The sequence below is a fragment of the Struthio camelus genome, chromosome 1 (assembly GCF_040807025.1).
Source record: "Struthio camelus isolate bStrCam1 chromosome 1, bStrCam1.hap1, whole genome shotgun sequence".
Taxonomy (NCBI): Eukaryota; Metazoa; Chordata; class Aves; order Struthioniformes; family Struthionidae; genus Struthio; species Struthio camelus.
In genome coordinates this window covers 55,000,775-55,109,317 of record NC_090942.1, presented here as the reverse complement: position 1 = coordinate 55,109,317, position 108,543 = coordinate 55,000,775, and the positions used below count along the sequence as shown (strand labels likewise).

Sequence of the window (108,543 nt, the reverse complement as noted above, 5' to 3'; positions counted from 1 at the left end):
ATCTTCCGGCTCGAGCTGTTCTCCCCACGCGATGAATGTAATCCTGAAAGCAATTTTCTTGGTAAGCAATGAGATATGCACATCAAACACAGAACAGAAGACAGCTCCTAGACAATCTGCCCATATTATTGTTTCCTCAGGGAAGAAAGAGAGCATGGAGAGAAAGCAGGGCCAAGATTAGATACTTGGAACTGTGTGCAATATCAGGATCTAAGAGGATGCTGGCTTGCAGAGGCATATCTTTTGGTTTTAACAATTCTCTGAATTCTCTCCTTCTAAACAAAAAAGATGCCACTTAACTGTTCAAAACTGCAGGACAGAAGTGATAGATGACTCTGCTAATGGAACTGTAACTTCCTTGGGAAGCCAGTATTTAAAACAGAAGCGGACCATCTCCATTTTCAGCCTCAGGATCTAGTACTCCTGGTCTTCCAGACATTCTCTGACAAGTAGATATAAAATTGGCATGCAGAGTGGAAGGGAGGATGAACGAGAGACGTTTGGAAGCTTTTGATCTATTGAACCTTCTATTTATACGGTTCTAGGCTGTTTTCCAGGTTTTATACTACATTATAAAAGTTAAGGCACTCTTCCCCCTCCATGCAATGTCTGTAGATATCACTTAAGTGCTATGAGAAAGAGGGAAGTGTTCTGTGACACAGTGAATCCAGAGGAAGGTGCACAAAAAAGCATGTCATTCATGCTGCTCTCCCTAATCATCATTTACCTTTTGTCCTTTCACTTTGCCAAAAAAAAATAGCTTCAGAAGAACAGCTACACTGTCTTCAGTTTACAACGCATAGTACCTTCAACCATTATAGGGAACAATAAGAAGCACTGAACTGTGCATCAATGGTGTGCTTTCTGAAGTAGGTTGAGAAACAGAATTGCATCCCTAAGATAATATTATACTTCCTGTAAGGAAAAAACTTAGTAACTCACTTCTTTCACTTTTCGTGATATGAAGGTGAAACAAAGTCATCTTTCTTGAGATAATCCTCATTGAGCATAAGGGGAGAAGCACTTTTTTTTTTTTTAAAAACAGCTTAAAATGCGAAGATAGAACCTGGGTTATGGGAAGAAAGATAACTATCTGAAACTAGTAATGAGTTAAACTATTCTGAAAATCTGGAAGTCTGTTAATACGATAAGATAAAATGCACGCTCCAAGCAAAAACACAGTGACATAGAATCCCCTTTATTCCCCGCACACACTTATGGGATCATCTCTACAATTCAGATCAGCCCACCCCACCAAACTGAAATATCAGCTCAATCTCAGAAGTTGAACCACATATTTTTATCTGCGAAAGTGTGAAGACCTCTAGTCAGCAGAACAGAGAAAAACAAAGTCTTTGTTCCTTTGGCAAGCTTCAAGGCTCAGTATTAATCTTCCTACTGACAGGAAGCCCTCAGTCGCCACACAGACCAACTCACCTTAGAGTGGGTAGGAATATCAAAGTTTATGACCACATCTACATGTGGGATGTCCAGACCTCTGCTTGCAACATCAGTAGCCAGCAGAATAGACCGCGCCTTTGCCTTGAACTTGTTTAGAGAACCCAAGCGTTTATTCTGGAAGAGAAGAGGACAAGAATCAAGGAGCCCTATTAAAAAAAGGAACGAGACAGTGTTCCATTCCGGTGCATATACTCTTGTTGAAATACTGTTACAGAAGAACCAAGGAGGGAGGGGGAAAAAAAAAAAATAAAAGAACCCTTAAAAACTCTTCACTTTCCTAATATCTCTAAAATACTACAGAAATTAGTGGCAGCGTTCACACTAGATTAACTTCTAGGGGCCAGTCCAGTTCACTAGTTGTGGAGTGGTCCTCCTGCTCCGCCTACTGACTCAGTATGGCATAGCCCATTTCCCAAGTGATACATCTCCTGTCTCATCCAGAAACGTGGAGTATGCCCATACCTGACTCATCTGCCCATGGAGAGGGATGGCAGTGAACCCCAGATTGCGGAGCAGTAGAGCAGTCCTCTGAGTATTGTTACATGTGCTGCAGAATATCATGAAGGAGTTCCCAGCCAGTTCATTCAGGATATACACCAGGTAGCTGTCCTGTAAAGAATTAGAAACAAAACAAAAAACAAAAATTAATAAAAATTAAAAAACACACACACACACACACACAAGACTATCATATATGTTACATTAAAGCAATGGAAAGTTAAGTCTAAGCTAGAAAAGATGATAGGATATTTGGCAGAGATGGAAATGACAAGACAATTAGAAATGGGAAAAAACAGAAGTGGCATTACCTTGAATCTAGAGGGGATGAAAATATAGTACTGCTGTAGTTTTTCAACTGTTTGATATTTAGAAGAAACAGCACATTTCACAGGATCCTTAAGAGCAGCACGTTGGAGTTTTTGTACCTGAGGAGATCCAAGTAAGTTAGTACTAGGTGGGCAGATCTTGTCACAAATCTGTTTCTAGATGTATCCCCAGCCTATACACTTGCTAGTATAGTCCAATGGAAGGAGAACTAAAGCAGAGTGCTCTGCTCTCACCTTCTTGGTCATGGTGGCAGAAAACAGGAACGTCTTCCTGTCTCGAGGAATTACTTTCAATAACTTATCCACCTGTAGAAAGAAAATGGAAAGGGAAATGCTGAGCACAATAACAATGAAGACATGAGCTCCCTACAAGTATGATAATCATCCAAATGATGGGTCCTGCATGTGTGCAATTTAGAGCTCACGTAGGAATGGTAGTCCCCAAAACTTCCACTCTTCTAAAGGGAAGATGGGGGCTGATACTGTGCTGAAACTTGGACTTCAAAAGTCAAACAGTGCTAATAGCAGGCAACTCCTGCAGGAAAGCACACCCTGTCAACACAGCTACTGTGTAACATGCTGTCAAGCACTCTGGAGAAACCAGAAGACTTCAGAGACAAAATGCCCTCTACAGGTCTTAGTGCTCTGCAGAACTCTCCTACATTCTCTTCCCACTACAGACTTTAGCGCAATTATTAGAACGTAGTCACAATTTGCTCTTAAGTTTTACAGGATGGCTCAATACAGCATTTACTTCATGACTGCATACACTGATTTTCAGAAGAATCATATGGTGTTCTAATAGTTTGCTTTAGCAAATTCCTACCTCTGTCTCAAAATCCATATTGAGGATCCGGTCAGCCTCATCCATCACTAGGTACTTCAGAGCGCGTAAATTGAAGCCTTTTGTGTTCTCCAGATGATCAATTAGACGGCCAGGGGTTGCTACCAACAACATCAGAGGCAACAAATTAAGAATGAAAGCAAAGGAAGAGATCCAGGCAGGCAAGAGTCATTTGTTACAGAAATGGGATTCTTTGCCCACGATGAGTAAAGGCAAATTGCTTTGGGGGAAGCACTCTTTTCATAAAATACTCTTGAAGTGTTCTTAAATTAAGCTAATGGAGTCAGGCTTTCTGAAGAAAATGGACTACGAGAAGTATAAGAAGGACAAGACCAGGATTTAAAATACGTGGAACAGAAAAACCACACCAAAGGCAGAGTAGCAGAAGTGTTTTGGAATGCGCCTGTAGCAGTGAAGTACTTCACTGATGTGTATTACCGAAACATTAACTAGATGAGTACTCAGATCAAAATAGAAATAGGTAAAGGAGGTACTCTCACTTCTCCTTCAGTTACACAAAAGCTTCTGGCATTCTGTTTTTGGACAACTACAACTCGATCACATACATTCCCCATATTCCCTGCATGTTGACTTACCAATTATAATATGTGGTTTCTTGGCTAAGGCCAGAGATTGAGACATCGTGTCAATTCCACCCACGATAACCGCTGCAGGACAAACAATACAGTGAATCTCTCAGTTTATCAGTTTAGCACAAGCTGACCCCTGTACCATAATGTGTTCCTTCCTACTCTTCCTACTCCTTGCCACCCACAACTACAATGAAAGCTACTTTTCTTAATGAGAACTTCCTTTATGTTTTGTCTTAGCATCCCTGACCTTTTCAGGTATCCTAAGCCATGTACTAGACATCCTTGCTATCTCAAACTATTTTATTGTCATGGTTAGAGAGCTGCAGGCAGAATCTAAGCTTTTATGCTTGTAGAGAATATCTGTAGAACCAATACAGAGAGTCTGAAGGAAATCATAAACCATACCACACTATGCAGCACAGCTTTATGCAATTTCACTGAACAAACACTTACTACTGTGAATTTATCATGTGCTTGAGAAAATTCTTTCCTACCTCGGTCTAACTGTAAGGAAAGACCACCACATATCACAAATACAGCTTCTCTCTCAAACTTGATACCTTGTCTTTCTCACGTTGCGTTTAACCTCCCACACAAATACTCTTCACCTTTTCCTTTGCACTCCAAGGCTGCTAAACCTCACCGGTGGGCAAAACTGCTCCAATAACACAAGGCTACTCACCACTGTGGACGCCAATGGAGGATCCAAGAGCTTCAAACTGCTCTGAAATTTGGAAGGCCAACTCCCTCGTTGGGGTGAGGACAAGAGCAAACAATCGCTGAGGTGTTTCCAACAGCGCTTGAAGAATTGGCAAAGCAAAGGCCCCTGTTTTTCCAGAACCCGTTTCTGCCAGTCCAATGATATCTCTGCCTACAAGGAGCAGCAAGGAGGGAGAAGACTTACAAATCAGCACTAAAGAAAGAGGCCTTCACAGCACCGTGCAAGAAAGCACAGGCGTTCCCTAAGGTTAGCAAGGCCAGCCTCTGCAATTACTCAACGAAAAAAGAAAAGATACACAATGGGTAAGGAGAACAAAGGACCAGAACAAAGAACTTCAGAAGATCTTTGCAGCATTTTTAAAGTGTGACTTCATTTGTGTAATAGTAATAACTACAGCCCCAATCCTCCAATACACAGGCTTTAGGTCCCAGAAAAGCTTTACTGGAATACAGCTTAAATCCACTGATTAACTTACAGCCTATTGCTCACATCCGGATAAGCATTCCTAGATCCGTTATTGTCAGTTTACCGGCTCACAAGGAAAAGGACTCCAGTGTTCAAGGGTTAGGTCATTCCACAAGACCACAGCACTGCCAAACTCCCACTCCACAAGCCACTATCTATTCTGTGCCATAGATTAAAATAATAACCTACAACAGTTTGCAGCCAGGAAAGGATTAGGACAGCAAGTCCCTGGCCCAAGAATAACACCAAATGACATATTTACAGGCAAGAAGGTATAATTCATCAGTAGGACCATTCTGACTCCCTAAATTCCTACAGCTAAGAAGAACATGTTGCCAATAAGCCTCAGATTGGGGAAACCTTCTCTGGAATGCAATTTTTTTTTTCTTTTTTAAAGAGACTCTTATGTATGGATTAAAAAAAGAGCCTGACAACAGTTAAGTAACAGGACAAAACAGACACTGAAAGTTTATTTCCATTTTAAAACAGTGCCATTATTCTGTATTTCTGCTCACACTTATGTATTTTTTTAAATATGCCAGAGGCAGAAACATTTACTGAATTTGTTTTTCTGGGTTTTTTTTCCCTCCCCCTTGTAATTTCAGGATATTTATAGAAAGCCACTGTAATTTGGTTGTTACTCACTCTAGAAATCTAATTTTAAAGAACTGACTGCTCACAGCAAAGCAGATCATACAAGCTATGTAACTAGTCAAAGCATCTCCAATTTCAGACACGCATTGTAGATCTTCACCAGAAGAGCTGCTATCCCAGATGTCCTTGGGTATTTCATGAAGAAAACGGACAGTGCTGACTAGCAGCTCAAATGATTAGTAACAATTCCATTTAACACAGCATACCAGAACTCCACAACAGAAGCGAGCGCACAATAACCCATGTACCCATCTGAAAATTTGAACTTGCAGGCAGTGTTATGGAGGAAATGGAATATTCTAAGTTCCATCTGGGAAGGATGCAAGGATGAACACAGAGACTATTTCTATATAGAAATCTGCAATGATGAAGAAGTGAGAATGCTCTCCCTGCCACTTAACCTACCACTCAGCAAAATTCATTCACATACAGCTCCTGGAGCACCCTCATATTTCAGAGGAGGGAAGCAAGCTGCTCACCTTGAAGAGCCACTGGAATAGCCTCAACTTGGATCTTTGTTGGCGTCTTCCATCCTAACTGGTCACAAGCTTCACACAGGACATCCGTCACTCCCTGAACATTAGTGAAAAGAGGAAAAGAAAACAGACATCAGCAAGGACCCCTGAATCAAATCACTGATTTAAATGATGTACTGCAGCAGAGTCAAATTGGTCTCCGACAAAGACAATGCCCAACAGACCCTCAGTGCGACTACACGAAAGCAAAGGCTGCTCATAGGGATCCCTCCCAATAACACTACAGATCTGCTCTAAACTGTCAGAGGTGACTACCATCAGTAAGAGACTGATCACATTTCTTTTTATTTGATATACGCAGCCTTGCACACGTACCCAGTTGCCTTCTTCCCCGGGTGGGGGGGACACGAGCACGGAAAAGGAAAACGCCAGGGGAAGATAAGGCGATTTAAAATAAACACAGAGGGCTGGAGCGCAGACCGGTGCAGCGATCCCACCTGAGCCCCCGGGACCTCCCGCCAGGGCCTCCGCCCCGGCTCGGCAACGCGCACGGGGCAAACCTGCGGAGGCGCACGCTGCCAGCCCGGGCCCGGCACGCGGGGCGGGGGTGCTCCTCGAGACGACAGAGGGAATAACCGGCACACAAGCGGCTCCAGCTCCGCCTCACCAAGTCCTTAAAGCTCCGCTGCTCCTGCTGCTCCTCCTCTGCCACCGGTTCTGGCCCCACCAGCCGCCCCTGCTCCTCTCCTGCCGCCATTTTGCACTGGCCCCACTAAGCCGACGCAGCCGCAGAGCACTCTGGGAATTGTCGTTCTCTTCCCCCGGGGGGGGGGGCTTGTGGGGTTTGTAGTCCTGGGGAACGAGCCAATCGGAGCCGGGGGGACGGGGACGGGGACGGGGACGGGGACGGGGGCGGGGACGGGGGCGGGGGGGCTGTGTCTCCGGGGCGACGGCGGCGCGTGGGGGCGGGCACGCGAGGCGCCGGCGGCGGTGGCCGTTAACAGCCGGGCTTCAGTCAGCCGCCAACGGCCGGGCTGTCGCCGCCACCGCCGGTGTTTCTAGGCTCTCGCTTTCTGGAGGCAGAGCCGCACTGCGGCATCGAAGTACTAGGCAAGGCGGTAGTGCTGCTGTGAGATAGAGGTGATCGTATGTGCTCGTGGTCAGGAGGCGTCTTCTCTGTACACGAAGTTCTTCAGAGTTCGGGCCTCTGGGAAGTGAGTTTAATGCTCGAGGTAACAAATGCTGTAATTAGCCCCTCCTGATGTAAAGGGGTCAAATTCGATGGGGAAGGCTGAATTTCCATGCCTGCAGAAACATCCTGATTCAGGAGGCTGCTATTAAGCAGCACATTTGAGGAGGCCTTTCTTCTAAATGCATATAAGGGATGTTTCCTTTAAAGTTAAATGGATTTAAGCTTCCACAAAGAGAGTTGGATTTATGTGAATAGTTTTATGCTTTGCTGAATCAAAAAGCATGGGTATGTTTTCACTGAATTGAGTAGAGATCTTCAGGGAAGGAGGAATTACAGAGTTATAACCACCTGTGCTGGGAATAAGAGAACAGTGAATTCACTAGGTAAAAACCGGTTTGCCTGGCATTATCCATAAATGGCTAAGCCTCTGACCTGCAACTCAGCACTGCTTAGGCTGTGTGCACAATATGTCGTTTTTTCATATGCATAAATTCTACAATTGTGAAGGGACGAGGCAAAATGAGCCAGCCAGGCACAACAGTACAAGCATATAAACAACACATTTTCTTCAAAAGTACTGCTATAAAAACTTTTGAAATACCAGTGTGGAAAAAGAGAGAAAAATCCAGAAATATCATTGTTCCATCCCCTTTTCCCATTCATGGTAATTTCCAGTGTGCAAATTTGAACATACCCCAATGCTGTAGCAACTCACATAAAATGATGGAATTAGGAGAGGGTAGCTTGGTGGCTACCCTTGGTGGCTGCTATTGTCTCCCAGGACACGAGCCTGCAGGTGCACAGTGATAGGTGAAAAAGGTGACAGACTTCATGCTGTTTGGGGGAGAGCAGCACCAAAATATCATTTCATGATTGCAGTTCCTGAAGTGACTGGTTTCTGGCTAGTTTGGGTGTAGCCTCTGTGATCTTCAGTCCTAATGCTGATTGCCTCAGGGCAACCTTGGAGTTAGGTGAACATCCTTTGCTTTAGGAAAAAGGATGCAAATGTATCAAAGAGCTTGTGCCTGGAAAAGACAGCGGTGCTGACTTCAAAACGGAACTTGTGACTGCATTTCTGACCAAACCTCCCTCTCTCTTGCCACTCGTGAGGCCCAGTTGGGTGTGCTCACAGTGGAAATGCTGACGTACCTGAGCATCTGTCACTGGGTTCCAAGTGTGCCATTTCCTCTACTCCCAGAACAATGAGGAAAGTGAGAGGAAATCCGAACAAACTCTCTGCATGACAGGGAAAGGAAAGGAAGCCTGGAACAATTCACAGGGCAGCAGTGGAAATAAAACTGCTGCGTCCCACTGTGTTCAGGAGCAATCATTAAAAAAAAAAGTGAGGATACTAGCTATAACCAGTTGTTTCAAAACTTAAAAAAAAAATTGAGCCATGAGCTTGCTATATATCAGCAGTGCTAAAGGTTAGGCCTGGCCAGTACTTAGACATGAACCCTTGTAAGGGTTTCTAGAATGCCTCAAGAAATGGAGTCAGAGATATAACAGGAAGTCAGTGCTTCTGCTTCTCTGTTGAACTCATTGCCCATATAATATGGTAGATGCTTGTTTGGGCGGTTAGATATAACCCCCCAATGCACTAATGGCTGTAGGAGGATGTTTTAGGTACAGGAAAGTTACAGCTGTTCTGGTGAAATTCCAGTTTGGGTAATTCCATTTTGTCAGTAGATATATTTGAGCGGAAGTTTCCTCCTGTCCTAAACTGCTGTGGAGAGCATTTGTGTGTGATAAAATAAGTACTGCTTCTGGATGGTGACTCCCGTTTTGTGCTTTTCAGAACAGGGCACTGCAGATTATACTGGACTTCAAATTTTTCACTCCAGAGCTTTTAGACTTTGCCTTTGACCAAATGCATTCCTATCCATACTGCATGTTACAAGCTCAGTATTCCTTAGAGGGAACAGAGGTGGGAGCATCCACAGCAGGTGAATTTTAGTGCAGGTATAATGCTAATGATTTTATAAGGGATGCATAATAAAACAAGATGGACAATGGGTATAGTAGGCACAGCTAATGGCAAATGGTCCTATCCACCCTTTGGGATGTCCAGAGAGAAGCTATTGTTGTAGATACCTTTTATTATACTTTTAAAGTACATTATGGGACTTTGTATTAAAACCATGATCTCATTCCTACTTCACCATTGAATCATTCCTCCCTGCAACAGTTTCAATAAAAGGGGAGTAAAAATGGCATCAGGAGGTGAGGCTTCAAAACTACCTGCCCAGGCTAATCATCAACCCCCTGCCCGCTGCTGCCCAGTTACCGAAGGAAGGGCTCAAACAACATGTCTACTGATTTGCGGTTTAAGTAACACAATTGCTAGTAAAAAAAAGCTGCTTAGCTAAGACACTTCCCCCAGGTGTTGCTTGTGACTCTAAAGGAGTCACAGTATTGTGACTAAGCCAATATTGGAATAGGTGCTACCCTGTCCCAGCCTGGGTCACTTGCTCCTAGTGCTTTCTTGGTACTGGCTCTGGTGCTCATCTGACCTAGCAGCAAGCTGTTTTAGGGAGCAAAAGTGATAGGAAATGAATCTTCTTGCACAATGTGGTAGAGACCTTCCCACAGGACTCCTGGAGGTGGCTCCTTGGGATATCCAGTGAGATCCACTGCTGGCTGTGAGGGAGGAGACAAGAAGGTGTGATTGGAGCAGGGTGAGGAGGATCAGACCACCTCCTTCCCTGGCTGCTAATTGCTAGATCAGTGTAACTGAGGTGTGAGGGTGCACACAAAGACTTACAGGATCACCTAGCTTAAAAATTGTCCAAGAGCCTTGAATAGGTCTGAAAGCAAACAAAACTCACATATCTCCTCTGACTTATGTAGTATAAAATATCTTCCAGCTTGAGGCCCCACTCTCCTGCTTGATCCTCCTGTTGTGTTCCTAGCAAACATATGTAGAGTAGGGCGTGAGTGAGACCTGACCAGGAGAGCAGGGTACCTTGGGTCTGATCACACTCCCACAGTACTGCTGCCCAACAACTCAAATCCAAGGAAGGGTTAAGCAGGGAAGGGCAGAACAGAAGCAGGACTTTTTGCCTATGTGGTTGAGAATGGAAGCAGAAGTATCTCTGATTTGTCCTCAGCTTTTGAAATGGTGTCTATGACTGCAATGCAGGACTGTGCTGAGCAGAGCAAACCAGCCCTTGTGAAGCACTGGATCAAATTCAGATCCTTCAGCCAGCCATTTTAGCCTATTCAGAGCTGTGTTGTTGTCCTGTGTTCCTGTTTGTTCCTGGCGTGGGGAAGCATAGGCAAGCACTGCATTGTCCAAAAACTGGGAAGGCGATAGGAGAAGTAGGTTATATAATTTTCTCTATGCTGACAAAAGCAGAGCCATCTCTGCAGTTAATTATTTGGGGTAAGATAAGTCCTATTGATGACAATACTGGAGTGGAGAAGCTGTAAGTGGTTTAGTAGAGTTAGCTGGTGATATGCTGGAACACTAGCAAAGATTTTGCATTGTGTCTGCATTTTTACACAGGGTTCAATTTGCACCCAAAAACACACTCGTGCTCTCACACATAAATACCTCACAGTGGTTGTTTTACATGTTGTCAGAGACCTGCCTTCCTAGTGTACATGGGCTCATATGCGTGACAGATTATGCTCTCACACAAACATAAATGCATACACTTGTACACAAATGCCAGCTCTGTGACATGGAGCTGATGACCTCACGTCTCATTCTCCACTTTTAAGCACTGGTACTGATTGTATGCTGCTCGTGCTTATTCCTCAGTTGCAGTGCCTGGAGCATGAAATTGAGTAGGGTCAGGCCGGGGGTAGGAATGTAGTCCTTTACATGCAGGTGTACAGGGAGACAGCGAGAAAAAATTGCTTCATATTCATTTAATTGAATCAGCAGTATACTTGTTCATTTACAGCAAACAAGCACGGACATTACAGACATGAGTCATGCTCTGAAGGACCAAGTTTTTCTTTTTTCTTACATGTAAAACCAAATGTTGAGATCATGCGAGGAGGAGAAAAAAGGGTGAGGATTCAAGCTTTTCAAGGAGTGTTGTCCTTCCCAAGAGTTTATTCAGTGCAGAATTATAAAATGATTTTCTGATCATTTTGGTTCACGAATGTGCAGGGAAGTTTCCCTTATCCACTAGGGTCTCCTTGTGAATGTGGAATTATCCCTGCATTAATTCCTTTGGTTGTCTCAAGCTAGCTTCCAGGGTCTCTTCCCTGAACCTCTGTCAGGTATTGACACGATCCCTATCATCACAGTACTTGAATGATCTGTAATATTTGTCCTAGAAACTTCCTTGTGAGGTAGGGAAGTGCTACTCTCCCCATTTGTAAACAGGGAACTGAGGCATTGAGGGGTTGAATGACTTGCCCAGGGTCACAGAGGACATCTTTGGCAGATCAGTCACTTGAAGCTGAAACTGGGTCCCAGGCCTCCCTCCTGCTTCGTAAGTGCTCTGAACATTGAATCATCCTACCCCTCTGCACCCCTCTTGATTATTAGTACCCATATATATTGCTGATGTGAAGCCTTCCCCAGGGAGCATTCCTAGGAGTATGTGTAGCTCTCTGAGAGTGCAGCCTCCTCCCTCCCTCCCAGACAAACCACTGTGGGTCTCACAGGCTGTTCAACTGCACAGAGAGTGCCTCCGTCCCCACCTTCTCTCAAACCTGCTTCCATCACAGATGGGCTCCAGCTCAGACCGGTAACACCAACCTACACTGCCCTCCCTGCTGCACGAGGTACAATTGCTTTCTTCTACCAGTACCCTGAGGCAGGCCCTGGTCCCAGGCTCTCTGACCCTTCCTTCTCCCTGTTTTGGTTCTTAAGAGCAGTCATTGGTGACCATAGGCCACATATTTTATAACTTTCAGCATTCTGGCCACACTTTCCCCTTCCCACAAGGCCTTGACATCCCTTACAGCCATAGAATGGGTAACTTGCTCTCACATGCCACAGACTTGCTTTGCCTCTAAGAACAGTTGCTTCCCCTTGGAGTGGAGGCCTCCTTGTAAAAAGAAAAAGAAAAAGCACATTTTTTCTTTAAAAACAATTTCAAAGCCTTAAAATAATCCAATGTAAATAAATAGAATATAAACATTACAGTTCTTAGTCTGGAAATGTTTCTTCAGAAGGGGTAATACTTTCTGGATCCTCTGTTTCACCCTTGGATGATGAGCCATCTGCCTATACAGTCTGTGATTTCTGGGGCTGCTTCCTTCAATAGCCTTTCCAGATGTACCTTCATAACAGAACTATGTTTTACTGGAAATTGGCAGCTGCTAGCTCGTTGAGAGTATCCCAGCCCTTTCATTATTCGGAGTCTCATAGATTATTTACAATCCAGGGGCAGCACCAGGGCTTCCGGATTTTCAGCAGTCTCCTGACCCACTTCTTTCTGCTACCATGGGGAAGCAGAACCAGAAAGATGGCCAGGGAAATGTGGATCTGAGGAGCACCTGCCTACCCCTGCTGCCATGTACCCGCTGGGCCAGATGTCCATCATAAGCCCCAGCCTCAGCTGGGTAGGTGCTGCAAAGGGTGCTGCAAACCTTTGGCTTCCTGGCAGAAAGAAGTTTGTGTTCAGATATAAATAAGGCACATGAGAGATGTGAACATATGTGTGGGTGAGCACCACCGATATTATGATAACAGCAGGTAGCAGTGCTAATGGTAACAGTGACAATTAATAAGGTAGTGTCTCCAAGCTTGTTCTAATCATGAGGGCAAGCACTGTTTCAGCTGGATCGTCCTGGGGTCTCAGCAGTGTCTTTAGGGCCCAAGCTGAGATTTCTTGTGTGTGAGGAAAGCTCTGTCCTGGACTCGAGGAGTTCACAGAGTTCATCCATTGCCCTGGTGCAGGTCTCAAGGTTAGCAGCCAGCTTCTGGATTTTGGCCTTCAGCACGACCTGGCTCACTTTTGTGACCTCCTTTGTGTATTCTGGTACGAGGAAGCTGTGGGAGCCATAAAAGACCATGAAGCAGACGGAGTTGTACAGCGAGATGGAGGCCCTCTTCTCTGACTGCAGCAGCATGGGGTCCCCTGGGCCCTGCCCCCGGCGGAGGAATTCCAAGCAGCCGAGGATTTCCCTCATCTGTTTCCGACAAGTCATTGCAATTTCCTGCACCTTCCTCACCTCCCGGGAGTTGCAGAGCACTAAGGAGAGGTCGGAGGTGATGCTGACAGCCCCCCCGGCAGTGGCTAGACCCAGACCCACAGCTGAGGCCAGGAGAGAGGCTCCCAGCGTGACTGGGCTCAGGGACAGTCCCACGATGGCTGTGACTGCTCCTGCAGCGGTCAGAGAGCTCCCACTGATGTTGGCAATCAGAGACCTTTTGCGGAGCTTGTTGATTTTCTGAGCCACTTCATGAAGATGTGCAATTTGGCTGTGCAGCCTCTGTCTCTGATCCAGCAGAAATATGTGGAAGTGGCATGTGGGGTCTAATGTTTGGGGAAAGGCAGCACCGTTTCTCTCCATGGCCCCTGTCCAGAAACAGAAAAAGCTGGATTGGGATTTATTTAAAAAAAAATGTGAGACGTGCTCGGCCTGGACCTCCATTCCAAGGGTGGCATTCAGCCAATTTTTTTGCTTCACCCAGCTACATGAAAGGCTTGCTGTCTGCACGCACACACATACTCACGTACACACAAACACGTGCACATACTCACATGCACATTTAATTACCATAGTCCACTGTAACCTTCAGACAGAGAAACTTCTGGATGGTTTTCTTGATCCCTGTGAAGACTAAAGTGTCTTAAGGTCTGGGGTCAGAGGTACAGTTGCTCTCATCTCTATGAAGACATAAAATGCCTCTTCTAACCCTGAGGACAGAGACTTCCTTAAGATGAAATGACCTAGTGTCCAGCATAGTAATGCTCCCAGAAGTAGCTAGTGTTGTCCCTGCAGTGGGATTCAGAGGATTTGCAGTATTCAAAGCCATCCTTGACAGAAAGGCCAAGTTCTGGGGAGGTGAAAGCCAGCCATCCCAGGTTGCTATCCAAGGGTCCTTTCCCCTTAAAGGAGGTCGGGGGAAGCTGCTGAGAGAGTCAGGGTCTATCTTTTCCATCTAAGAGCTGGGATGCTCATCGATGTCTCAGATGGGGATTGTGAACATCCTTCCTCTCTTTATGCCTGATTGGAACTCAAGCTCCTGCAATATATATATTTTTTTCCTATTGTAACCTGGTGTCAGGATTTGGACATAGCTGGGAACCATTGTTCTGTGGTGCTCAACCCAACCTATGGTTGTGGATCCCCAGTGCAGTGTCCGGAAGGGCTATGGACCTTGTTTAAGAGGTCCATGAAGGGCCCCTCAGAAAGACAAGCTCGCTGTGGGTGTGCACTCCTTGGAAGGGAAAATACAGGGGCTTGTGAAGAGAAAAGGCTTGAAAACTACTGGCTAAGGCAACCTCCCTGACAAGGTGGTAGAAGAGCATCTTCCCCTTCTAGAGGTGAATCTTCAGTGTTTCAGGGCTAGGTGATCCCTGTTTTGCTCTCTCTGCCTTCCTTTGTCACAAGGGTAGAAAGAAATGATTTAATAAGCATTTGCAGGTCACTGTCAGACTGCAAAGTGCTTTACACAGAAGGTTCAGCCTCATTAGCCCTGTTTTACATATAGAGCAACTGAGGCATAGGGAGACAATAGGAGTGATGTAGCATCACCAGCTGGCTGATGGGAGCAGAGCTTGTATTCTCCACACCACTGCACTGTGTGCAGTGCTGCGCTGCCTCTGTGCCTAGCAAGGTCTAGCTATGGAGCTAAGAAGTTCTTTGCAGTCCTAAATGCCCTCATAGCTGAGAAAAGTTTCTGTAGCGATAGGACCCTGTTCCAGAGCCAGTGAGGCAAAGCTCTTCACTATTGCAAACAACTTCTGTCTTCTAAATCTTCTTTACTGTGTGAACTGGAGGCACCTGATCCCTCACACTGGCACACTGAATGGTTAGGATCCTTGGGGCTTTCATTCTGCAGAATCACTGTCTTCCAGAAGGAGGAAACCTCCTACCATAAACAGTCTTTCTGTCTTGAAGTGTGTAAGCAAAAATAGGTAATTCTTACTGCAGTTTTTTCCCTTCTACTTATTGTAATCCATCTCACACAGAACCCTTTAGGATCCCCTCTTGCCCCTCAGAACAACTATCCCAGTCTCTCTGAGATCCACAGTATCACCTGGCTATTTGAACCACTTGGTACACTGCTTTTTTCTTAATTGGAGGCAGTGTCATCTTATTTTTGACACTATAGTCAGATATGAAGCTGAACATACCAAGACTAACCCTAACCTGAATAGTTACAGTCATTGAAACGAACAATGAGCACATCATCAGTGACTTAACAGTGGATCAATATGATGATCATTAAATATATTGATTCCTGTAGCCTCTCAACAATGTGTTTACTGATTTTCCTGCTGAGAACAGTTTCCAGTAATAACAATGGCCATCCCACTGCACAGTTAATAGAACAGTCATTCAATATATAGCATCAGCCTTACACCAGTGCAAGTCTTCTCATACACTGATTTATGCCAGCATAAAGTAAAACAAACACAACCCTTGCTTTTAGAAAAAAATCTCCCCAGTAATAAAGTGTGCGTTACTCCCAAACCTGTTTCTGAACTGCAAACACTTTCCTAACGCAGTGCTCGGACAAACTCCAAAAGAATGCTGGTTCCAACTTACCTTTAGTTTCCAGTCAACCTCCCCAAAGACAAATTTTGGTCTGTTTCTGGAGGAGACCAATTTATAGCTCCTGTGGACCAATTGCTGTGATGAGAATGCTTTGCCTCATACTGGGAGTTTGCCATTTCCTGCTCTCCCTTGTGCAGAAGGATGTGACACATTGGAAAGTGACCTGAGGGACAGTGAGCACACATCACGTTCAGGAAACGATCCCTGCGAATGAACATTGTGTGTTCGCTTTTTCCTGAAGTGTAGAGAAAAAAATAAATCAAAAAAAAATCAGCCTATTCCTGGCTCTGAGCTAGTGCAGTCATTCCTCCTCAGGGAATAGTTGCCCTTCCTTTCCTTAAAATAGCAGCTGACTTTACTCTGTGCTGAAGCCTCCAATTGCTTGATGACTGAAGCTTCCCCCTACTCCACGTCTAGAACTAGTAGAGCATCAGCCAACCAGCTCCTTCATTCAAGGCCAGTGTACTTTTAAAATCCCAGCTCTGTAGGAGAATCATGTGTGTGACTGGCTGGAGCACAGCTGTGGTATGTGAGAGCAGTGCTCTGGTCCATAAAAGGGAAGCAGCTCCAAGGTGAATGACAAGGTGATTGCTTCAAATTCCCATCCCTTCTCCTTCTGCACAGACAAAACCATGCTGTAACCTGTAAAGAGGGGGATCTCTTTGTGTCCCTTGCCCTGTTTGTGATCCACAGGCACACCAGGACTGCATTCACAGCGCCTTTCATAAGGTGCCTGGGATCCCCTCCTTCATTGCTTGCTATTGCCTGGCAGCTGAGCCAACATCCAGATATGGCCAGAGGGAGAAGATCGTCAGGGGGTTGGAGAACAGCCTCAGTGACACTGCTTGTTCTGCCTTTCACACTGAGCCAGGGCCAGCTTGAATCAAAGACAGACTCTTTGGATGAGTTCAGGGAAAGGGATTTTTTTGCTGGCACTAAGTAGTGCAGCCCACCCTAGACCAGTTGCAGTGGTATGTGTCCCTGTTGACACAGAGCCTGTGGTGTTAGGGATTACACGTCCTGTCCTGCCTCCCTCTGACCGATGCCTAGGCACGCTGACATGGGAGCAAGACGACACTCGGGTGGGGAAGGATACAGCTTGTGAATTAAGACATCTGCACTCAGGAGCAGACATGAGTGTGGTGTCTTATCTCCCATTAACATCAATAGGGATGTAGGAGGAATTTAGTTCTCTAAGCACAGGTGTCTAGTGACATGTTTTCTACCCTCTGTAGAAAGACACAGCTGGCTTCCATCTACCTTTCCAGAGGAGTGTCTTATCTGACAGCCCTGTGTGGATGTTTCGGATGCCCTACAACATCGTAAATAGCACAGGATACCTATGTGTGGGCATCTGAACTGAGCCCTGCATCTCCACTGACCATACTGGGAGGTGGGACATCCAGCTTATGTGTAGACACTGCCATTCAGATATCTCAATAGACAAGCTAATTCTGACCCCTCACTGCTGTGCGGTGCCTGTCCCTGCAGACTTTTTCCCTGTAAGGATAAAAGGTGGTTTACCCTTCTTCCAGCAAGGGGTGAGCTAACTTCAATACCTCAAACTTAGCATGAGATAAAAACATGTATTTGGGGAACAGTTAACCTGGGGTAACATCTCACCTGGCTGCACATGTGCATGGTCTTGCCTTATAGTGTATATGGGCTAATTTGAGGAATGTTACATCTTAGAGGGTGCCACATGGTACTCTGAAAAACACAGGCAGGTTAAAATTGTACAGCACGGTAGTTACTGCTGACTGCTTTTCTCTCTTCCCTGCCCTGGTGGTTCCCATATCCATCTGTGGGTGGCTTAACCACTGATGAAGCAGTTACTGAACTGCCTGAATTGCAGCAGCAGTGGCCTCACTAGGGGCTCAATTCAGCTGCCTAAACTTATGAGCCTATCAGTAAAACCTGAGGTGCCATAGGCTATCTGGAACACTGTTATGGGGCTGGTCAGTAAGACACAGGCCCCATGGGAAACCCAAGCCCTCTTGGAACAGAGCACTTGAGAAATGACACCAGACACTTATGCAGGGAGAACTGTACAGAGGCCCAGGAATCTTATTTCTCATCACAGAACGTGAAACATGGCAAGAGCGTTGAAACATGGGGATGAAAGGAATATATAAAGTAGAAAATGTCACAGCTCTGTGAGGGCTGACATAGGATTACAGGTGGAAAATAAAATCTTCCTCACTGTAACTTGATGTTATCCAGGGCCTAACTGGTTCCTGCCGTGATCTTTTCTAAAAGCCTCAGTGCTGTGCTGACTTATGTTCTTCTCAAATGTGGGCCTCCATTTGGAGCAGGTGTGCTTAAAGATACCAGATCTTCTTTCTTGCTTAGTGGATTCTTTCTCTTTGGGGTTGTCTATGTGACTGGGAACCTCTGATAATTCCTTGGTGTCCTCCAGCATGGATAATCTGAAAGATACCTAATTGTCACTGATTGGTGAGGTGGGCTCACACAAGTTACTGTGAACTACTTTGAACGTTGTGGGTCACTTCCTCTTGCCACAGTGGAACAACTCCAGGCTGTTGGGGTGAAAGCTTGTTCCCTACCTCATTGCTTTAGAAGGATTTTCACTCCTTTGTTAGAGGACTGCAAATACCAGATATACCAGAGACCGAATACCAGATGAACATGTTGGACTTGAAGAGATGCATCGCCAGTGTGGATTAAGTATTCCAGTAACTGCATCTGCATTAGGACTTGTGCTGGCATAGATGTCCCTGTTAGGATAGAAAATGTTTGGTTAAAAAAAAAAAAAAGAAAAAGAAAGAAAAAGAAAGAAAGAAGGAAAGAGAAAAATGCTCTAGAATAATCCCGAGAAGATGACAGTTTTGATTGCTCCCTTCCTGTTCCTAGTGCTATGCCTTCTTTCAATGTACTCAATTGCAAACTGTCAGAAACCCCTGCAATGCCCAGGTAAGGAGCATGTGTGGGAGAGGACATGATTAGAGTGCAGGAGAGAGGGACATTTTTTGTAATCATTTTTTTCTGGTATTCATTCAGAGGGTTCCCTGCACTTCACATGGAATGAGATGTTTGTCTCACCCTGTGATAGTCCCAGTCAGGGATCACCTGATCATCCTTCACAGTCAAAGGAGGCTATTTTCCCATAGTCCACCCCAGTAATGAGGTACATACCTGGAAAGTTTCCCAGGAGCAGCTACAGACACAGTATCAACTTGACTTTTGAAAGAAATGTGTATTAGAATAAGAAATAAGTGTTTTGTTTTTTTTTCCTAGGGAATCACCCTACAACAATATGCCGTGGTCTGTTTTTGTCCTTGTTCACACTCATAAGCATCCCTTCGGTGAGAATTTTTGTCTTCTCTCCTGCTGGTAAGAAGAGAGAGAAGCTCACATTCTCTCCAGTGAATATGAGCAGGCAGGAAGGGGAGCAGGACTGGCAGCATCCTTGCTGAGCATCTCCCAGTCATTGAAAGGCTTTCAGCGCTGTGAGCATATCTGCCCAGCTGGGTGCACATCTGCCAAGTTACTGGGGAGGTGGCAGGGGCTTGGAGTGAATCTGAACTAACAGCGATCCTGGGACTTGTTACGTAGGTCTGACCTTCACAGAGTGGTCCTGAAATCTAGCAAAGGCCTAGCCATTTTGCTTGCTGTTTGCATCCACACCCCTGTACTGCTACAGGCTCTTTGGTCTCAGCCTGTAAGAGCTGGAGGTTGAGGGTCAGAGGGGTAGAGCAGGTGTTTCACAACTACCCTGGCCAAAAGCTGTCCCTCAGCTCCACCCTTTCCCATCTAGCCACATCCTCTTGGAATGGGCAGGAGCCAGACCCATGCAAAATCTGCTCTGAAGGCATTTTGTGGGAACATGACAAGCAAGGGGAAGGAAGGATGTTTTATTGCCTCAGCTCTCTTCCTTCCAGTGGACTTTGGCACAAAGGACTGGTCTTTCTGCTCTTGTTCTCTCCAGCAGAGGGGATTTATAACAAAAGTGTTTATTCTGTAGCTGTTTGAAGCTACTGCAGTGTAATATTTGAATCTAGACTTTCAAAGGTACATTCAGTTTATTAATGTTATTTTGATCAAGAGTAAATTTACATTCAAATATATCTTTTTAACAGGGGATGTTCTGTTACACTTGATACTTTCAACCTTAACTGCTGGAACTTAGGGCTAAAAGTTGCCTTTTTTTATTTTTGTGGTAGATCAAGTCAATGACACATTTTAACTGTTCACAGCAAGACATTCATTCACATTCAACTAGAACTTGACACAGGCCAAAATTAAAACAAATAATGCAAATTAGATCAAAAAAGTCTGCACTGGCTTTTAGTAATCTTACCAATATAGGCAAATTATTTTTTTCAAAACATTCCACAGTGAGATAGCCTACTTTGGGCTGTGGGTCACAGGAGGGAACTTCAGCTGAAAGAAAATACTGTTTTTGTAGAAAGCTAGCAAGAGCAGATCAGGGCAGGGGAACATGACAGCCTGTGGAATGGAAATACCTCTTATTAGTTCCAGCTGAATAGGATATTAGCCTGGTGCATTGATGGTGCCTATTTCTGCTTTGTGAGTAAGCATTCATGTAACAAAAGCACCTTCCTAACTGGCCTTGTCAAAACACTGCCAGCAGGGTCTGCTTGACCCTACAAAACTACTTATTTTCACAAAACTTGTAAGAAATCAATGTCTTTGAGACCTTGACTGCTTTGTCAAATTCTGGCTGAGACTGCCCATGAAGCTCAAAAGCTATTGAAACTGCCAGCAGCATCGCTCCACAGCCCTTGTTTCTGTAGGAAGCCAGGACAGAACAAATCTCAGTGTCCTGAGCCTGAAGCACAAGCTACAGAGGCCTGAGATTGTTTATTCTTCCTTGCCTATATGAATCTCAGCAGCGTTTAGCCAATCTTTGCTATGGTTTGCTTGGTTTGTTGTTGTGACAGAGAACATTTCAGGTACTACTCTGCAGTCTACTCCCTGCTCTGAGGAAGTGGGAAACGTGGTGCCAACAAAACCTCTTTACCAAGACAACAGATGGGCTGAAAAGACTCAGCTGTAAATCCCCAGAACTGGTCTTGGGGGATTCCCAAGAAGATGTAGCATTTATTAGCTAGGAAATGAGTGTGTCCATGTTTTCATCAGACAGCATGGAACAGACCCCTTACCTAACTCCTCTATTTGCCTCCTGCCAATACAGATTTCTCTGAGTGAATGAACGCTAACTGAGACACTCTCACTGTCACTTGTTCCTAACTTCTTGCCATCTATTGCTCTGATATGGGTGTTGGCAACAACTCTTAGCTCTGGGTGTACCCAGAAAAACTCTAATCCCAGAGGTGTGAGGACCCCATGTAACAGTTCACTAGTTGTTCATGGTGGAGAGAAGGGCTAGCAAAACTTACCTCTGCCGGGCAAATTGGATTTGAGGCCATTCTGAGTTTGCATGACGTAAAATTCCTGGGACTGTCCCTGTATTTGTCATTGGCCAAGGCCAGAAAGCTGCAGGAACTGAGTTTACTATGCATCCCTGCGTGCTTCTCTACCAACTACTTGGGCAGCAGTTTGGTAATGCCATTTCAAATGTGCTAAAAAGCCATCTGCTCTGGTATTGAACCAAGAACGGGTAGGAAAAAAAAAAAAAAGGATAATATGGGGCCTCAGTACACTGGCTTTATCTAACTTAAATTTTGTAATGAAAATATTACATTTTTTTTTACTGTTTTAATGAATTCTAGTATTTCTTTTTAAAATATGCCAAAGAAGAGTATGATTTTAGAATAATGCTTTTATTTCATTCTAACTCTTATAATCTTACTTCTTTCAAATTAACAAACATGTTTTACATCATTTGCAGCTAGTCTGGAGAAGTGTTTAATATTTATAATAATACGCAGGGTCTTCATTGAGAAATAACATGGATGAGAGAACTTTTTATCAAATTTAGTTATTGGAGGTGGAAGGATTTGGACAGATGGAGTTTGTGTTGCAAAACTAAGGAATGTTAATTTACCAATGATGTTAAGAGAGGCTGATTTTCTGTCATGCATGTGCTGGAGTCATTCAGCTCCAAAAACCTGAATTTCAGAGGTGGATTGGACTTGTTCTGGAATGGTAACAGTTGCATTCATTCATCATCAAATGAGAAAGTTCTCCCATAGTCCACATGGAAACTGATGCTACATCTGAAGAAAAGGGTGAACCAAAGGTTGAGTGGGTTGCACTGTGATGGAAGATAAAATCTTAGTCTCTCATAAATTATTAAGGACTACTTAAGTCTTTTAGATTTTTTAAGTTTTGAGTTGTATTTTCCAAAAGCATGTGCCTGAAACACTTGCAAGAACTATTTTGATTTTTGATTAGTTTCTTATTTTTAAGCTTTTACTCCTGGGATTAAGGTCAAACAGAAAACATTCCATACGAAAAATGCACTATGCTGAAAACCAAAACAATTAAATTCATTACATTGGTTAAATCCAGAATGAATTTTCTCAAACTACTTCCTTGTAAATGAGCTCTCTTATGCAAAATTATATACATGTATGTATTCACAGCACTTTCAATTTTCTACTTGAGAAAAGGTAGGATTAGGGAAGTTGATAGCTCTTCCTACTCTCATAGTAGTCTTTTATCTATGATAGAGTTATGCTGTCCATCCAATATTTATACAGCCTGCTATGGATGGAAGAGCTGCCATTCTGGCCTTTACTCATAAAGGAAGGATTCATTTCACCTGACTTTAGCCATCTAAAGGTTATCAAGGGACAGCTGTCCAAGCTTTCCCTCTATGGTCAATGGAAAGAGGCAAGTGCCTACAGAATATATCACTTATTATAAGTATATGATATATATTCGTATACATATATATAAAATATATAAAAATAATATAAAACAGGTGCCTGAAAGAGTCAGACTGAACCAGCTTTTGAGGATGGCTGTTTCTTTTCCTGGCCCTAGAGGGAGCTTCAGTGAATAAACAGATTCAGTGGGGATCTTTGAGAGGGCTTAAGTTAGGTGAGATGCACCTCTGCCCTGTTCAAGGAAACATTTTTTAATTCCTCCTGAACTTCTTTGGACCCTTGTGTGTCTGACATGTTTCTGTGGTGTTGCTTGGGTGGGTAACCAGTGGTACATGGAGTGCTTTATCCTCTTGGCCCTGTTCATTCAAGTTGCTGATCTGGATCTCATCCCCATTTAGCTGGTCCTTGTAGATGTCCCCTGGGTTTTAGTGTGATGGAGAAGCTTTATACTGCAATTTCAAATCTACTCTCCCACAGAGGCTGCTGTTAAGAACATAATAGAATAAATGCCCCGCTGGGTCTGCACAATGGTCCTCATGCCCAGCCCTTGGTGTCCCAGCTGGCAGCAGGAGAGGCTATTGAGGAAGAGTGTGGGAACCTAGTCCCTCTCTGCAGTCCCGTCCCCTGGCACCCCACCAGCACCCACAGGTGTGAACTAAGGATGGCAGAGCTACATCCCTGCCTCTTCCCTTTAGTAGTATGGCCCTTTGCCCATGAATTTATCCAGACTCTTTTGAACCTGCTGCCACCAGCTGCTGCCACCACCTCCTGGGACAGCAAAGTCCAGAAGTTCCCAGTTACTCACAGTGTAAAGAAGGACTTTCTTCTGTCCATTTTCAACCAACCTACTAGTTTCATAGAGTGACCCTTGTTCTAGTAGTGTGGGATATGGAAAATAAGAGTTCTGCATTTCCCCTATCCACTGCCTTGGTGTTTCTGCATTGTGGTGGTATGTGGTATGTGGTCTCTCCTCATTCTCATGAGGGAGAAACTGTCAGTCCAGTCACATTCTCAGGATTAGCAGAGCACTTGTACAAGTTAGACATGTACAAAAGAACACAACATTTTGCAGAGCTGTACTTAGGAATGCAAAGAAAATTTGTGATATATAAGATCACAGCCTCACAGTCCTAATAGTTTCTTCTACAAAATCAGTCTAGAGAGGCTAAGATTCAGTGTTAAAAGGCTGAATCTGAACTGAAAAAAAACAATTCAAATCATTATTATTTTTCTCAAGCCAGTACGTTTATTTTCAAGTCCTGTTGTAGTTGAATAGGAACAAGATTAAAATAGTGTCAGCCAAAGCTGGATTAGGGTTGGAACTGCACTGAGAAACAGATGGGCTGGACTCCTTGCTAAAAACTACAAAACACAAGTTCTTCACTGCAGCATTAGAAAACAATTTGCAGTATAGACACAATATTGAAGGAAATTACCAAAACCCCACTAAACCAGCAGCTGCAGTACCTCCTGTATGTATCTGTTGGGCCTCCTAGAAATGGACAGTGAATGGCATGGCGCACAATTACTGTTCAGACAGCAAAATTCCCCTCCATCCAGCCTGGACTCTCCTGCATTTGGGGATTTTCAGCTTTCTCTGCTTAGGCTCCACATGCCTTGTGATCAGTTATAAACATCTTCTACTAAACACTCCCTGTTCTTTCCCAGTGAGCAGCCACTAGCCTGCAGGGAGGACCAGCCACTCTCATCCTAACTCTTCTCCAGAGAAGTTCTGCCTGGTGGGTGAGTTTCACCCCTGGATTCAGTGCTTTCTAATTCTAGCTCGGAATTTTGGCCAGCTGGCTTTGTCCCTGGGCCAGGAAACTACCTTTTTTCAGGCCAAATCATAACTTGAAGTGTCTCTTTTCTCTCAGATACCACTGATGTTTGATATGTATTCTAAAGCTGATCTGTGCTGCACGTCACCCAGCCAGTCTGTCACCCCCCTGCGGGCTCTCTGGCTGCTGCACCAGCTTGTGCAGCTGAGCCCACCTGGCCCCTGCTATGGGGACTGAGCCCAGCTGCAGGGAGTTGGCACCTCTGCAGCCTCCGCAGCGTGGCATCGGCCACAGGGTGAGCTGTCAAGCTTCCCCTGAGCATCTTGCTGCCCACCCAGCAGAGTAAAGCTCAAGCCTGAGGAAATGCTGGCTGGAACTCCTTCCTGAACAAGGACCTAGAGCTATGTGTTTTGTACTCTGGCAGTTGCAATAGCTGCTTGCTTGCACTCCTGGGCCCATGTTTTACCAAGAACCTGTGCTGAGTACTACTGCCTAATGTTAGCTGGAGGCTGATGGCAGTATGCATCTTGCTGGAAAGAACTGGTGAGGATGCAAATAACTAAAGTTTCTGGGAAACACAGGCACAGAGAGTCTAAACAGGCATGAGCTTCTGCATTCCTGTCTGTGAGCATCAGCTCTATATTTCACAGATCTGAGTTTAGGCGAGGCCCCTTGAAGTAGAATGTGCAGGAAATTGAACACAGGCAGCCCTCTGCCACAGCCATGTTCCTCCTGCAGCCAAATTTCTCTCAGTGAGATGGGCAGTAAATCAAAACCAAGCATACTGTCTGGTTACTAGCCCACCCTTGACTCTGCAAACAGATAAACTGGAGAGCAAAGCAGTTGAGAGTGGCTAGAAATGACAGTAGAAGTCTGATCCCTATCACAAACGGGGAGGATTCCTCCTGCTGCTTTCCTCAGGGCTTGAGTTTCACCCAGAGTAATAGGGATAGACTCCTACTGTGAAAAAGCCTCCAGATGGCTTGTATAGCATCCAGTGAAAATTTGGATGTGCATCCTACAAAGATGCATTGACCCTGCTGCTATGGGACCTCCTCTCCCTTTTGCAGGCTGCATGTAGCAGGGCCTGCCCTAGGTGTGTGTTGTCAAAAGGTGATAGACAGCTGTGAAAGCGGCAGCCAGCTATGCTACCCATTGAGGCTTGCTAACTTGTGATGATACACTGAACTAGTGAAATGTCTGTAGTCATCAGTTTTCCCTTCTTGAAATACAATAGCTACATCCTGGAAGCACGCAGAGATCCTCTGCGGAGGTATCTGGTGTAAACTGCAAAGTGTTATGGCACATGCTGGGCCCAGTAGCATTATTTTTAGGCAAATGTGGCAAGTATGTGTCCCGGGCTGTGCGCTATGGGCTGCTGGCAGCTGTTTTCTGGAAGAGCCAGGTTCATGATGTTGGTGCTATAAAATACTTGCTGTATGGCTGCGCTGTGGGCACAGGCAGCCTGTGCCAGATAAACCTGGTCTCCAGGCTGCCTGGATATAGCCCCTCAAACATATCAAATTGGCAGCACTTACCCCTTATGATGTCTTCCATACATACAGTTTCTCCTGCAATAGGCTTAAAGAAATCAAACTGTTAAAGTATTGCTCCCAGGCACAGAGGCTAACTTCCTAATTATTGCCTAGTGCAAAAAACAGTGACTCTGAAATACACTTCATTTTAGTAGAAGAATTTGAAAATTTAAAATAGTACTTCATGGGTAATCCTTACTCCCGCTACTGGAATCTCAGAACATGTTTTCTTTGGGATATTTAATTTTCTGCCCTTGTCACGTGTTTTTGCTGTGTTGTCTCATAACTTAATATGATGGTCACATGTCCATTCTGTTGTCCTTCCTCTCTCTGCTCATGTCTTATTCAGCAGCTGTTTCATTCATCTTTCACTGAGTCCTGCAAGACTAAAATGATTTAGTGATGTTTCTGTCTTGTCAGCCCAAGGCTGCACTTCATCCCAGTACTTCTTCTCAGCCTGTCATTTGCTCTCTGGCTGGAACAGCTTTGTCCCTACTTAGCCATATAGCGTACATGGGCTCCAGTGAAGCTGCTACGCTTGTTGAAGAGAGTGAAGGGCCGGTGTGGACAGTAACTATTTCTAAAAGTCCTTTTAAAGCATTGATTAGTTAAACTTCTAGTTCCCCAATCATCTCCAAAGCTCTAAAGAAATCGGTGGGATGGATCCTTTTTGGTGTGTTGTCTTACAGAGTAACTAGAAGCAGAAATTTGGACTAGTAGGATAAAGGCAGGTCAGTTAAGCTATGAAATTTCATGTCACAGAACATTATGGATGCTAGATGCTTACTTGCACTTAAAAATTGATTGGGCAAGTAAGGAAAAGAAAAAAAGACATTGAGGGCTGTGAAATATAGGGACGTCCCGTCTGGGCCAGGAATACTGTGATACTGGACTTCAGGAAAGCACTCAAGGGAGGTATTGTTATGTGCTTTTGTATTTTTCTCTGGACAACCTTTGTTGATCTCTGCCAGAAACGGGAGAGTGGGCTAAGTGGGCCTTTGGTCCGACCCATTCCTGGTGCATGCAGAATCTTATTCTGGATGAGCCTGAACCATCCAGAACCAGCCTGAACCATCAGTTCAGGCTGAGAGTCAAAGACTAATGTCACAGTTCAGTTCACAGATCTAGAATCTGCACTATAAATGATTGAAAGCAATGAAGCACCAAGTATCTGAAATCCTTTCACAGTGCGGAAAATTTGGCCAGTTCTTGAGCAGCCACATACAGTTGTGCCTGTCTGGTTCTGTAGGTTAGAAGGCAGTGGTGGTACATGTCTATGCAGCATGGGTGCTGAGTGTGGACAGCCTGAAGCCTTTGCATCTACTAGAGCCTGTTTGATCACATCAGAACATATTGGCAAGCCAAACGCTTGCTCTTCACCCAGTGCAAGGTGTGAAGATGAGCCCACTGCCCTTCTGTGACAGTGAAACAAGTGTGCTCACCACAGTTTATGAAGCTGCTCCTGGCCTGTTTCAAAATTAGGCAAATGAATGGTCACTGTTTTTTCTTCTTTGCAACAACCACAGGCCACAAGGGCCAAAAGTAAATTCAAGGTTAGGGGTTGTCCCAATTTGCAGTAAATGAATGCTATTGTCCTCTCCTTCCTGACTACTCATTAAATGAACAGTGTTTATATGGGCTGAAGAGTGTGAAGCAAATACTTAGCCTGTTATGGTTGTGGCAGTGTTAGCGACAAGGCTGATTTGCAAGTGTGCTTTGTGGATGGGTAGGTAGAGTCATGTTCTGATACCTTTGCTTAAACTGGACACCCCACTCTCATTTCTCAGAGCGGGAAGGAGACAGAGCATGTGAGCAGAGATGACTGCAGGTGTCACAAAAGCCCTGGGCTGGGCTGGGCTTAACAGCTCCTGCTGCCTTGGTGGCTTGCAGCAGCAGCTGTGGGTGCTGGGAACAGGACACCTTGCCCAGGAACACATAATGTAGAAGGCTCCTTCAGACAAATGTGGGGAAGCAGGCATGGCCCATGTATTTTGGGAGGCATGTGGGATGGGAGCAGGGTGCTATGTGGGCAGGAGTGGGATGGGTGCCCCAGGGCAGCCTTAGCTCCTCCTAAAGCCATCATCAAGGGATGTGGCCTGGGGGGGGGCAGACTCTTGTCCCAGGCTGTGCTGAACATGCGGGAGGGATCTGCTTGCCCACAGGGTGGCTAAGAGCTGTTTGAGATGCCCCAGGGCACCCTGTCAGGCCTCCTGCTGCTGCCAGTCTCCTGTAGGCCCTGTGTCAGACTTGCCAGCCCTGTGTGGATTGCTAAGATATTGTGGGGTATCTCAAACTGCACCAGGTGCCTGTATTCAGGTAACTGAATCCAGTGCATAGATTTTAGTGCATAGATTTTTATAAAACCAGAACTGTGTATGATCACAGGAAAAAGCAGTTCTGAGAAAGGGGCTGCACCAAATGCAAGGCAGCCCCTGCCTGTTTGGCTCACTGCTGTTCTGCAGCCAGGCCAGGAACTCTGCCACAATAGTACTAGCTCTCCTGCCACTCACACTATTTGTTAACTGTTTGTTCCTGTTCTCATATACTGCTTAGTGGATACCTGAATCCTGGCTTCAAATCCTGGGTCCACACTGGAGTCCCAACCAGTCTGTGTATGTGCATCCCCCATGCTGGCTATGGCTGGAGGAGGCCCACGAACAGCATTCTCAACATCTCTGAACCCATCCAAGGAAGGATGGAAGGACTGGAAGACTCCTGGAAGCAGTTCCCCTTGGTGACATGCTGGGGACCGGGAGTGGTATTCAGAAACATTTTGTCTTACTGCAAGCGTGCTTAAAGGGAGGGAGAAAGGAAGATGTTTCCTTGCTGAAGGCCAGATAGATCTTTCTGTACCTTTGTGTTGGCATTAACATTAGGACATAACCTGGTGTGAGGGACTCAGATACTACTTATTGCACATTCCCCAGATCTAATCAAAAAGAATAGCTGTGAATAATATATAAGCCTGTGAAGGGAAATATTTATGAAGAGTGAGTGTTTGGGACAGCATGGAGGACATCGTGGTACTCTCATGAAGGAGCTGAGGACATATCTCAAGCTCAGGACCAAATCTGTTAATGGGAGATCAGGCAAAAGTATGCCATCACTCCCATAAGGCCTGTGAGCCTGCTTTTCCAAGAGTGGAGAAGCTGGCCTGCTACAGAGCTGGGATGTGATGGGGATTTGCACTTGGCATTTCTTCCAGGCTTCTGGTTCAGATGTGTGCTGTGCCAGAGCACTCTGCTGTCCACTTTCCTTGAAGCAATTCCATTAAAGCTCAGAGATCCTCAGCAGATGCTTTGCGCCCTGGTGGATTTGTCCTGCCTCCTGGCATCCTCCTGAACAAATGATCAGGACATGGGAGGGAGAAAAGGAAACCTAGGAGAGAATGCACTTCCCCACACCTGTAGATACGCCCTACAAGATTAGCAGAAGTCATAAGCACAGGGCATGGCTGAGTGACCTCTTGGTTTGCAAACACATGCAGTGTTAAAAAAAAAAAAAAAGGTTTCTAAAAATAGGATCATTCTGGGAGGTACAAAGGATTGGAGGGATTAGCAAACCTCTCTTGTAATATCTTATCAAATATAGTTTTGAAAACTATCATATAGTGACTCTTGGAGCTTGTTTGGCAAAGCAGATATCTACAGCTCCTGCAACAGATCTAGTGGGGAGCAGCCTGGGAGAAATGTCAGTTCATCCATAGCCCCACTGATTCACTGGGGCTTCTTGAGGAAGCAGAGCTCTTCTGCTTATGATCTGGTGTTTTGCCAAAAGAAAATAATAAATCTATCTAGTTTTTCAGAAAAGCTCTAGGAGTATTGTGCTGGAATGGACCAACTCATGTGTTTCAAAGATTGCATTAAATGAGTTTCTTCCACAAATTCCTAAATTTCCTGTAGCAGACAGTTCTAGTCTCTAATAACTGACCAGCCCAGAAAAAATAAACAAACAAACCTCTTAAAGCAAGGAAGCAAGCAAACAAACAAAAAATCAAAATTGTCTTAGCTACTCTTTGATTTTGTCTAACCCATGCCAGACACCCACTGTAAATAGTTCCCTGATTCATGTGTCTGGCTGAGCTGGGCTTAGGACAAGACTTTGCACAGGACTGCAAAGCTGTTTGCATCTCCCCAGGTTGGAAGGAGCCAAGCAAATCCCTATTGCCACAGAGATCAACTTGGAAGAGGCTGATCACCCTTTGCTGTTCATTGCTGCAAAATGCTGGCAGCTGGAAATTGCTGGAGTGAGATGAGTAGGTTCTTCTGTGAAATATGCAACAAGGCCTTCTGAAGGGATGTACTGTAAAAAACATCCTAACAACGGTATTTCCTTGAAGCTGTTATGAGACTTGGAGCTCTGGGGAAGGGAAAACGCTAATCTGCCTCACCCCAGTTGGAGCCCCAGGAAGTAATTGCAACACATGGTTGTGAGGGAATCGTAATTCTGCACGCATACAGGTTTTCATCCGCACAGGATGTGAGGAACCTGCTCCATCAGCCCATAGATGGACAGCAGGTACTTCTCAAATCCTGTCCTGCCACTTTGCCTGACTGATGCACCCTAAAGCGAGATGTATGTCTATGCATTTTTCTAAGTGCAGGGTTGACACCATCATAATTAGAGCAAAGAAGAGGAAAAAGGCTTTTGCATTGTGAATGCAAAGCAGACATGGATGGTGGTTTCAGAGCCTGGCTGAGAAGAAGGTTTCAGATTCATCAGGAACTGGGAACACTTCTGTACTATGAAGCATCTGCACAGGAGGGGCAGGTCTCATCAGGGCCAAAAGGGAACCAGCATACTGGCTCTGAGAACGCAGAAGGTCGTGAGGGAGCTTTTTAACTGAGGATTGGGGGAAAGCTAGCCAGTGCAGGGAACATGCTTCAGGATGATTGTTCAAAGAATGAAGACACGGACAGTTCTGCAGCCTCTAGGGAAGCAGAGGATGAAAATAATTGGGGGGGGGGAGTGGAAAAAAAGAGGGTTGCTATTCAAAAAGAATGCTAAGAAGGAACCAAATCAGTGCTGTGATTGTCTCAGCGTGAGTGTGTGAAGCCTACGAAACAAGAAGGGAGGACAGGAACATTTGGCTCTAAAAGAAGATGCTGACCTTGACCTTGCTGAAAAGAAGCTCAAAAAAACAGCTAGGAGGATTAAGTCCTCATAAGTGGGTGAAGCTGGCTGAAGTGACCATGCTGGGGGCACAGAAACAGGGCTACCACCCCTCCAGGAGGTCTTGAAAAAGGGCAAGAGGATGCTGGCATAGATATCAGCAAGGGATGGGAGGGGAGGGTTAAGAAGGCATCATCGAAAAAGCTGCAGATGTGTCTGAATAAAGAACATAAAAAGGATCATAAACTCCAGCAGATTAAATATAAAAATGGAACTCAGCTGGCCCAAAAGTAGTTAGAGGGTCAGCTAGTTTAAAAAATAAAAACTAGTACTAAATCCTCCATCTATTACAGCAGCAACAAAAATCCTGCCTGGGAATGTGTCAAGCCACAGGACTCCAGTAGGCTTGTAAACCTACTGGCTATGCCAGACACATTAGTGAAGCTGTAACAAGGGCCAGAACTAGAGGCGTCCTAGATAAATACCTTTTGGGTAAAGTCATCATGGTTTCTGTAAAGGGAGGTCTTGCCTTACAAACCTCTTAGAGTTTTTTTGATGGGGTTAACAAGCATGCAAGGAAGGGTGAATTGGTTGATGCACTCCACCTGGATTTCCAAATGCTTTTGACAAAGCCTCTCTGAGAAGGCCTTAAAGAAAATCAACAGCAGCAGGATAAAAAGGGAAATCTAGCATGGATAGAAATTTGATTAAAAAGTTGAAAAAGCATAGGAATAAATAGAGGGAGGTCACCAGGGAAGTTTTGCAGAGGTCTGCACTAGGATTTGTGCTCCTTAATGAGTTCCTAGATGAGCTGGAAAAGGGGGTGAGCAGTGAGGTGATGAGGTTTGCTGATAATATGGCTGGCCAAAGCCATATTGTATATTGTTGTATGTTTACAGAAGTTTTTGATTTAATTAATACAGACACAAATGCAAGATGAGGTTAACCTGCAAGACGTGTCATCTTAATCCTTGTTTGCTCTTACAACTCTAGGGGAAAAAAAAAAAGTAATTTGGAGGCTTGATCCAGAAATCATATAAATCAACCTAGAACCTTGTAATTGTTAGAAGTTGTCTCAGGCCTTTTTCAAGCTGAAAAGCTTTGGATAACGTAAAAGGACAGGCAGCAGTGCTGCAGTGTGGAGCGCAGAGTCACTGCCCTGCTGTGTGCCATCGCCGCTGGGAGCAAGGACACCTTCACCTGGAGCAGCCATGTCTCTGAGAACCCCAGGTCTCCCTGGTCTGGTGCTGTGCAATGCATGGCGGTCTGACTCATGTGCTGCCATCAGATGGCTGTGGTGTTAGGGCAGGTTTCCGTCTGCATCTCCCAAGAGCTGCTCATACAAGTACTGCTGCTGGCATCTGTGCTGAACTGTGTGTGGCAGGAGGCGTTCAGCTGCTGGGACTGCCATTTGGTCTCCTTGCTGGCTCCCCTGTGCCCTGCCAGTTGTGAAGGGAGAGACCTTGCATTCCAAGGCCCCCATGGTGAGAGGGGCTGTTGAAGATAAAGACACTTTGAAAGTGTAATGGGTTACCTGATATAGGTCATGTGTTGGCAGCGCCATGGGGTAACTAAAACAACACCATCCTACTTGGCAGCGGGCACAGGGGCTGTGCAGGCTGTGCTTGTTCCTGAACAGGTTGTTTCAGATGAGAGATAAGACGCAGGGACAAGTCTGGTGACAGGAATGTCAAGCAGTGGAGTAAAGTTTACACATTGAGGCTTTTTGCTGGCAATCCGGTGCTGTAGCCCAGACCTGTCTTCTCTCTGAAGATGCCCACCTGCCTGCTTTCTGCTGCTGGCTGCAGCTGACAGCCTAGCCCTGCTCCCCGCCGCAGAGCCATGTCATTGGCTTCCCAGCACAACTGCGTGAGAAGCAGAGGTGTGACTGCAGCATGTTCTTGCTCAGCAGGGTTCTCCTTTGTGAACAGACTCATATCTGATCACTTTAATGATGAGGCAAAGTTTATGTTTTGTTTTATTAACTATTCTTTCTTCTCCTCTCTTTTTAGAGGCCAAACATGGCTCCATTGCTGTCTGCAATGGAGATTCACATTTGTTTTTAAAGAATTGCAGATTATTGTACGGTTTTAGTAGGTAAGGTATTTATGCTGATGAGGTGCAAGACAGGAAGAGTCCAGCTTAGTTTGGTGCCAGTGAACTCCCTTGAACTGAGATGCTGAATTTGACAAAGCTGCTTTGGAGACTGGTTGCGGACTCAGCCTTCAGGAGCAAATGGGATTTTTGACATGTAGATCAGATTTTCGTTCAGATCCGTGAGTCTAAAGTTATTCATGCTGACATGTCTTGGCATATTCTAGGGCTTTCCTCTAGGTTGTGTATTATTTTATATTTTTAGCACATGAGAGACTGAGCGACTGTATAGATCAGATGGCAACATTTTATAACAACTGTTAGAGCTCTAGCAAAATATTCTAACACCTGAAGCAGCTGCACAGGCTTGGAGAAGAGCAGGAACTTGGCACAGAAAATGGATTTAGCCTTTTATTGATGGCTCTTACCTGAGCGCAGTACAGTTAGGGAGTTGGATCAGGTCTCAGAAAGCTAATACTCAGCTCCATTTTGTGTCCCTTTAGAGAGGTGTCTAAAGATGAGCATCCTTCTTCCTTCAGCTTTAGTACAGACCAAGTATTTACCTGAAACACTTTTTCTTCCTTAGTCTTCCTATAGGAAAGTCTCCACAGTGTGGGTGGTTAAGAGGAGCCTAGCAAAAAGCAGTCCCTTTCCTTAAAATCTGCTTCTCAGTAGGAATCTTTTCCTCCTTAGCATGGTAGGCTGTAAGAAGAAGCGTTGGTAATAGGGCTGCCTACTTCTCACCTACTTTTATATTTCAGGAAGCATATGGTGGTTGACGCATTTCCTGATGTGTACTTGAAAATCACATCAGTTTGAATCAAAGACTACCAAAGAATCAAAGATTACCAACATGAACATACAGATAACCTGCACTTTCTAGCTCATCTACAGAAATCTTCACTCAAAGCACTTCACAGAAATTCCTGTTATCACTAGCCCACCTTCTTTGCAGGGAAATGAAGATATAAAGGAAGATGCTGGTTTGCTCATTGCTGTATGGGCAGAACAAAATGGTGAAGCTAGGTAGCCTCACCTTCAGATGAGTGTTTGTTCCCTCAGGCTACCCTGTGACCTAGCACAGCTTTTGTAGCACTATTTTAAATTCCCTTGTTCTGGGCCTCTTCAAGATTGGAGAGTGAGACTTTCCCACTTCTAAATGTGTATCATACTTCTGATTCTAAACAGCAGGATGCGAGGAATACTGATCTAGACATGAAAGCCACAACATTCTTTTCTTTGTATTTCTTGGAAAAGAAAGGTATCAGTAGGAATCTTTCCCATGTACGGCCTCTGAGCAGAACTTGTACTTTTTTCCCAATGTGGAGGTGATGGGACAGCTGTTATAGAAATTTCTCATTTGAATGTGTGCCAGCAATAAGAAAAGAATATTACTCATGCAGGTCATTTTTTAAAACCTCTTAGAAACTGTTCATTAGTTCAAATCTGCTAGATGAGTCTAGTGGAAAAGGAACAAGAGACACTGATGTAATCAGGATCCCAAACCCGAGCGTTTCAATGTCTCACACTTTATATGTGTTCAAAGAGAAGGTGGCAAAACAGCCTACCAGAAGTATCCCTCCTCCTCCAGCTCTTCTCTGAAGACATCTGCCTGTGCAGCTCCACACAGCTGCCCTGTTTTTGCAGGTGCAGTGATGCCAGCAGCTATTTTTGCACTTAGCTCAGGGCAGCACTGGACATCTGTGCCAAGCTGCTCCTTTCCTTTGCAGACTCTGCATCCCAGCGGCCTCCTGGAAAAGTGCAGGGAGCGTCACCTTCATTCTTGGGCAATGCAGGAAGGGAGGCCAAATTCTTCTCCCTTCTAACTGGAGAGACTGGAAATTTGTCACAGCACCAATCTGCTGGGCCAGTGGCTTGTGTTTGAGAGTCAGCCTTTCTCCCTGACTTAGTCAACGTTTTTGCAGAAAGTGGAGGGGTTGCAGGTTGTATTTGGGTATGGTGGGTCATTGACTGGGGGAAGAAAGAAAGAGAGAAAGGTCAGAGCTATTGATTAGTAACAAAGGAACAAAGTTCAGAACAAGTTTATTAACAAAGGACCTTTCTATGGAGGCTACAGAAGTGCCCAAATGCAGTGAGTGCTCTTTTGCAATCAGTTCTTCTCAAGCTGTGGGTAATAACACCGAAGAAAGCTGGAGTGGGTTGAAAAAAACAGCTCTGAAGTGTCTTCATTCTTCAGGGAACAGCTTACAATTTAGCTGCTGCTAGCAGTTAAAGATAGTTACCCTCTCCTCGGCCAGAGCAGGCACAGTTACCACCACTGCCTCTGGCCCCTCTGTGCTGGAGTAAATGAGCTGGTAGTAGGGGAGGCCAAAGACAGGTAAGCCCTGAAGGGTATATGAGAGCAAGGTGTTTGAGAATGGCTGCCTTAGAGGAACCTGCTGAGTTTCCCTTATCACAGAGGGTTATGGTTCACAGTAGGGCAGGGTGAGAAGGACAGGAGTTCCCCATCTGCAGTTTGAGGGGAGACTTGTACAGCATTACCCGTCCCACAACTGCAGGTCAGCATTTTCTCTAGATAGCAGCTAAAAGGTGGGAAAAAATGTCTCTTTCTCCTGGCCCTTTAGGGTTTTTATGACTCTGTGGGAGGGGATGTAAATGCAATTATCTAGAAGGACAATTTTGCAATTGAAGCTGGCTGCTGCTAGCCCATATCATCTTGAGGTGTTTCACCATGAAAGTCGGTGAAATGAAGGTGCTTCCATCACCTTCCCATCACCCTCCCATTATTCCCACATTGCTGACTCTGTCACAGGGTCTGTGCTGCTGGAGCAGAGTTGGGGGCTGGGGGGAAGGAGGATGACTGGGAGTCAGCGGCAGGTCTGTGATGGTACAGGGAGGGGATGCATGCAAAAGGGCGGTGGGTTGGTGCTGCACACGTGAGACACCAGAAGGGGTGCTTGGGTGGATGGGGGAGGCATGTTATGGAGATGAAAGACTGCACTGCAGATATGAGTTACTGGCATGTTCTTCAAATAAATTTGATGACAAAAAAGTTGGGAATCACTAAACTGAGGTGTAGGAAGTATTTATCTCAGCTGTTTTGATCCTAAGGCTGGTGGCTACATCCAATATCAATGATAAGTGCAAGTGGCTGTGGGGTGTTGCTATAACTAAAGTCTATTTCTCTGTCTGCTAGAACTGAAATCAAACATTTGACCTGAAATGTGACCACTGTTTAGTGCTCTTTGTTTCCACAGTTTTCATGGTGATTTGTCTGTATGCAAACATGATGGCAAAACATACTCTGATGTGAATTTAAAACATGACAGCTCTTCCGCAGTAAGAGTACATAAGAATATTTTCCCACACTGCAATAAATCTAGATATTTATTTTAACCCAAGTTCCAAAGAGGAATACACTGAGTTTTACAAAAGGTCCCTCAACAGTGAATAAGGTTATTCACCTGATGCTAGTACACTACTTCCCTGTAACTATCCTGGACCATTTTCCCATTAAAAGAAGGCCTATATCTGGAATTTGGTGTCTTCATTTTACCCTTTTCCTTCCCTATCCAATTTACTGCTGTATTACTTTTATTTTTTTATTTGTCTTGTTTGTTTTCAACTGATGGCACATAAAAACAGGCTTTTAATGAGAAGTTTATTACCTCTTTATTCTCTTTATAACAACTTGACGTGACACCAGATTTAGGTGCTTCTAACACTGCAATAGTAAGAAAAGATTCATTAGCATCTTGTGCCATTTTGAGCTTAAAACCTCCCTATTGACATAATAGCTTTTATGATTGTCTGTGGTTTTTTTTCACCTCCTGTACTTGTCATAGTTCTGTTTTCTGTTAGCATGTATAATAAAGGCTCTTCTCTTTTGCATCAGCAGCAATGGGGTGAAGTTGCAAATATATGATCTACCCACATAAAAAAGTGTCATGCATGCTAAGAAACAAAATGGAAGTTAGCACTTCTGACCTGAAGTGCCACAGAAATTCTTTTTGCAGAACCCTCCTCTTTGCCATGCTCCTTTTATCTGAATAGGCAGATGAGCTGTTCAAGCAAGATTACTCCTTTATTCTCTATCCCCTCTTAATGGGGTGTGTGTGTGTGTGTGTGTGAGGAAGGAGATGAGATTTGTGACAAATCAGAAGTTAAAATCAACAGACAAACTCATTACATACCGACCAGGTTTTGGTTTTTTCCCTATAAAATTAAATGAATCATCTCTGAACTGTTTTTCTCCTGACAGGAAATGATGAGTGTTAACATGTATAGCTGGGCCTCAACATGGGTAGGGTGGAAAATCTGAACCAGACAAAAATAGGAGGATCCAAATAACTACATTTTTAAGAAATGTTGACATGGGACTCTCAGTTCTTCTACCTCTAAAATGAGGTGGGTGGCCTTTACTTGTTTTGGAAAGGAGTGGTAGCGTGAAATAAATAAATGCAATGCATTTAAATACTAATGACCTATGGAAAAGTCATAGGGAAGGGGAGGAAAAGGAACAAACAATTAATGCACAATTAAACACTGAACCTCCTTAAAGTGATTTTTCCTAGGACTTGTCATGTCATTGACAGTGGGCAGTATGCTTTAGCACTTAGTACAAGGTTAAATGTCCTAAAAAGGACATGCAAAAAATGGAAAATTACCTTATTCCTACAACAATGACCTATTGTCTTATAGGCATTGTCTGATATGAATTAATGCATGTTTTTTAAATGAAAGATCATATGTTGATTTATTGGTCATAACAATCTATATTTTTTCATGATGCTGGGAAGTGAAGCAAAGAGGCTTTCTGATCTGGGTCTGCAGTCTGAGCTGTCTCATGTTGACAACATTAGCAACAACGTTCTGTGTGGTTTGCCAGCAATTCATTGTTACCGTTCCAGATGCCTCTGTCCACATGGACAGAGCATCCAGAGATGGATAGCATGGAGTACCACTGGGGTCTTGTTACTTTCTGATAGTCACCTCTTCTAGTGTGAGGCAGCAAAGCTTGTTGTAATTGTGATTACAAATACATAAAAGGGAGAAAGAATCTGTCTTAACAATTATCCTCCCTGTCTGCTGCTTTCTGTGTCTGCATTGCTGGGAAATGTGTACTACTTCTGTGTATCCTGATTAGGCTTGATCGTGACTAGAGTAATAACCTTGGGTGCGTAACTTCAGGCTTACTGAGTTGCTAATCACACAATAAGGTATAGCTGTATTTGGTGGGGGTGGGGGGGAAGACTGCTGTCCTTTTGTATGCACTGTTAAATGAGGTGACACTGTATTCAGCTCTCCTTGTACACCTTGATTTTTCTCTGGTGCTTATGCACCTTCCCTGTAATATCACTTGACTGCTTACTTGTGAGGTGGTTGTGGGAACATACTGTCTCATTCACAATAGGGGAAAGAAATAATGGAGTAAACACATAAGTAAAAAACCAAACAAACAAATAACAAGATTCATTTAATATAATTACAAAAAAAGCTTCAAGTTGCAAAAAGGCTATTTAAAATCTGATAGAGATCAATAGTCTCAAAAGTACAGTAGGAAAAGATTAAAACAATGAGCTTTACTGTTGCTCTAGGGTATATTAAGAGGCTTTTCCCCGGAGAGGGTTGGGGTTGTAGTTGTCACTGCTATATAAGATTTAGACATACAGATGTATTCCATCCGCACGTGAAAGATATTTAACACTCAGGTGAAAACAATCTTGAGACTATCAAAATACAGATTGGGGAAGATGTGCTATTGTGCTGTATTATCACTTGCAAAATAAGAGTTGCAGAGAATGGGGAAAATAGTTCTTTTGTGGGAAATAGTTCTTCTGTGAAGTAGAAAGGCTTCTGTCACAAACCCAGTCATTAGCACCAGCAATATGAAAAGACTTACTGCGAGTAAAGAAATTCAGCTTAAAAATGCTGTTTCGAGTTTAGTATTTATAGGTTACTAAGGGTTTTACCACACCTCCTGAGGTGAACAGACATACAGTCATCCACTTGATTACAGAAGACTTTAGGAAATGTGTTAATACTATCACTATTAAATTCTCTATCCCACCTACTACTATGCGAAGTAAAAACGGTCCTGCAGTCAAGTTCTCTCAACTTTGTAAAATTCCTGGTGAATATTGCTCTATAGGTCATCCTGCTTTCTGCATGGCTTGGCTACCCAGATCCAGATATACTCAGTTTGCCAGCTTATTTGACTGCCTTGCCTGAGGAGTAGCTCCTCACTTGGAGGACTTCAGTGATGAGGAAGAATGAAAAAGAAAACAGAAGTGTGAGAGAAAAATATTTTTCCCTAAGTCCTTTACACCCTGAGAATAGAAGAAAAAGTTAAACAGCATATGCAGTGTTTAGAATCATGGAGTATTTTGAATTAATTGAAGATGAAGGGTCACCCAAAATCTTCAAGAAGTTTATTTGCTTTCCAGGTGAAATGAGAGCAGAATGAGGTGATTTTTTTCACTCAGAGATCTTGTGTTTTGTTGAAAGAGTGAAGTCAACTGTCTGGTCAGCATTATATGTAAACTATACAAGTACAGTTTGTATACATTAGATACAAATGCAGAAATACGATGGTACTAAACAGGGTCTTTGCTATTAATGGCCAAACTTCAAGTTAAATGAATTAGGAACTCCATTCAGATACATAAAAAGAAATACAAAGTTTTAGCTAATAAGGAGACGTGTTAATATTATACTCATGACAATTTGGATAAACAGTTTTGATCACTTACTATTTAGTGCTGTAGACAAAGTTTTTTAGTAGAGAAGCTGCTGTAATTTGATCTGTAACCTGGCAAAGGAGCAGTAAGAAAAACCATGATTTTCTTCCTAGCTTTGCATCAAAATATGAATAAAAGGGTGTTTTCAGATTTCCCGCACTTTCCTGCCTTTTTTCCATGTTACTGAATCATTCCTACAGATTTTACAGAACTAACATTATGTACATAAGTATCTAGTTTATTTCCATACAAAGGAGATTTACATGAAGCTCAATCATCTGACACTCATGTTTTTCATATTTAGTCTGTGTCCCTGGTCATCACATAAACATTAAAAAATCCTTTGCTAGTTTAACAACAGCAAAGAGCTGCACAGAAAGTAGTTAATTCTGATACGAATAAAGTATAGAGTACCTACCATTTCACACAGACCCTCTGGAAACGTTAGCCTTGGAACTATGGAAAAAATCACTAATTCAGTATTTCGCAGTAGACAGAAATACAAACCTCGGCAAGAAAAGCTGAAGCAAGGTTTGTGGGAGTTTGTGCTACCTCAATCTCTTTGAAATCAATTTATTTTCAACAGTTAGTTTCTAAATGCTCGCGTTCTCCTCTGATGCAAAGAGGACCCTCTGAAGATTAACACCAAGTTCCCTAACTGACATAAACATTAAAGGGGAATTTCTAATTTACAAAGAAAAACAAAACTTTCGCTCTCTCAAGGTCTGTTTTGTTCCAGGACACAGGGTTTATTGCCCCCTCTCCAACCAAACGCAACTGCTTTCGAGACAAGACACAGCTGGGCGAAAATAGGTCCTTTCGTGGTCACTCAGATGAAGAAAAGGAGCGATTTTGTGGCAGATATAGTACAAAAAAACCATTTTTTTATCCCCGAAGAAACACAAGCCGAGCGGCGGAGAGCGCCCGGGCGCCGGCGGCAGGCAGGGCTCGGCCGCGAACCAATCAGCGCGCGTCTCGCCTCTATAAATAGGGGCCGCCGCCGCGCCAGTGCTTAGTGCTCTCCGTGATCGGTGTCTGCTCGCCATGTCCGAGACCGCGCCCGCCGCAGCGCCCGCCGCTGCCGCCGCTCCGGCCCCGGCGGCCAAGGCCGCCGCCAAGAAGCCGAAGAAGGCGGCGGGCGGCTCCAAAGCCCGCAAGCCCTCGGGCCCCAGCGTCACCGAGCTGATCACTAAGGCCGTGTCTGCCTCCAAGGAGCGCAAGGGGCTCTCGCTGGCCGCGCTCAAGAAGGCGCTGGCCGCCGGCGGCTACGACGTGGAGAAGAACAACAGCCGCATCAAGCTGGGGCTCAAGAGCCTTGTCAGCAAGGGCACCCTGGTGCAGACCAAGGGTATCGGCGCCTCCGGCTCCTTCCGCCTCAACAAGAGACCTGGAGAAACGAAAGAAAAAGCCCCGAAGAAGCGGGCAGCGGCAGCCAAGCCCAAGAAGCCGGCGGCCAAGAAGCCCGCGAGCGCCGCCAAGAAGCCCAAGAAGGCGGCGGCGGTGAAGAAGAGCCCCAAGAAGGCGAAGAAGCCGGCGGCCGCCGCGGCCAAGAAAGCGGCCAAGAGCCCCAAGAAGGCGGCCAAGGCTGCGAAGCCCAAGAAGGCAGCGAAGAGCCCGGCCAAGGCGAAGGCGGTGAAGCCCAAGCCTGCCAAGCCCAAGGCGACCAAGCCCAAGGCGGCCAAGGCAAAGAAGGCAGCGCCCAAGAAGAAGTAAGCCCCTGTGGAAGAGAATTCTTGGTCCGCTCTTGAAAACAACGGCTCTTTTAAGAGCCACCCAAACTTTCCCAAAAGGAGCTGAAACGCTGTGATAGCTTAGGTTTATCAAGAGAAGAAAATGGGAGGGGGGGCTGTATGGAAATAGTGAAGTGGAAGTTTTATTGCAGCCAGGGGGTAGAGACACAGGTTAGAATAACATTTTACCTATTTGAATACAGAGTGGTTACTTTGAAAAACCCGCGCTGTGTACGGATTGGCTGCAAATACAAATCTTAAAACTCCAACGCCAGAGCCCCCATCAGCAATACACAGCCCCGCCTCTAGACCGGGAGTGGGGGGGGGAGGGCGGGAATTAAGGCAGAGTGTGAGAAAGATAAAGTGAATGGCACAATATGAGTGTGTTGATTCCGAGTACTCTTTAAAAAGCCAAAAAAAAAAATCAAACCAGTGTTTTAAAGGTGTTACAGCTTATGACACTAAATCAATGAACTTCAAGCTCATTTTCTGAATTCTGTTGGTGGCTCTGAAAAGAGCCTTTGGGTTTCTCTAGGGAGGACTTCCCAGGTGTTCTCCTCCTCCACACTCACTTGGCTTTGGCCTTGTGGCTGTCGGTCTTCTTGGGCAGCAGCACGGCCTGGATGTTGGGCAGCACGCCGCCCTGCGCGATGGTCACCTTGCCCAGCAGCTTGTTGAGCTCCTCGTCGTTGCGGATGGCGAGCTGCAGGTGGCGGGGGATGATGCGCGTCTTCTTGTTGTCGCGCGCCGCGTTGCCCGCCAGCTCCAGGATCTCGGCCGTCAGGTACTCCAGCACGGCCGCCAGGTACACGGGCGCACCGGCGCCCACCCGCTCCGCGTAGTTGCCCTTGCGCAGCAGCCGGTGCACGCGGCCCACGGGGAACTGCAGCCCGGCCCGCGACGAGCGCGACTTGGCCTTGGCCCGCGCCTTGCCGCCCTGCTTCCCGCGGCCCGACATCGCAAGGGCTGAGTCTCGGTAGTAAGCTCACAGGAACGATGAGGCTCCCCGGCCGCCTCCGCCCGTATATATGCGGTTCGGGCAGACAAGCGGTGTCTCCTCTGATAGGCTGGGAAGTCGGCGTTGCCGGAACAGCCAATGGGAAGGCGGATCGAATTCCAACCAATGGCGGCGAACCATTGGGAACAACGGCAGTCTCGATCCCTCGCTGCCAATAGGAAGGCAGAGTTCGGAGCCGGTTAATTTGCATGCGGTCCCTATAAAAGGGGGCGCGCGCGGCACTGTCGGCGCTGTGTTCCTGTCTGTCTCGCATCAGACTTAGAAGTGACGTTGTTATCATGCCTGAGCCGGCCAAGTCCGCGCCCGCGCCCAAGAAGGGTTCCAAGAAGGCGGTGACTAAGACGCAGAAGAAGGGCGACAAGAAGCGCCGTAAGAGCCGCAAGGAGAGCTACTCGATCTACGTGTACAAGGTGCTGAAGCAGGTGCACCCCGACACGGGCATCTCGTCCAAGGCCATGGGCATCATGAACTCCTTCGTCAACGACATCTTCGAGCGCATCGCCGGCGAGGCGTCGCGCCTGGCGCACTACAACAAGCGCTCCACCATCACCTCGCGGGAGATCCAGACGGCCGTGCGGCTCCTGCTGCCCGGCGAGCTGGCCAAGCACGCCGTCTCCGAGGGCACCAAGGCCGTCACCAAGTACACCAGCTCTAAGTAAGCTGCTCCTGCACTCGGCGCCGGACCCTCTCGACCCAAAGGCTCTTTTAAGAGCCACCCACTTTCTCAGTAAAAGAGCTGTTGACAGCGGCGATTGTCCTGTTTCCCGGTGCCTCTAAGCAAAAGGGAAAGAACACTGTTAGGAGCTCTCCCGTGTAAAGTATTCAGGTGTGCCGGCTCTTACTGAACAGTAAGGTGCATGCTGTGGGAGAGACTGCTTAAGACCGTAGTTCACAGGAACAGAGATTTAACAAGAAAGGTTTAACAACAGGTTGGGGGGGAGGGGGGCGCGTTCTGTCCCTTCGGTGCACACAAGGCTTCTATGCTGTCACGCTGCTGCCTCTCACCTAAACCGGAACCGCAGCTCGCTCGCTCGCTCGCTGAAGGGAAGGGAGCCCTCGCGCGTTTCACTGGGAAAAGGGGCAAACTGTTACCCCGGGAGCCCGGTTCTTTTTGGTACCTCCCGACTGTTAGGTTAAAACCCAGGACAAGGCGCGTGCTCTGGGAAGGAGGTGCTTTCTCCCTCCCGAGAAGATCTGAGTGCGAGCCGGGAACGTCTAGGGCGAGAACGGTTCGGGACGACCGCGCGCACTTGCACAGAAGCCACCTCGGGGCCAGGCGACATCCCGGTTAGCATCCCGGCGGCCCGACCAGGGAGGCAAAGCGGGGCAATGCAGGGCGCTCTCGCCCGCAGACCGCGCAGTGCCCCCAGCCCTGGCCGCGGGCTACGCACTGGGCCCTTGCCCGGCCCTTCCACCCGCGCTGCAAGTGCCGCAGAGGGGCGGGGGACCACGGCGTGGGGGAGCCCCGCGGCTGGCGCGGCGCGGCGCGGCGCGGCGCGGCGCGGCGCGGCGCGGTCCGACCTGAGTGAGGACTGCGCTGAGCTCCGCGTTTGGGCGGGCCCGCGCGGCGCGGGGAGGCGGCGGCGACCGGTCCCGGTGGCGCTCGGCAGCTCGCGGCTCGCAGCGCGTCTCCGCTTCAGCCGCGCGCGTTCCTCTGAGCAAAGCGCGGCGCAGACCTGGGGCGGGGGAACAGGGAGCGCTGGCGATACGCGGCAGGCCGGCTGCGAGCAACGTCTCGAGCGTTCCTGCTACTGCCCTGAAGCGAAAGCGATCACTGGGTGGGGGGGAAACAGCGAGCACTCGAGACAGAGAGAGAGAGGCTGCCTAGGGAAAGAGCTTTCGCTAGCAGCTCCGAGGCGGAGGCGGGAGCTAGGGTGTTTGGGGGGGGGGGGGGGGAGGGCAGCAGGAGACGGCGAGACCGAGACGCCGGCAGCGGGGCTGTGCTACCCCGGTCGGCTACGGCCTTCGCTTCCGCGCCCCCCTCCCTCCCTCCCTCCCTCCCCCGACACACGCACACGCCCCCGCCGCCTCGCTCTGCTGTTGGTGGGAACGGTTCACGCACTTTTACTCAGACAGCAAGGGAGCGGGCGCTGAGGGGCTCTGGAAACAGGGAAGGTCCCGGCCCGGGGTGGGAGGGCTTTGGGAAACCAGAGGGGCGGGGCAGGTTTCCCGCCGGCGGGCGGGCGCGGGCTTTTCGAATGCCGCCTCGGCCAATGGCAGCCGGTCTCGCGCGGGCGTCCAATCGGCGAGGCGGCTTCGGCTATAAATACCGCCGCCCCAGCGCCGCTCTGTCACAGCTTCGGTGCTGCGGTCCCGGAGAAGTGCGCTGGGTGGCTGTCTGGCTGGCTCTTTCTGAGTGATGGCGCGGACGAAGCAGACGGCGCGTAAGTCGACGGGCGGGAAGGCGCCGCGCAAGCAGCTGGCCACCAAGGCGGCCCGCAAGAGCGCGCCGGCCACGGGCGGCGTGAAGAAGCCGCACCGCTACCGGCCCGGCACGGTGGCGCTGCGCGAGATCCGGCGCTACCAGAAGTCGACGGAGCTGCTGATCCGCAAGCTGCCCTTCCAGCGCCTGGTGCGCGAGATCGCGCAGGACTTCAAGACGGACCTGCGCTTCCAGAGCTCGGCCGTCATGGCGCTGCAGGAGGCCAGCGAGGCCTACCTGGTGGGGCTCTTCGAGGACACCAACCTCTGCGCCATCCACGCCAAGCGCGTCACCATCATGCCCAAGGACATCCAGCTCGCCCGCCGCATCCGCGGCGAGCGCGCCTGAGGCTCCTGCCGCCGCCCCCGGGTGCAGGCAGACGCTGAGGCCGCCCACATAGACCCAAAGGCTCTTTTAAGAGCCACTCCGTGCACAAGAAAAGGAGCTGTAGCACTCTGAAGTGATCGTAGTTGTTGAATTATTTACTGCACGGTACTTCTTTGTTTGCGGTATTATATTATCATTTAAAAAGTACAATGCTTGTATGCTTTACCAAAAGTATGCAAGCAAAATACATTTTTTAGTTTTGTGTATATTAAGCTTATTAAACATGTTTTAATATAATCGTTCTAGTCTCATTAGTTAAGATTTTAAGGGCTGGGGGGGTATGAAATGCTTTTCCTTAGGTTAAAATGTTATTACTACTATCCTGAAAAATATGAACTTAGATGATTTCTATCCATAACAGAAAAACAGTTTCAGTATAGCTCCTTGCCTGGCTAAAAGCACGGCACCCTGTTGCTTGCTGCAGTAAGCTCTTTCTGTGAAAACAGTTCGAGGCTTTTGATATACCTGGTAATTTGGTATTCGATAGTAAAACTTTTCTAAGAAAAAAGGTTAAGTATAACCCAGCATTAGAGAAGGGGGAGGGGGGTAAAAAAAACACGAAACAGAAAAGATAACATATTAAGGAAAAATCCCAACAGCTACAAAATTGTTAATACCTTTTATTGTGCGTGGAATGCTTTGGCCAACTCTACCTACGTGTTTGAAAGGTGCTGTTAACTCCCCTTCAGTGTTTGCTTGTGTCTGTGTATAAACATCCTCCACACACCCCCAAACTAAAATCCTTGCAACGCAATTCGCTGGGATGCTTTGCGAACTCTGAAAGGGAGTTAAAAGCATCCCAGCGAATCGCGGGGCAGGAAATTTGCAGTTGGGGAAGAAGACGGTCATACACAGGTACGGAAGAAAGGCAAAAAGAATCAAAGGAGTAGCCAGGGCTACAAATCAAATGTTACAGTGTGGGGAGAAAAAAAGCTGGGGGGATGGAATCCAGTTACGCCAAAGAAAATAATTACTCCCCAAAATAGTGGCGGGGGGGGGGAAGGAGTAACATTTAAGACTGGCAGGAGAGAAAAGAGGTACCGTGCAGTAAATAATTCAACAACTACGATCACTTCAGAGTGCTACAGCTCCTTTTCTTGTGCACGGAGTGGCTCTTAAAAGAGCCTTTGGGTCTATGTGGGCGGCCTCAGCGTCTGCCTGCACCCGGGGGCGGCGGCAGGAGCCTCAGGCGCGCTCGCCGCGGATGCGGCGGGCGAGCTGGATGTCCTTGGGCATGATGGTGACGCGCTTGGCGTGGATGGCGCAGAGGTTGGTGTCCTCGAAGAGCCCCACCAGGTAGGCCTCGCTGGCCTCCTGCAGCGCCATGACGGCCGAGCTCTGGAAGCGCAGGTCCGTCTTGAAGTCCTGCGCGATCTCGCGCACCAGGCGCTGGAAGGGCAGCTTGCGGATCAGCAGCTCCGTCGACTTCTGGTAGCGCCGGATCTCGCGCAGCGCCACCGTGCCGGGCCGGTAGCGGTGCGGCTTCTTCACGCCGCCCGTGGCCGGCGCGCTCTTGCGGGCCGCCTTGGTGGCCAGCTGCTTGCGCGGCGCCTTCCCGCCCGTCGACTTACGCGCCGTCTGCTTCGTCCGCGCCATCACTCAGAAAGAGCCAGCCAGACAGCCACCCAGCGCACTTCTCCGGGACCGCAGCACCGAAGCTGTGACAGAGCGGCGCTGGGGCGGCGGTATTTATAGCCGAAGCCGCCTCGCCGATTGGACGCCCGCGCGAGACCGGCTGCCATTGGCCGAGGCGGCATTCGAAAAGCCCGCGCCCGCCCGCCGGCGGGAAACCTGCCCCGCCCCTCTGGTTTCCCAAAGCCCTCCCACCCCGGGCCGGGACCTTCCCTGTTTCCAGAGCCCCTCAGCGCCCGCTCCCTTGCTGTCTGAGTAAAAGTGCGTGAACCGTTCCCACCAACAGCAGAGCGAGGCGGCGGGGGCGTGTGCGTGTGTCGGGGGAGGGAGGGAGGGAGGGGGGCGCGGAAGCGAAGGCCGTAGCCGACCGGGGTAGCACAGCCCCGCTGCCGGCGTCTCGGTCTCGCCGTCTCCTGCTGCCCTCCCCCCCCCCCCAAACACCCTAGCTCCCGCCTCCGCCTCGGAGCTGCTAGCGAAAGCTCTTTCCCTAGGCAGCCTCTCTCTCTCTGTCTCGAGTGCTCGCTGTTTCCCCCCCACCCAGTGATCGCTTTCGCTTCAGGGCAGTAGCAGGAACGCTCGAGACGTTGCTCGCAGCCGGCCTGCCGCGTATCGCCAGCGCTCCCTGTTCCCCCGCCCCAGGTCTGCGCCGCGCTTTGCTCAGAGGAACGCGCGCGGCTGAAGCGGAGACGCGCTGCGAGCCGCGAGCTGCCGAGCGCCACCGGGACCGGTCGCCGCCGCCTCCCCGCGCCGCGCGGGCCCGCCCAAACGCGGAGCTCAGCGCAGTCCTCACTCAGGTCGGACCGCGCCGCGCCGCGCCGCGCCGCGCCGCGCCGCGCCGCGCCAGCCGCGGGGCTCCCCCACGCCGTGGTCCCCCGCCCCTCTGCGGCACTTGCAGCGCGGGTGGAAGGGCCGGGCAAGGGCCCAGTGCGTAGCCCGCGGCCAGGGCTGGGGGCACTGCGCGGTCTGCGGGCGAGAGCGCCCTGCATTGCCCCGCTTTGCCTCCCTGGTCGGGCCGCCGGGATGCTAACCGGGATGTCGCCTGGCCCCGAGGTGGCTTCTGTGCAAGTGCGCGCGGTCGTCCCGAACCGTTCTCGCCCTAGACGTTCCCGGCTCGCACTCAGATCTTCTCGGGAGGGAGAAAGCACCTCCTTCCCAGAGCACGCGCCTTGTCCTGGGTTTTAACCTAACAGTCGGGAGGTACCAAAAAGAACCGGGCTCCCGGGGTAACAGTTTGCCCCTTTTCCCAGTGAAACGCGCGAGGGCTCCCTTCCCTTCAGCGAGCGAGCGAGCGAGCTGCGGTTCCGGTTTAGGTGAGAGGCAGCAGCGTGACAGCATAGAAGCCTTGTGTGCACCGAAGGGACAGAACGCGCCCCCCTCCCCCCCAACCTGTTGTTAAACCTTTCTTGTTAAATCTCTGTTCCTGTGAACTACGGTCTTAAGCAGTCTCTCCCACAGCATGCACCTTACTGTTCAGTAAGAGCCGGCACACCTGAATACTTTACACGGGAGAGCTCCTAACAGTGTTCTTTCCCTTTTGCTTAGAGGCACCGGGAAACAGGACAATCGCCGCTGTCAACAGCTCTTTTACTGAGAAAGTGGGTGGCTCTTAAAAGAGCCTTTGGGTCGAGAGGGTCCGGCGCCGAGTGCAGGAGCAGCTTACTTAGAGCTGGTGTACTTGGTGACGGCCTTGGTGCCCTCGGAGACGGCGTGCTTGGCCAGCTCGCCGGGCAGCAGGAGCCGCACGGCCGTCTGGATCTCCCGCGAGGTGATGGTGGAGCGCTTGTTGTAGTGCGCCAGGCGCGACGCCTCGCCGGCGATGCGCTCGAAGATGTCGTTGACGAAGGAGTTCATGATGCCCATGGCCTTGGACGAGATGCCCGTGTCGGGGTGCACCTGCTTCAGCACCTTGTACACGTAGATCGAGTAGCTCTCCTTGCGGCTCTTACGGCGCTTCTTGTCGCCCTTCTTCTGCGTCTTAGTCACCGCCTTCTTGGAACCCTTCTTGGGCGCGGGCGCGGACTTGGCCGGCTCAGGCATGATAACAACGTCACTTCTAAGTCTGATGCGAGACAGACAGGAACACAGCGCCGACAGTGCCGCGCGCGCCCCCTTTTATAGGGACCGCATGCAAATTAACCGGCTCCGAACTCTGCCTTCCTATTGGCAGCGAGGGATCGAGACTGCCGTTGTTCCCAATGGTTCGCCGCCATTGGTTGGAATTCGATCCGCCTTCCCATTGGCTGTTCCGGCAACGCCGACTTCCCAGCCTATCAGAGGAGACACCGCTTGTCTGCCCGAACCGCATATATACGGGCGGAGGCGGCCGGGGAGCCTCATCGTTCCTGTGAGCTTACTACCGAGACTCAGCCCTTGCGATGTCGGGCCGCGGGAAGCAGGGCGGCAAGGCGCGGGCCAAGGCCAAGTCGCGCTCGTCGCGGGCCGGGCTGCAGTTCCCCGTGGGCCGCGTGCACCGGCTGCTGCGCAAGGGCAACTACGCGGAGCGGGTGGGCGCCGGTGCGCCCGTGTACCTGGCGGCCGTGCTGGAGTACCTGACGGCCGAGATCCTGGAGCTGGCGGGCAACGCGGCGCGCGACAACAAGAAGACGCGCATCATCCCCCGCCACCTGCAGCTCGCCATCCGCAACGACGAGGAGCTCAACAAGCTGCTGGGCAAGGTGACCATCGCGCAGGGCGGCGTGCTGCCCAACATCCAGGCCGTGCTGCTGCCCAAGAAGACCGACAGCCACAAGGCCAAAGCCAAGTGAGTGTGGAGGAGGAGAACACCTGGGAAGTCCTCCCTAGAGAAACCCAAAGGCTCTTTTCAGAGCCACCAAATATATCATGAAAGGGCTGTGTTACTGTTTGTGTCCGTATAACTGTTCTGAAGTCTTAAGTTTTTTTAAGTTCTTTATAAACTTAAAGGCAAGAAAAGTTCCTGGCTGGTTTTGGATCGTTTAAAATGTTGAGATTCCCCAAAGATATTTAGAAATCATGTATTCTATTTTTTTCTCCTTTGGCTTACGATTATCATTCATCTCTGTGAGAGGTAATAGGAAACGAACACCCCGTCCACCCATCCGTATCTCGCGCCATAACATAAGCGGATACGGTAAATGAAGTGTTAATTCAAGAACTGGTTACAAGACTAGTATATGGGGGAGGAACGTAAGCTGATAATGATTTCTTTAAGAGGACGCTGAATAAAGCTGCAGTACCTACATCCTCACAGTTAGAAGAATTCTTTACACTTTCCAGTGTAAAAATCCTTTATAGACCTACCTGAGGAAAGTAAAAGATTTTAAAGTTTAGCTAGCAAAAATAATTCAGCTCCTTTTGGGAAAGTTTGGGTGGCTCTTAAAAGAGCCGTTGTTTTCAAGAGCGGACCAAGAATTCTCTTCCACAGGGGCTTACTTCTTCTTGGGCGCTGCCTTCTTTGCCTTGGCCGCCTTGGGCTTGGTCGCCTTGGGCTTGGCAGGCTTGGGCTTCACCGCCTTCGCCTTGGCCGGGCTCTTCGCTGCCTTCTTGGGCTTCGCAGCCTTGGCCGCCTTCTTGGGGCTCTTGGCCGCTTTCTTGGCCGCGGCGGCCGCCGGCTTCTTCGCCTTCTTGGGGCTCTTCTTCACCGCCGCCGCCTTCTTGGGCTTCTTGGCGGCGCTCGCGGGCTTCTTGGCCGCCGGCTTCTTGGGCTTGGCTGCCGCTGCCCGCTTCTTCGGGGCTTTTTCTTTCGTTTCTCCAGGTCTCTTACTGAGTTTGAAAGAGCCGGAGGCGCCGATACCCTTGGTCTGCACCAGGGTGCCCTTGCTGACAAGGCTCTTGAGCCCCAGCTTGATGCGGCTGTTGTTCTTCTCCACGTCGTAGCCGCCGGCGGCCAGCGCCTTCTTGAGCGCGGCCAGCGAGAGCCCCTTGCGCTCCTTGGAGGCAGACACGGCCTTAGTGATCAGCTCGGTGACGCTGGGGCCCGAGGGCTTGCGGGCTTTGGAGCCGCCCGCCGCCTTCTTCGGCTTCTTGGCGGCGGCCTTGGCCGCCGGGGCCGGAGCGGCGGCAGCGGCGGGCGCCGCCTCGGCAGCAGGAGCGGGCGCGGTCTCGGACATGGCTCAGCTCGCGCGGACCCGGGCGCAGCAGCTGGGGCGGCTGTGGCGGCGGCCCCTATTTATAGAGGCGAGACGCGCGCTGATTGGTTCGCGGCCGAGCCCTGCCTGCCGCCGGCGCCCGGGCGCTCTCCGCCGCTCGGCTTGTGTTTCTTCGGGGATAAAAAAACCGTGTTTTTGGTGCAAAACCTGCGACCAGGACACCCCGTTTCTCACAGAGCTGCAGGCGAGGGAAGATATTTTCATCCTGCAGCATTTCTGTTAGCTGGGAGTTTAAATGAGTTATAGGCAAGTCTGTAGTCCGTGAGTTTTGGGATTGCAGAGACCTGGGACGGTCAGATTTTTTATTTTTCTTTTTAAATTTTAACAATGCTGCTGAGATCAGCGGCACAGTGACAACCGTTTCACGTTCCTGAGAAGGTTTTTGGTCGAGACAGTGTAGAATGGAATTGGTATAAAGACGTTTTGTTAAGGTAATTTGGCTTTGAAAAGCAGTAAGTAACACAAGTAGCCACTGAGCTCTGCATCTGTGTTGTAAATCGTTTCCCATACCACGACTTCATTTCTTATAAAAAATGAAACGTTTCAACGTATTATCCTGTTTAGCCTTACATGGAGCTAGTAAAAATTAATTGGAAAAAATTTCTCCAGGAATGTTTATGTGAAAAATAACACTCTTAAATTAGCAGATACCTTCAATGTCTTTAAAGAATACTCAGAAGTCTTTCCTCTGGTGTCCTACTTCTTTTTTTGTTTCGTATTTGACAAACTGTATCACAATATTTATCTAAGATATGTCTTTCATATAAGCACTATAGGCAAGCACGTTCATTTTTATGTTCATATTTAAAATAAAGAGGTTAGTTTGTGCTCTAGTTTTATTCTCTACTTTAAGATATGTTGCCAGTCAAAAGTTGCAGCTGAGCGAAAAATTTCAATACATTATGTGAATACTTTCCTTGTGATAAAAGCCAGGTTAGGGTGTCGGTGATTCTGTAAATGAAACAATACTAACAAAGTGCCTTAGTCAAGCAGTTTTCTCTTCAGTACTGCTGAGACATGGCCACAGTTGAAAAAATACTATAACAGTAGCTTAATATTGCTCGTAAGAAAAACTAAAGGAAACTAAATTTAGCACATGGGTGCATTATGCTAAACTAAATGTCAACATAGCATAGTATTTGCTAAGCTTTGTAAAGGCAATCAAGAAGTTTCCCTTTTTGCATATACTACATCTGCTTTTCTGCCCTACAGCACTCCTATAGTCTACAAGAGGGTATTTAGAGCTCTAAAGTCATAACTAATAACATGAGCAGCTGTTTCTTAATAATATCTAGTTGATATTGAGAGGTGATGTGTGCTTCTATTTGCTTGCTGCTTATATTTGGTTCATTTTGGTATATAAGGTAGTAGGGTTCTCTATTCCAAGAAAATGTAAAACACAGCATTAAATATGTAAAGCAGCAAATCTTCCATCTACCAGCAAATATTTTTGTCTTCTCTATTTATAAACATTAAAACAAGGAGCAAGAGGCATAGTGCCAATCTGGAACTGTCTGTAAATTTGCAGCAATAGGTGAGAGATATTGAAACAGGATTAAAAACGCAGCTGGGGAGGGGTTACAGGATGGACTCTTGTGAAAATGCAGTGTAAATCCATATTCACCTCGTTTCTTGAGTGCTGCTGCAGAGGAGGCTAGAAACATGACCAAGGTCTGTGCAGGGATTGTGACAGGATTCAGCTGTCGCCTTTTATGGTGCATCTCCCTCTCCTTTATGGGAGAGGGAGATGCCTGTAACTGCAGCAAAAGTTCTCCTACCTTCAGCACTGATCCTGCTCTTCCTGCTCCCAGCGGGCTTAGTTTCTGTCTGTATGCTGTTGGAGCAAATGCATAAACAAACAAATTAGGCCACAGAAGTTTTTGGAAAACTCTTCTCATAGTCTGTTCTGACTGCTGAGATAGAGCTTTGTTCATGCCCGTTGTCATGTTTCCCCCCTCTTGTTAGGGAGTCTGGGCCTTGCATACAGGTATAAAGTGTGTGTATATATGTACACACAGACACACACATGTATATGTTTGTATATATGTAAGTGTTCCTAACAAGTTAGTTCTTCCTAAGAAGAAGTTAGGAGAGGTCAGGATTGCCCCGGTAGTTCTGTGGGATGTTCCTGTGTGAGAAAGTGCTTCATGAGAGCAAAGAGGTGCTAAAATCCCTTCTTTGAGATGTGCCAGTTCTTTGTCTCAGGTACGTTCTCACTTTCTTTGACGTTAGGTTAGTCGGCTCATCCCTGAGGTATGAGCTCAGTTTCCTCTTTTTCAGCTCTCCATCCAGTTTAGGAGAATGTGTGTAGAAAAGCGTCACGCGAACCTTTTTGGCTACTATGTTTCTGTGTGGTAGTGATGTGGGTTTTTTTTATGCTTGTGTTTACCAGGTGAAGTTTGCCAAGCATCTCCCAAAGGAAAATGGATTTATACTGACTGGGCTTTTTACAACTGAACTTTCTGGTGCTGATTTCAGCTATTTCTCACCTCCTCTTTCCATGGCACTTAGCTGTTTCTCCCCGACAACGTGTGCTATGGAGGAGACTTTTGGCAGGAGATAAATGCCACAGAGGTGACACTTAGGTGTCTGCAGAATCTAAAGAGGGTTCAATTTAGATTTCCTTCCTCCAGGGAAGGAAGAAAAAAAAGAGAGGGAGAGATTTCCTGGAAGAATGATATGGGTTTCGAAGGGCACAGATCATATGGAAGAGAGTGTAAAGCTGTTAGGTAAAATATTTATTTATTTGTATCCTCCATAGTCCTGAGGAAAGGAGGTACTTTCATACTTAGAAAGGGAATTTCACTCTCGCCTAATGCCAATATATCTGCGCCGTTGTTCTTACTACTTCCATGCTGCAGGGCCCTCATGAAGTGGTTCTAGGACAGTTTAGAATAGCGCAGAAAATCCATTGCATTAGTGATACTTAACCTGTATTTCCTAATTAGGCCAAGGGTGGTTTTCTTTGCAAATCCATGCCACATAAGAGTGTGCTACTGGGAGGGCGAGGGTCGCGGGGTGCTTCTGCATAAACCAGTCAGTCCCTCGTGTGGGCCGGGAGGAGAGTTTCGACGGCTGAAAGTCAGGCCGCAGCTTGTCCCGAGACCCGCTGATGCAAACTTTCCTGCGACTCCCGGAGCAACGGGGAGCTGAGGAGCCGGCGCCGGCCCCTCGCTGTGCCCTCTGCATGGGGCTCTCCCTCCTTCCCAGTCCGAAATGCCCCCTACTTCGGTAGGTATATAGAGGACCTGTAGCGGTGGTGGGAAGGCGGTGGAGTGTGCAAGGCTAAGGCTCGAGGAAAGACAGCAGTTTCCCGAAAAGCGTTGCATGCAAATCCTGCGCACATCATGCCGTGGAGAGTCCTGGAGCAGGTAAAGGTAGATGGGAATTATACACGTATTTGAAGAGTTGGAGCATCTGTTTCGTGGGGGTAGCTGGTTACCTGGCTATTTGACTTAAAAACAAGAAACAAGGAAAGGAATGAATTAAACATCCTACTCCTTATGGGTTGTATAACGGAGACAATAACAAAGATCAGAGCTCTCAGGTCACTAATTGATGGGTCATTGGAGGAAGCAGTCAAGCTCAGCCTCGGGGAGGTTGAACCACAACTTCGTCGCTGATGGGAAGGCGGAAGAAGACTAGCAGGGTCTCTCAAGGAAAAGATCAAACTTATTAGAGCATGTTTGAGCGGGTCTGTGTGAAACTTCTTAGGTCAAGTTTGGGAGAGAGTGCGAGACTGTGTGAAACTTTGGACAGGAGTTTAGGAGAAGGGCGAAGATGGAGAAAGGAAAGGGGGACGTGAAGGAGCGTGGGAAGGGACACCGGTCACAGGCCGCGTGGGTCCGGGCAGCAGCAACGGGAGGGCGCAGGACCTGGGAGAGCCGGTGTCTAGGGCAGCTGCTGGAGAGACGTAGGTGCGTGGGAGACCCACAGCGAGCTCCGTCCTGACCAGCTGAAACAGAGGCGGAAAACGGGGCCTCCTGTGCCGGTCCTGCCTGGGTGAATGCGGCGGGAGCTTCCGCGGTGCTGCGCGCCGACCCGTGCCGGGTGCGCGTTGTCTGTGGCCCGCAGCCTGCCGAGGGCAGCGGCCGCGGCTTGAGGGGGCCCTGGAGTGAGTTCGGGGCATCCACACGCAGTAAAACATGGATTTTACGCGGCGATTCCTGAACAACGCCCTCGCTCAGAAAACTCCCTGGACAAGCACTCTGCCCACAGCATCCTGCCGGGACAGAGGCTCAGCAACAGCAGCGGGCAGGGCCGGAGGGCTGCTCCGTGCGCCTGCCCACCAGCACTCGCCGGTCCCTCCGTGGCCAGGGAGCTGCAGTCCTCCCCCCGAGCTGCTCCGGGCCACGGCTGGGGGTGTGCGCAGCCCCTCTGTTTCGGGACTTACTGCTGAATCCGGGCCCTTAAGGGATAAACTGAGGGCCGTGGGTACGATAGCTGCGCTCAAGGGCATCCGCGGAGATGTGCTGTACGAGGAAGCGGCCGTGGCAGCAGTGCAGGAAATAAAAGCTAACTGAACCCCTGATTCGAGCATTTCCAGAAAGGAAGAGCTCGATTGGACAAATATATATTCATTATAAAATTATATGGGTGTGTGAGTGTGTGATTAACGTCTCAGTCACGGAGGGGAAAAAAAGTCAAAGGACAAGGAAGTTAAAGAAATTCAAGAAAAATCTTGTCAGGAAAGCGGAAAGGGAAGGGAAAAGGACAAGATTAAATCTCCCAACCCCTACCTCCACCCCAAACACACAAAGGTGTATTTTGCAAAACTAAGTGTCTGCCCCATATGTCGTTGCTCCATGCACATGAATAGCAAACCGAAGGACTTTGGGGAGAAGCGGGTCTCTCCTGTGGTACTCTAGTGTCTCTATAGAAGCAATCCAGGAGGGAACTTCACGACGTGCATTGGGGCCAAGAAGAGACATGGTGATAAAGAATATCTGAAGTGTCCTCAGTTTGTGGAAGGAAATAATCGAATAGACTTTGTCGGGTTACTTAACAACTAATCACATAAGCACCTACAACTGGTTCCTTAATCTGAGAAATCAGTAAAAGAACAGGTTTCATGTGATTTGATATTTCCCCGCAGGGTTCCTTTCCCTCCCGCCTTCCCCACCCCACCCCGTTTCCCGTCCTGCCTAGTTTTCCCACGTCCAAGTGTCGCTGCTCTGCGAGTAAATATGCAAAGAGGGCAAAAAAATCTAAGCCGCGCCTTGCCAGCCCTTGCTGGAAAATTGCCACAAAACCGTTGCAGCCTGAAGCCCCGCTCCCGGCCCCGTCTCCCTCTGCCCCCACGGCGATGCTGCCTTGTAGCCCCTGACCCTCTCTGAGGCTCCCAACGAGCAACCTAAACCGCTGGAGCCGCCGGCTCCAGGCCCGCTGGTGGCACCGGGGTGGGGGGGATGTTACACGGCATGACGGCCGCAAGGCTCCAGCTGTGAGGGGGCAGGAGGCACCGCCTCCCCCCGGGGAAGGAGATAGGTAAGGCCGCACGGTGGCGTTTCTTTTTGCCCGAGAGAAGTCAAGCTTGATTTCCTAGGTTTGTCTATCGCTCCATCCCCCGTTGTGGGCGGTGAGACGGTGACTAAGAGCGGATCTGCCGCATTCCCGAGAGCAGCAGTCACCTCTCCAGCCCTCCGCTGTCACCGGAGATCACTCGATGCCTGATCCGCGGCGCTGTGATTCAGGGCACAGTCCCGGCTACCGAAATCTGGCATTTATGTCGAGAACTAAATTTAGGAAGCTTTCACGCTAAGGACTCTCGCTTTGGCTTGTGGTCCAGGTGTCACAACATCTTTGTGTTTAATCGCTTTCACTATTTGCCCTCGAAAGGTCCCCCTTTCTTCAGAGCCTAATAGGAGTAACATCCCGGGAAGGAAATCAGACTGGCCTATGACACGGAGGCAGTTTTCTTCGAGCATCTCTTTATTGTTGCAGAGAAGGCAGGGCGTGCCGTGAGCGCGCAGGGAAGGAAAAATAAACGATGGTTTCACGGTGAAAATTCTGCACCCCCTTCCCCCCCCCCCCAGATCTGAACAACGTCTATGCCCAATGGTCACCCAGGGGAGACAAGCACGGGTGCACTGGAGTGCCTTCATTCTCCGGCTTTCTCTTTGGCTACCGAGCACCTTGCTGTACCTTGCTATGAAGCACAGCTCAGACTCCCCTTTTCTGCGAGTGGGCTGAGCCGCCTGCGGGAGAGGAAGACCGAGAGGGAAGGGGCACCACAGGATGATCCCTATCCCAGCGGTGGAGGAGCTGGAGTTCCCTTTGGCTCCCTTTGGACAGAGGGTTCCCGATCAGGCACTGAATGGGGAAGCTACTGGACGCCCCTCCCTTGCCGGGAGCCCCTGTGAAGCCCTGGCAGAGCCGAAAAGGCAGGCAATACTACTTCAGTCTTTCCTTCCTCCTAATGCCGGTTCTGCCTGTACACTCGGAAAGATCACCAGAGAAAGTCTCTGGCTCTGCGACCCTCAGGACATAGTTTCCTAATGCATTTGTGACAGTTTCCTTTGGACTGGGGGGGCGGGGGGGGAACCCCAGGGCCCGACCCCGCCTCAATCCCCTCTACCTTCTCGCCCCCCGAAGAAGCCGGCCGAGGGCGCTTCCTTCCTTCTCGGGGAAAGCCAACCCGCCGACCTGCCCCGTACCTGCGGTGGCGTTACGGCCGGAGGCTTCGCTGGCGCAGGGCGGAGCCCGCGGCCCTTGAGCGGGGCCGGCGGAGCGGGGCGGGGCGGGGAGCAGCGCCGGGTGCCAAGCGAGCGGCGCGACGCGGCGGAGCTGAAGGGGCCGCCGGGCTCCTCCTCGCGGGCGGAACCTCCGCCACCCTCCTGCCTGACCGAGGCAAGCGCGGACGGGCCCCTCAACGATGGTCCTGCCCCATGGGAGGGGGGCCGAGCGCCGTCCCGCCCGCAGCGAGTGCTCGCCCGCCTCGGGCAGGGCGGGGGCAGGGCGGCGCGGGCCCGGTGGGTAGGGAGCCGCGGCTCTGTCCTCCCGCGGTTTGCACAGGGTCGAGCAAAGCAACCCAAAAGAGAAATTTACGAAGATGCGCGCACCGCGTTGTGCCGACCCACATGCACATTACGCTCTTCCGATGGGGACACACACACACACACACACACACAAGGCACTGTGCCCGCCGACACGCGTTGTGTACTCCGCCACCGACACACACACACACACACACGCCAGTGTGCAGATACGCATCGTAGCGTGTTCACAGACGCACACGCACTGCTCGCTCTGCCGCCGACGAGCACATCGCACTCTGCCGACACACATTTCCAATTGTGCCCACCGACACAACTTCGCACCGGGATCGCAGACACACACACACATCACACCGCGATCGCAGAATCACAGACAACGCAGCGAGCTCGCAGAAACACACATATCGCACCCTGCAGACAGACACACGCATCGCACCGGGCTCGCAGGGACACAGACATCGCACCCTGCCGACCGACATACACATTACACTGCGATCGTAGGGACTGACGCACCGCAGCGGGCTGACGGGGACTCGCACATCGCACTGCGACCACACGGACACACGCACCTGCAACGGTGCCTACCGGCCCCTCCCCCGCATGCCTGACTCATTGCGTCACAATGACCGGCGAGGCGGAATTTCCCAGCCGGCCAATGAGGAGAGTCTCTGCCCGAACATCTTCAAAACGGCTTCATGCCAGCCAATAGCAAACGCGATAGCGCTTCCACCGGCTTTCGGCGCCCCATAAAGGGAAGAGCGCGCCCGGCTGCCGCCAGAACGCTCGAACGCGAGCTCTTGTCGCTGCTGAGCCCGGACCGGCCGAATTCCCACCCAAGAAGGGCTCCAAGGCCTTCGTCCCCTCGGCGCCCAAGAAGGGCGACACGAAAGATGGCGAGGGCTGCAAGGAGAGCTACTCGATCTACGTGTACAAGGTGCTGAAGCAGGTGCACCCCCCGACACGGGCATCTCGTCCAAGGCCATGGGCATCATGAACTCCTTCGTCAACGACATCTTCGAGCGCATCGCCGGCGAGGCGTCACGCCTGGCGCACTACAACAAGCGCTCCACCATCACCTCGCGGGAGATCCAGACGGCCGTGCGGCTCCTGCTGCCCAGCAGCTCCTGCTGCCCGGTGAGCTGGTCATGCACGCCGTCTCCGAGGGCACCAAGGCTGTCACCAAGTACACCAGCTCCAAGTAAGCTACTCCTGCACTTGGCGCCGGACCCTCTCGACCCAAAGGCTCTTTTAAGAGCCACACACGTTTTCCTTTAAAGAGCTTTGTCACTTGTCTATTCCAAGGGTAAGTTAACTTTTCTACTTTCTAAACTTATGTCAGAGGGCGTAAGATGTTCTGCATGCTATTGCAGTTATTTCTTTCTGTCTTTGAAGCTGATCACCCTTAGCCTGACACTGTGAAAAGCGAAGTGCTTTTATGGGAGCACGGTACGATGTGCTTCAGAAATTTCCGTGATGCCCATCAGAGGGCAGTAGAGGATAAGAAATCACAATAGGACTGGGGGTTAAACCTCATCTCTGTAAAAGCTATCCTAGGCTTAATTATTAATAATCCTAGCAGTATTGATTTCATTCATCTCCAATTGCAATTCTGAAAACTTATGAGGAAATGGTTGACATATCAGCAGGTCTAATTGATTAGACCAGAATATTTCAATAGATCTTTTTTCTAGATGGGAAAGACTATTGAATAACAGGATGCCTATGAGATAATTAAAACAAAATTGAAAAGCTAGAAGGTAATGTTTAAGTAAGCATGAATATAAATGTATGATGAATACCATAACAGGTGATGGTATGGAAGTAGAGATCCAGCAGGTGCTGTATGGTTCCGTTGCTGAGAACGGCCCATGCCACTGTGAAAAGTACTCAGTGACCGGGGGTCTCTCCCCAAGGCAGTGGTGGAGTAGCAGTCGGCGGTGCATGCGCCGTCACCACCTTCCCTTTCTGTCCTTCCAGGTGCCAGGGATTCTTGCTGGTCAACAGCGTGGGCCAAGTGGACAGCACAGAAGACAACAGGCAAGAAAGCGTCCCTCAAGCAGCTGGCCACTGGCACCAGTGCATTGGGCCATGAGGAGCATGGAGAAGCCACACCACTTCGGCTGGACAGAGGAATACCCTTCAGAAAGCCATAATCAAGAACTAAAAAGTAAAAGGTACAGACCGAAAAAAACCAACGTGACCCAGAAGAAAAAAATAGTTATGGAAAAAAAAGGGCTTCTAGGCACATAGGAAAGGGTTTTTGCAGCATATCTCAAAAAATAAAATCACAGCAAAATATGGGAATTAAAGCTCTTTTACTGAAAACATGTGTGGCTCTTAAAAGAGCCTTTGGGTCGAGAGGGTCCGGCGCCGAGTGCAGGAGCAGCTTACTTAGAGCTGGTGTACTTGGTGACAGCCTTGGTGCCCTCGGAGACGGCGTGCTTGGCCAGCTCGCCGGGCAGCAGGAGCCGCACGGCAGTCTGGATCTCCCGCGAGGTGATGGTGGAGCGCTTGTTGTAGTGCGCCAGGCGCGACGCCTCGCCGGCGATGCGCTCGAAGATGTCGTTGACGAAGGAGTTCATGATGCCCATGGCCTTGGACGAGATGCCCGTGTCGGGGTGCACCTGCTTCAGCACCTTGTACACGTAGATCGAGTAGCTCTCCTTGCGGCTCTTCTTGCGCTTCTTGTCGCCCTTCTTCTGCGTCTTGGTCACCGCCTTCTTGGAGCCCTTCTTGGGCGCGGGCGCGGACTTGGCCGGCTCAGGCATCGCGAGGCGCCTCCACCGCCACCAAGCAGCGCGCAGCCAAATGCGGCGGGAGGCGCCGCCGCCCCCTTCCCTTTATAGCGGCCTTATGCAAATCAGCAGCCTTCTGCCCGCAGCCTGCCATTGGCCAGCGGAAGACGGGGCGTCACAACGCGCCTCTCCACGCTCCACATTGGTCGGAGGCCGATCCGCCTCCCCATTGGCTGCCCGGCCGAAACCTCGTTCTCGGCCTATCGCGAGCGGCGTCCGTGGCCGCGGCGCGGCTATAGGCGAGCGGCGCGGGCCGCCGCCTCGGCTCGGCTCGGCTCGGCTCGGCTGGGCGGGCGGGAGCGGCCGGCAGCATGTCGGGGCGCGGGAAGCAGGGCGGCAAGGCGCGGGCCAAGGCCAAGTCGCGCTCGTCGCGGGCCGGGCTGCAGTTCCCCGTGGGCCGCGTGCACCGACTGCTGCGCAAGGGCAACTACGCGGAGCGGGTGGGCGCCGGCGCGCCCGTGTACCTGGCGGCCGTGCTGGAGTACCTGACGGCCGAGATCCTGGAGCTGGCGGGCAACGCGGCGCGCGACAACAAGAAGACGCGCATCATCCCCCGCCACCTGCAGCTCGCCATCCGCAACGACGAGGAGCTCAACAAGCTGCTGGGCAAGGTGACCATCGCGCAGGGCGGCGTGCTGCCCAACATCCAGGCCGTGCTGCTGCCCAAGAAGACCGACAGCCACAAGGCCAAAGCCAAGTGAACGCCTTTCGGACTGTTTAGGAAACGAAAGTACAAAAGGCTCTTTTTAGAGCCACCCACAATGTTCACAAAAGGTTGAGTCATTTAGAATGGATGCGCTTCTTTCAGTGAATGCGGACAACGTGTAAGCAGTTTCTGTACTTTTAATGACAGTTAAACTATTTTGCATACTGCAGCATGGTGAATAGAGAAAGTGCACAGTCCGGCACGTAGGCACGGCTCTTAACTATATAGGTTTCTTTGGAGAGGGAAGGGTAGCAGGGGTTCTGTTACCGATTTTAAAGAACAGTGTGTACTTTCTGCGTGGGGTGGGTGTGGGTGTGGGGGTGTGAGAGACACTCGAGTGCAAAGGCTAAGTTGTGTTTTGTCCTTTTAGAATTACCGCGATTACTCTTCTCCATTTTTCTCGTAAATAAAAGATGTTATACTTGAACATAGTCTTGTTGCTCCTAATAAATGAACTGGAGAATTTTTTTTTTTTTTTTAGCGTTAGAATAAGTGTGGTGCCTCGTAGGAAGAGAACTCTAGCTTTCCTGCCAAGGGTTTACTGCTGTACTTACTAAATGAAAACAGAAAATAAAGTTGAAAGAGCGACCTAATTTTTTTTTTCTGCTCTGCAGTGAGCTATCAACAGTAGTCAGTAGCCAAACAGTTCAGCTTATCCACTGTGTAAATTTCCCGAGGGGTTTCGGCATTGCCTCCTGCCTGACAGCAGTGCCCCACTGCACCCGGGAGTCAGCGAGTTTTAACCCCCAGGAAATTCCCTGCCCTCCCAGCAGCGACTCTGGATTCCCCTGCCACACACCTCTCACCACTTTCACTCTGTCGCGGCAGATCAGCAGTGTTATGTGAGTGAGTCTCTGTCGCTTTCCCTGGCAGAATTAACCGTGCAGAGAAATAGGGAAAAACTTCAGGGAGGGAAGGGTTGCCACTGCCTCATGTAACGTGGAACGGTGGCGATGCCTGCTGAATTACACAGTAAAAAGCATTATTGTTTTTAATTTGACTTTTGTAACATTTCTGGCAGGGTAGTCCTTAGGTGCCGTGTCCTTCACCTTTGCTTTAGTTCTCTTGGGCTTGGCCGGGCTCTTCACTGCTTGGTCACCTTGGGACTCTTGGCCGCTGGCTTCTTGGCTCCCTTGGAGCACTGTTTATTGTCTTTTCTTCTTCTTGTTGCTGTTGCTTCTGCCAACCTCTTGGAGGGGCCGACGGGCTTCTTGGCCACCAGCTTTTTCCTGGGCGCCTTCTGCTTGTACTTCCCCGGGTTTGTTAGCATGAAAGAGCCGGAGGCGCCGGTGCCCTTGGTCTGCACCAGGGTGCCCTTGCTGACGAGGCTCTTGAGCCCCAGCTTGATGCGGCTGTTGTTCTTCTCCACGTCGTAGCCGCCGGCGGCCAGCGCCTTCTTGAGCGCGGCCAGCGAGAGCCCCTTGCGCTCCTTGGAGGCGGACACGGCCTTGGTGATCAGCTCGGTGACGCTGGGGCCCGAGGGCTTGCGGGCTTTGGAGCCGCCCGCCGCCTTCTTCGGCTTCTTGGCGGCAGCCTTGGTGCAGAGGCGGTAATATCAATGTTTTCCAACATGATCATAGATTTTTCCCCCCGACCACCACCAGTGCAGGGAGAACAGAGACGTCAGCTGATGTACCTGCTGGCCTAGCATTTATTGAGTTTATAAACTCCCTTATTTCCCGCTTGCAGGGTGAGTTTGTTCATTCTGTATCTCCTGCTTCAACTCCGCTGTCTGCGAAAGGAAGTCTCAAAAAGGTCAAAGAATCCTATAGGATTGTGTAAGGTCGAAAGCTATAAAGGGCAACAAGGCCTTAAGGTATTTTTGTACAGCCGATTATTTTAATGAAGACACTTAGTGTAAACGTGGCCTATCCAAAGTGCAAAGTAGATGGACAAATTTTTCTCTACTATTTAGAAGCATTTTTTTAAGTTTGTTTTTAAATATCTGTACCTACTGTCTCATGCAAATAGGCTAGATGGATTCCCAGATATTCCTCCAACATTATCCTGGCTTTTCAGCAGCAGGACAAGAAAGGAAGGAGAAATTGCCTGACCTCAAGAGACCATCTACCTCTTTGAATCTGTGAATGGAGACCACTTAGCAACTCTGAAAAGCCTGCATTGCAGGTGCCTTGGTAAAGGGCCTCCACACTTCCCCCGGGAAGAGGCAGAGCCAACCTGGTGGTCCCAGTGTAGCCCCTCAGGCTCGGTTTTGTACAAATGGCCGAGTGATCTCTGAGACTCCTGGAAACAGCAGGCAGCAGAAGAGCAAATAAGGGTCAGATTTCTCTGGGCAGGGCAGAGCTGAGCCTGGGATTCTCCAATGTAGAAACACCCAATTTCTTATTCACTTTTTAATCCACTGAGGTCAAAACCCTCTTTTGATTTTACAGAATAAACTTGTAGCAAAAGTAGAACTTTACACCTTAAAATTGAATTCAGATCAGTGCTCTAAATGAACCCTAGTCCCTCTAAGGGTGTCTGTATTTCCTCCTTTTTTATGCCCAGTACCATTTTCTGAGCAGGAAAATGTGTTCTTTCCTACAAATGTTCCCCACTGGAAAATAATGTAAAAATAAAAGAAATGTAAAAGAATAACACACATTCTTGGTGTGGTGAAAAAGATTAATGGCTCTGTCCTTATCAGTGTTTTAATAGCTCTCACTGGCTTTGTTTCTTTTGTTGCTGTTTTTTCTGATTCCTATCAATAAATGTGCAGTTAGAAGTTGTTTTTAAAGGTCTGAGGTAGCAGATGTACCATTATGCCATAAAGTTTTGCCTTACACTTACACACCAGTGTAAGACTAAAACCACCCCAGCTGTCTTAAGTTATACTGACCTTCTTCCAGGATCTAAATGTGCATTGCACTTGGAGTACTGACCATTTCACTTCTTCGATGTGATTTGAAATGGCAGAGTTTAAAACTTCCTCCCTGTGGGGAGTAGGACCGATTCAGATAAGTTATCTCGGTGTTTCCAGAGCCAGCTCTGCTCAGCCTGAGCTCAGGCACTGGCCTTGCCCATGGCACAGTCAGCCAGGTCTTCTGGAGCTTAAAACATGGGAGGAGGCAGCCCTATTTAAAGAAGTATTTCAGCATGAAGAAATATTGGTGCTACAGCATTCTCATGGTAATTCCTGTCTGTACTACATAACTAAAGAAGCTAATGTCTCTGTTTCCCAAGGGCATAAGGCAAAGCACTAGCACTGGGAGCAGAGGACGGATTGTTTGGCATTGTGTTAGCTGCTACTTGCTGCAGGAAGTAAAGGAGGTGATTACAAAAGAAACATGCATTTCCTCTTTGCACCTCTGATGCTGCACAATGGTAGTGCAAGGTCCCTTCACCCATGGGAAGTGCAGATTTCAGCTAGAAATCTCCATCTGTGCCCCCTCCCCCATTTTTGGGGGGCATTGTTACTTCCCCCCCCCAAGAGCCTTTCAAGAATAAAGTCTACATGAGAAGCAAGTGGAACTTTAGTGAAAGCATGAATCTAGGTGTACAAAAAATTTAGGATTTTTATTTGTGATAGATGTTCAAAGCTGCCCTGCTATTCCTTTCATACACAAATGTCTTACAGCTGACCTGTTCTAAAATGCAAGTGTATACAGAATTGTTTTCCAGAGTTTTTGTGTTAGAATTGAATGAAATAGATTCTGTGATTCAGGCATCATTTTTGACAAGGAACTGCTTGGGAGCAGCACCTGCATCATGATAGGCAGTCAAATACTCAAAATTGCTTGCAAGACTCCAATGTAGAGAAATTGTCCTTAACAGGGTAATTTCTGTTTAAAGATACTAGGCCTATTTTGTCTTTTCCATTGTCAAGAGATGGAAAGAGGGTGCATATGATGGAGGGATGACAGTGGCTAAATATCTTCCGTTTCCTTCTCTTCTTATCAATGCATGTTCATAAATTAAGGTAGCTTTCTGCTAAGCAGCGTAATTAAAATGGATTTAAGATTGATTAAAAGAGCTTTGCCACCTTCCAGAGCTGAGGGTTCAGCAAACCACAAAACACTGAAACAAGGGGAAAACAAACTTACGTTTCTGCAAACACCCTGCAAGGGAAAAGAGAAATTGCATCTTAGATGGAGAAACCAATACAAGAGGACAGGCTGGGCCAGGTGGACAAAACGCAGCTTTGCGGAAAGGGTCCTTGTTGTGGGAACAGCTCGACCCTAGGTTTCCAAGGAGCAGAGTCTCACGTATGTCTAGAAGTAAAATTAATTATTTATTTAAATCATGGTACAACAAAGTAACAGCTCGAGCTGAGTCCCTCTGGGGAGGGACCCCGAACAAAGAAATTCTGGGGTAATTATATTCTTTACAGTCTTATTTCCCCACCGGCTAGTGACAGTCTCTTCCAATCTTCCTTACTGAGCTGGAGGTCTCTTTCCTCTTGATTGGTTCAAGTGTACCTTCTGGGATGGTTGCTGTGTTCCTGCTTCACTGCGCCCTATCTTAGCTGAAGGTTAGCCGTCACCTCTGTCCATTGTGTGCTCTAGCTGGTTTTGCAGTCACATCCTCAGCAATGTCTCTCGAGCTCATTTACAGTTCACTCCTGCAGCCTGCAGGGTTCAGCTACTTTAGGCACTAGTGCTAAGCTGGGCTAGAGCTAAATTAGCTCCCTTTTCTAACAGTCCTGGTGGTTAAAGCCAACCACATATCAGGCTGTGTTAACAAAAGCATAGCTAGCAAGTTGAGGAAACTGTTATTCCCATCTGTTCAGCACTTGTAAGGCCACATCTGGAATATTACATCCAGTTTTAGGTCCTGTGGTAAAAGAAAGATGCTGACAACCTGGAGCAAATTCAGCAGGGATCACTAAGATGTACAGGGCGATGAAGCACCTGGTACAGGAGTGGCTGGGGGAGACGAATCCCTTCATCCTGGAGAAGAGAGGGTTGAGGGGGGTGGAGGGAATCTTACTGCTGTATTCAACTACTGAAAGAGAAGTTTATGGGGAAGATGGAGCCAAATTCTTCTTGGAGGTGCACAATGAGAAGCAAAGACACAAATTAAAGAAAGGAAAATTCTGACTAGAAACAAGGGCAAAAAAAAAAATTTCCCCATGACAATGGTTAAGCCCTTAAAAAGGGGCCCAGAGAAGCAGTGGTACTTCCACCCATGGGGATATTCAAAATATGACCGGGTAAGGCCTTGAGCAACTTGATCTAGCTCTCAGGTTGATCCTGCTTTGAGTAGAGGCTGGACTGGAGACATCCAGAAGTCCCTTTTAACTTTTTTGTTTTGTTTTTTTAAATGAAACTGATTCTGTGATCTCAGTATCAGTGGTGGCTCTAATGCTTTTAGCTGATGGGGATCTCAACAGAAAGTCTTGCAGCAAGCTTGTGTGCATCTCTGTATGTGTGTAACAAAACAAGAAAGAGTGCAATATTGTACGGAACAGGAACAGTGTAGGTTTTTCATCATCAAGACAATACCAACAAGACAAGAACGTTTACTTGTTATATGTTGCAAAACAGAGGAACAAATGTTCGCTACCTTGAAAAGGGTCTTGTAACTTTAACCTATGTGTTCCTTTTTGCACTAGGTCCAAATTGCCACAGGCCTGTCTGGGTGATAGCCCTGGGATAGCCAGCAAAATCCCCCAGGGGGGCTACTGTACAGACACTGGAATGCAGGAGAACTCGGTAACTCCTGTAAGCACTAGTAACAAATAGGTTAAAAAAAAAAGAAAGAAAGAAAGAAAGAAAGAAAGATAACTTGCTACATATTGTAACAAAAGCTATTGCATATTATAACTTGTTCCTTGCAACAGCAAATCAGCTGATGGAGAAAAGCAGACACAAAGGATAAACTTACATGGAATAGCAGAACCTGATACGTGGAAGCACAGCTTAAGCTTTGCTTGCAAATTTTTTGAGCTGTTCAGAGACCAGGTTAGAGTCGGGTCCATTAAAAGAAAGAAAGAAACAAATCAAAAGCCTGAGGAGACCAAGGAAAGTGAATTGTCAGGCTTTTCTCTGTTGTTATTTTTCCCCATTAGTTGATCCAGAGCCTGCTGTATCCCCAGCATTTAAAGAATTTGAACTTCACTGAAAAAAGTTGTATAATTAAATACATATGCTTCTACTAGTTTTGGATTAGTTGACAAGGTGTACTGAGTAAGCCACTGAGAAGCAGGTATAATAGCCATGTAGTATTGTAAAAGGTAAGTTTTGACAAAATTAGATGTTTTCTGCTCAGGCTGATATCATGCTACTTAAATGAAAAGTGGGGCAAACCGATTCTCACTGCCTGTTTGATTCACTGTAAAGATATTTGAAATAAGGAATTCCTTGTTATTATGCATATGAAAGTAGGATTGGAGTATTTCTTGACACTGTAGAAATGTATGCAACTCCTTAGATATGTAACATTCTGAGACTGTATGAAACAGAGCAAAGGCACTAGATGGAAATATGAAATACACTTGCCAGCTCACGTGAAAAATTGCAAAGTTATAACACTGCAAAGTTCTGGTGTAGCTTTTAGTCATTGTAACAAATTATTCTTAATGATTTTACAAAATGATCTCCTCTACCTTATCACTAAAACTTGCCTGGAATAAAATTGATTTCCATCCTTTCTGCAGAAAGGAAACTATTAGCATGATCAAATTTCACTACCTTGCTGGTATATAAATATTCCAGTCTGACATATCTCATGCATTTATTCCAAAATAAAAATTTTTCCATGAGAAGAGCACACCACATGTTTGAAACCAGACTGCATATGAGCTTAATATCAGTGGATCTCTTAAGACTTTTCAAAATGTAATAGTCCGGATTTTCTAGTGACAGCAAAAGTATGTTTCTGAAGTTCACCTTTCCATTTTGAAAAGGTCTTTGTTACTGTGTGTGAAAACTACACTATCACTAAATCCATAATGACTAATTTTGATAGCAACTTAATTTAATGTAGGTGACTGGAGTCACTTTGTCATGTCAAAGCTATTTTGAGCCTTTAAAACCTTCAAGGATGTACTCATTCATTTATTCAATTGACCTATCACTATTAATCTTTATGTAAAACATTGATTTAATCTTCTCCCCTAAAAAATTGCAGCCACAAAAAACAACAACAAAACAAACAAATGAAAAGATAACGTACCATCTGACTTTCATGTCAGTCGGAAGAGACCTCTGGATCTCTGGCTCCATGACCCGCAGGACTGAGCCACCCCCTGCTCTGCACAGTGCTACTCTGTCCCCCAATGTATGTGAGCTGGGATGGGAGGAGGGATGTTCCCAGCTCCGGTCCCCTCTACCTCTAGCCCTCTCATACAGCGAGATTCGTGCCATGTCTTGAACTGCTCTGTGTTCTGCAACAGCATAACCTGGACATCACTGATTTGATGCTACCATTTCCCCTTTGCAACCTGAACTAGTCACATTTTAGTCAAACTGTAAATAAGACCAAATAAACAAAGTGAAACCTTTTTATAGCACAGTTAATAATTCTTCTCACTCCTCAGGCTAATTATTTATAAATATGCTCTTTTCTAATAAAACTGAAAACAGAGAATGCTGGGAAACCATTTAAACTAAGACATAGTAGTAGTTTGAACTGCGTGTTAAGTAATAAATATTCTCCTGACTTTAGGAAAGATGCTTTGAATTGTAGGTAGGTGAGGAGATTTTGATTTACTCAGAAAAGGCAAGAAGTAGTATAAAAACATTCTAGTCAGTGAGTGTTTTGTTCTGTTTTTGGATCAGATGTTTGACATTGATCATTCTGTTTGTTTGTTTTTGAATATTCCACTGATTTACTACCTGATTTTTTTTCCCAGAAATAAAAGTGTTTTTTGTAGTTAAATAGTGTGACTGATAAATGTAAATTACACTGTAGATATTCTGACCTAGAGAAGACAATCTTTTCAAAAATGCTGTATTAAGTGTGTTTGTTCCTTAAACAGAAAAACTACTTAGTATTTTTGCAATGCTTTGGGCTCTTTTCTAGTATTCTTTATGGTTGGTAATGCAGTGCAGGAGTAAACTGTAATATAACCCCGATCATATGATATACAAAAAGGTACTGAGCTTAAAAAAGTTATTAGCATAATAGCCTAATAAATAATAGCACATAATAGCAACATAATAAATAATAGCAACATAATAAATAGCATAAAAGTGGTTATTAACATAACCACTAATAAATATATCCTATATTTCAGTGCCTGCAAATTATAATAGCTTGAAGATGTGCACAGTCAGCCGATAAAATACAGTCTAAAAGGCCAATTTAAAGATCATGCATTGCAGCACTTCCCAAGATGATGTTTCTGAATGCTGTGCCTACTGCTGGATGATGCATTCTGTGTGGAGAGCCTTGAAGAAGACAAAAAAAATCCAACTACTTTGAACTGAATAGTAAAGAACGTTAATGGTATGATATCATAAAACCACATCACAGAATAGATTCAAATTCTGGCCACCTGCACACTCCACTATACAAAAACCTGGAGAATGAAGTAAACCACTTTTTATTCACTTTCTTATGCACTGGACATATGGAGAGGCTCAGAATGCAAACTCTAAAGCATAGTTTCCATTTGAAGGCACTCTCAGAGCTGATCTCTAAATTCAATCTGAAGCTGCAGGAGAATAGCAAGTGTGGAGGATGCCTCTTACTACTGGATGTCTGAAATTTAGTCTGAGACGTCCCTATCAGCCTTAAAACTGAAATCAGCTTTGCTGAACCAGTGGCTAGTGTAGTATAGGCATACTACCAGCCTCTGCACCAGTACTACTAAACAGCATGCAGCTAGCGCTAGAAAAGTTGATTTTCATGGTTCTTTTATGGCCTTTATATAGATATCAAATGTGTTAGTGAGATCACAGGGTATGAGTGCAATAAGAGATTTGTTCAGATCCAGTTTGAAAGAAGGTGATAACAACTCACATCTGGGTCTGCAGCAGCCTCTAGTTATCTGAGAGTGTGACAGAGTGATTCAGAAATCTACCATTTCAGGCTGAAAGATGTTAGGGCTGATTAGTAACAGCTACCTGGAAGTTTAATAATCTAACCTGTAGTGGCTGGTTTTCTCTTTTAGATTTCTATTAGTTTTAATATAATTAATGAAATATAAAGAGAGGAAACCTCAGGTAGATATAAAATAATCCTAATCTTCACTTTGAATATTCACTGATGAAGGGAATATTCACTCCATAAAGCAGTCCTAGGGAGGAATCACAGATTGGTTGTGGTTGGAAGGGACCTCTGGAGATCATCTAGTCCAACCCTCCTCCTCAAGCAGGGTCACATAGAACACATTGCCCAGGACTGTGTCCAGAGGGTTTTTGAGTTATCTCCAGGGAAGGAGATTCCACAGCTTCTCTGGGCAACTTGTGCCTGTGCTGTCACCCTCACAGTGCTCTGTCATCCTCATGTTCAGATGGAACTTCCTGTGTTTCAGTTTCTGCCTGTTGCCTCTCGTCCTATCACTGGGCATCACCGAGAAGAATCTGGCCCCATTTTCTTTACATCCTGCCTTCAGATATTTATATGCATTGATATGACCTCCCTCAGTCTTCTCTTCTCCAGGCTGAATAGGCCCAGCTCCCTCAGCCTTTCCTCATATGAAAGAGGCTCCAATCCCTGAATCATTCTAGTAGTTCTTCACTGGGCTCGCTCCAGTAGCTCTCTCTCTCTCTTCTACTGGGAGCCTAGGACTAGACCTAGCACTGCAGATGTGGCTTCACCAGAGCTGAGTAGAGGGGAAGAATCACTTCCCTCAACCTCCCTCAGCCTGCTGGCAGTGCTCTTCCTAATGCAGCCCAGGATACCATTGGCCTTCCTGGCCACAAGGGCACATTGCTGGCTCATGGTCAAGTTGTCCACCAGGACTTCCAGGTCCTTCTTTGCAGAGCTACTTTCCAGTAGGTCCGCCCCCAGCCTGCACTGGTGCATGGGGTTATTCCTCCCCAGGTACAGGACCTGACACTTACCTTTGTTGAATTTAATGAGGTTCCTCTCTGCCCATCTCTCCAGCCTATCAAGAGCAGCACAGCCCTCTGGTGTATCAGCTACTCCTTCCATTTTTGCATCATCAGCAAACTTGCTGAGGGTACACTCTGTCCCTTCATCCAGGTCAGTAATGAATAAGTTGAACAGGATTGGACCCAGTATTGACCTCCCTGGGGGACACCGCTAGTTACTGGCACCCAGCTGGACTTGGTGCCACTGATGACAACCCTCCGAGTTCTGCCATTCAGCCAGTTCTCAATCCACCTCACTGTCTGCTCATCTACCCCATATTTCATCAACTTGCCTATGAGGATGTTATGGGAGACAGTGTCAAAAGCCTTACTGAAGGCTAGACAACATCCACTGCTCTCCCCTCATCTACCCAGCCAGTCATTCCATCATAGAAGGCTATCAGGTCAGCTAAGCATGATTTCCCCTTGATGAATCCACACTGACTACTCTTAATTGCTCTCTTGTCCTTGGGAATAGTTCCCAGGATGAGCTGTTCCATCACCTTTCCAGGGACAGAGGTGAGGCTGACTGGCTTGTAGTTTCCAGGGTCCTCCTTCTTACTTTTTGAAAAGGGGAGTGCCATTTACTTTCTTACAGTCCTCAGGCACCTCTCCTGATCTCCATGACCATAAGGGTCCACAGACTTGTGTATATCATTTGCTGTGATCCCTACCCAGTCCTCTTCCATCAAAGGAAATCTTTCCCCAGACTTTCTCCCTGGTCTCCAGGGCTGGTCTTACCAGTATACGCTGAGGCAAAGAAGGCATTTACTATCTCGTCCTTTTGGATCCTTTAAAGAGGAGCTGTACTCGTTACATAAATTACTTTAAAACTCGCATAAGCAGAATTATCAAGAAAATTGCTACAGATGAGCAGCCACTTTTAACTTCTAATAGGGAATTCTGTGTTGTATTGATCACTACATGCTTGTCAAATATTGAAGGCTGTTACATTATTCCCTAAAAGGAATCTCATTTCAATTGTATCTCTAGTAACAGTTTTCTGAGATAAACATAACATTTTACAGTTTAGAAAGCCTTTTACACTACAGAGCACTTGTGGTCTCCTGCTTTACCTCTGCTAAAGAAAATAGAGCAGATTGGGCACCCTCACGTGGTAGATATTGTTATAGCTGTTATTAACTTCCATTGAATATATTTGTGTGTATACATGCGCACACACACACACATTGTTTCCTAGAGGCCTAAAAACAGCAAGTGTAATTTTTTCCCCCCAATTTACAATGGATATAACTTAAATACACTTTTAAAATATTGAAACACAAATATATCGACTGGGATGTGATAATACAGTATGTATACACACTGTAACCTTAAAATAGAAATATAACTATAAACTGAGAAACGTGCCACCGAGAAAGTGCATATTGTATGTATACATATATATGAAATACTAGACTACTCAGGAGTCATATAGCTGTTTGCTTACTATAGTTATATGTAGACATTGCTTGCTACAATAAAAAGCCATAAAGCTGAACGATACTATTTTATAGAAATTAAGCTAACATTAACTAGTAATTCACTTACCTCGACGAATAAACTGGAAATGCACACGATAAAAAGAGTACCCATAACGTTTTTAATCCTTTTCTTCTTAGAGAAATTATACAGCTCTTTCACTGAGAAAGTGGGTGGCTCTTAAAAGAGCCTTTGGGTTAAAACTGACGGTCCGGGACGCTCTACTTGGAGCTGGTGTACTTGGTGACAGCCTTGGTGCCCTCGGAGACGGCGTGCTTGGCCAGCTCGCCGGGCAGCAGGAGCCGCACGGCCGTCTGGATCTCCCGCGAGGTGATGGTGGAGCGCTTGTTGTAGTGCGCCAGGCGCGACGCCTCGCCGGCGATGCGCTCGAAGATGTCGTTGACGAAGGAGTTCATGATGCCCATGGCCTTGGACGAGATGCCCGTGTCGGGGTGCACCTGCTTCAGCACCTTGTACACGTAGATCGAGTAGCTCTCCTTGCGGCTCTTCTTGCGCTTCTTGTCGCCCTTCTTCTGCGTCTTGGTCACCGCCTTCTTGGAGCCCTTCTTGGGCGCGGGCGCGGACTTGGCCGGCTCAGGCATCGCGAGGCGCCTCCACCGCCACCAAGCAGCGCGCAGCCAAATGCGGCGGGAGGCGCCGCCGCCCCCTTCCCTTTATAGCGGCCTTATGCAAATCAGCAGCCTTCTGCCCGCAGCCTGCCATTGGCCAGCGGAAGACGGGGCGTCACAACGCGCCTCTCCACGCTCCACATTGGTCGGAGGCCGATCCGCCTCCCCATTGGCTGCCCGGCCGAAACCTCGTTCTCGGCCTATCGCGAGCGGCGTCCGTGGCCGCGGCGCGGCTATAGGCGAGCGGCGCGGGCCGCCGCCTCGGCTCGGCTCGGCTCGGCTCGGCTGGGCGGGCGGGAGCGGCCGGCAGCATGTCGGGGCGCGGGAAGCAGGGCGGCAAGGCGCGGGCCAAGGCCAAGTCGCGCTCGTCGCGGGCCGGGCTGCAGTTCCCCGTGGGCCGCGTGCACCGACTGCTGCGCAAGGGCAACTACGCGGAGCGGGTGGGCGCCGGCGCGCCCGTGTACCTGGCGGCCGTGCTGGAGTACCTGACGGCCGAGATCCTGGAGCTGGCGGGCAACGCGGCGCGCGACAACAAGAAGACGCGCATCATCCCCCGCCACCTGCAGCTCGCCATCCGCAACGACGAGGAGCTCAACAAGCTGCTGGGCAAGGTGACCATCGCGCAGGGCGGCGTGCTGCCCAACATCCAGGCCGTGCTGCTGCCCAAGAAGACCGAGAGCCACAAGGCCAAGAGCAAGTAAACGGACCGCGGAGAAGCGCCCAGAGCAGAAAAGCGAAACCCAAAGGCTCTTTTCAGAGCCACCCACAAAATCATAAGAGAGTTTAGTTATCCACAGTATATTTATGCAGTTGCATATGAATTAGTCAACCCATGCTGCTTTTTCATACGTTTATTATCAGAATTTTTGGCTTGGGAACATAGCAGTGTTTTCAACCTTCTCGTTAAGAAAAAGAAAAAAGTGCTAGAATGTCCTGCCAAAGCCAGTTCTTCCTGGTATGCGATATGACACCTTTAGTCTTTAAACCGAAGAACACTGGAACAATGGCTTTCTGTGAGAGCTTCCTGCTTCCCCCCGCCCCCCCCTCCGCTTCCGCCTTTCTCTTCCGTATGAGAGGCTGAAACAGCCTGGAGATGCAAGGCGTGATCTCCTTCAAGGAGGGGGGGTGCGGGGAGAAGGGCCAGCGGGCTGTGCTCTCCGTTGGCCAATCCTTGGTCAGGGCGGGCTTTTCCAATACCTCATTTTTCTCAAGAGGAACAAAAGGATCAGAGAGCTCAGGGATATTTTCTGGCCAGTAAAGGTACCGCTCTCCCTCCCTTCCCCCACACGAATAGACAAAGCATTTAAAGGCAACACCTTAGAAATACAATGGATTATACATGGCTCAGTAGTAGCGTGCCTGACAATTGCATTATTTTTGTTACAAAATATATTAAAAAAAGTTTCATCCGTTTTCTATCAAAATCACTATTATAAAACTTTTCTTCCTGGTAAAGTCAAACCAATTACTCCACAAAAAGATGCAAAAATCTGCACTTCCCTAAAGCCACCACGCTATACCGTGCACATCAGTTTTCATTTCAGTACTCGCAGGGAAAAGAAAAAGATACGTTTAACCTCTGACGACTTACGAATTATTGGATCCTTGCTGCAGGTTACTGATGACTTTGGTGCCTCAGCTCCTTTAGGGATAGTGTGGGTGGCTCTTAAAAGAGCCGTTGGATAACAAAATATGTAGAGCAGGACTCTTCCAATATCATTTACTTCTTCTTGGGCGCCGCCTTCTTCGCCTTGGTCGCTTTGGGCTTGGTCGCCTTGGGCTTGGCAGGCTTGGGCTTCACCGCCTTCGCCTTGGCCGGGCTCTTCGCTGCCTTCTTGGGCTTCGCAGCCTTGGCCGCCTTCTTGGGGCTCTTGGCCGCTTTCTTGGCCGCGGCGGCCGCCGGCTTCTTCGCCTTCTTGGGGCTCTTCTTCACCGCCGCCGCCTTCTTGGGCTTCTTGGCGGCGCTCGCGGGCTTCTTGGCCGCCGGCTTCTTGGGCTTGGCTGCCGCTGCCCGCTTCTTCGGGGCTTTTTCTTTCGTTTCTCCAGGTCTCTTGTTGAGGCGGAAGGAGCCGGAGGCGCCGGTGCCCTTGGTCTGCACCAGGGTGCCCTTGCTGACGAGGCTCTTGAGCCCCAGCTTGATGCGGCTGTTGTTCTTCTCCACGTCGTAGCCGCCGGCGGCCAGCGCCTTCTTGAGCGCGGCCAGCGAGAGCCCCTTGCGCTCCTTGGAGGCGGACACGGCCTTGGTGATCAGCTCGGTGACGCTGGGGCCCGAGGGCTTGCGGGCTTTGGAGCCGCCCGCCGCCTTCTTCGGCTTCTTGGCGGCGGCCTTGGCGCCGGGCGCGGGCGCATCGGGCGCGGCGGCGGGAGCGGTCTCGGACATCGCGGCAGGCGTCCTCTGCGGAGCAGGCGAACACAATTGGGCTGGCGCGGGTCAGATGCTCGTATTTTTAGCGAGGAGCCGCGCGGTGATTGGTGCGTTGCAGAGCCCGCCCCGCGGCACGGCCGGGGAGCCCTTCGGTGTGCTCGATTTGTGTTTCTTTGGACTAACAAAAGTGTATTTTCCTCAGAATTCCTGCCACCAAATCGCTCCGTTTCCCCGGTGAGGGAAGAGAACACAAGGTACTTGCGATCGGTAGAGTTTCTAGTGGCAGACATGAGAGCTGGGATAAAGGAGAAGCGATAAATCCCGTGTGCTGCTGCTGGAGAGACCTCTGAGGAGAGAAACTTTTGTTTTTCCTTGCAAATTAAAAATTTCCTTTGGACTAAAATGTTACAGCAGCTATTAAATCTGATTCTTCAGAGGGTTTTCTTGGAGTCGAAGTCGAAATCTGGTAATTTAAACTTATTTTGACAGTTTAAATTGATTTTGAAGAGAAGGAAGTAACACAGACTCCTCTTTCAGCTCTGAATATGGATTAAGAACTGGTTCCTTTGACCATGTGTTTTACCTCCTAAAACACTAAAGTCTAATGATATAGTGTCTCATATAGCCTTCTGTTGCTCTTACTATAAAGCCATAAGCAATTTGTTAATATTTGGAAATTAATTAAGATGCAATTGTTTTATTTTGTCTTCTCGGAATTTCAGCAGAAGAGAGGCAAGCTTATCTTAACTGCCTTATGTGCTTTTTTCTTTTGTTTGTTTTCCCTGTGAATTTCTTTACCAATTATTAGGTAAACCAACCTATTTGTTTTTCACATTGCATTTTATTTTAAAGTAAACTATCAATTGCTAAGTTATGTTACAAAACTGCAGCTTTGTAAAAGAAAGCAACCTCATAAAGTACTGGTGATATTTAGTGAAATTATATATTTGTCTCTCTAGTAATTTAAGATGTGTAAGACCTAATGTAACAGTTATGTTGTTATGCTTTTACTGCCCAGAGAGTATTATCTTGTTGTATGTTTTCTCTAGTAGCAATAGAATTTAAAACCTCATTACTTCTCTTATAACACCTCACCCTGTAAATCTACATAAAGATTTATCTAAAGCCAATTTTGAATCTTCTAGCTTAAAGAAAAAAAGGCAAAAAATCTAGCTTTTCCTTAAGCATTTTAGGCTCATCACAGAAATGAGGATCTCTTTTCAGAACAGCTAAAGCTCTTTGTGATTACCCGAGTTTAACTAGGTAGGCCACACTGCATTCCTATAAAAGCAGGAGGAATACAATCAATATTGACATCTGGTTGAAGATTATGCAATATGCTGAAGAGAGTGGAGCCCTGGAGTAAAAATTTCATTAATCTTTACCTGATTATGACCACGTATATTTTCCATTGTCTTTAATGGTTACTTAAGAATCACACAAGCATTCCACCCTGGCCTTGTCCTCCCATTTTCTTTGACAGCACCAGATATAAAGTATAATGTAAACACAGTATTGAAAAAGATATTAGCAATAATAATTTCAGATTGTATGAATATGCAGTCTTAGGAAAGTGTAATCTTATTTTTGTCTCATTGTTTCATTTAAAATTACTATTTTATCAATACTAAATGTATATATAACATGAGGATTTTTTTTTATTACTATAAAATTGGGCTTCAGTGAGTATGGAGCTGAATGAAAATAATGAAGTGAAAAATTGCAGCCTTCCCCCAGGAGGAAAAATATAATGCAGCGGGTTGCAGAAAAGGTGCTCCTGAGCTCTGTAATACTTCAACAGGAAGATAATTGAGAGAAGAGCTAATCAAATTGGGACTTTGAGGGGCTTGTTTTTTAAAAATTATATAACACAAGATAAGGATACAGGATTACAATAAGTTAGAGTAGATGTAGATTTGAAGATATACTGTCAGGGATCAGAAAATTTGGAAGTAAAATTTTTATATATATATATATATTTATATGCACATTCACACACACGCGTGCACACACACACACACACACACACACACACACATATATTTATATAAAGCATGCATCATATTTCCATTCCTAAATCAATGAATGAAACTTTCCAGAAACTTCATTAAATAGTGAAATAAACTGGTAACAGTAGGAGATGACATTTACCCAGCTACCAAGGCTTCACAGCACCTCAAGATGAAGGAGGAACATAGAGCATTAGTGACATGTCAGCAACATGAAAATCATTCCTACCTACTCTTGTTATTCCTAACTTGAAAACAATTACTTCAGTAGCCTCGTTGGAGGAGACTTAAATACTCCAGCATTCAGCTGTATGTGGCGATTTCACAAAGTGGCGATTAATGTTTACTGGTGGCCGAAATTAAGATGGCTAAAATGGTCGCCATCCGAGTTGTTTGCCTTTTCTCCCAGAGGCTGCTACGCTCTCCCCCTTCCCAACAAGGGCAGCTACTAGCCTATGTAGCAGCTCTGGATCCACAACAGTTTAAGCCTGCCATCCTAAAATAAACTAAAGTAACTGGAAAAGCTCTGCAGTGCAGGCAGCAGCTCAGCTCTGTCTTTTCTAATGGCTTTGCAACAAAGGAAATAACTTTGGCTGTGCAGAATCGCTGCTTGAAGCCTATGTGTTCTTCTCCACGTGGAAGAAATATATGCAGGACCATAATTTAGGAAAGTTAAGGTGCATTTTGACACTTTTAGCAGGAGATCGCTGCACAGTCAGAGCAGAGGGATTAGAAGGAACTGAGGGCTGTAGTCAGGCAAAGAGAAAAATGTGATGGAGGATTACAAAAAAGGCAGGAATGGCAGTTTCAGCTCCAGGTGAGCAAGTGAGAAAAGTGAATAATCCTGTTTTTGGCACACAGTATTGTGGAAAGAGCTTAACAAGAAGGTCACCACACAGACTCTAGCATGTAGTTTGCCTTTCCTGATAAGGAGGCTGGAGGGAAGCAGACTTTATTATTCATTAGAGCAGGGGGATAATGTCGTTAGGATCTTCAGAGATATTTTTAGGAGGGCATCATTGTAGCATTTGCTATATTTGAATAACTTCAAGTCTCTTCACCTTGTGGGCACTGCAGCGGGCCACACTATGTCCATACCTGCCCAAGATCATAATCCAAACTCTGCAAGCCACTCCATCCGGATACCCAGCTCTATCTGGCTTTTGAAGTTATCTATTAAGGCTTCGTGGCAAAAGCAAGCAGATACATGAACCACAGCCACAGGCTGGCTCTGCACCTGAGAGCTATCAGATATTCCCATCTCCCGTTCAGGACCTGCCAGTACTTGTTCCCCAGAAAATGAGCTTCAGGTTATATTTAAATATATTTGCAATAGTGAGAGGTAACATTGCAGTTGGTCTTTTCGAGCAATTTTGTTAGGAAGCGTTAGCATGAGAGCTAGCCACACTAACATGGTTAATGGGCTGCTCTGTCTGCAGCACTTGAGTCCAGTGGCTGGTCATTCCGAGAGAGCTAGGGCAGGTAGAGCTGCTAAATCTGTGTGCACAACTCCTCTCCTTCCTCCCAGTGACAACTTCCAGAGAGATTTTGGTGAAGTTCTTTACGCTGTGCTATGTCCTGTGTATATATGCTCCCTGGGACTAAAGTATAAATACTCCCTGCAGCAGGGATTACACTCATACTGCAATGTTACTCCCATGCCTTACTTGCCCTCAGTGACTTCATCCTTCATCCAAGTTACAATGTAATAACTTTTGTGATCAAACCAGCCAGCACAGTTTAACAGCTTTTAACCCTTAGCAAAAGTAATTTTAAAGTGGTGCCTACCAAACTACAAACTTATTGCAGTTCAGCAAGCAAGGCTCTGCCTACATAATACTAATGTTGCTCCGGATGCTGTCAAGACTACTAAGCGTAACAAGGCCACATAAGGCCTATTTAAGCCCGTGTATGGCTAAACATCTAGAGTGTGCAGGACAGATAGGGTAGGGCAATGGATGACTGTCCCCATAGACTCAGCCTGCTGGAATGTTGCACCCTCCTCCCTGTACTCTTGGTTAAGGGTATGGGCATGTTCTGTAGCCTCCCTTCATCATTACTATGGTGTGTCATTTGGAAATTGAAAACCCATAGTCCAAAACCAGGAGATGGCAATATTTAGGAGATATTGTGAAGGCTGTCCTTCATGGGGAGGGGAAATGCAGGAGCCAAAACCCTTTTAGAACAGCTAATGAGGGAAAAAGATGCACTTTGTTGTATATAGTACAGGAACCTCTGTTTTGGGCCAGACTAACACATTTTTCCTTTTGTCACACATAGGCAAAGAAAAGGTCCTTACTGTCAGTCAGATATCAAAGAAGAGAATTACTAATGTCTTAAAGTACTTTAGTCTTCTAAAATTTATCCAAGGCAGTAGACAGAGTCTTCTGCACTACTCTGGAATGCTTTAAATATAGTCACCTACCAGACATCAAGGACCTGGGGCCCTGAGACAACTGTCCAGGGACAGTTAATAGAAACTTCTTCAGCCACAGTTTTCCAAAAAAAAAAAATCATTTCTTCCCAGATCTCCAGTGTCTCTTTCCACCTGCCTTTAATAACAATAAACATTGCCAAGTAAAGGTTCTGCCACAGCTTTTCCATCAGCACTGAAGCCTGGCTGCTCAGACAGGTGAGCAGCCCACATAGAGCAATGCTGAGAAACTCGCTCTGCCTCCAGTTACTCCTGCATGCTTCCTGTCCTCCACCCTTTCCCACTTGTGTGCTGGCAAGTGCAATGCTGGTCTTGGGAGATAGCAGCCTGATGGACCTAAATGGGCTATGGCCCATATTTGGCACTGTGGGGGCACAAAGTGGCCTCAGGCATATAGGTGCCTGTGGAGGTGGTCCACAATCCATCATCTGACTGGTCACAGGAACTAATGTGACTGTCCACCCGGTATATTTGGGTTGCCAGGTGAGCCACTTCTTGCCATGGAGCCAGCGATGATGGCACCTAAGCACCATGAAGGCTGGACATCTGCCATCTCTGAGAGCCACAGTGCTCTCTCAGGCACCATGTGAGGGTGTTCTCACTAAATGATGCTGCCTTGCCTGTTTTCCTCATTGCTGTGGGGGTGAAGCAGGTGCTAACTCCAGATATGGCTGTTTGCACCAGCCTTCCAGAGTAGGAGCATCACACGGTATTACAGGTGCCAGCAGTATCGCCTGCCTGTCTTCCCATAGAAGAAACCAAAAAGCTTTTGAAGAGGTATTCAATATGTAAGGGTGCCAAGGCATAGCTTGTATTTTTCAGAGCTTAGACTCACAGCTGTGCAAGCACTGTCCCAAGTTAGGAGGTAATCCAGCCTGCCAGGGATGCTGGAAGGGCTGGCTGGTGGCTGGGCTTCCCCATGATATACAAATAAGGCCTGTCACCCAGCACTCCTGTGATCAGACAGTGTAGAAAGTCAGGAATTTGGCTTCACAGACTGATGAGGATATGTCCGTATAGTGCAAGTACCTTCTGGAGGAAGGCCTGGCCTTTTATTATTTCATGTATTTTGCCTGCAACCTGGCTCATCTGAGCTGGTCTCAGAAAGAAGGATTGGCTTCCATGTGTAAACCTTGGTCTTCCTGACATAAATGTTTCTGGTTTTAACACCAAAAAACCAATGAAGTTTTGAGATGGGCATGTGAAATAAGGAGTAGAATAACAAGCTTTACTTTTGTGTGCAGTTTGAGGTCAACAGTTTGTAACTTCTTACATTTAATTGTTTGGTTTGTAAAATTAACACACAAGGCCAACATTGAACAGCTAGTAGAGGGGATAAGCATGCGTTCAGCTGTACAAAGGTGGAAAGTAAAGAGAAACCAGTCAGGCTTTTGAATTCACCTGAACTACGATAGGAGGCACCTGTGAGAAAGGAAACTTCACAGTCCCAAACACCCAAGGCTGTTGAGGAAAGGGACTGTTGATCAGTAAGGTAATCATTTGAGTAATTCTGGTATTAATTGTCCAGATCTAATGCATGTTTATTTAAATGAAAGGGTTCTCTCACTTTAAAACAATCAGATTTTTGGATTTTTGTTTCATTTTATAATATGTGATTATTTTCTTAACATGGTGATTCTTGAGACCGGTCTTAAATCTTGCTTTTTCACTTCCTTCTCCCTTGGGTGCCACTGCCACCTGGTTATAGCCTTTTCAGTGTTGAAGGAGACACTTGCTCATGCGGGATTAGGTTAATATCAGGGGAAAGAAGGCATACACAAGCCACAAGCCTGGGAGATGGCAGGGCATCTCTGTCCTGAATTTAGGGGCATCAGGAAGGATCCAGAGTGGGGAGAAGTGAATGGGCAATACAACCCGGGGAGACTTTGAGATTCTGCTGCCCCTTATACTGGATTCTGGACAGAGACTTAAGATCATAACACTGTAAGAACAGCCTCAGTGATTCATACCAAACATCCATCTAGGCCAACATCCCATCAGTGACAGTAGCCACTGAAAAAGGACATAAGAACAAGGCAATAACTGATATAGCATCAAAATGTTTCCTTACATCCTAGTGACTGGTAGCCCAGGGACGCTATGAGTCAGAAAGGATGATTTTTCTTGTGTATGTTTGTTGACTGCTTTCTGAGGACATAGCACCTCTCCTTTCCCGTGGTCTAGGATATATCTTTAGCTCAATACATATGAAAAGGTTGAGGAGCAGGGACAGTGGGAGTGGGAGATGGGCAAACGGTTGATGGGCATACGGTTGATGGGCATGTATAGTACATGGTCCTCAAGGAGCATCTTGTCTATGTACGGTCAAGTGTGTTCTGTGTGTGTGTGTGTTACAAGAGGAGCTGGGAAGTACACTTTCTGTGGAGCAGATGAAGTGGGACAAGATGGCAACCAGCAGAGAGGGTGAGGTGAAACTTCTTTCCTGCAGCCAAAGAGAGGTGAAAAAATATGTCTGAAGGGGAAGGAATGAGAAGGCATCTGAAAGGACAAAGAGAAGGGAACCAGGAGTCTTCAGAGCCAAGCAAAGATATTCCTGGATAAAATGTCTCAGCTGAAAGATGCTGGGAAAAAATGACCTCATCATTATATTTTTAGATCATATCATTCACACAGACTTTGCCTCTTGGAGACACAGTGACTGAGGCAGAACTAAATGCTGAAGTTGGTGAGACAAAGGCTTTCCAGAGTTCACAAAGACGTCCCTGAGCCATTCATCTTGAAGGGCTCCCCTCTGTCTCTGTGTGGAGAATTACGGCTCTGTCTAGCCATGGTGATCACAGGCACACCCTCTGTGCTGGAATTATGCTCATCTCTTAGCCCCAGTAGGCCTTATGCTGCTAAAAAGAGTGCTGTGAGGGTAGCCAGCAGGAACTGAGGTATGGCTTTAGCAGTCATGACAGCTGCTTGGTTTTCAGAGTCATGATGTTGAACTATACCAGCAAAGAGCAATATTGTCATTAGCAGTGTGCACTGGTGAAAGGAAAACACAATACATGAAAGAAGGAATGCTTATCCACCCAGAATGATGTGAGATATTTGATAACATGGGGATATCATGTACACAGCTGAAGTATCCAGTTTTGTTGTGCACTTAGTGTGCATGACTAATTTTAGGCCAATTAGTAGCAGTGGTCTGAATGGATATATTATGATTTTACAGTGTGACCAAGACATCCAGGACTTGACATGAAGCAACACTCCAAACACAGGATAGAAAATAAAGCATTTTCTCCAAATCTATACTGATAAAACCCATTGTGGACTTGCCAGTGATGCCAAAGTCTGAGAGTCCTGCATAGACATCTTCTAGAAGAAGATGCACAATTGTTTCTGGTCTGGGACAAAGCCTTAGAAGTCGGTTTCTTGATGTTATTGTTAGCACAAGGCTATGGAGGTGACCTTTTGCATCTTATATTTAGCAGCCAGTTCTCAATGCTACCATTGAGTTCTTCTGACACAGCCTCAAAATTACTGAGACATGGCTAGTATGACCTTAGCAGCAGCAATAGTCAATAGTCAACTCATGCACATTCTAGGTGTCTTGGAGAGGGGATAGTTTGGGTCTTTAACAAGAACTGATCAAGTCCATGGTTGTCCAGTGATGAAGTTAAGTACTTCCCTGTCTGGAAATTTTTGCTATCTCTTATTTGCACTTAAGTCCTTTGTGAGGCTCTTCTGTATCAATCTGTTGTATTAAAGTTGCTTATACAGAAAAAAATGGGTTACCTGTGATACAGACAAGTTATATCACCATAAACAATAGAAGGCTTTGTTTAGCATACAGCAAGTGGTTGTGGAACAGATGGCATTCCCACAGCTGCCCAATGCACCATGCAGGGTGTTGTGAATGCAATATACTAGAGGACCTGGAGCCTGGAAATACAGTGGTCCGGTTGACCTCCCAGATATTGCTCTCAAGTGCAGTCCTAGAGAGCTGTGTACGCATGCTTAGCGAGCTACTAGAGCACTGAGGATAATTCCAAACTCAGTGGTAGTCCAGTGCATTACCCCAGTCACAAAGCTTTGTTACATGCTCTCTTCACTTATGAAGCAAGGAAGGCCTTGAACTGTATTTAGAAATTGGCAGGGACACCAAACCCAGACTGTTCTCTGTGACCAGTAGCCATAGTGAGCATGTAGCCAGGTTTTGGACCAGCTATCTTAGCCTAGAAAACTGTAGCTAGTTGTTATTACTACTAATAAAATTTCATGACATATGTAGATGAAGTTTAAACGTCTTCTGCACATCTTGGTTACACATGCATGAAAACATATTGCTTACATACAGTTCATTGCCACTCACCCACTTGTATTCTTCCTGGCTTACCAAGTGCTCTGTGTGTAAAACAGGTCATGTAAAAAAACAAAATAATGGGAGAAAATATAATCCACTACACAATTTACAGGGATCAGCAGAAGCAGTTATTATTGGAACAGAAGCATCATATAACTATGGAAGACATGAAGGTAAGGCTCCATCATTATAGTAATGGTTAATCTAATCATGAAGTCATTGTAGCAATACATAGCATGGGAAAACACAACCACTGGAGATGTTACTAGTGAGACGTGAAATCAGACTTTAAACACATCATATTTCCACACAAAGAAAACCTGTAATTGGTGCAAGATGAGACTCCCCCCAAAGTATGTTGGCATGGTCTCTCTCTCTCTCTTTTTTTTTTTTTTTTGCTTATTTGTGCAATTTTCAGAATTAAGTATGAAAAGCTTTTCAAACACTTCCAAAATGTTGCTTTTGTGGGATGCAAATACCAAGATAATACAATATGCGCACTAATGGAAAAGAAATATAACATAGCAAATAATCTAAATAATATTAGAAATAAAACATTTAGAGTAATGTTGATATTAATGTAGATAATTTTAACTGGTAAAGGAAATCAAAGGCTTAAATTCCAGAAGTTCTTGGTGGAAAAAAGTAATATAGTATTTAAAAAAAGTTAAATAGCTGAGCTAAATGCTTGAATTACATCTTATACAAGTTATACTGTAACAGAATGCATCTGGATGTTCAGTGTATAGGAAAAAAACAAGAAAAATAGTAAAGAGTCAGGGAAATTGTAGCCTTATTCATCAGCGGTTAATCTTCAATGCTTTAAAATGTTTTCCATACCTGATAATCTTGAGAACAAGCTCAGACCTCTCTCTGTGTACTCGGCTGTTCTGCAAGGAAGATAAAAAAAATAGACAAGAAGCTCTGTGGCTTGTAAATCAGTGTTTACTACCTCCTGGCATCAATGATGAAGGCTATCCAAATTAAAGCAAAGATTCTATCATATTTTAAAAAAATAGGAGTAAATCTGACAAAAAAAAAAAGAGAGAATTGTGGGAAATTGTATCTCTGAAATAAAGATAAAAAAGGTAAAAGAAAGCGGCTGCGAAGCCCTTTCGGGGGCCGCGCGCCCCCCACGCCGGCTCGCCCGGACGCTCCGCGCGGGCCGCAGCCCCGCCGGCTCCCAGCGCAGCGGCGCGCTCGCCCCACGGCGCCCCCGCCGGCACCGCCGCCCCCGCGGGCGCCGGGCAGGGAGCGCGCCGCCGCCGCCGCCGCCGCCGCCCGAGCGAGCGAGCGAGCGAGCGAGCCAGGCCGCTGGCCGGCCGCCCGGCCCCGGGGGCGCGCTCGGCCCCAGAGAGGCGGCCAGGCGGAGGCGGCAGCGGCGCCGCCGCCGGCCCAGGACCGAGCGGGGCCCCGGGGAGGTGGCCGAAGGCGGCCAAGGGCGAAGCCCGCGCGCCGCCGCCGCGCGCCTCCGGGAGCGAGCGCCTCCGGCCCCGGGGCGGGGCGCGGGGATCGGGCCCGCCCCCGGCCGCGCCCGCCCCTGCTCTCAACCAGGTCGGACCGCTGGCTATAAAAGGCGCGGCGCGGCAGGCAGCGGCTCACAGCTCGGGGCGGGCGGATCGGTGCGTGATGTCCGGCAGAGGCAAGGGCGGGAAGGGGCTCGGCAAGGGGGGCGCCAAGCGCCACCGCAAGGTGCTGCGCGACAACATCCAGGGCATCACCAAGCCGGCCATCCGCCGCCTGGCGCGGCGCGGCGGCGTCAAGCGCATCTCGGGGCTCATCTACGAGGAGACGCGCGGCGTGCTCAAGGTCTTCCTGGAGAACGTCATCCGCGACGCCGTCACCTACACGGAGCACGCCAAGCGCAAGACGGTCACGGCCATGGACGTGGTCTACGCGCTCAAGCGCCAGGGACGCACCCTCTACGGCTTCGGCGGCTGAAGCTCTTTTTCCCCCCCTTCTGTGGTCTGCGCACGCTCTCGATAACAACCCAAAGGCTCTTTTCAGAGCCACCCACTGTTTCTGGGAAAGAGCTGGGGCGCACTACTTGCTCGGGCAACGCCGCGCTGTCCTTGGTTCTGTTCTGCTGTTCAGTGCTTCCCTTCCTCCACCGGTTCGTTTCCCTACCCCCATCTCTTCTTCCTCCTTTTTCCTCTCCCCCTTCCCCCCCCGGCTCCCCCCGCCCCCGAAAAAAAAAAAACAACCCGGTCTGGGCAGGCGAGGTGAAGCTGAGACCGGCTATCTGCGCCAGTCAAGCGTTCGGCTGCGAGCGCCCGCGCTGCCTCTTTCCCCTTGTTGGCGGTATGGGGAAAAAAAGGAGATTAGGGTATTATTCAGTCCTTGAGAGGTAGTTCACAAGAGAAGGCCCTGAAGGAAGGAGCAAGACAACACTATAAGGCAACCAGATAAGGAAGTACCCAAATAAACCTGAAGAGAACAAAAACAGTTGATAAACAGGGGAGAACTACTTGAACTACGGGTGAACTGTCCTAATCAGCATTAGGAAAAACCCCCACCTACAAGCAGGGAAGCCCCCTGCTGCCAAAGCCCCTTCCCCATAGGGCATGCGTAGTAGAAAAGGAGGCTACTGTGACTTTAAACGACGGTGAGCCCTAACAGAACCAATGGGAACAAGGATGACTTAGTATAGTTTGCAAAACTATTCTGATAACTGTTGCTTAAACTCTATAGAGTGTAAGCTGTGTAGTAATCAGGTGTGCCAGCTTCGTGGCCTTACCACCTAGCACCCATCTCTGCGCGGAAGTGAATCAAACAAAATACCTCGACTCTGTGTGTTCTTCGGCTCATTGCACAGCGGGTGGAAGAACCCTTCTTTGGGACAACACCCTCCCGAGCGATTCCGCCTCCTTTTCGAGCCGTTGAAGAGCTGCCTGCGGAGGAGCTCCGTAGCTGAGGGGCCGCTCCCCGCCTCAGGCGGGCCCGCTGCAAGCCGGCGGCTTCCCCGCGGCGTTCTCGGGTGCTAGGAAGCGCTAGCAGCTGCCGGGGCCTCGCTGCAGTAGCTCGGCTGGCAAAAGCACGAGTCGAAGACCGGGCTCTGCACCGCCGCGTTCTCCCCCGGGAGCAGCGGAGCCCTCGCTTCCTCCTCTCGGCTCGCGCTTCGGGCATGAGGAAAGCAGCTGCCCGGCCCGCCCGGGGCCGCTTCGGCGGGCGGGCGGGCAGGAAGGGACCGCGCCCTCGCGCACGGCCGATACGGGCCCCGCTATCGCTCTGCGGCCGGGCCGGCCCCTTCCCCCAGCTCCGAGCGGGTTCAACGCCCGCGCTCTTTCGAAAAGCCCGCGCTGGGCAACGACTGGCTCGCGGCCGTTTCCGCGCCCCGCGCGCTTCCTGGCCGCCCCCGCCGCGGACACGCAGCGCTCCGCCCCCTGGCCGGGCCGGGGGCCCCGGGAAAACCCAGCCTTCTCCCGGCGACACACGAGCGCTCCCACAGCCCAGCCCCGCCCCGCCGGGGCGGCCGGAGAAGAAAGACCGCCCGCGCCACCAGGCTGCGCCCCACGGGAAACACGCGCACGTCCCTCCCCCAAGGCCCGCTCAGCAGCGCTTCGAGCTCCTTCTCGACACCGTGGGTGGCTCTGAAAAGAGCCTTTGGGTTTCGCTTTTCTGCTCTGGGCGCTTCTCCGCGGTCCGTTTACTTGCTCTTGGCCTTGTGGCTCTCGGTCTTCTTGGGCAGCAGCACGGCCTGGATGTTGGGCAGCACGCCGCCCTGCGCGATGGTCACCTTGCCCAGCAGCTTGTTGAGCTCCTCGTCGTTGCGGATGGCGAGCTGCAGGTGGCGGGGGATGATGCGCGTCTTCTTGTTGTCGCGCGCCGCGTTGCCCGCCAGCTCCAGGATCTCGGCCGTCAGGTACTCCAGCACGGCCGCCAGGTACACGGGCGCGCCGGCGCCCACCCGCTCCGCGTAGTTGCCCTTGCGCAGCAGCCGGTGCACGCGGCCCACGGGGAACTGCAGCCCGGCCCGCGACGAGCGCGACTTGGCCTTGGCCCGCGCCTTGCCGCCCTGCTTCCCGCGCCCCGACATGCTGCTGCTGCTCCTGCTGCCCCGGCTCGCTCGCTCCCTACGCGCTCACCTCCGGCTCCTACGCAAACAAGCGGTGCGTTCCCAGCGCCCTGACGCCCGCCCTTATATCCCTTCCCTTCGGCGCGGCCAGTGGCTCCTGATAGGCCGAGGCGCCGCTCGGCGGACGCACGGCCAATGGCGAGGCGAATCTCGTCCCTCACCAATCGCCGGGGCACAGCGGCTCCCGTCGCCCCGCCCCGCCCCGCCCCCGCGCCCTCGAGGCGGCCAATGCCGGCGGGGGGCGGCTCTAGCACACGGCGGCCGCGGAAGCCCGGCCCCGAGGGGGCGGCTCCCTCGGAGCACCCGGCCGCGCCTGGGCGACGGGGGACGGGAGGGGGGGGGTGTGGGGAGGGGGGAACGGTTTCCTGGAAGGCGCCGGGGGGGAGGGCGAGAGAGAAGGCGGCAAAACTTGCTCCTGTTATTCCTTGTTCGGTCCTTTCCCGCGGAGGCTTTCACCCCTTCCAACGCTGGCACACCCCAAAGCTTTTCAGCCTCCGAAACCATACCCGCTTCTTTGCGGCAACAAATCGATACAGGAAAAAGAAACACACGCACGCACAAACACGCAGCCTTAGAGCAGCACTGTGTTTGAACACAGCCGCCTCTCCTCAGTTCGTTTGAGTGCTTAAAGGAGAGACAAGACTATTTTTTCAAAGTAATACAAGATTCCAACACTAATTTGTTACCTTGAGTTTCTCTCCATTGTGTTTTACATTTTTCTCTTATAGTTCGTTTTTTTCAATAATTTGCCGATATGTTTCAATTGCTCTGAGAAATAGTGTTTAAGTCTGTTAATATGGTTAAGTCTGTTAATAAGTTTTTCACTCTGTACTGAAGTTTCAGGCGTATATTTGAATAATAAAAGAAAAAAAAATTACTCGGAGGGAACTAAAAGGCATTAAAAACAAAGGGCATAGTAAAATATGAACAAAAACAAGACAAAAACTTAAAAGCAATGTTACATGAGCTTTTCCAGAAAAACAAATATACTTGATGAAACAAAGGAAATAGATATTATTTTATTTATTCAGCTGGTAGCCCACAGTTAAGAATACAGGCGCCAAAGGGCGGGATTTTTAAAGTTTGAATCTACCAATGAGATTAAGCAAGTAGGTATCAGCCTATCAGGAAGGAGAACGGCTCTATAAATACTCCTGGTGCGCAGACACTATGCGAGTATTTTCTGCCTTAGAACGAGTTGCTTGTGTCTGAGCGATGGCGCGGACGAAGCAGACGGCGCGTAAGTCGACGGGCGGGAAGGCGCCGCGCAAGCAGCTGGCCACCAAGGCGGCCCGCAAGAGCGCGCCGGCCACGGGCGGCGTGAAGAAGCCGCACCGCTACCGGCCCGGCACGGTGGCGCTGCGCGAGATCCGGCGCTACCAGAAGTCGACGGAGCTGCTGATCCGCAAGCTGCCCTTCCAGCGCCTGGTGCGCGAGATCGCGCAGGACTTCAAGACGGACCTGCGCTTCCAGAGCTCGGCCGTCATGGCGCTGCAGGAGGCCAGCGAGGCCTACCTGGTGGGGCTCTTCGAGGACACCAACCTCTGCGCCATCCACGCCAAGCGCGTCACCATCATGCCCAAGGACATCCAGCTCGCCCGCCGCATCCGCGGCGAGCGTGCATAAAATGGTTTAAAGCACTCAGTTGATTTCAAAATATTTTCGTAAAGAACCAAAGGCTCTTTTAAGAGCCACTCCATGCACAAGAAAAGGAGCTGTAACACTGATGAAAAAAAAAAGGAAGACTAAATTTAATATTAGAATTGCTGTAGAAGCAGATACAAGTTGTCTTAGGATCATTACAACTGTAACAGACTACGACTAAATGTTTAGATATGATGATGAACTGAGAGAAGGCTGCGTTATTTAAAAAAAAAGAATAGTCTTGTCTCTCCTTTAAGCACTCAAACGAACTGAGGAGAGGCGGCTGTGTTCAAACACAGTGCTGCTCTAAGGCTGCGTGTTTGTGCGTGCGTGTGTTTCTTTTTCCTGTATCGATTTGTTGCCGCAAAGAAGCGGGTATGGTTTCGGAGGCTGAAAAGCTTTGGGGTGTGCCAGCGTTGGAAGGGGTGAAAGCCTCCGCGGGAAAGGACCGAACAAGGAATAACAGGAGCAAGTTTTGCCGCCTTCTCTCTCGCCCTCCCCCCCGGCGCCTTCCAGGAAACCGTTCCCCCCTCCCCACACCCCCCCCCTCCCGTCCCCCGTCGCCCAGGCGCGGCCGGGTGCTCCGAGGGAGCCGCCCCCTCGGGGCCGGGCTTCCGCGGCCGCCGTGTGCTAGAGCCGCCCCCCGCCGGCATTGGCCGCCTCGAGGGCGCGGGGGCGGGGCGGGGCGGGGCGACGGGAGCCGCTGTGCCCCGGCGATTGGTGAGGGACGAGATTCGCCTCGCCATTGGCCGTGCGTCCGCCGAGCGGCGCCTCGGCCTATCAGGAGCCACTGGCCGCGCCGAAGGGAAGGGATATAAGGGCGGGCGTCAGGGCGCTGGGAACGCACCGCTTGTTTGCGTAGGAGCCGGAGGTGAGCGCGTAGGGAGCGAGCGAGCCGGGGCAGCAGGAGCAGCAGCAGCATGTCGGGGCGCGGGAAGCAGGGCGGCAAGGCGCGGGCCAAGGCCAAGTCGCGCTCGTCGCGGGCCGGGCTGCAGTTCCCCGTGGGCCGCGTGCACCGGCTGCTGCGCAAGGGCAACTACGCGGAGCGGGTGGGCGCCGGCGCGCCCGTGTACCTGGCGGCCGTGCTGGAGTACCTGACGGCCGAGATCCTGGAGCTGGCGGGCAACGCGGCGCGCGACAACAAGAAGACGCGCATCATCCCCCGCCACCTGCAGCTCGCCATCCGCAACGACGAGGAGCTCAACAAGCTGCTGGGCAAGGTGACCATCGCGCAGGGCGGCGTGCTGCCCAACATCCAGGCCGTGCTGCTGCCCAAGAAGACCGAGAGCCACAAGGCCAAGAGCAAGTAAACGGACCGCGGAGAAGCGCCCAGAGCAAAAAAGCGAAACCCAAAGGCTCTTTTCAGAGCCACCCACGGTGTCGAGAAGGAGCTCGAATCGCTGCTGAGCGGGCCTTGGGGGAGGGACGTGCGCGTGTTTCCCGTGGGGCGCAGCCTGGTGGCGCGGGCGGTCTTTCTTCTCCGGCCGCCCCGGCGGGGCGGGGCTGGGCTGTGGGAGCGCTCGTGTGTCGCCGGGAGAAGGCTGGGTTTTCCCGGGGCCCCCGGCCCGGCCAGGGGGCGGAGCGCTGCGTGTCCGCGGCGGGGGCGGCCAGGAAGCGCGCGGGGCGCGGAAACGGCCGCGAGCCAGTCGTTGCCCAGCGCGGGCTTTTCGAAAGAGCGCGGGCGTTGAACCCGCTCGGAGCTGGGGGAAGGGGCCGGCCCGGCCGCAGAGCGATAGCGGGGCCCGTATCGGCCGTGCGCGAGGGCGCGGTCCCTTCCTGCCCGCCCGCCCGCCGAAGCGGCCCCGGGCGGGCCGGGCAGCTGCTTTCCTCATGCCCGAAGCGCGAGCCGAGAGGAGGAAGCGAGGGCTCCGCTGCTCCCGGGGGAGAACGCGGCGGTGCAGAGCCCGGTCTTCGACTCGTGCTTTTGCCAGCCGAGCTACTGCAGCGAGGCCCCGGCAGCTGCTAGCGCTTCCTAGCACCCGAGAACGCCGCGGGGAAGCCGCCGGCTTGCAGCGGGCCCGCCTGAGGCGGGGAGCGGCCCCTCAGCTACGGAGCTCCTCCGCAGGCAGCTCTTCAACGGCTCGAAAAGGAGGCGGAATCGCTCGGGAGGGTGTTGTCCCAAAGAAGGGTTCTTCCACCCGCTGTGCAATGAGCCGAAGAACACACAGAGTCGAGGTATTTTGTTTGATTCACTTCCGCGCAGAGATGGGTGCTAGGTGGTAAGGCCACGAAGCTGGCACACCTGATTACTACACAGCTTACACTCTATAGAGTTTAAGCAACAGTTATCAGAATAGTTTTGCAAACTATACTAAGTCATCCTTGTTCCCATTGGTTCTGTTAGGGCTCACCGTCGTTTAAAGTCACAGTAGCCTCCTTTTCTACTACGCATGCCCTATGGGGAAGGGGCTTTGGCAGCAGGGGGCTTCCCTGCTTGTAGGTGGGGGTTTTTCCTAATGCTGATTAGGACAGTTCACCCGTAGTTCAAGTAGTTCTCCCCTGTTTATCAACTGTTTTTGTTCTCTTCAGGTTTATTTGGGTACTTCCTTATCTGGTTGCCTTATAGTGTTGTCTTGCTCCTTCCTTCAGGGCCTTCTCTTGTGAACTACCTCTCAAGGACTGAATAATACCCTAATCTCCTTTTTTTCCCCATACCGCCAACAAGGGGAAAGAGGCAGCGCGGGCGCTCGCAGCCGAACGCTTGACTGGCGCAGATAGCCGGTCTCAGCTTCACCTCGCCTGCCCAGACCGGGTTGTTTTTTTTTTTCGGGGGCGGGGGGAGCCGGGGGGGGAAGGGGGAGAGGAAAAAGGAGGAAGAAGAGATGGGGGTAGGGAAACGAACCGGTGGAGGAAGGGAAGCACTGAACAGCAGAACAGAACCAAGGACAGCGCGGCGTTGCCCGAGCAAGTAGTGCGCCCCAGCTCTTTCCCAGAAACAGTGGGTGGCTCTGAAAAGAGCCTTTGGGTTGTTATCGAGAGCGTGCGCAGACCACAGAAGGGGGGGAAAAAGAGCTTCAGCCGCCGAAGCCGTAGAGGGTGCGTCCCTGGCGCTTGAGCGCGTAGACCACGTCCATGGCCGTGACCGTCTTGCGCTTGGCGTGCTCCGTGTAGGTGACGGCGTCGCGGATGACGTTCTCCAGGAAGACCTTGAGCACGCCGCGCGTCTCCTCGTAGATGAGCCCCGAGATGCGCTTGACGCCGCCGCGCCGCGCCAGGCGGCGGATGGCCGGCTTGGTGATGCCCTGGATGTTGTCGCGCAGCACCTTGCGGTGGCGCTTGGCGCCCCCCTTGCCGAGCCCCTTCCCGCCCTTGCCTCTGCCGGACATCACGCACCGATCCGCCCGCCCCGAGCTGTGAGCCGCTGCCTGCCGCGCCGCGCCTTTTATAGCCAGCGGTCCGACCTGGTTGAGAGCAGGGGCGGGCGCGGCCGGGGGCGGGCCCGATCCCCGCGCCCCGCCCCGGGGCCGGAGGCGCTCGCTCCCGGAGGCGCGCGGCGGCGGCGCGCGGGCTTCGCCCTTGGCCGCCTTCGGCCACCTCCCCGGGGCCCCGCTCGGTCCTGGGCCGGCGGCGGCGCCGCTGCCGCCTCCGCCTGGCCGCCTCTCTGGGGCCGAGCGCGCCCCCGGGGCCGGGCGGCCGGCCAGCGGCCTGGCTCGCTCGCTCGCTCGCTCGCTCGGGCGGCGGCGGCGGCGGCGCGCTCCCTGCCCGGCGCCCGCGGGGGCGGCGGTGCCGGCGGGGGCGCCGTGGGGCGAGCGCGCCGCTGCGCTGGGAGCCGGCGGGGCTGCGGCCCGCGCGGAGCGTCCGGGCGAGCCGGCGTGGGGGGCGCGCGGCCCCCGAAAGGGCTTCGCAGCCGCTTTCTTTTACCTTTGCCCGCTGAAGACTTCAACTGTTAATCTTGTTATATGTGTAGAGCTTAAAAATTTTAGAAAATATCGGAAATGGGATTCTAGTTTACATTGCTGGAGCTGTAATCTGAATTCTTGAGGTCTAGAAAACGAATAAATTTCACTTTTGAAAACTCGGAAGACGCTGCCGAGACATCTTTGCTACGTTCCACTGCAAGTATTTAGCCATTAGGTGGCAGTGAAATATTTCCTTTTTTGTCTTGCAAACGACCAGTAAAAGTCTTCATCAATCTTGTTAAAGGACAAGAGAAGTTTTCAGAATTAGTGGAGGAATTGTAGTGTATGTCTTTTACCACAAAATCAATTAACAATTTATGCTTATATAGATGAAGAAAAGTTGTGTTAAGCTCTCCTCTTACAATTTTTTTCTAGATGGAGCTGCATCACCGAAGAATAAAATGACAGCAGTGATTGTAATAGGCTTTGGAGAAACTAGTGAAGCATTTATTTCTGTGAATAAATACTTCTTCGATCTAGGACTGCGGTAAAGTATTCAGTAAAAGGGCTTGGAGAATGATATAATAACATGAGGTAGCCTGACTGTTATCCATGGAGTTGGGGATCTCTGTGTACTGCTTTTGCTACATTGTGGGAAAGAAAAACAGATAGACAGACAGATAGACATCTAAGTACATTGGGAACTTCCCAAGCATCTTTGACTTCACTCGCTGCTGGACAAAAACTTTGTCTGCTTTTGCCGAGGTTGCCAAAGGACCATAGCTGTCTCTCTGGACAAGGAGGCCTCTGTCATGTATGAACCCTGCAATTCTGGCAGGAGCTCTAATCTAATTTTTAGAAAAATGCTGTTAGTCACCTTTGGGAATCTGTGACCTGCAGAACAATTCTATCTTTCTAGTCCGTACCTATTCTTAGATCAATACTGTGGGCTAAGCGTAAATCACTTCTGTCATCCTCACTCTTGTGCCACAGAGCCAGCTCCAGCAGCTGCCATTAGGTCTGCTGCTGTAGCAGAAACTGCTCCTGCTGCTTCCATAAGAAAAATAAAATGAAAAGATGCAGTCCATTGGAGGAGCAGATAGCTTCGTGAAGATAAGTGATTTAATCCTCTGAGAGTGCTGGAGGAACAAGGCTGGGGAACAATGAAATAATTTTCATCAGTCTTTGGATGGTCTTTTTGCAATTTAAATAGAGTTTTTGTTTCCTGATAAAGAGACATTTTCTGTTACAAGAAAGAAGAGAGAAAATAAAACAAAACAGGATTTTAAGATGTCCTTCAATTTTGGAATACAGACCCTTCTGATCATTTTGAAATGTACATCCCACCATGAACTATGGCTAATACCCAGCAATATGTCAGGAGAATGAAGTAAGACTGCCCTGCAATCCTGAGTATATCAAGCCAAGACCCTCCACATTGTGGAAGCCACAATTCATGGTGAGGAAATTGGCTGCCTCTCACTTGCTCATGGTGACACTGGAAGTATTACATCAACATTTATTACAGGTCCTAGTAAATCAGTGTGGGAAGGAAAGCTTGGAAAATCACTATTAATAGGTACAAAGGGAAAGAACAGAAGCCTATGAATTCTTGTAAGGAAAAGGTAGTAATTATTCTAAGTTTACTGAAGATTAGAACATCTGTGCTTAGAATGAGCTTTAAAAGAAGGCATTAAAACACAGGGTGACAATAATTTGTTACTGTCTGCAGTGTTCTTTTCTGGACTAGAAGCAAGGCTTGATATTCAATTTGAGTAAGCAATCTGGATAAAGTTGAACTAGTCCAAAGTTAAAGTGGGATTTTGATGCAGAACTTGAACCCACCTTAGTCTCATGTTATTTGAGATAACTCTAGCCCTGGATAACATATATATGCTGGAAGTACCAACAGAACGAAAGGCAGTGAGTTTTATTCTTTTCTTTTAATTTTGTTTCTAATAAATACAATACTTCTGCAAATTTCTGTTTAATCACCATGAGACTCCTGTCGATGGGCTTATTTTCCCACTTATTTTTTTAATGAAATGCTAATTAGAATCTCTCCATATTCCTGTGCTAATAAAGTGAAGATTTTAATTCCCAAAACACAATATTTATTCCCCAGACTAGAAAGTAACAAATTCCAGTTTTCATACAATATTTTAATACTTTTATTGACACTTGCTGATTCTAAAAGGGAAGGGAGAGAGAACGGAGGCGTAAGAATCAAACGCAACTTTTACCTGAAGAAATAATGGAAGACCAAAGCCTAGAGAAGCTTTCCTGCTGTGCTTGTGTAACTGAATTCCTTGTATTTGTGCACACGCTCTCTGCCTTGGGAGATGTTTGTGATGTCTGGAAGCCAGACTTTTTAAATACTACACATATAAGGCAGCTGACTGGTCTCTTTCCAGACTGCAAGAAAAACAGATTTGCTGGAACTACTGTGTTCTGCACTGTTCCTACAGTAGTTGAAAAATAAACTGTTAGCCTAGAGTGGCTGAGGAGTTCAAATCCACTTAGAATATTCGTATGGTTGTACTTGAGAGTCCAGCTGTGAAATGTAGCTGAATAAAAGTACCAGAGGCAGGTGAATGATCTGTGAATTGATGCAACACTAAGCTCTGTCCTTCCTGTCTTCTGGTGTGTGCTCATTCCTGGTGTGACCTGCATTCTAGGGGAGCTCCGAATGTTTTCTCCTATGAGAACCTATACCTTGATACTACTGATTGGTCTTTTCTTAGTCATTGACTTAGGACAGTGGAGTGAAATAATCTGCTATGTGCAGAAATACATTTTGTGTAAACCAATGAAGGGTTCAGGAGCTCCGACTCTAAGTACAATCCAATTTCCAAGCAAATCAAGAAATTATCATGATAATGAAACTAAAAACTGCTCTGTTTCTATTTCCAGGTGTATGAGAGGTTTTATATATAAACATATATCATGAAATAAAAGGATTACTAGGAATCTTTTGAAGAGTTGTAAGGATGATAAAACTTCTTCCCCTATAGAAGTCCAGAGAAGTGGTAGAAAGCTATCGTCTTATGTAGATAGCTTGAAAAGAAACAAGCAAGCCACCTGTAGAAAGATATTAATGGACTAGGGAGCTGTAAAGGCCATAACTGCACTGCCTCTGTGAGTGCTTGAAATCTCCATTCGTTATTACCATGGGATCACTCTACCAGTTTAGAACAAATCTTCTCCTCAGATTGTCAGCAATTCTTATGATAAAGTATCCAGTCAGACCACTGAAGACCATAAGTTACTACACTATGAGCAGAAATAACCAGCAGATAAAATAGGCATTGAAATTAGTTTCTAGTTGTGTTTACTCAACATGTGATATACAATTCTACAGCCTCACACTTTGCATTTGTCATGCTTGTCATTACATTCAGATCCCCTGAAACAGGTATATACCTTTCTCTTACAGGCTGATTTGCATACACTGGGACACTTCACACTGTCATGTGTTTCCTCCCTTACTTCACTTCCAACCACAGAAAAAAAATCAGTATATTAAATTTCTAGAATAATTCTAGTCTGTGCTGAAATGTAGAGATTGCACATTTCCTTTTTTCAGTAGAACTGTCTTTAAGAAGAAACAATTATTTAAAATATTCAGAAGGGTCATGCTTTCATGATATAGCTACTGTTACTGTTTGGAGATAACAGTTTTCAGCAAAACGTGTAATCAGGAAAGAATATTAAATTTCTCTAATGTCAAGTGGAGATTCGAGACAGCGTATCTGTGTATTTTCACAGTCCCAGGCCGCTGGAACACTGTACGCTATAATTATTTCATTTCTCCTGCTACATTTTCTTTTAGCCATGAATAGGGCTGCTTCCCCCTTTTTAGGAGCTGATGGTACCTTAATAGCTGGTGTGTGAACCACCATATCATTGCAAGCAGGCTGTTAACTGTTTCAGAGTAGGAAGAAAACAGCATACTATTAAAGAGGAAGGGGGAAATCTGAAGAGAGAAAGTTAGAGCTCGTCTCTTTTTGGAATATCCAGTTACCACTGCCTGGGGAAGGGACCCGCGTGAACTGATTTAAATTCTTATCTTACTCCTGAAAGGATCAAAGAGGAAATTCACAGGGTGCTATTATCAGTGCAATACGCTTCCAACAACAGCACTCATTCACTAGAGCAGAGAAACCAGTTTTGCATAATAATATATCCTGATGAAAGAACATACCCCCTAGTTGAGTGGATTTTCAGCTTAAACTCTCCCTCCAGTTCAAGTTTTCATTCCAACCCAGACTTTATTGCACAATGAATTTTAATAACTCGTGATATGAAGACTTTATTATCATTATTATTATTTTTACAGTTTAAAACTAAAGGGCGGTATACAGTAACAGTAACTACCCTCCCAATGAAATATAACAAAAAGAAGCAATCTCCCCCCCCCCAAAAAAAAGATGGTATATTGAAAGCGCAGCAACAGGAACACCAGCCTTCAGAGAGGGGCATCCTGGTTGTTTCTTCCACTGGAATACTTAAGCAAGCGTAAAGTAACATCGGCTTAAACACACACTATTAAAGCACAAACGTCTCTCCATAAGGCACTAGCTAATATTTCGTGGTCTTTCAAGAGAAACTACTTAAGTGGGCTTAGCTGATTTTGGAGGGAAGCGGCTCGGCCAAGGGAGACAGCTCTGCATCCGCGTCCGGGACCACGGGGCGAGGCTGTGTTACTTCCTCCGCTTTAATACCGATTTACCCCGAGACCAACTGTTCAAACCACTCCTTTTTCTGTCCTGATCGGGAGAAAACCTTCTAAAGCACAAGTTTTCATGCTGGCTGTCCTGATAGCGAGAATGGCATAATTTTAATTTAGAAGATAAAACGAAAGTTTCTCTCTCCCCGGGTCGCCGCGGCTGCACGCCGCGGCGTTTCTTGGGTCACTTTTCCCTCATTCTTACTCCCTCCAACGGGAAACTCCGTTCACTGGAAGGACCCGCTTTCCCCTCCTCTCCTGCAAGAAACGGGGTGCATCGGTGGCAGGTTTCGGGGAGAAAAGGCACTTTTTGGACCTGGAAGAAACACAGCCTGAGCGGCGGCGCCGCTGCCGGCGGCGGGCAGGGCTCGGCCGCGAACCAATCAGCGCGCGTCTCGCCGCTATAAATGGGGGCGGCGGCGGCCGGCGCCGCTATTGTTCCCGCTGGCTCTGCAGGAGGCGCCCGCCACCATGTCGGAGACCGCTCCCGTCGCCGCGCCCGATGTGGCCGCCACCGCCGCTGCCCCGGCTAAAGCGGCCGCCAAGAAGCCGAAGAAGGCGGCGGGCGGCTCCAAAGCCCGCAAGCCCTCGGGCCCCAGCGTCACCGAGCTGATCACCAAGGCCGTGTCCGCCTCCAAGGAGCGCAAGGGGCTCTCGCTGGCCGCGCTCAAGAAGGCGCTGGCCGCCGGCGGCTACGACGTGGAGAAGAGTAACAGCCGCATCAAGCTGGGGCTCAAGAGCCTCGTCAGTAAGGGCACCCTGGTGCAGACCAAGGGCACCGGCGCCTCCGGCTCTTTCAAGCTGAACAAGAAGCCGGGCGAGACCAAAGAAAAAGCCCCGAAGAAGCGGGCAGCGGCAGCCAAGCCCAAGAAGCCGGCGGCCAAGAAGCCCGCGAGCGCCGCCAAGAAGCCCAAGAAGGCGGCGGCGGTGAAGAAGAGCCCCAAGAAGGCGAAGAAGCCGGCGGCCGCCGCGGCCAAGAAAGCGGCCAAGAGCCCCAAGAAGGCGGCCAAGGCTGCGAAGCCCAAGAAGGCAGCGAAGAGCCCGGCCAAGGCGAAGGCGGTGAAGCCCAAGCCTGCCAAGCCCAAGGCGACCAAGCCTAAGGCGGCCAAGGCGAAGAAGGCGGCGCCCAAGAAGAAGTGAATGATATTGGAAGAGTCCCATCTGCCTGGCAGATAAACCCAACGGCTCTTTTAAGAGCCACCCCACTTATTCCTAAAAAGAGCTGAAACACTTTAATTTTTTGAAGGATATCTGTAATTTTTGTACATGTTTAACTTGATTTTTTATGCACTGTTTTTGTTTACAGTCGATTAGATAAACAGCACACGCTGTCTGCGTTCATGTTTTCCACCAGTACCGCGTAGCTCCGTCCCAGTGTTGACAACGGCACGCGGAACGTCTAGCTTATTTCAACGCATCCCGGCGGGAGTGATGCAGAGAGCTTCGCGCAACTCACGAGAAATCAGTGCGAGCCCAAAGTCCCTATCAAAGCTGGACGACCGGAGCTGACGGTGACCACACGGCTGCCGTGCAGGGCCGGGCGCGGCTGCCTACGCTCATCTCCGCCCATCAGCTTGCCGGGGTGAGAAGCCGCGCTCGGATGCGCTCCCGCCCGCGCCCCGGAGCGCTGCTGATTTTTGAAAAGCCCGCGCTGCGCAAAGATTGGCCCGGGCTCTCAGGCTTTTCTGATGCACAGGGGATTTCGGGTTATATAGGCGCCCCGTCTCTAATCCAACACGCACTGGCTTCCCCTGCCTAGCGGAAGACGATTATGAACTTCCTGGGTACGTGTTTACCTTCCGTGCTCTAGACTTTCTCGCTCCCAGTCAAAATCTGTCGCCTGGAAACTCCCCTGGAGAGGAAGTTCCTGGAAGGAACTCCCCTCCCCTGAAAACCCCTGGACCAAGCGGCTCGGAGCGGCACGGGTGCTTTCCGCGCCTTTCGACCAGTCCATGGTGCTGCCCCCCCCTGCCTCCCTCCCGCCCGCACCTCGCGGAGGTGAACCTTGCGCCCCGGGCTGCCGGGCTCGTCCCTCGCCGGGTGCCCCGGGGCTCGTTTCCGCCGCGGAGCCGCTCGGAGGCGCCGCCGCCTGCGGTGGAAACCGCGGGGGTCGGTGGTTCCGGCGCGTCTCCCCCGGCCCTCCCGCACGGACCCTCCCAGCTTCTCTCCCTCCAGCCTCTCCTTTTTTTCCTTTCCCCAGTTCCTTGACCGTGCCTTTCTTCCTTCACCTTTATTGCTTTCAAGAGAAATCCCCCTCTACCTCCCGCCCCCACGCCCTTAAGAAGCTTTCAGGAAAACGGTAAGAATAAAAGCTGCGTTTCCTCGCTTTCAGTCATAATAGTGATATATCACCGCTTCCTCGGCAGATAGGAGGAGGAATTTCAGGGGATTTTCTGCTCGGGTCCTAACAAAGATAGGTGATCTCAAGTCCGTAGCAGCTTACCTCCTTTTCCCGAAGTGGTTACCCGAATACAGTGTCTCTGCAGTTTAGAGGAGAAATTGTGGGATCAGATTTTGCATTGTTCGTGCGTTTGTATTTTTGCAATGAACGCCAGCATCCTAAATGTCTGTACTGACAGTGAATCAAATAAAAACGAAAACCTCTCCTCTTAAGCCATCTTCCTCAAAAGCTGTTCCTAAGCTGCTTCTGCCATTCTCACTTAGGCTGCATCTATTTTTTTTGGGGGGGGGTGGTATTTTACTTTTTTTTCTTCCTTGCTTAGGTATGTCTCCCTCTATACATATGAGCACCCGCACATGCATCCCACACTCGTTTCAAATTTATCCAGCCATATCCTGCAACCCGAACAGTTCAAATTCCTGAGCTCACAAGCGTTTGCCTTTATCTGGGGTGAAGATGTGCTTAACAGACTCTTGCAGTTATCATAAACTGAGGCTGTTGGGAGTCACATCCACTAATTCTTACAGGGTTTCAGCCAACTACTAGCGCTGGACTGAGAATGGGTCAACTGTGGTTTTCTAGCCCTTTACAACTAGTCGGAAGGTAGTGGATTTTGACAGGGAACAGTCCAACAACAGGTATACTTCAGTAGCAAAGATGGTCATCATGCTTAACGTATTTTTTCAGAATGGAGCCTGAAAAGACCAAAGCCAGACAGTTGTAATGACATGTGCGAAGCAGTATGACACACCTCTGTTAACTGAGTTGACCTTGACAGGGCCACTCTGGAATAAACATTTCAGCTTGTGGAGCGTGTCAGGGTAGGTGGTTCACCCTCGGCATGTTGCAACTCTCCCTCTGTGGCCTCTTGGAGGAGGAATCAGGGTGTTTTGTTCCATTTGCTTAGCGGTAGGAAAGAAAACTCATGTTACTACTTTCTTTTTCTTCTTTTTTAAATAAAATTCTGTTGGAGCAATTACCACCACAGGTAACTTTGGAGCGTGTTGTTAAAATTTAGAAGACTAGGGCGTTACTGAACCCAAGTGTCAATGGAGAGCACTGGCCTCAGATCAGGTGATGTTACCAGTCCAAAATACCTTTACAAGCAAATAGTATATAGCTATGAGTTCAGCTGAATGGACTTTATAGTCCTTAGTAGAAGACAGCTGCAAAAGAATGTAAGAGATTGTTCCACATCAAAGAAAGGAAATGTGTGTCTATGCAGGAACAGTGAAAGGACTAGCCATATGGGCTCCAATGGATGCAGCACAGGGGAAGAAAAATTGGGACGGAATTAATATAAAATTCCTGTTAAACTTGAAAAGCTGAGCTGGGCAGAACAGCACAAGTACCTACTAAAATTGTTTCTCCCAACAGCAGAAAGGGAGTGCAACACAAGAGCAAGAGTGGCCTGAGAAAAGGGAGCTTGCAGGAACAAGTCGCAGCCAGTGTAATGTCATGTTTGTGCCAACTGCACTAATGGCATATCAGCCAGTACCCCAAATTAATTTTGGCTTGCCTCCTTCCACTCAAGCTTGTGTGCTGCTAGCCCTGTGGATGCCAGCCCTGCTCCGCTATGGCAGTGGGTGTGGGCAAATTCTGAAATTTTTTCCTTAGAAATAGCCCATCTTAAAGTATTGAGTCACTGTCACAGTGCCTCATCACCCTGCGACTGTCAGGGCCCCACATCACATTCAACAGGCCACGCTACAGCTGCTTAAGCAGTTTTCTATGCTGAGTCATAACAGAAGCCGACATCTTAGGAAAAATTCAGAGGATGCTATTTTGCTGTCATGATTCAACTTTCTAACCATAACCTGCTGAGCTGAGGTTCATTGTGTGATTTATGATTGCACTGAGGAAGGGACACATCTCACACTTTGTTGCAGATGTCCTGTTGGACATCTGGGCCTTCATTTGTTTTTCTCAAATCTGTTATGATGCCTGAGGAGACTGGAGAAAGAAGGAAAAGAGATGAGCTCTGCTCAAGATAGCTCCTTTGCTAAGATGGAATTTTGTAGGGTTAGCACAAAAAGGACTTGGGCATGTGCCCACAATGAAAACTCAAACCCCAAAACACCCAAGATTCCATGCCACACACTATTTGCTTATCTGTAATTTATTTTTTTGTATGTTGTTGGATTTTTTTTAAACTAAAAATGGTGGCGATCAGGTCAGTTTTTGGACCTCGAAGAAATTTACTGCAAAGAACCATTCCTTGCCCTTCCTCCCTGCCTCCTTTCTTGGTTTAGCAGGTGTCCCCTTCTGAGAGCCAATTGGCAAAAACTTCCCTAGACTGAACCTACAATATTCAGGGGTGGCATCAATATGCCGAAATAGGTTTCCAACAAGATGTTAGTATTCTAGGGTAGGACATCTCAATTGCCACGGAGCATCCATTATGGTTCTTGATCTTTTTATAGAGGCTTTGTCCTGCTTGGGGTTTGTAAGGTGCTCAGATTAATGCCTTTTCAGAGATGGATAGTAGATTACAAAATTTCTTAAATTCCTATGATGCTCTCCTGAATGGAGACCACTCCATATTATGGACTCTATGCAACTTGAATACCTTTGCCTGGAACACGAGTATGATGGTAATCAGAGCTTTAGGTTCTCAGGCACCAAACACATTATGTCTTTTGTGGCTAGCTCTGACCTGGACTGGAATCAGATTTATCAGTGATTCTGTGCAGCTATTTGGCGTGGGTGAGCTGAGCTGCTCAGTGGCCAAAGGTGGGGTGTCTTAACAGGAGGCAAAGAAAAGTCCATGACTGGTAAGTACCTAGACTGAGATATAACACACAAATATCCACTTCCAATTTTCAATGGTAACTGAACTGCTCAAAAATTAGGAGTAAGCTCAAAATAGGTTCAGAAGTGTGAATTATTGAAAGGAAGATCTGCTTTCATTTGCTGTCTCCTTCATGGGGTTGGCTGCTTATTTCAAAGATCTACTTACTAAGTATATAGTGACATCAACAGTCTGTGATGTTCCAACACTGGAAGTAGAAATAGGGAAAGAAACAGCAAAAATATCTGTGATTAGCTAAAGGTCTCCCATATACCAGAACAGACTGAAAGCATCTGATCTGGCAAAAATTCTGTTGACATAAAGTTACCCTATCAAAGAACAGTAAGCCGCTTTGTACAGATGGACACTTTTGTACTATGGGGTTAGAGAATTTTTAATTTGCATTAGTCACCATAAAGCCAGATTACCTGCTCATAAAACCAGGTAATTTCTGTGCACGTACTTACCTCTTTGTTCTATGTTTGTTTACTCGTGTGCTTTTTGTGTATCTATGATTCTGTTACTATAATTGTTGTCATGTGTGAGTTTGACTTTCTTATTCATGCTTCCAGAATATCTGTCTCTTAGAGGTTCAGAAAAAAAGTCAAACCTGAATTTTATTTTATGTGAGACTACTCCAATACTAACACAAAAATCTTTCACTTATGTTAAGAGAAAATTGGAAGTTCATCTGATAAAAGGCTGAATGATGTTAGATCATTCACAAGGATGTATAAAATAGGTGTAAGCTGTTGTTGCATGCCCCCTGAAGTAGCAAGTACTGTAAGCTCAGTAAAGGTGGGAAAAAAAGCCTTCATACTATCCTGGGATGTGTAAATGGAGAGATGTAAATAAATACATTTCAGAACTAAGTTTACAGGTTTTCAAAAGGATGGAGTTGGATGGAAAGACAGCTACTGCATATGGAGAGAGGGACAGGGACAGCAGCTGTGGAGTTCCCTGGAAGTGAGATTGTGATGCAAATATCATCCATACCAGATCTGTGCTCTTCTCGTCACATGGTAGTGTGATCTGGGCCAGCTGAAGTTCAGGTACACAATCACTCTTCACTCAGACACTTTCATGCATTAGAGTTTTTCTCTGCAAATATGTGCCACAGGTTTCTTTTTTACTACCTAGATGATGGTCCACCCAGCCCAGTGCCTACCCACCTTGGACACGGGGGATACCAGCCCTATTTTTCTGTGGGGCTGTTTTGGGTTCCCTCTTTCTCAGAACATGTTGTCTTTTGTTCTCCAGATGCCTAATCTCTTAAGTGTCCTTGTTCCTATCAGATAATACATTCCCATCCAACTCCTGTTAAAAATGTTTTGGGGACAACAACAGTGGGCTGTACAAGGCACAGCAAGGTCATTGGTGGGACACCTACTGGGATCCAGTCCCTCACTATGTCTCTGACAGTGAACTTACCACTCCATATTCAATTTTGCACAACTCTAGCTAGCTGTGTAGTTGTTTTGTTCTAGTTTTCACTTTTCAAGTATTTTTTTCACGGTCTTCTTTCACTTCCATTTGCCATGGGAGTTTTGCTCCTTCAGATCTCCTGCCGCTTGTTGAGACATCAGTGAAACCCCAATGCTTGGGCTTCCCAAGGACAGCAGGGTTTGCTTTTCAACGAATTCAGGATTGGGCTGTCAGGAACTGTGGAAAGAAAGGAGTGTGTGTGTGGAAAAAAGTAGGATTATTGCTCTCATCAAACCCCGAAAAAAACCAAACCAAACCAAACCAAAACAAGCACAGGTAGGTCAGGGCTTGCAAAAAAACATTTAAAAAAAACCCAAATAGCAACAACAAAAAAGCTACTATTGCTCTTTCTGCAACCAGTGCTATGCTGGCACAAGTCAACCAAGGCTGCGTATATTGGGCCCACATACAGCATATTCATACTCAGCTATATGTAGCTGCCCTGGAACATTTTGTGTATACCAGGGTAATGCACATTCCCATTGTCACTACAGTCTCTTGTCACTGCAGCAACTTCCTCCCTACTTCTTAGTTTTCTCTGCCATGGATTTACCATAATCCCAAGAGCTCTGTGTCCACACCCTAACTGTCTGCCTTTGACCACTTTGGTCTTGACTCCTTAAGCATGAGATAATTCACTCTGTTTGGTGGAGACATAATCTTACTGTCATCAGCTTCTCCCTCCTGGCTGGCCCAGACCTGGTGAGGGGAGATTCTGAGCACTCCTGAAGCAGGTGACTTCTTTCATGAAAGGGGGATATGTTTCAGGCCTATTTCTTCCTCCCCAATGTCAACAAAAAGCTGACTATGTATTCCCTGTGACAGCTACCCAGGAATCCCAGCTGCCCAAACAGGAAAAGCAAGCTACAGAGGGGCAGCAGAGAATCTTAGTGCTGCCCAGAGACTGTTACCTCTCTATCTCAAGCTACAGCTTAATTTTATCAGCCCCAGTAGACTACATAAAATCTGATGCATAATTGGGAATCACCTGGGAGGGAAGGAGAGGGGGGAAATCAGCTCTAGCCCCTTCCCTTTATTAGAAGAATTTCTTTCATGAATTAACATTAGGGATATGAATAGATGTGTATCTGCTTCTTTTTAGAAAAGCAGTTTCCATATGGGTTTTGGATATCTCTCCAAGGAGAGCATGGAGGCAGGGAGGAAGCTGGGAAGAGAAGGGGAGAAATATTACCTATAGTCATGGATTCCTGGGCAAAAGCAGCTCTGCATGGAACAAGGTTACAGCATGAAGCTTGAATTCAATATTATCCCACCAAAGAAAGGCAAACACAAAAATTCAGCTTCTTGGCTGGAAAACTCACCATGGAGAACATGAGGCAGTGACCCAGTGATGCCCAGACTTGTCAGATAACCACATGGCAGGGGTTTGCAAGTAGGACTAACTCCCAGAGAAGACCTGTAAGACAGTAAAATCCTCCAGGACTAAGCAGACCTGGAGACATGGATTTTCATGGCAGAATAAACTTGGGGAGTCATATAGCTGGTAGTGCCATACTGGCTGAAGACTGATGATGAGTAAATAGTACATCAGGGATCCTTCCTTACCAAAGCTGGATTTGGCTACCTTACTCCAGAAATCTCCAGGAAATGAGAGAGGTCCCGAGTACAGGGAGACCAGTTTCTCATGGTGGCTTGGTCTCCTACAATAGTCCAGTCATAGTCTCTGGATTTCCCTCCTGGGAAGTGGGAAACTGACCTTAAAAAAGGGAACACCAAGCACTTAGCCATGACATCCCCACTGTACTTGAGTGTTATCCCCACGTCCCAACCCAAGATACTGTCAAGTTATTTATGGAACTCAAGTACCAGAAATTTTGTTACTGATTTGAGCCTTTTGGATGCCTCCTTCAGAGGCCTGGTGTTTGTCTTGCTTGGTTTGGGTTTCCTTTGAGCCCATCCTGAAAAGACTATAGAGGAATAATATGTCAGACTGCATCATTTTTCAATTTGACAGTGAGGGGTCACTGGAACAGTGGCTTCCCTGCTAGCAGATATAGTGTCTTTATCCGTGGCCTATTTGGGCAAGGACAGAAAAAAAGAAAAAAAAAAAAGGAGAGGATCCCATGCCTTCATTTAAGGAAGGCTGGCAATACTTAGGGCCAATAAGACTCTAACACTTGACACCACAACAGTAGAGTGACCTTAAAGGCTGCTGATACAGACTGAACTTGCTGACATTTTTGGAATCACTTGTGTGAGTTTAATCCAAAGATAGATTTAAACTTAATCCAAAGTGGCTGCAGTGTTTCTGACCTAGAATTGGAAACATAAATTGTCTTGTTAAACATAATCTCCAAGAATAGCTCTTGGAACTGAAGCTGGAAAAATTATCTGATGAGTTAAATAATTACCCATTAAAAGAAATGGTGTCTATTAGCAAATTCCACAAAACACTACATCATGTGTGAAAGTACCACGGCAGAAAGATACTTAGCCTAAAAAGAGCTAATCCAGTATAAACTTAGATTATATATATATGTATGTGTGTGCACGCACGTGTGTGTGTGGGTGGGTGAGTGGGTATATGCATATATATTCTGGACAGGGCTTACAGAACCATTTTTATGTCTCATTCAGACAGTGAAATAAGACTCTTGCGG

At 48.1% G+C, this 108,543-nt stretch overlaps 22 protein-coding genes and 1 pseudogene across 22 annotated transcripts in view; 11 read left to right on the top strand and 12 right to left on the bottom strand.

Annotated features, from left to right (window-relative positions):
- Positions 1–6,864, bottom strand: part of DDX47 (DEAD-box helicase 47) — a 10,832-nt gene extending 3,968 nt beyond the window's left edge. Inside the window, exons 1-10 of the mRNA XM_068939858.1 lie at positions 6,709–6,864; positions 6,045–6,138; positions 4,408–4,596; positions 3,729–3,800; positions 3,115–3,233; positions 2,523–2,594; positions 2,271–2,387; positions 1,924–2,070; positions 1,438–1,575; positions 1–43 (exon numbers count right to left, since the gene is read on the bottom strand). The exon at positions 1–43 is cut by the window's left edge and continues 28 nt beyond it. Of these exons, the coding sequence (XP_068795959.1) occupies positions 1–43; positions 1,438–1,575; positions 1,924–2,070; positions 2,271–2,387; positions 2,523–2,594; positions 3,115–3,233; positions 3,729–3,800; positions 4,408–4,596; positions 6,045–6,138; positions 6,709–6,798 (1,081 nt within the window). The 5' untranslated portion in view covers positions 6,799–6,864. The remainder of the gene's footprint in view (positions 44–1,437; positions 1,576–1,923; positions 2,071–2,270; positions 2,388–2,522; positions 2,595–3,114; positions 3,234–3,728; positions 3,801–4,407; positions 4,597–6,044; positions 6,139–6,708) is intronic.
- A 4,238-nt stretch (positions 6,865–11,102) lies between these two features.
- Positions 11,103–18,534, bottom strand: APOLD1 (apolipoprotein L domain containing 1). Its single transcript, XM_009665318.2, has 4 exons — positions 18,498–18,534; positions 17,554–17,640; positions 15,922–16,165; positions 11,103–13,721 (listed from the first exon to the last, which is right to left on the bottom strand). The coding sequence occupies exon 4, from the start codon at positions 13,714–13,716 to the stop codon at positions 12,976–12,978; it is 741 nt and encodes a 246-aa protein (XP_009663613.2). The 5' UTR covers positions 13,717–13,721; positions 15,922–16,165; positions 17,554–17,640; positions 18,498–18,534; the 3' UTR covers positions 11,103–12,975.
- A 22,398-nt stretch (positions 18,535–40,932) lies between these two features.
- On the top strand, positions 40,933–41,702 carry LOC104145839 (histone H1.01-like). The gene has a single exon (XM_009677595.2). The coding sequence runs from the start codon at positions 40,974–40,976 to the stop codon at positions 41,640–41,642; it is 669 nt and encodes a 222-aa protein (XP_009675890.2). The 5' UTR covers positions 40,933–40,973; the 3' UTR covers positions 41,643–41,702.
- Positions 41,703–42,200: 498 nt separating this feature from the next.
- On the bottom strand, positions 42,201–42,619 carry LOC138066853 (histone H2A-IV). The gene has a single exon (XM_068939816.1). The coding sequence runs from the start codon at positions 42,615–42,617 to the stop codon at positions 42,228–42,230; it is 390 nt and encodes a 129-aa protein (XP_068795917.1). The 5' UTR covers positions 42,618–42,619; the 3' UTR covers positions 42,201–42,227.
- Positions 42,620–42,950: 331 nt separating this feature from the next.
- LOC104145804 (histone H2B 5) lies at positions 42,951–43,425 on the top strand. Its single transcript, XM_009677551.2, has one exon. The coding sequence runs from the start codon at positions 42,956–42,958 to the stop codon at positions 43,334–43,336; it is 381 nt and encodes a 126-aa protein (XP_009675846.2). The 5' UTR covers positions 42,951–42,955; the 3' UTR covers positions 43,337–43,425.
- A 1,534-nt stretch (positions 43,426–44,959) lies between these two features.
- On the top strand, positions 44,960–45,723 carry LOC104145840 (histone H3). Its single transcript, XM_009677596.2, has one exon. It carries the CDS (start codon positions 45,037–45,039, stop codon positions 45,445–45,447), a length of 411 nt encoding a protein of 136 aa, XP_009675891.2. The 5' UTR covers positions 44,960–45,036; the 3' UTR covers positions 45,448–45,723.
- A 909-nt stretch (positions 45,724–46,632) lies between these two features.
- LOC138066850 (histone H3) lies at positions 46,633–47,159 on the bottom strand. Its single transcript, XM_068939795.1, has one exon. It carries the CDS (start codon positions 47,080–47,082, stop codon positions 46,672–46,674), a length of 411 nt encoding a protein of 136 aa, XP_068795896.1. The 5' UTR covers positions 47,083–47,159; the 3' UTR covers positions 46,633–46,671.
- A 1,526-nt stretch (positions 47,160–48,685) lies between these two features.
- On the bottom strand, positions 48,686–49,155 carry LOC138060919 (histone H2B 5). The gene has a single exon (XM_009677550.2). It carries the CDS (start codon positions 49,153–49,155, stop codon positions 48,775–48,777), a length of 381 nt encoding a protein of 126 aa, XP_009675845.2. The 3' UTR covers positions 48,686–48,774.
- Positions 49,156–49,493: 338 nt separating this feature from the next.
- On the top strand, positions 49,494–49,910 carry LOC138066852 (histone H2A-IV). Its single transcript, XM_068939803.1, has one exon. It carries the CDS (start codon positions 49,494–49,496, stop codon positions 49,881–49,883), a length of 390 nt encoding a protein of 129 aa, XP_068795904.1. The 3' UTR covers positions 49,884–49,910.
- A 555-nt stretch (positions 49,911–50,465) lies between these two features.
- LOC138066848 (histone H1.01-like) lies at positions 50,466–52,071 on the bottom strand. Its single transcript, XM_068939757.1, has one exon. The coding sequence runs from the start codon at positions 51,204–51,206 to the stop codon at positions 50,526–50,528; it is 681 nt and encodes a 226-aa protein (XP_068795858.1). The 5' UTR covers positions 51,207–52,071; the 3' UTR covers positions 50,466–50,525.
- Positions 52,072–54,461: 2,390 nt separating this feature from the next.
- Positions 54,462–60,388, top strand: LOC138067686 (histone H2B 1/2/3/4/6-like; annotated as a pseudogene).
- Positions 60,389–60,536: 148 nt separating this feature from the next.
- Positions 60,537–61,147, bottom strand: LOC104145802 (histone H2B 1/2/3/4/6). Its single transcript, XM_009677548.2, has one exon. It carries the CDS (start codon positions 61,006–61,008, stop codon positions 60,628–60,630), a length of 381 nt encoding a protein of 126 aa, XP_009675843.2. The 5' UTR covers positions 61,009–61,147; the 3' UTR covers positions 60,537–60,627.
- Positions 61,148–61,242: 95 nt separating this feature from the next.
- On the top strand, positions 61,243–62,323 carry LOC138066845 (histone H2A-IV). The gene has a single exon (XM_068939715.1). It carries the CDS (start codon positions 61,347–61,349, stop codon positions 61,734–61,736), a length of 390 nt encoding a protein of 129 aa, XP_068795816.1. The 5' UTR covers positions 61,243–61,346; the 3' UTR covers positions 61,737–62,323.
- A 143-nt stretch (positions 62,324–62,466) lies between these two features.
- LOC104145841 (histone H1.01) lies at positions 62,467–63,296 on the bottom strand (the record flags this gene model as incomplete). Its single annotated transcript, XM_068941922.1, is given in 2 exon segments — positions 62,467–62,838; positions 62,841–63,296. Coding segments are annotated over 2 exon segments (588 nt in total), but the record flags the coding sequence as incomplete, so codon positions are not given.
- Positions 63,297–73,308: 10,012 nt separating this feature from the next.
- On the bottom strand, positions 73,309–73,808 carry LOC104145801 (histone H2B 1/2/3/4/6). The gene has a single exon (XM_009677547.2). The coding sequence runs from the start codon at positions 73,806–73,808 to the stop codon at positions 73,428–73,430; it is 381 nt and encodes a 126-aa protein (XP_009675842.2). The 3' UTR covers positions 73,309–73,427.
- A 338-nt stretch (positions 73,809–74,146) lies between these two features.
- On the top strand, positions 74,147–74,552 carry LOC104145803 (histone H2A type 2-C). The gene has a single exon (XM_009677549.2). It carries the CDS (start codon positions 74,147–74,149, stop codon positions 74,534–74,536), a length of 390 nt encoding a protein of 129 aa, XP_009675844.1. The 3' UTR covers positions 74,537–74,552.
- Positions 74,553–74,671: 119 nt separating this feature from the next.
- LOC138066839 (histone H1.01) lies at positions 74,672–76,215 on the bottom strand. The gene has a single exon (XM_068939684.1). It carries the CDS (start codon positions 76,213–76,215, stop codon positions 75,556–75,558), a length of 660 nt encoding a protein of 219 aa, XP_068795785.1. The 3' UTR covers positions 74,672–75,555.
- Positions 76,216–86,546: 10,331 nt separating this feature from the next.
- Positions 86,547–87,138, top strand: LOC138066847 (histone H4). Its single transcript, XM_068939743.1, has one exon. The coding sequence runs from the start codon at positions 86,588–86,590 to the stop codon at positions 86,897–86,899; it is 312 nt and encodes a 103-aa protein (XP_068795844.1). The 5' UTR covers positions 86,547–86,587; the 3' UTR covers positions 86,900–87,138.
- On the bottom strand, positions 86,905–89,078 carry LOC138066842 (histone H2A type 2-C). Its single transcript, XM_068939703.1, has 2 exons — positions 87,740–89,078; positions 86,905–87,325 (listed from the first exon to the last, which is right to left on the bottom strand). The coding sequence occupies exon 1, from the start codon at positions 88,992–88,994 to the stop codon at positions 88,605–88,607; it is 390 nt and encodes a 129-aa protein (XP_068795804.1). The 5' UTR covers positions 88,995–89,078; the 3' UTR covers positions 86,905–87,325; positions 87,740–88,604.
- Positions 89,079–89,964: 886 nt separating this feature from the next.
- On the top strand, positions 89,965–90,987 carry LOC138066841 (histone H3). The gene has a single exon (XM_068939693.1). The coding sequence runs from the start codon at positions 90,249–90,251 to the stop codon at positions 90,657–90,659; it is 411 nt and encodes a 136-aa protein (XP_068795794.1). The 5' UTR covers positions 89,965–90,248; the 3' UTR covers positions 90,660–90,987.
- Positions 90,988–91,514: 527 nt separating this feature from the next.
- Positions 91,515–92,003, top strand: LOC138065782 (histone H2A type 2-C). The gene has a single exon (XM_068931191.1). The coding sequence runs from the start codon at positions 91,598–91,600 to the stop codon at positions 91,985–91,987; it is 390 nt and encodes a 129-aa protein (XP_068787292.1). The 5' UTR covers positions 91,515–91,597; the 3' UTR covers positions 91,988–92,003.
- Positions 92,004–93,452: 1,449 nt separating this feature from the next.
- On the bottom strand, positions 93,453–94,043 carry LOC138066833 (histone H4). Its single transcript, XM_068939637.1, has one exon. It carries the CDS (start codon positions 94,001–94,003, stop codon positions 93,692–93,694), a length of 312 nt encoding a protein of 103 aa, XP_068795738.1. The 5' UTR covers positions 94,004–94,043; the 3' UTR covers positions 93,453–93,691.
- A 5,639-nt stretch (positions 94,044–99,682) lies between these two features.
- Positions 99,683–102,314, top strand: LOC104145805 (histone H1.01). Its single transcript, XM_009677552.2, has one exon. The coding sequence runs from the start codon at positions 99,717–99,719 to the stop codon at positions 100,383–100,385; it is 669 nt and encodes a 222-aa protein (XP_009675847.2). The 5' UTR covers positions 99,683–99,716; the 3' UTR covers positions 100,386–102,314.
- Positions 102,315–108,543: the final 6,229 nt, after the last annotated feature.

What these genes read in the sequence shown, in the direction of transcription:
- APOLD1 (XM_009665318.2), bottom strand. Translation starts at nt 13,716, where the DNA reads ATGGAGAGAAACGGTGCTGCCTTTCCCCAAACATTAGACCCCACATGC.
- LOC104145839 (XM_009677595.2), top strand. Translation starts at nt 40,974, where the DNA reads ATGTCCGAGACCGCGCCCGCCGCAGCGCCCGCCGCTGCCGCCGCTCCG.
- LOC138066853 (XM_068939816.1), bottom strand. Translation starts at nt 42,617, where the DNA reads ATGTCGGGCCGCGGGAAGCAGGGCGGCAAGGCGCGGGCCAAGGCCAAG.
- LOC104145804 (XM_009677551.2), top strand. Translation starts at nt 42,956, where the DNA reads ATGCCTGAGCCGGCCAAGTCCGCGCCCGCGCCCAAGAAGGGTTCCAAG.
- LOC104145840 (XM_009677596.2), top strand. Translation starts at nt 45,037, where the DNA reads ATGGCGCGGACGAAGCAGACGGCGCGTAAGTCGACGGGCGGGAAGGCG.
- LOC138066850 (XM_068939795.1), bottom strand. Translation starts at nt 47,082, where the DNA reads ATGGCGCGGACGAAGCAGACGGCGCGTAAGTCGACGGGCGGGAAGGCG.
- LOC138060919 (XM_009677550.2), bottom strand. Translation starts at nt 49,155, where the DNA reads ATGCCTGAGCCGGCCAAGTCCGCGCCCGCGCCCAAGAAGGGTTCCAAG.
- LOC138066852 (XM_068939803.1), top strand. Translation starts at nt 49,494, where the DNA reads ATGTCGGGCCGCGGGAAGCAGGGCGGCAAGGCGCGGGCCAAGGCCAAG.
- LOC138066848 (XM_068939757.1), bottom strand. Translation starts at nt 51,206, where the DNA reads ATGTCCGAGACCGCGCCCGCTCCTGCTGCCGAGGCGGCGCCCGCCGCT.
- LOC104145802 (XM_009677548.2), bottom strand. Translation starts at nt 61,008, where the DNA reads ATGCCTGAGCCGGCCAAGTCCGCGCCCGCGCCCAAGAAGGGCTCCAAG.
- LOC138066845 (XM_068939715.1), top strand. Translation starts at nt 61,347, where the DNA reads ATGTCGGGGCGCGGGAAGCAGGGCGGCAAGGCGCGGGCCAAGGCCAAG.
- LOC104145801 (XM_009677547.2), bottom strand. Translation starts at nt 73,808, where the DNA reads ATGCCTGAGCCGGCCAAGTCCGCGCCCGCGCCCAAGAAGGGCTCCAAG.
- LOC104145803 (XM_009677549.2), top strand. Translation starts at nt 74,147, where the DNA reads ATGTCGGGGCGCGGGAAGCAGGGCGGCAAGGCGCGGGCCAAGGCCAAG.
- LOC138066839 (XM_068939684.1), bottom strand. Translation starts at nt 76,215, where the DNA reads ATGTCCGAGACCGCTCCCGCCGCCGCGCCCGATGCGCCCGCGCCCGGC.
- LOC138066847 (XM_068939743.1), top strand. Translation starts at nt 86,588, where the DNA reads ATGTCCGGCAGAGGCAAGGGCGGGAAGGGGCTCGGCAAGGGGGGCGCC.
- LOC138066842 (XM_068939703.1), bottom strand. Translation starts at nt 88,994, where the DNA reads ATGTCGGGGCGCGGGAAGCAGGGCGGCAAGGCGCGGGCCAAGGCCAAG.
- LOC138066841 (XM_068939693.1), top strand. Translation starts at nt 90,249, where the DNA reads ATGGCGCGGACGAAGCAGACGGCGCGTAAGTCGACGGGCGGGAAGGCG.
- LOC138065782 (XM_068931191.1), top strand. Translation starts at nt 91,598, where the DNA reads ATGTCGGGGCGCGGGAAGCAGGGCGGCAAGGCGCGGGCCAAGGCCAAG.
- LOC138066833 (XM_068939637.1), bottom strand. Translation starts at nt 94,003, where the DNA reads ATGTCCGGCAGAGGCAAGGGCGGGAAGGGGCTCGGCAAGGGGGGCGCC.
- LOC104145805 (XM_009677552.2), top strand. Translation starts at nt 99,717, where the DNA reads ATGTCGGAGACCGCTCCCGTCGCCGCGCCCGATGTGGCCGCCACCGCC.